Genomic DNA, 122,756 nt, shown 5'->3' on the forward strand with positions numbered 1-122,756 from the left:
TTAAAAGGAAGTTAATTAGGGGGCATTTATCTTTCATATTTGAGGGCACAGTGTCATTGATTTTAGTCCTCTAATTTACAGAGTTCATAACCAGCAGTGAAGAAAGTTACACCAAAGGTCAGAAAAGTCATGGGAACCATTCAAGGACCTAATGAGCTCAATGTAATGCCAAGAGGGTCACCTAACTGAACTCAAAATATATTTCAAGTTTTATTTAAAACAATACAAAGTATGCATAAATATACAGTGAAGTTCAGTGATAGAAGAGCTGAATTGTGCCTTCACCCTATGCAGTAAGACATACTAATGCGCTAATCTGGGACCAACATAAGGACCTATGTCTTTCTTTTTCTGGCAGCATGCATTACCAATGCCTATTCAGAGAGAATACAAATGTGATGCGCTATGTCTGCAATTTAATTTTCCTTTATAACGTGAGTATTTTCAACTATTAATTGACAATTAATTTTTTTCAGAAATGACATTTTTCAAGCCATCACACACACATATATATATATGTTTTTGTGCATAGTTGAGTCGCTTGGCCTTGTTTCCACGTCGGAGGTATGGCTTTTTGGCCGCAAGTCTTCCATGAAGGCCACTTCTGACCAGACTTCTCCGGACAGTAGGCGGGTGTGTGTATGTCTATCTACCTACCTATCTATCTATCCATCTCTCTCTCTCTCTCTCTCTCTCTCTCTCTCTCTCTCTCTCTCTCTCTCTCTCTCTCTAACTCACATAGTTGTAGTATTTCTAAAGAAGTACTTAAAGATAAAATAGTTTTGTTTGTTGATTTTGAAATGTATTTGGGGTGATAAGCGCCATTAGGGGGGTATTTAGTACAACAGTCTATTAGCGAGGGTCTTCCCTGCAGAAAGAGTTTCAGCAAAGGGTGCTAAACTTGCAGCCAGCTGAGACTAGAGTTGGGATTTGGTACCACAAAATGTTCCTGTCTGGACAACTGAGGAAGTCAGCACCGGTCACTTTTTTTTGTAAAGTAACAAAAACACGTATTCACTGCCAAACATTAACTACTTTAGATGTGTAACTACTGCAGTATAGGATACTGACCTTAAGGTTAGGGTTTTGGTGTAGGGAGATGACTATTAATTGTTTTATTAACAATAACATGATAGCCAATCAGAGTGCAGTGTCCTGAATTTCGTGCGTGTTACCTTTGTAAAGACAGCATTTGGAACACATACTTCCCGGCCTCTACTGGAAAGTCAAGGTTCACAGCAAACAATACAAATTAGGAGAGTATACAACAAACAGGTAACTAAAACTTTGAAAACAAATGCAGCAATATTGTCCAAATAATTAAGTGAAAGTTCGGTGCTGTCAGTCATCTCCAGTTTCTGTTCAAGAGGCTACATTCCAATCTAAATAAACATTTAATAGTATTGTCATATTTTATTTAGTTCGTTATTGCTTTGCTTAAAATTGGAAAACAAACAACTACCTTGCATATGAAAACGTTAACTTCACAATAAACGTTTTATATTTATGAACTGCGAGCCTTTCATCTCGACTCACATCCAATCCTCTGTGCCCAATGAGTTTTTTTTCTTGCACATGCTCAGTGACGGCTCTGACCACAGGCCAGTTCTCCATCTGCACTCCTGGCCGTGTTGGTGCATAGCATAAAGCAGTGAGAACCCGAGATACCCAGTAACTTAAGCGATGTTCTCATGGAGCTCGTTAGTGTCGCTGAGTTTGATCTATGTTTCTGTCCACAATGTACTGTAAGATTTTAATAAGATGTTTGTGTATTTTGAGATTATCTTTTTTTTCCTTGCCTTAAACATCTACGATTTCGTCCAGGCTCAGGGTAAGCTATTTGATTTGTTGTTTATCTATTTAAAATCATGCCAGGCCTTTTAGTACATGTTGAATTTTAATTTTTAAAAATGTTATGTTTTTTTATTATTTAATTTTTTATTGATTGAGTGTTTATTATATTTACCAGGGTCGCCAAACTGTTCAAGTACTGTACGAGCAGTGTTTCTCGAAGTTATGAACAAATTGCGGTGATAATTTAGATGTGAATGTTGTACCGTACTGTAACTGAATACCACTTATAATATACGAATTACACCCGGTTGGAAGAAACACGTTTTTATATATTAGATAAATTTAATCTTGCATGTAATTTTAAAAAATATGACCATTGCTTAAATGATGTTATATAAACTTCATGCAACAATATAAACACAATATTAAGTGTCTGAGTTGGCACTTCTCCACTTCTGCGGAATATGCAGTTGTCAATAAGTCACTTATTAATTACTGTTACGGTGACACTAGCAAAATACATGTTATGATTCTTGTTTGACAAGTGGGGTTTTTAGTAGTGAATTCCCACGCATGTGTGGTACTTTTTATAAAATGAAAGCAGGTTTGTGTACAGTAGGCTACATTATCCCTGAAGACATACACTCTTAATGCTGTGGTTCGTAGCATGTATATTTACGTCAGAACTTTTAAAAACGCTTCATGAACAAGAACCGATGATAAACATCGTATATTAAGCCATACAGCGCAAATGAAAACAAGGGTGACATAATTGTGTGTGTGTTTTTTTATAAGTTAGCAGAAGTATTGTTTCGCTATTTATTTAATAGAAGTGCAATAATGCAATGTTAGAAATGTATAGCATGACTTTTTTTCTCAAAAAGGTCCGCGCGTTTTGCTCAGTCACGCAATATTTTACTGTTGCATATGTAAAATTACACAATTTATGTATTTTATAAAACGCCCTGGAATATTTAGCGAATACAAGTGTTTATAGTAATGTGGTTGGTTTAACTACTTTTAGGCGTCAAGGGATTATACTGTAGAAAGAAACCCATACATTTAATAAATCCGATTAAACATGGAAGTTGCATTGGTACTATGTTTGCCGTGCCATACAATGCAACAAGAGTGCTTAAAAGTACTTTTTTTTTTTTTTTTTTTTTTTTAGCTCGCTGCGCTGTTGCTGTAGTGCGTTTGGCGGTGGGGGTGGGGTGAACGAGTATCTGGAGCGACTTTGAAGTCCAGAAATGTGCTATTTGTCCACATGCTGTCAGGATGTGGTTTTAACGCGGTGAATATCGTTCTAGAGTTACCATCTAGAGACATCTGTCACAGTATGGCGTATAAATAAAAGTCGGTCCAGTTTTTATAACTTCACCCTAGGTAGGATGTCCAACTTTGTTGTGGAGCATGCAGAGTGAAAGGGGTACATTTAGGGATAGAGGAAATATTACTCATAAGGAAGGAGATTACCACCTGACTTGTACATATTTTAAAACAAGTTGGTCTGTTTAACATCTGGCTACAGCCAGATTCAACCCTGAGAAATAATTTGCCCTTCAGAGTTTAATGGTCTAAGAATATCATAACTTCCCTGCCCTGCTGCAGTGTATTGCATGTCTTAAATGACAGCCCCTCCACCACCACCACCACCAATTTCAAAATGTATTCTAAGAAGGTAACCACATCCCATTCCACCCCATCCCCCAGTTCCTGCAATGCTTCCTAGGTTGGTCACCCTGCTTTGGAAACAACACATCTGCTACCAATTTTCTCCCCTTTTAAGCAAGACTCAGTAACATTTAAAAAAAAAAAAAAATGGCAACCCTGCCCCAGGTTTGACATAGCAATTTTGTGCCCTCAATTTGTTTTTATATACAGTATTGATGTTTGTTCTTTTTTGTATTTTTGTTTTCTGCTGTCATCCTTATGCCTTTTAACCCTTTCAGTAGTTTTGGACACGTAATATTTTCCATAACACACAATCTCTTTAGCTTCATATGAGGCTGTCATGCATTTGCGTCTACCATACGTCTCCATATAAAGGCTAGAAGTGTTTTTTATGAGTCCCCATATGAGGTCGCTATTAAAGAAAGTGTTTAAAGCCACTTATCCATGGAAAAATAAATAAAAAATGCATTTTGTATCGGAGCTACGGAACATTCATTTATGTATGTGTTTTTGTTTTTCAAAATCATACAATCTGTGTGTTTACTCGAAGACCAATTTTCCAATGTTGGAAAAAGCTAAAGATGGTAACACTCCAACAGTACCTGTATATAAAATCCCACCTGTATATAGAATGTAGTTGTTTCTCGCTAGTTCTGGTACAGTTATATTTGCTGAGCTCATAGCTATAACTTTCCACGAGGAAGAATGTGTGCTGTATGTGAGAGAGAAGGGTTGCTGTTGAAGCCCAGGGTTGACACAGTATCGGTACTATTGAATGGTTACATTACTGTGGTGTTCATCTCCACCTGCTTACTCTCCACATTATGAACAACTTTTAATTTGAGTGGCTATCAACCTATTTTCAGTCGGCATATGACAAAGTCTGATGGTAGCTACTAACCAGCTGCAGTGTAAAGCATCTGGCAGAATTATGTGAATGGTGTGCTGTTTTGAACCTGTAAATAGCTGTTTTTTCTGCACGGTTCGCAAGAACATAAAACTTAAAACAAGACCGCAAGCTGAACTCAGGATTAAGTGCAGTTGTAATGTGATGGAGTGGAACATTTTCTTTCTAATCTAATGCCAAAAGGATTATCATTTTTTTCCACAATACCTGAACATGTGGGGGAAGAGATCCAGATTTATGTTCTTTTATGTTTTGTTTTTTTTAACATAAATACTTTTTAACATGTTAAGATCAGTTTGGTTGCTGCCATCTTGCCATAGTAAATAGTAATGTGGTTATGCTTATATTCTGCATTTATACATGTACAACAGTAGAACTTATAACAAACACTTAAAAAAAAAAAATATATATATATATACTGTATATATATATATAGATATTTTTTTTTACAAATAGCGGTAAAGACATGGCAGGATATGTGCTATAACAAATCACAAATCATTGGTTGTTCTTCAGTGCAACATAGTTTGAGTTTAGGATTGGTATAAAAGGGATTGAACGAGCAGAAAGACTTAACTGTTCACTTGCCTTGCCTCTCAAGACCGCTGTAGTTATTGGGGGAGCTCACATTGGCGTTGCTTGTGCCAGTAGATGACTTCAGTCTACTGTACAACATGTTTCATGAGCAACAAATTTAAACATACAGAAAATAAAACTCAAAAAAGGGACGTTATTCTTCAAAACAGATATTTAAAAAATGTGGAACATTGACAACTTAGATTAAAGGTAGCATTGGGACTGGAAATGTGCAAGCCTTGCAATAGCATTCATGGGAAAATATGCACATTTCAACTTTCTTTTCACACTACAATAGTATTTACGAGATTCATTGCGAATAGAATAGTGAGTTTTACTTCAGGTTCAACTTCAAAATCTGTGAAACCTCAGAAATGAGAAGGCAGTGCCTCAGATCACTGCTGTGTCCCACTGTGTAACGTAAGTTATCATAAACCAGTACGTCTAAACTGGTAATTTATTATTAAGAAAATTAGTTCAGGGCTTTAGTGTAATTTTACAGTTCTTTGTTTCAATAAAGTTATAGAATAAAACATCACAGAACGCATCAGTGCAGTGTCATCTATTGCTTTATGCAGCATGGTTATTCCAATGCACACATTGTAATTCACACACGTGCAGCAATCATACAACTATTTACAAAAATAAAACAAAACGAAACTTATTCTGTATTGAGTTCTGTTGGTAACCGGAATTCAGGGATCACACAATACAGCTTATATAATTTGGCTGAGTCCAACACAGATGCGTCTGTATAAATTAAACAATGTAGTGTAATATTTTGCATTTGAGTCAGCCCTTATCTGCCATCTTCAGTGATGCCATGAACTCTTGGTGATGGAGTCCGACCAACACAGCAAAATTCTAATAAAGGTAAAAGTACAGACCAATGGAAGTTTAAGCTGCTTGCAGGCTTGGGTGCAAAGGCTTAGACCAGTCTGAACAAGAACGTGTTCATAAACAGTTTTACAAATCTAACCTTACCAATACAAATGTTTCTTTCTTTTATAGTCATTGAAACTAAATTAACAAATTAGTTAATTTCATAAACAGCCTGCACATACTGTATTGTAATTACAGCAACCACATTTATATTCAGATTTCACATGAATACTATAATTTAGAGCATTGTAACAGTACTTCTGCGTTGTACTGCTGTGTTTTTTTTCTATTCTCTTTTTCTCTCTTTTCTTTCACTTTCACTGAAGGGAGGAGGTCTGAGGTTAAGATGCTATGGAGTGTTTTGGTATGTCATCCTAAATTTCTGATTTATATCCCTAAAACTTGATGGCTGTTACGGTTGGTACTCACACTGGCTCTAATGGGTGTCAGGTTAGGACGGACGGACGGACGGACATGAACTGCACTCTGAATTCCAGGTTGGACCGCTCCTTCTTAAATCCAGCACCCCCTTCAAAATCTTCTATGATTATTCGTTCATTTCTTGACACATATGGAGCCTCTGATCCGTGGTGCTTTCTTTTTCCAACTGCTCGGCAGTACTCCTTTTATTTCACCTGTCCATCAAACGTACTCCTGTATGGACAAAAAAATTACTTCCCTTTGTATGCTCTTGTACTTACCACAGTATAGTCGTATCAAACCATGCACCTCTGGTTTTGTAGCTTGATTTTCCCAGGCAGATGGCAATGCTTCATTTTTGGAGTCTCCGCCACTTACTATCTGATCAAAACTTTGTCCAGTTCATTTCTTCCCAGATAGACCTTTTTCTGGACACCAACTAAATTCATGGAATGTCCTCAGCCACTTTATGGGAAACCCTAAAGGTGTATTTATGCGGACAAGTAATTTCGTACAGTGCTCAACTCCACAAGCTTTGAACAGGGCGGCATTCAGAACTAACTGACCTTATTTTGCAGTTCGATCAGCAACATGCTAACGCTCCCACTCTGGAACTCTATAAGCAACGTTTGTCTCTACAACTGAATTCGACCTTCTCTCTACTAAACAGACAGAGCAATTGATGATTAGATCACTATATGAGCATGGTGACAAGGCAAGCAAAATTTTAGCCCATCAACTGCATCAGTCTGCTGCATCACATTTGATCCCACAACTTCATACTCAATCAGGCCTACCTACAACTGACCAGCAGGAGATTAATGATCAATTAAAAATATTTTATTCTTCTCTTTACAAATTGGAATCGCCTGCCGATCCTGCATTAACTGATTCTTTTTTTGAGAACCTTCCTGTTCCAGTTTTGGATCCTGACACTAAGGCCCACCTGGATGAGCCTTTTACCACTGATCAGATAACTCAAGCTATTAGGTCAGTACAGAGTGGTAAATCTCCTGGCCTGGACGGGTTTCCCATAGAGTTTTATGAGAAATTTAGCCTTAGATTGTCTCCCTTACTGAGCACCATGTTTGCTGAATCTTTTACATCTCTGTCCCTACCGCCTATGTTATGCTAAGCCTATTGAAACAGAATAAGGACCCTCTCGATTGTGGATCTTACTGCCCCATATCGTTTCTTAATGCAGACTTTAAAATTCTTGCTAAGACCCTAGCACTCCGTCTTGAATCGGTTCTCCCCTCCATAGTCTCGTCTGATCAGACATGGTTTGTGCAGGGCAGGCATTCTTATTTTAATCTTTGCCGTCTGTTCAATATCATATATATCTCCCTCTTCTCCTCTGCCTGAGGTTATTCTTTCACTAGATGCAGAGAAAGCTTTTGATTGTGTTGAGTGAGACTACCTGTTTGCTACTCTACATAAATTTGGCTTTCGTCTCAATTTTATCTCATGGATCAAGCCGTTATATACCTCCCCTACAGCCTCTGGTCACACAAATAATATGCAATTACTTCCGGTGTCGCTCTACACTGATGACCTTCTTTTATATATTTCTGATCCTATCTCCTCCCTCCCCCGTGCTTTAGCCATATTACAGCAGTTTAGTAGGATATAAACTCAACCTACACAAGAGTGAATTGTTTGTTATCAATTTGGTGGCATTTAACTGTCCCCTTGATATTTCCCTTTCAAAATTGCATCCGAAAGTTTCACCTACCTGGGGGTCTCTGTTACACGCTCATACAACAAACTCTTTAAATTTAACTTTACTCCCCTACTAGAGCGTATTAAAAAATACTTTCTTCGTTGGTCAATTCTACCTCTTTCTCTGGCAGGTCGCATCAACACTGTCAAGATGAACGTACTCCCTAAGTTTCTCTACCACTTTCAATGTATCCCTGTTTTTATTACCAAAAGGCTTTTCAATACTGTTGATAAGGTGGTTTTATTTGTTTATCTGGAATAAGAAGCCTCCCAGAATCCACAGAGATTTCCTCCAAAGAATTAAACCAATGGGGGGTATGGCCTTGCCCAACTTTCAGTCTTATTATTGGTTGGCTAATATCTGAAATCCTTTGCGTTGGTCACGTTTTCACCCCCACCTGGACAGGCTGGTGTGGTTGGCTATGGAGTCAGCCTCTTGTCGCTTTACTTCCCTTCCCGCCCCTACTAAGCTCTTTCCCTCTCAACTTCTCAGTTTAGTGTTAATCTGTTGGTGTGTCACTCCCTCTGGATCTGGTCTCAATTTAGGAGGCGATTTGGTCTGCAGTCCATAGCCATATCTGCCCCTGTTGATGTAAACCATCTGATCCCACCTTTGGTGAAAGACTCTGCTTTCAGGTTATGGTATAGAAGTGGTATTAAATCTCTTAAAGATTTATACATTGACAATAGTTTTGCATCATTTGGCCAGCTCTCCCAAAAATCTAACCTACCTCAAAAACACTTTTTTTTGTTACTTGCAAATTCATAACTTTGTGCAAAATAAAGTGGCTCAGTTTCCTCTACTGCCTCCCAAATCCACTATTGATTCAATTCTAGAATTCAACCCTGACTGTAGGGTTGTTATATCATTGAAAACCCTGTGGGAACAGGATCTAGAACTCCAACTGATGACATTTGGGAATCAGTCCTTGCTCGTGTGCATTCCTCTTCAATTTGTGCTCGACATGGGCTCATTCATTTCAAAGTTTTACACCGCCTACATTTGTCAAAGGTCAAATTGGCCATTATACCCTGAACTGGATAACAACTTGTGACAGATGCAAACTAGCACCAGCTTCTCTTATTCATATGTTATGGTCCTGTCCTGGGTTGGCTCCATTCTGGACCTCTGTTTTTGAGACCCTGTCTCAATCCTTGCAAGTACCCATTGACCCCACTTCACTCATTGCAGTTTTTGGTGTGGTACTCGACAGTGCTCCCCTATCAGGGCTGCAGTCTGACACTGCGGCCTTTGCAACTCTACTGGGTAGGCGCCTAATATTGTTTGGTTGGAAACAGGCTGCCCCACCCTCCCATGTTCACTGGATTAGGGATCTCATGTACGGTCTTAAATTGGAAAAAATAAAGTTTACACTTAGGGGATACACTGCAAAATTTTATAAAGCACGGCAACCCTTTCTCTTCTATGTTGACAGTCTCAAACTGCCCGCCCTTCCGTAAAATAAATAAAATGAATATTCTAAAAAAGTAAAAACAAACATGACTCTCTCTCTCTCTCGACTGTCCTTTTCTTCTTTATCTTTTCTTGTTTAATTTGTAAAAACCAATAAACAAAGTTTTAATAAAAAAATATATAATAATTGATCGATTTAATCTAGTCTACCCACGTGCAGTAGAAAAAAGCAGTGCATGAGAAAGAGAAATCTAGAAAGATGGCGGAGAGTACCAACATTTTGCCATAGCTCAGAACAGTGTTTTTCAGCTGTTATTAGGGGGGTGCCAAGACCTAACTGGAAAATACATTTTTCTGACTTTGTGGCGATTTGTAAAAGCTCCATGGTGAATGGCAGACTCAGTGGGTCTCCAGGATGATTGACTCTCCCAGAGCTTGTGTCGGTTCAGACCTGTTGTAGCTCAACGCCTCTATCACCCAGCTCTCCTTCATTTGAAAGTATAGCGGTGGCGGGTTTTAATATTAGATACATTTTGTTCACAAATAAAATAATAATCTAGATTTAGATACAGCTTCAGTTTATAAATGGGGGGTGGGGGGGCTTAGCTTTTAGTTTCATTTATGTGATTTGCTGCGTGCAGAATGAAGAAAATGAGCTAACGAGGGAACAACATTTTATTAAACAAATCTTTAATTAATTAATTAATTAATATTAATTAATTAATTAATTAAAATTTTATTTTACTGTTTTAGAAGGGGAGGTAGGGAGCAAAAAAAATATCTCTGAAGGGAGGGCGCAGCAAAAAAAGGTTGGGAGCCACTGGCTCAGAAGGAAGGAAAAATGACTACAACTTGCAAGATTTGCTCTTCGGGCCTTTCCTTTCACGGCAGTACTATGAGTTTATCTTATCATCTGAGTTGCAAGTAAGTAGATTTCTTTTAAACAATGTGTTCTATTAGTTTAAATCTGTACCATAGCAGTACATTTACAGCTCTAGCCTAAGTCTTAACTAAAATAAAATAAAATAACACGCAATCAAATGAATTACCTGTTAGTTTAAAGTTTATGCAAAAAACAGCCCAACATATCCAACACAGTATTGGTTGTAGTGCCGTTGCTAATTTACAGTAACGCATGGCACAGTATTTTATGTATTGTATTAAAAGACTTGCTTCGGCTAACTTCAGATTACATGCAAGTAAAACATTTTCATTTATTGTCAAATTGTTAAATTAAAGTTGCCTGTAAAACATTAGGTGTAAATGCTTGTAAAAAAAAAATAGCATTAATACGAATTGTTACTTTTAGTTGTATTTCACTACAATTGCATATTATAGCAAACGGGTTTGATTAATCGGTTGATTAATTAATCGTCCAGATTAATTGATTAAAAGAAAAGCAAAGGTTAATACCCCTAGTTTAAAGTTATAGATAAAATACAAACTGACAGTTTCCATAAAAAATAAATTGAAACATTAAAATTAAAATAACACAGAAAGGGTGTTCCAACTAGAATGGAACCATACATTAGGCCTCTTTTTTTTGGTATTTGCAAAAAGCATTCCATTAATGGGTAGGCACCTTTTACCCATATTAAAATATTGCGGTCATGGCGTGCAGGAATATTCTATAGAAGGATCAAGGGGCTTAACCCTCTAGTGATGTGTAGTTACGCCCATTATCGTAAATGAGGTTTGACAGGGTGGACGAGTGGTCTGACGTCACGGCAGAAGCAGGAAGGGAAAATAAAATGACACCAGGGCAAGTACTGCAGTTCAAAGTAAGACGCGGCTGGCCGCCGTTTTTATTAAATAACAAAAATAAATAAAAGGTTTGAACAAAAAAACACACTTTGTGCTCGCAGGGCAAAATAAAAGGGTAAACACAAAATAAAATAAACTATACAGGTCAGACTGGGCAGTCGCTGTCACTGTTCCTGTAAAGTATACTTAAATGTCCAAGTCTCGTTTTCTCACGTTCTCTCCACTCTCATTCCTCCTCTGAACTCCCACCTCGAGTGTCGAGAGCTGCAGGCTTTTATAACAGGTGACCATCTCCTGATTAGCAACAAATTAAATCACCTAATTAATTCGGGAGATGGCCACCTTCTGCACGAGTTTTTTAAAATACCATGTGGATGGGGCTTCCCATCCACGTTACTAAATAATAACAAAATAAACAAACGGTTACGCCGTCAAAATACATAATAAGCCCCGCGGCACTCGGCGTCATATAAATTACAATAAAACAAATAAACAATACAAAATAACACAGGGACGGAGGGGGACCCCGCTCTAAAATAAAATAAACAAAACAATGTACAGGGCTGCTTGCTATATTGGGATATTGGGAAATGGTTATGAACCCAGTTTTTTGGGGTGAAAGGCAATTAGATTTGACCACGTGTTCACTATTTTACTACAGATAAGAACTTAGTCAACCTTTCTAACTTTTGTTATCTTCTGTGCTAGGCTTTTTAAAATCTTATTCACAATAAATTAGGGGTGTCGTACAGTCAGCACTCGGATATCCGTTACCCAGATACACGTCAGTCGCATTTTACCGCCCTCGTATTAAGAATAAAATCAATCCCCATTATATATCCATCCAAACATCCATTATTTGTATCCACTTCATGCTATAGAGGATTGTGGTGAGCCAGAGCCTAACTCAGCAGACATAGGGACACCCTGGACAGGACGCCAGTCCATCGCAGGGCAACTAAGGGACAATTTAGAGAGGCCAATCCACCTAGCCAGCATGTCTTTGGACTGTGGGAGGAAACCAGAGTACCCAGAGAAAACCCACGCAAACACGGGGAGAACATGCAAACTCCACACAGACAGACCCCTGAGGCTGGAATCGAACCCAGGACCCTGGAGCTGTGAGGCAGCAGCACTAACCACCACGCCACCGTGCCGCCTCCCATTATATATATATATATATGTATGTAACAAATTAATGCACTTAACCATCACACGCGATTTCCGGTTTTCTGATACAAAGCCCATCTCTTCAATGTTGCAATGTACTTTTTCCCTCACTTGCCAAATCAGCCTGTCTTTATTGTGCAGTTGCGCAGCACTTCCTCCAATTTCACATGACAAAAATGCAGCAAAAACAAAGCGAATGAGACAAGCTATGGTAATGTAAAAAAGTTAATCATTAAACAGTTTTAGATACTGTGATGCATTTAAAAAAAAAATCTGTGGTCTTTAGTTGCTTTTGTGCATTTTCATTTGCAAGTGAACTGTGACATTAGGGCCTTATTTATCACTATATTCTGCAATTTTGAATACTGACTTTGGATACCATTTTAATTCTGGAAACTGGTGTTGTTTTTTTTAATCTTTTGCTAAATTGCATTGCCTTTTATGTTTTACACAGTTCTGTGCATGGGTAACATTTTGATTTTATTTTACTGTTGGGTCGTTAATGGGGAATTTTACCTACTGCTACAATACATACCAGATTTAAAAGTATGTACTGCATTACAGTGCACGTGTCGTCTCTTTTGGCAAATGATATTTTCAGAATCATCGTTCTGAATTAAAATACTTCTGTTGAAAATGTAGTACTGTACCAACAAAACCAACTACAGTACATCTAAATATAAATGGAAGCCTTCTTATTTTAAAACACAGTCCTTTCAGGTATGTATTTTTGACATTATCTTTTTTGTGTTCCCTGAACAAACGAAAGGGTTGGAACGGACCAAAATAAAATAATCAGATATGCGTCAGCGGCACACTTGTTTAACCGTCACTGAAGTGAAAATTGTATAGGGTCAGATATGTGAGTACTGACAAGTAAGAATAAGGTGAGACCACTTTTTTAGGAAGTAAATAGGCTCATCTTGGCGTAATATTATGCAAAGCTGCTGAACCATGTGGTCTTCTGAATGATAGACTATGCAGAACATAAGACCCGCAGAAGTAGCTGGTAGTCAGCCTTAGCCATTAAATGTGGTGAAGCAAAGATTTATCAGAATATGAAAGGAGACTCGACTAGTGGGATCTCCATCACGGACTGCAGCTGCAGCTGGGAAAACAAGCACCACTCGTGTCTTAAAATAAGACAAATACTAAGTGGGTAGTTCACTAAACAATTCACTTTACCATATGCTTTCATGTCCATTGTCACCCAGTAATGGACTTGGAGTTGCTGATTCGATCAATGGATTGGAAATTCTGAAGTATGTATGATACCGCGTTTCCATGCACCACTCAACCCGTGTTGAAAACGCTGCTGCCCCTGGTACCGCGTTTCTATGTAAATTCAGCCAGCCTGCATTGGCTGCCGATCCGAGCTGCCCCTGATTTTTTTTTTTTTTCTGAACCTGTCCCAAAGCGGGATGGGTGGAAGTACGTCACCACACTGACCAATCAAGTGACAAGTGGGCGTTTATTTTTTTTTTGTGAAAAAAAGCTCCAAAGAATTGTTTGGATTATCAGAAGCAAAGTAATAGCGCCCATCCTTTCGGTTTTGTAAACAAATGAAAGTCTTACTGGGAAATAACCGCCAACTGTCGAAAACTTGCATTGCATGGAACCAGAGTCTTTTGCCTCAACTTGGGTAGACCTTCAATGGGGGTTCAGGAGGAATGTGGGAGACCCCGGATCACCGCGGATTGGATCCATGCTCATGGAAACTAGGTAATAGAGTCTGGCTCTTGTACCATTATGCTCTGCATTCAGTAAAGACAGAAACCAGAAGAAGGTTAGTTTGATCTGTGAAAACTCAGGATGGAAAATTTGATTTCTATTTCGGTTTTATTTTTTTTACTTTATTTCTTTTTTCTCCAAAACTGTTTTCTGTGTTAAATGTAAGTTCAGCAGCCCACTGAATGACACTAGCAGTGCATATTTTGAATCACAGCAAAGTTAATTGTCTGTGTCTGGTTTCAGTTCATGTTTGATCCGTTTTGCCTTGCTGTCAAATACTACCCTTTTAAGTTTGTTTAATTCCTGCCAGACTAAAGTTTGGACATCAAATATCTGGTTTAAAGAATTTTGCACATGACGTTGCTTAGCTGTGTTCCTTGCTGAAAACAATTTTCCATTTAAAGCGGAGTGCAAATAACTGAGAATTCCTTTGATGTGGGCTGTGTGTGGCATTCTTCTTTATTTCTTTAAAAGCAAGGACACAGTAGCAGCCCTAAAACCGTAATGCTCCCTGTGCACCAACAGTGTGACTAGTGTATCCTAGCATACAGTGTAGTGTTTACTATCAAGGAAAAAGAGACTCGTGCAGCTCACCAGATGTTCAGCTGGCTCTTGTGGGTTCATTTCTAATTTACATTTTTTATTTATTAATTACATTTGGAAAGCTGTACTTTACGGTAACATAATTACTCCAAAATAATTAATACAAATTTACAATTTTCAAGTGTTAACAGACAGAAGTCTTTGGTGGTCATAATGAAGTCACTTACTTTATCTATCTATCTGTCTATCTATCTATCTATCTATCTATCTTGTATTCGGATACAAAAATCAGATGTTCGTATTCGCTGCAAATGACAAAAATACCTTGCACTTATTTACTGTCTTGCCAGAATTTGCACGACAGTTTCAAAAAATGGCAAATGGAAAAGAGTTCTGTGTGAAATGTGAGACTAAGATATATAAAAAAAACACAGAATCAACACAGCAGCTCTTGAGCCTCAATTTAAAAGTTTTAGACAACTAAAAAGTAACAAACCAGATTGTACACGCACACGCATTGTGATCTCTATGGAAAGCCATCTAGAACAAAAATGTGTTGTGCTGCTTTTAGAGCGGGTCAGAATCTCATGGGACAGAAAAAAGGCAAGCACATCAGTGAAGTGCCTCGCTTAAATAGTACCCAACTTTCTGAAACTGTGTAATTTTTATTTAGACTGTATATAGTGTATATATTTTGTAATACAAAGCCATTTCGACGTTTGTTTTATTTGAAGTGTTTAAAGTTAAATTTCAGTTTTCATGTGCTTGTTCAGCTACAAAAAGGCACAAGTAAACCTCATGTTATTACTTTATGAAAATGTGTCTGGCCACAGTTTACTGTGAAGAAACAGCAATGACAGAGAATGAAAAAATAAATAAATAAAACGCGTTGTCAACTTTATGTACTATTTATTTTGGGAATAAACAAAACAGCGTTTAACTTGAACTGCTATTTGTCATCAATTGTTTTGTATTTAATTCACTGGAGTAAAGTAAGTCCTACACAACTTATTCTTTACTCCTGGGGTATTTTTCTATTTTAACATGTTACATATTGTAAGGTCTTGCTGTAAAATAAAGGCACACACACAGGGCCGTGGCCACGCCCCCTGCCCCTGCTGCTATGCTGGCTCTGCCTGCGTTCAGAACAATATAATGGCTTTTATTACTTTTTGAAAAACGAACGAATATTGAAATTAAATTTATTTAAATTATCCGAACATGAAAATCCTGTGTTCGTCCCAGCACTAATATATATATATATATATATATATATATATATATATATATATATATATATATATATATATATATATATATATATAATTAGGGGTATTAATGATTAACCACATCTGTGGGCTTTGATTGATTAAAAAAATTGATTGATTAATCTTGTCTACCTGCGTGTGGGATCAAAAAACAATGCACGAAAAATAAATATTGAAACATGGTGGAGGGCACTTACTGAAAGGTATGCACAATATCTCAGAATAAAGAACAAAAATGACTGCAACTTGCAACATTTGCTCATCGTTGCTTTCCTTTCACGGCAGTACTCCTAGTTTATCATATCATCTTAGTCGCAAGTAAGTTGATTTTACTTTGTGTTCAACTTATTTCAAACGGTTTCAGAAAATGTATAATGTTGAAAAACGTTTGGCTTAGTGATTTAACTACAGAGTATATAGTTTGAGTTTGCTGCTAGGAGCATTAAATCCTTAGGTGAGAAGTTACATTTCTATTGCTGTACACGTTTTTTTGTTATTATACTCAGTCAAAAAACACAATTAATCAATCGTTTTAAAACGTGCAAACAAGAGTGAATCAAATAAACAAATACATTTTGACGTTAGAAACAATCGAACACACGCCTTCCCCCTTTTTCACTTTTAAAAGCAATATACACTTTTTAACCCAGCCTCAGCACCATTGATTTTTTTAATTCTCTCCCTCCCCTTCCAATGAAACGTTCAAATTAAAAAAAGCGAGTAGTGAGCCCTCCCAACCCATAAAACACCACAAATAGCAATTTAAAAATAAGTTCATATTTTTAATTACTCACTTTTTGGCTAACTTCTAATAACATGTAAGAAAATATTTCACTGTCAAACTGCATGTAAGTAAATATACAGTATGTATCAAACATTAGCTGGCATTATGAAACATTTGCAGTAAATAGCAATATGGTATTTTAATTATCTTTCAGTACAATTTCATATCACTAGCAAACAGGTGTGATTAATCGATTGGGTAGATCGGATGATTAATCGCTCAGTAGAAAATGTCAAGATTACACCCGCTAATAACACTGCTGAAACACTTTCGAATAGAATGCTTGAGCAATGCGAGTATAAGAGTTATGACGACTACAAAATAGTTCAAATAGAGAAGGACGGGAACTGTTTCTTTAGATGTTTAGGTGTGGTTTTATACGGTTCACAAAATGACCATCGAACAATTAGACATGATATAACAGAACCAATGGAAAGCAATATAAAACAATATGAAATGTACATCGACTCAGTGACCCATATTGAAAAAATGAAATTAAGTGACGGGAGTATAGATTCTTGGGCTACAGAGGCAGAAGTTCTGGCAGCTGTAGACCTCCTAAATAGGCCCATACACGTATACATAGACTTAAAGAACAAGGACTGTTTTAAATACGAAGGCACAATAGAAACTATTAAAAATAAGAACGATCCAATTAATCTTTTGTACAATAACCATTTCTCAGTTATTGTATTTAAAGACAATGAAACCGGAAGAAAATCTGAATACTGTGGCATAATTAAGAAAGATAATCAAAATAAATCTAAAACAGTAAATATAAACCAGGTTAAAGTAAATAATAAAATGCAAAATACAGAATTAAACATGACTAAGACAGAGAATTCAAAACAGAAAGATAGGAGACCCAAAAATAGAAATGGTACCAAATACACTAAAGATAAGACAGAAGACATAGTATTTGATTTATCAAGTAAAACTTTAACCACATCCCAAAAAGCAGTACTGAGTAAAGGACTTAAGTTTATACCGACTAAAAGATACATCGATAAAGATAAACTGGCCACTGAATTAAAGGAGTGGGAGAGACGCATGAGATTAGCAGAATATTTTTTCATTGAAAATATCTCAGATTCAGAGGGTAATTATGAGCATGGGATTAAGGTTAATAGTACAAGCACTTGGACTCCTCCGGATGGAAGAGATAAATGGTTAGATATGTATATTGAAGTAGTTAAACAAGAAATAATAGTAGGGCTAAAGAAAAGATGTAAACTTAATTTAACCAATATTGAAGAACAAGCTATAACTGAGTTGTTAAATGATGATATAATGATAAGACCAGCAGATAAAGGCTCAGGAATAGTGATAATGAACACAGATGACTATATGAAATCTGTAGAATGTGAATTAAATAATACAGATACATATGAAGAAGTTAAAAGCAATAAGATCAATAAATAGATAAAAGAGGTTAAGGAAATTGCAGAGAGACTATACAATAAAGGAATTATATCAAAAGAATTAAAAAAAATACATGCAGCCACATAATGCAAGAACAGGCCTAGCAAGAGGAAATCCTAAAATGCACAAAGAAAATCACCCTATGCGAATGATAGTCAGTACAATTGATAATCCAACACACATAATAGCTGAAATAGCAGAAAAACAACTTAGGTTGCATGTTGAGAAATTACCAAGCTATGGTAAGGATACAACACAATTTTTAATAAGACTTGAATCACTAAAACACAACCTTCCAGAGAATACAGTTTTATTTTGCATGGATGTAAAATCCTTGTACCCAAGTGTCCCTTGTAAAGAAACTTTAGAAGCTTGTCAAAAAGCACTAGATAATAGACTAGATAAATCAATACCAACAGCAGAAGTGCTGAACATGATCAACATAGTTTTAGAAAACAGTTATTTTACATTTGTTAATAAGAATTACAAACAAAACGATGGTACAGCAATAGGATCTAAATTAGGAATGCATTTTGCCAGTACATACATGGGGAAATGGGAAGAACAATTACTTAGAAAATCAGACATGGAGAAGAATCTCTTTTCCAGTTTCATAAAATGGCAAATGAAATACACAGTAATATTAAGGTGGACCTTCGATGGACAAAATACATTTTTAGATACCATAGTAAAACTTGAAGGTTCAATTGATACTGACCTCATCTGTAAACCTACTGACATGCACCAGTATTTACACATGTCCTCTGCACATCCGATACACACTAAAAGGACAATCCCAAAGGGTCTAGGAATAAGAATACGAAGAATATGCTCTAAAGAAAGTGACTATGCAAAACAAAGAAATGTATTAAAAACAAATCTTAAAAAAAGAGGATACAAAGAAAGAATTATAGAGATGGAGTTAAGAAAAGTGGATAAACTAAAAAGAGATGATCTACTAGATTATAAAAATAGAGATAAAAAGGTCAAAAGAGTCCCATTAGTAATGACTTACTCTAAACTTTTGCCCAATATTTCTAAGATAGTTTGGAAAAACTTGCGGATTCTACATAATTCAGAAAAATTAAAAAAAGTATTTCTTAAGGCCCCAGTTGTAGCATTCAAAAGAGAAGCTAATTTAGGTGATATTTTAGTTCACAGTAAACATAAAAGAATAATTGACAAAATAGGTTCTACGAACATGTGCACCAGTAAATGTAAAGTGTGTAAATACATGGACAAAAGTAAAAATATAATTAAACATAAGAACACATATCCACTAAAAACTAATACCTACTGTAAAAATAGCAATGTTGTTTATGGAATAGCCTGTGAAAAATGTGATGAAATCAAATATGTTGGAGAGACTGGAAATTCATTCAAAAGTTGTGCATGCTGATGCCCTGGGGCCAAATCAAGACTGATCCTCAGAGCCAGCATTGCGTGATATAATAAAAATATAAGTTTATATAAAGTAATGTTAGTTAGAATTAATATAGATTCAAAGATAGAAGTAAAAATGATGTCACAATATATAGAACACCATTACATCATGTAAGAATAAATCATGGATTTGAATGTAAACAATAACAAGTAGTTGTCATGCCGTCAAAAACCTATAAATACCTCCAATGTTTTGATTCAAACACATATATATATATACACATATATATATATATGTGCTTAAAAAAATCAGTAAAACATCATTGAGTTTGTCCAGCAGTAGTTTAGCGGTAAAAAAAATATTGGCTCCCTTCCTGGAACTGTACCTACTTGATTTATCCAGAGCTCCTTTATAAACTACAAAAGATGTTTGCAGACATCACTTAATGTTTTTTTTAAAAAAATACTTTATCTTCTTCGTTAAATGAGTCACCAGCAGAAATATTCAGATGTATGATAGGACTGCACTACTTCGACATGTACTATAATCATTGTTATCTAAACTTGAAGCATAGGTTTGTTTAGATTACGTTTCTTGTTTTCTGATAGGAAAACATTTACTGAAGCTTTTATACAGTCAGGCCGATAACATTTCAGAAATGGGAACAGAGATATACTTTGAAGCAAGCAGTTCTTAATGCAAGATGAATGAAGAGGAAAGCATCAGCATTGTCTGATGTAGGCATGATGTTGATTACCCATGAAATACAAATCAGTAATGCTGCCGTGTCCCACAGTCATTTTGCACTTTGTACTGGAACATGGCTGCCTGGGGCTAAAGCAGTTAGCTATTCAAGACAATCTGTGATCTGAGATTTATTGGACAGTTTCACAACAAACAGGTTATTTATGAAGAAAAATCAGTTTGCATGTTTCGTGTAGAAATCATTTAACCTACAAGCGTAAAGCTTGGGAAGTTTAAGCTGTTCGTTATTAGCTCTTTATGTTTATATTTATGTTTGCTAGACCAATTTGTATGAAAAATATTTTTTTCTGGTTTGCTCCTAAAAGTTTGTCAATAGGATATTGAGACTGAGTCTACAGGGTTGTAAGGGAAACTGCTATGTAAGTTACCTACTGTTTTCAGCAAGTTCTGTGGATTTATTATTGACTGTGACAAAATAATACAGGATTGCAGCAGTATAGATTTATTGTCCCTGGGGAAATAGCACGGTTTCATTGACTGTCCTTACTACATAAATGTGTCTGGTAATATCATGGTAATGTCAGCTATTTAAAACCTGAAGTAGCTTGCAGTAATGACTATTGTGAAGTGAGATAAATGTTGATGACCTGTATTTCTTCCTTGGTAGGGCTTTGTTTTGTGTGTGTCATCTTATGTCTAGAAGTTTGGTGGAATATGGAAATAAAACTATGCTAAAAACTGTTTTGTATCAAATTTGAGCCTGAATTTTGAGTTGAATTTTTTTTTTTTTAAATATAGTTTGAAGTTCATTTGACCCGCCATTAAATGTACATGGGCACCCTAATAGGTTCAAACATAGTGTTTTGTTTGTTAAGGTTTTAATTTCTTTTTTCTTTTTTTTTTAAACAAGATTTGTCATGCTGTCATCATGCAAAGGATTACTCACCATGTAGGGAAGCATGTGATCAGGTAAGTTTTGTGATAAATAACTTTTTATTTAGTTGTATACATTTTCAGTTTGTATACCATAAATCAGATTCGGATTATTTTCTGAATGGTCTTGTTACACCTTTCGGTCCCATAGAGTTTCCAAACCATGTCCTGCTAACCCAAATAGATATGTAGCTGTCCCAGATTAGTCTGTTAAAATCCTTTTGAGCTGTCATTTCTGCTGTCTCTCTTTTTTTTGTTCGAATTACATTTTGTAGTACTGTATATTAATTTATGCTTTCTGTCTTTAAATGTCTGTTTATCAGGCCTTATACACAACTGTACATGATGTTCTCCAGACATCTCAGTAGAGTGTGTAGTAGTACTGCTGTCACTCGCATATTGATTTTTGGTTGAAACTACCAGGACTTGTTATTGATCTTCCACACATGCAAATAAATGAACCATGGTATACCGTCATGATAATCATGGTGCAGTCTATTTAAGTCGTTGTCAATACTGTAATGTACCTTAACCGTGATATACCAACCATCCAACCCCTAATCAATTCCTTCTGACTAAAAGTTAGAAGTTTAAAACGTCCCTGTTGTCTCAAACGATCACTTTGAAACATCTTGTGTCACCAGGATGTGACAACTGAAACAGGAAATGGTTTACCAAGTGGATCTAAGCAACAGGAATGCATGAACTCATAGCTAAAACTAATATTCCATACAAGTTGTTTTTCTAAGTAGTACTGTGCCCTACTAAATCCAGATTCCTAGTGTCAAGCTAGTTATTGGGAAGAATAGCTGGTACTGTGATCTGATGAATAACCTCTATACTGTTGAAAGGCCATCTACAATATCTCTCTGTTTCATAAGGCCACCTATAAGCAAACCTCATAATCAGGTTTGACTGTTACTGGAGGGGAATTATGTTTTCAAAATGGAAATTCATTTTGGTCCACTTTTTAAGTATTTTCTTTGCTACCACACCCCTCCTGCAAAGACCTTATGTTGAATCAGCCTTGATAAGTTTGAAATGCGGCTACTCCCAGATTGTATTCAGTGAAACCTTTTATGTTTTCATTTTAATAAATAAGTAAATAAATAAATCCAAACCTTTTAATAATACAATTTTCTCCTCAAAAACACGAAACAATCTGTCTTGCTATTATCATTGTAGACTTGCATGGTATATAACAAAATAATCCAGTTGGAGGACTTTTTATAGAAACCTGTACCTCCTGTTCTTGTTCAGTCAGGACTGAATAACCAAAAGGCCATTTTCTGCAGAACTCTATTGACCCTGCCCATAGTGGGTAATTTAGAGATCTAAGCTTTGTAACTATGAAAGCGAGTCATTGACAAACGTCAAGTATTCCCATCCGATGTGAAGCTGTGCAGAACAGCCTCCTGTTCTTTACTGCATCTGCCAGAAGGAAATGTATAGACAGAAACTGGAAGATAATACAGGTTTTGTTATTGTGGCAAAGCTGTCAGTGTTAGGAATAGAAGTTGCAGATAATCTGGGGGTTTATCTCAGAGTAAAATCAACCAGATGTGAGGCTGTATGTCTCGAAGAGTAACTAATTACAGGCACAGAGTCTGGTCCAGTATCGCAGCATAATGTACCTTTCAAGTTTTGTTACTTGCATAAAAGGCTATGTTGCCTGCAGATTTCTTCTTGTCTGTTTCACCTTGAATAAAAAACTCAAGTAGACAACAAATGTTCAGCAGTTGAATTTGAAAGAATGAGTTTTTTTTTTTTTTCCCCAAACAGCTTGCTACCACAAAAAGTGAATCTCGGTTAAAACACCTGCTGCAGCGACTGCCGAGTTATTGTCCAGAATCTATGGTGAGCAGAATTCATGAGTTTTTTTTTCAGTCACATCCTCCACAAAAATGTTATTGTAATAATTATCCCCTGTGGTAATGGGGAGAACTGGAAGTGTGGATGGCTATCAAAATCTAATTTAAAGCATAGCTACTTTAAGGAGGATTTGTAATCTTAGAGAGGGAGTTTAAAATGATATCTTCATTTTTGTTTTACTGTTCCCTTTCCTTTATGATGTTAGCAATCATTCTGAATGTTTCTTTACTCAAAAAATGTGGGTTTTGTTGTCTTTTATCTGAGTTCAGGAGTTGCTCTTCAGTTTCGTTGCCTTCAGTACATAAAAAAAACATACATTTCTGTACACATATGTAATCACCTTTTAAAAACTGAAAATGTCAAATACAAATTAAAACAAAGCACAATATAGGAATAATTTAAACTACAACCACTCAGATTGATTGCTAATCTCACAAAAATGAAAGAAGCACTAAAAATGAATACTTACTGTATAATTGGTATAAGTTACATGCATTCAAATTTCACTATTTGCTTTGTTCTGTTTTAGGGTGAGCTTTGGATCTGCATCAATGCCTCCTTACCCGGTAAGTCTGTACTATAGCATATTAAATTGTCTGTATGCTACAACATCATGACTGAACTGTTCAATAGTTTGCTGTATTTAGTAATGCCAGAAATATGTATACAAGGCACATTTTTACTCGGCCAGTAACCCCAGTGTATTGTTTTTGGCACCTATATAAAGCAAGTTGTACAGCATGGAGCCTGGAGGAGATGCATAGTGTTTGGATACAACTGTTGGACCAAAGTAGTGATTTATCTCTGTAATGATTTTTAAAAATTTCCCTGGGTCTTCCAAACATTTTTTGTAGAATATGTTAAATACTGAACAGTATGAAGTAGAACAGCTGAAATTTGCACTGCAGTCCCAATTCACACTAGCTAAGTCATTTTAGATAATATGCAAGATATCAAGCAGACAGATATTTAAAACAATACATACTTTAGGTAAGGTGTTAATGTGCGTATTGACTAAAATGCATTTGCTAAAGTAACAGGGTTATAACAATTGATTTATACATACCTGTACACAGACACATTTTGTATACTGCATGCTTTTCTGAGGAGATGAACGCTGCGAAGATTCTTCTTTCAATGCCCTTTTATTTTGCAAGCAAAGGTGGTATCAGTCTTTACCCTGCTGCTTCTCACAGCTCTCTATTCTGTTTAGTAATTTTTTCAAATAGTAAAACTACATTGTTGTTGCTATTAATAATACCTTATTGTCTACCTTTTTAAAGAAAAAAAGAAAATGCTAAATGTAAAAATGTAAATTCGGAAATGTTTCATGTGTTCTTTTTGTTGACACAATGTAAAAACAAAAATAAATCATGATTATGTATTTATTGCATTCTTTTCTATGCACTGTAAAAGCCATGCATATTTGCTACCAAAATATTTGACGAATCACACCCATAAAATCTATTTTGCTCCAGAAATGTTGGCGCCCTGTTGCCATATACAATATGTATTGTTAGTGGAATTTGATTTTGCGTTTTTTTTCATACGCGAAAAACACATAATAAAAGGCTTGCAAATATTTATGGCTTTACAGTATTTTTGCATAATACATTATATAGGCTACAAAACATTGTTGATAAACAGAATGATCAAGTAACGATTAAAACAAGGTGTTTTTACATAACAGGATATTCTGTAGTTATCTATATATATATTTTTAACTCTAATTTGAAATATAACAATTTCTACTCATGTGGGAGGACTTGCACGATACTTGTTTTGTTTCTGTTTTGTTCAAACCTTTTATTTATTTTTACAATAAGCCGGTGCACCAGCGCATTCATTCATACCTCAGTGCTGTCTGTGTCTGTCTCCTCCCTGGTCTGACATCACCCACCAAGCCAATCTGTTCACACGTGCTTATAGTATTTACTACTTACACGTATTGTGCACTCAGCCGTGGTTTTTAGTCCCTCAGCGGCCTTGTGCCCCTCGAGAAGCCAGCATCTCCGTTGCCTCTTCCCCGGGATCGAACAACCTTAAGTCGGCTACTTGTACTCTCTCAGGCTGCTAGCTTCATTGAAGTTAAAACATTTAATTGTGTTCTTTGTTATGAAAATGATATGTAAATAACGGTAATTGAGGTTGGTACTGTTTGTGTGTAAGAATTTGTTTCTCTGTGTGTTTTTCTGTTTTTTCCACAGGAATACGAACGCATCAGGAGTCCTGTGTTTGACCTAGATGCGTGCTTCGGGTTAAGCGGCCTGCAGTTTCTCCCACAGTGTCTCGTTGCCACATTAGTTCTGCTTGCTCCAACAGTAGGCTGTCCTCAAATTTCAGACTGTTGGGTTAGCCAGGAGTGCTATAGGTGGGCATCCCTATAGATTGCTCCCGTGGTAACTGTAGGTCCCAGACCTGCTCCCGTTGCCGCTGGTACACTGTACAACAAACAAAGTTACCTTCTTATGATTCAATAGCAGTTGCTGGGCTGGGCTCAGCTCTGATTCTGGTCTGACTGTTCGCAGTCCTTCCCACAGTGTTTCGTTGCCGCTCTAGTTTCTGCTTGCAGTGCCATTGCGAAGGCAGTCAGGGCTCTGACTGCAGGCTTCCTACAGTCTTAGGGCTGCGTTGGCTTGCCAGAAGCTATATAGGTGGGCATCCTTATATATTACTTCTTTGGTAACTGTATGTCACAGACCTACCCTGTTCCCAACACTTTATACACACCGAACAGCGAACGAGATTACCACACTGGTACAAATGTACTGTACTGTACCATACTGTGTGTACCGTGCCATGTGTCTACAGTAGTACGTGTACTGCACCATGTGTACTGTACTGTGTGCACTGTACCAAGTGTACCGCACCGTTGACACTGCTGCGTGCACCACACCGTACCGTGGGTACAGTGCCGTGTATACTGTACCATTACCGCACCATTCAGTACAGTACTCGTGCTCAGGCACAGTACAGGTACTCAAGACGAGCGGTTCACCCCAGTTCAAGTCACCCTCTTTGAGCCTTTTCACACTAGCACACCCAAGCCGAGCCCTCATGGTACGGCTAGTTTCACACTGGTCATTTTGTCGAGCCGATCTGAGCCGGAACCGTGAAACTCGCAAGATATCTGGTACTGGCTCGGTGTTGACCAAGCCTGGGGGTGGGGCTAACTCGTACTGTCCGAAACAATAAAGTCTACCAAAAGATTTCACAGGAATTGAGAAATATAGGACTAAACGACAGCGCGAAACAGTGTTGTGAAAAAAAAAAAAAAAAAAAAAACAGGATTACAAAAAAAACAAAATGTCATAACAATAAAAGCAGGTCAGACCGCAAAAAAAGTAAATATTATGATTTAATGGACGCAGTTCTTGGTCACAGACCTGCAACGACCGGCGTCGATATGTTGAATTTTGCGAATTGTCTTCTGGAATCGATGTGCAGTCCCACACGGAATGAACGTGAGTTTACATATTACAACATTCTTTACGCTTTGCCACTTTTTATTTATTTATTTATTTATTTATTTATTTATTTATTTGTTTATTTTTTTTTATTTTTTATTTTTTTTAAGTATTTCTCCTTTAAATTGTTTAACGCTGACAGGTATTTAAAACGGAGAGAGAAAAAAACTTGGTGTGTTAACTGCAAGATCTGCTGCTGTTTCATTAATTGTATTCCATATGTTTTTTCTAATGAATAAAGTGATCAGTAATTGTGCATATTATTTTGTGGTTCCTTTATAAACTTGTCCTTAACAGAAAATAAATAAATAAATAAATAATAAGATACAGAGATTTTGTTTTTAATAGGCCTACTTTAAATCTATTTTTCTGAAGTGTTTACTGACATTTTTCAAATACTATCTCTAACTTTTTAAAGTTATTATTATTATTATTAGTAATAGTTAATCTAACTTTAATAATATTAAATTAAATTATTCCGTTTCTATTTGCATTCAGCAAAATGTGAAAAACAAATACAAACAATATGTTTTTTTATTTTTTCACAACACTGTTTTGCGCTGTGGTTTAGTCCCATATTTCTCAATTCCTGTGAAATCTTTTGGTAGACTTTAGCATTTCGGACAGTACGACCCCGGGATCCATTCGCAAAACAAATCCACACCACTCCTCTGTGCGTCTGTGTCTACTAAATTTGACGTCACGTTCCACAGTGTGAACACACCCGAGCCACGCCGGGTGGGCTCGACTTGGTTCCGGCTCGGCTCGGCTTGGCTCAGGTGTGCTAGTGTGAAAAGGCTATTAGGGTACTATACCTGGGGTTTTAAAAAGTAACCTATGTTAAACAATACCAGCGGACTTGGTCAGGGTGACCTGCCCTGTTTAACTTTGTACAGTGCTATTGCCCGTCACATAAGCGGCATTGCTGCTTGCACTGTCTGACACAGCAACATTGTTGGTTATGAGTAAGGCCCTGTGAAAATCGCGGAAATTTTCTTTAAAATTCACAGCATTGTCACTGATAAAGTATCGTATTTTGCGGAATGTGCACAGAAATATAAAATAAGTTACGTGTACAGATTATTATTTTTGTTTAAAACAGCAAATATACAGATAAATGCACTGACATCAAAATTAACATCAAAGTTACTCAAGCACTTTACAATAGCTTGAAACGGTGTTGTAATAAACAGCCTGTAGGTAAAGTGTATGTGCAAGGACAGCGTTCAGTTCTAGTACGTCAGGAGAATGTTCACCATTTAGGTCTTGCAAAACAAATACAATGTGTAACCCATACTGATTTGTGCATCAGTGGACTCGGCAGTGTGACCACTGACAAGCAACCAGACTGTTTTACCAATTCCATAATCTCCTGCTTGTGATACTCTGCAACTTTAGTTAAGTATTCACGTCTCAGCTGGGCTGACGAAGGAATCGCTCCACCATTTGCTACACTCAGTCTGAAGAATTTCCGTAACTTTTGGTTGTCCAGTTTTTCAAAAGGGATATTTGCGCAAACAAACGCCCCTGTCAAGTCAAAATTTAATAAGTGGACTTTTGGAATATGGAAGTCACCGTTTTTTGTTCTTTGCAAGTAAAGCAGTCGCAGTACTGCTCTGGATTTCCACCTTTCTCTTTACAGTGAATCTAAGTGCCTGTCAACAGACACATTTCGGTAGTGATCGTACAGAAGAGCTTACCTCCATTTGCTTTACTTGATCTGCTGCAGACACATTTTTAGCCTTTTTAGAGACTTCCATTTTCTTGTTTACAGTGTGTAGTATTTTAATTTCCCGTTTAGATTGCATATAGTGACATGACATAATCAATGCACAGCTTAATGTAATTTTTTAATTTTTTTGTATGAAATACAAATAATTATGAAATTATTTGTATTTCTTAAGATTATTTTAAAAATCGCGATATTGGGCTAATTTCACGATTTCTACGCAGCCCGTGAAATCTCGATTTTTCACAGGGCCTTGGTTATGAGTCCTGTATACTGTACTTGTTACAGTAAGTACTACTATAGTAGCTGAGCGGTTGTTCAGTTTTTGTACACCACTGCTGTTACACTATGCCAGTTTTTGTCTTACCATCTATGCAAGACTGGTCTTCCAATGGAGAACAAGCACGGCAGATTTTTGAGGATGATCCCGCTCCCTCTCCCTCTCAGTTGTCTCCCCCAGTTCATCCAGACTTTCTTGAGGTCCATTCATCCTGGGGTCACCCGGCTACAGTTCCTGCTGTTTCACATTCCATGGAGATGCTGTACAGCTTGCATGATGCGAAGAAGCTTGGCTTGGCTGATTTCCTCTGCTAGATGCCACTATTGCCTTGCTGGTGCAAGCACCAAAACTAGCTCTCCTAAATAAGGATGCTACCTGCCCGAGTAAACAGTGTAGGGTTTCAGAGAGCATTCGCAAGCACGTTTGCTGCATGGCTGGGTAATTACAACAGTATATTGATAGCCAACCAGAACAGCTTGTTAAAGTCTGTCCCAGAGCCACAGACCCACACCATAACAGCTCGAGGAGCTGCGGTTGGTTAATAAGAACCTGCTCTGTATCTCTGCAGTGTTCTCACCGCACGCGGGAGTCTACAAAAGAGCTGGTGCGCCTGATTCCTAAGCAGTCTCTTCCAGTACGCAGACTAGCAGAAAACTGGCTGCCAAGGTTCCAGCAGCCTCAGAGACCAGCACAGTCTGCTCCTGCTAAAGCCAGAGGGGTTTTTCACAACCGACCCGCGGCTGTGCAAAGGGGAAACTTCAACAACTTCCGCCACCAAGTGCAAAGGCATAAGCAAAAGCAAAAGCCTCAGGCTAAGCCACAAGCAAAGCAGCAGTCCTAGCAATTTGCTGCCACAGGACGAGGGCCCCTTTTCACACCTGGAGTACTGGCATTAATGCATCACAGACACCTGGGTGCTCAATACTGTACAGATCTGCTATTCTCTACAGTTCAAACACGGTCCCCCTCCCTTTCGGGGGATGACTAACATGTTAGTCACGGACCCGCGAGACGCGGTGGTGTTGTCTCAGGAGGTGACGGCCCTGCTACAAAAGGGGGTTCAAGGGAGACACGTGCATGTCTGGATGGACAACACTACTGTGGTGGCTTATATAAACCACCAGGTTGGCCTCAGGTCCCCCAGTCTCCATCGGGTAGCCTGCAAGCTGTTGCGCTGGGCGAACGATCACCTCCTCTCACTGCGAGCAGTACATCTGTCCGGGGTGATAAACTGGGCGGTGGACATCCTCTCAAGGGGTCCCCAGTGCCTCAGAATGGAGGCTTCACCCAGAGGTGGTGAGCTTCATTTGGCAACGGTTCGGGAGAGCACATATAGACCTCTTTGCCTCCCAGGAATCGACCCATTGTCCCCTCTGGTTCTCCCTAACATGGGGCCAGGTACCCGCTGGCAATAGATGCCTTGGCACACCAGTGGCCGAGACAGCTGTTGTATGCCTTTCCATCGCTCGCCATGCTCCCGCTGTGCTGAGAAAAGATCAGGCAAGACCGGGCCAGGGTGCTATTAGTAGCCCCTTAATGGCCAAGGAGACTCTGGTTTTCAGCTCTGATACAGCTCATGAGTGGCCAGCCGTGGAGCTTGCCAAAATGCTGCAACCATCTCAGTCAGGCGCAGGGGACATTGTGGCATCCCGACCCACTGAGCCTGTGGCTCTGGGTCTGGCCCCTGAACAGCAACATTTGAGCTGTCGGATAAGGTCATTGACACCTTAAAAAAATGAATAAAACATAACAAGAAGTGCTTTGGCTTTTCTATTCCGTACCACATGATGGATCATTATTGATGCATTAACATTTTTGACAATGTGGGCAATAATCCTTACACTGTCGGTGCACTAGAGCGGACATTTTGAAAAGAGCTTTGAAACAGACTTTAAAGATATAAGTGTAAAAAGTTGTTAGGATGTTAACAATGAAAAGAAAAATGACAGGTGCATTATTTAAGCAGTTGTAGCAACAAATGTGGTGTGCTTTTTTGGAACCCCGATACTTAATCTGCAGCTACCAGTCTCCGCTCTAACCGAGGAGTTTAAGTGCGCCAAGGTCAGACTGGAAATGACATTAGTAGAGTCACGCGACAGATGCGTAAGGGAGGCAGCACCTGTGTTGAAAACTGGAAGAAAGTGGGCAGCAAAGAAAGCTGTGGAAGATGCAAAGGCTGCCCTTCGAATTGGTGATATCATGGGGCAAGTTCAGCATGGAAGAGGGGGTCTTGGTCTCAGTTCAGCTCCTCCTACATGGCACAAGGCCATGTAGGAGCTCAAAGGAGGAAGCTGGTAGTCAACGAGGTGCAAAAGCAGGAGGAGAGGATGAGGTGCATAAAGGCCATTTCCTAGGCCAAGCAGGGAGAATGGATGAGATGGGAGAGTGTGGAACTACGCAAGATTGGCTGGCAAGACCTATGGTCAATGGAACAGAGCAGGATCAGTTTCCTCATCAGGTCAACATATGATGTTCTCCCATCACCACAGAACCTAAACCTCTGGGTAGGAGAGGATCCCTCATGTCCTTTGTGTTCATCACCTGCAACATTAAGGCACATTTTGACAGGATGTAAGGTGGCTCTTAGCCAAGGACAGTTTACTTGGCGCCATGACCAGGTGCTGCGATGTTTGGCCTTAGCATTGGAAGACAAGCGTAACATGACCAATAAGTTGCCACCTGTTCCATCAAAACATTACACACAAAAGACAACATTCCTCCGCCCAGGAGAGCAACCACCAAGAAAAGGTGTTAAAACCAATCCTTCCAGGACAACTGGAAGCTGCTAGAGACTGGAAAATGCTGGCAGATGTTGGTCAACGGCTTATTTTTCCACCTGAGATTGCCACCACTAACCTTCGACCAGATATTGTCTTGTGGTCTGGATCAGCACGCCTTGCTCACCTGGTAGAGTTAACAGTGCCATGGGAGGATGCTGTAGATGAGGCATATGAGAGGAAGAAACTGCGGTATACTCAACTAGCCACTGAAGCGGAACAGCGAGGATGGAGAGTCCGGGTTTACCCAGTAGAGGTGGGTTGTCGAGGATTTGTGGCACACTCTACAACCCAGTTTCTCAGAGACGTCGGATTCAGTGGCCAAGAGTTGCGTCGCACAGTGAAGAACTTATCTGAAGCAGCAGAGAGGAGCAGCAACTGGCTGTGGTTGAGACGGAAAGATTCTGGCTGGGGATCTCAAGCACAATAGAAAGAAAGAAATGCTGATGTACAGGTAAGTAAGCTGGGCTGGGTTGAGTGGGGGACGGAGGGGGGTGATGCTGGGACGCCAGAATCACCATCGAGCCCTCTTGAGGTGTCGTGGGCTAGTCGACGAAACACCGAGGATGGAAGGTGCCCACTTGAAGACCCCAGAGATGTACCCTACTTAGCTCAATCCAGACGGTTGTCATGCTGATGCGCTGGGGAGGCCGCACTGTGGTTGATCCCCAGAGCCAGCATCACAGCCGTTGTGTGTGCTGATGCGCCAGGGAGGCAAAATAAGCTGATCCCTGGAGCCAGCATTACACTTTAGCCATTAACACCAGACAGAAGGATATCTACATCATCATATGGAAGGAAACGTAAATGGATGGAGACACATATGGATCACATTAGTTTACTGTAAAGCTACGTCTTAGTTGGTGCTTATCTTGGCGAGAGCCGAGTTCAAATCAGCATGAAGTTTTAACATCTACTCTCGTGTAATGGAAATCATTTTAAACATATCATTAATCATACTACACAAATAAATGGATCTTGTCTTTTTTTATATGCAGGTGCATCCAAAAAATCTGAGAGTTGGGTTGGACTTGGATGTTGTGAACTCACCATTGCTGTTGAATGTCGGCGAGAATGCAAATTGGTAAGCTGTAGTGCCGTACAGCGATGTATGACTTTAAACTTATCTACGCTCCAGGCCTTTTGTACCACACGTTCCTGAGTGTTTTTTTATTAAAAGTTTTTTTTTTTTAAAGTGTTAATTTTTTTTTCATTACCCATAGGCATCCTCCAAGAATGATATTTCAAAAGTATGCAGAAAGGACCGCGAGGTATGTGGTGTTATGCTTTGTATTGAGCTTTTTGAACTTTCTAAGCTGTTGTCAACCTTACACCTGATTTGAAAATCCTGGTGTGTTGAATATTATCATTATCATATGCTATTTATACATTTGTTTTCCGTAGACTGCTCTTTACAGCTGTATCAACAGAAATGAGAGTGAGTATTGTTTTTTTTTAATTTCATTGAATATGTTTTAATATTTTTTAAAAATGTCATACCTGTAATATTTTTATAAAAAAGTGTACAGTAGCATATTTATTTCTAAAGTTTGGAGAAGCATCCTCATAAACAAAGATGTTCACCCTGTTGCTACTGCAGTACTAGAAACTTTTTTTTCTAAAATTCATTGTGGTGAGGGATGAGTGTTCAGATTGGTCTACAATTCCCATCCTGTGTAAATATGGTTAGATTGAAATGTTTATTATGCCTTAAAGTTCTCCATCTGCAACAACGGTTTTATTGAGAACAGATTTTCATTTTTGTATTCACACTAGATATTTCAAAAAATAAATGTTGTGTCATTTAAATTCGAATGAACCTTTATTGAATGTACACTGATTGTCCAAAACAAATTGAGAATGCAAATTAAAAGCCATTACCCATGCTTTATCTTTTTTTCTGGAAAGAAACTACAAAGAGACACACACCACACCCTTTGTTGCCCACATGTTCTGCAATGTGGCATATTTAAAGACCGATAGCTTTGTTTACATGCCCGAGGGGCAAGGTTGTGACCTCTGCTTAACTGAAATGGCCACAGCTGTCATAGAACTCGAGAATGAATGAAGTCATTATTTTATTTTTCTAATTCGCAAAAAGGCAGCCAAACTCTACACACTCTTGTAGTTTATAGAGAGAGAAAGAGAATAACAGATGGAGCTTCAGTGAGTTACAGGAAAATAATTCCATCTAGGGTTTCTGTGAAGTCATAAATTATGAGATGGAATTGTTTTCCTGTAACTCATTGAAGAGGCCCATCTATTTTTTATAATACATGGATATGCTTGTGATGCTAATATTAAAGAAGACGAGGTTCAGCAGTACAGTTGGGTTTTTTTAAACATAGTGTTTCAGTGCTGTACAGATGTTCAATGTCGTTATCCGTTAGTGCTTCAGCTTTATTTGGATGATGCCTTTACCTTGTTTTAATTTCCCGTTCCTCTCCAGTTTCTCTGAGATACGAATATACCAGCTTTACGTCATTTTTTTAACATATTCTCATTTGGTTGAACGAACATTTCTGTACTGTGGGTGTTGTCGAGTGATTGAAAACAAGACATTTTGTGTTTTGAATTGAAAGTGACGGTCTCAAGGTGTCGAATGGGTCAAAGTTCAAGTATATTTTCCTCTAGAGGAATTATCACTTTGACGTCACTACTGGGGTATTATGGTTTTTTTTTTTCTTCGAATGGCTCAGGATGCAAATATAGCCTTCATCCGTGTGTGTGTGTGTGTGTGTGTGTGTGTGTGTGTGTGTGTATATATATATATAGGATGTCAAAGCACTGATAGCTTTATGTTTCCCATGTCCACAATAATACTGTGTACTCTCTCTTTGTTTTTCTTTCTTTTTTTTTAAAATAAATTTAGTCGTTGCCAATGTCCTCCAAAGCGTGTGCCTTCAGCCGACCACTTTTTTTCACACTGCGGACTCACCATGCAGCCACCCAAGAGCTACAGCGTCGGAGGACAACGCAGCTCTCGGGCAGCTGACAGGCAAGCCCACAGGTGCCCGGCCAGACTACAGGGGTCGCTGGTGCGCGGTGAGCTGAGGACACCCTGGCCGACCTAACCCTCCCTCCCCCCGGGCGACGCTCGGCCAATTGTCTACGGTCGGCTGTGGAATAGCCTGGACTCGAACTCGCGACGTCCAGACTATAGAGCGCATCCTGTACTCCACGTGGAGCACCTTTACTGGATGCGCCACTCGGGAGCCCCCTTCTCTCTTTGTTTTTAATCACATAGAAATATGTTGCCATATATGTGATTCCTGAACTTTTCTTACAAACTTAGCTATGTCATATTTTTCCCAATGTAATATGTACATTTGTTTTCCTTCATTCCAGTGGGGTCAGTCTGCTGCAGTTATGCGGGGCGCCACACAAACTGCAGAGAGTACTGCCAAGCTATTTTTCGGACAGACTCTTCTCCTACCCCCTCACAAATTAAGGCAGTTGAAAATTACTGTGAATCCATCAGCCCTGAGTTAATTCGCTGTGTTGACAACTACACACGGTCTTACCCCATGAGAAATCCCATTGATAGTAAGTGACAGCTGTTTTGTAACTTCAGCTTTTCCTTACTGTTAAAAAACAGATGTCCAGTTTCATTTTTTTATGTAAAATCGGTAGCCTTTTTATCTTTTTTATAGATGTACTTACCTGACCCATCCAATGTAATGCGACTAATGGGCTTTTGTGACGATTTGCAGGTTTGTATTGTTGTGACAGAGCAGAGGACACATCCTGCCAAACAGCTTGCAAAACAATTCTGAGGACCATGACGACGGAGAACGAAATCGTTGATGGCCTTATTGAGGGCTGCAAGAAGCAGCCTCTCCCACAAGACCCGCTGTGGCAGTGTTTTCTGGAGAGTTCACGATCCCCTTACCCTGTAACTACTGTGGACACACCCCCCTCGCCCAAATTGCTTTGCTGTTCTAAAGCAAATACAACTGTCTGTAGGTTAGTTAAAAAAACAGCAACAATGTTGGTGACATGAAAGGTGGTCATATTTAACATCTGTTGTGATTGTCCATTCAGAACTTTCAAGTTTGCTGTCTTGTGTTCTTTCAAGTTTGCTATCTTTCATAGCTGATGATTTGATATGCTTGATATGGGTGCCAACAGTGCCCCCTATGTGGATTTTGTTCAACTTTACATGTTTCTGATACACCCAAAGCGACGATCTATATATTCAGATTGTTTTAAACTCCCATTCCTAAATGATCAAAGTCATTGCTGCAAATAGGTACCAAATAATTCAGACCACCCTGTTTTAGGGGTTGTGCTGCTTGCACTAAAGACAGTATAGAACACAGGCATGTCCATAGAACTTTGATAAAGACCTAGGTGTAGCTGAAACACATACTTAAAAGCCAGAACAACATGTGAGTCAATAAACACTGTATTTGTTCCACTACAAACTCTCTCTTTATGCTTATACACCGGTTGTAAGACTGTCCTTATAAAAGTTTACCACAGCAAAGCGTAATAAAGCATAGTGAAAGCATGGTAAAGCACAGTGAGGTATAGTAAAGCATATTAATAAACATGGTAAACCAGGGCAAATTATGGTTAATACATGGTATTACCATTGAAAAAGAAGGGTAAAAGTGTAAAAAAAAGCGCAAAACTTGTATAAGGGTAAAAAATAACACAACATTTGTTTGACTTGAAGAATGTAACCTGCAAAAAAAAAAAAAAAACAGATCTGACCAAAAATAAAATAGGTGCTACCCTAAACGGTTGTGCTGTTTGTCCATATATTAAATTAATAAGCTTTACAGCTTTTACCCTTTCGTGAAGGAGGTTAAGCTACCTGACAGACACAGATTTGACATGCATTGTAAGGCCAGCTGTTTTTCAGTTTTACAAGCTCATTGCTAGTACTGTAAACAGACTGTTTGTACCACAGAAGGATTCCAGTTATCTTTAGAGTAATTATTGTTTTTGTGATTCTATTTGTGTTTTAAGGCTAATTACCTGTAATTATGTTTTGGCAGAGATTTGTGTAGTAAACTTTACAGTACCAGCTGGGGCAGTACACAGAGTTGGCAGGAGTTTGAAAGCCTCTGTGAATACAAACCTGTGGAAGTCTCAATGCTAACCTGTCTGGCTGATGTACAGGAACCATGCCAGTTGGGCTGTAAAGATCTCTCTTACTGCACCAACTTTAACAACAGGTAAAATGATGCATATTTATTTCTATGATAGTTTTATTACCATCAAAACAACAAAGCTTTGTGGTTATTTTGAGAGGGGTACTTAAAGAACCGTGATAGGGTTTTGTTGTCCATTGCTGTTCATCTTCATACCAGGACAGATTTTTTATGTCAAACCATCATCGTACTATACTTGGTTTTGGTAATGCGCATTACAAGTGTTGAACACCTGGAGGCGGTAGGCCAGTGCCAGTTCGGTTTGATTAACACCGTTCCATGGGTCAAAATGCGCATATTCCAGGGACAAATTAAAGAATCATCATCCTTATCTCCTGGGATTCTGTTGCAGAGCTTGTGGTAAGAAATGCTTATAGCACAACAAATAACGCAAAGGCCAGTGAAACTTGTTATTCAAAAATAAAAAATATATGCCAGCCAGGGTAAGGACACAGAACTACATCAGTGCTTCCCTCGATTGTCAAAAGTACATTCTCAAAACTTTCACTGTAAGTAATCTCAAAGAGGTTAATCTGGTTATACTGTAAACATTTATACTTTATACAGATCATTTACAAATACAGTATAAAGTTGATATACACACCTCCAGACTATCACTGATAATCTCAGCAGCAAACTGCACTCTCTTTGTAGCTTAATCAGTAAAGCCATAGCTTGCAGTCCTAAGAGCCTAGCATTGAATCCCACTGTATTCCAAAGGTACTTTTTTAACAGACATTTTGTTTTAGTTTCAAATTCATAGTACAGTTAGGCTATTAATACTGATGGTCGCATTGCTGAATGAAGAGAGGTAAACACACATTAATAGTACGCTGTTCAACAAAAACTTCGAAGGAATTAGTAATAGCGTTAGCATATTGGCAAAACTGTTGCCAGTACATTAACACCTCTTATTTGTGCTGCAAGGGAATCTTAGGCGCAACACTTAACAGATAATTACAATCCTCCGAGATAGAAAAAAATAAGGATGACAAGTAGAACGATCCTGTTACAGCAGTTGAAAACTGGGGGGCCACGATTAGGTCATTAAAACAGGAGCGTTTCTGTAATCCTTCTTTTAAGGGAATTCCAGTTTAATTCATATTCAGTTCTTCTTAGGTGTGACATCTGAATGTATAGCGTAAACCCTCCTTAATTACCATAAAATGACAACCACTGGTGTGGCACTTTGAAGTTTGTTGTTAACCCATGTTAAAATAAAAAATACAGGGTAGGTGGATTTTTTTCAGGAATAATAGCGTTAGTATCATAGCGTGCTACCTCTATTTTTGTAAACATAGACATTGCAAGCCATAAAGATTATAATCTGGCTCAGTCTGAATAAGAGAATAAACAAGCAGGTGTATCTTAAGCCAATAAACGTAAGAATCTTTCAGTGTTTATTTCTGTGTACATAATCTGTGTAGTCATAGTAGTCAATACATTTCAAAGAAATGCAAATATTTGGTGAATTCACATTTATTTTATAATGTTGTTGAAAAACACCAGTACAGTCATTGCTATTTAGAAAATGCAGCTCCTGCTGCTTGAACATATAGTTTAATTTCCTTTCCAGATTTCTCTTAAGTTATTATTGTTATCGTAACACTGCAGGGTTTCTTTTAAAATTAAGGTTTCTGCATGGCTATGCAGTAGACCTGTCACTCAGGGTCTCTGTTCAAATAAACTTTACCAGCCCTACAATAAGAAAAATATTGCTGTGAACCTGAGCCTAATAAAAAGCAAATACATTGCTAGCTAGTATGATGATCACCAGTGTAGGCACAAAATACAGATTTAAAATATAACTACTGCAGTACATGACAAGAAATACTGTGGTTCATTTTGACTAGGTCACAGCAGCATAGTTATTGTCATCCCCAAAAAATACATTATTACAATAGAAGAACAAAAAGTTGCTCCTTTAAAAGATATCAAGCTTTGCCTTTCAAAAATATCCAAATTGTTACAAAATTCATTAGTAGAATACATTAAAAAATGTTTTAATCGTGCTGCCAATTTCAAGGAAATACTGTAACTGATTAAACCTTTTGAAATGATAATGATATGGTATAACTCGCTTGTTTTTAGAAGTTGGTTGGTGTCACTGTGTCAGTCTTTGATTCAGCGATAGTTAATGATATGGTATAACTCGCTTGTTTTTTAAAGTTGGTTGGTATCACTGTGTCAGTCTTTGATTCAGCTATAAATCCCATTCCTTGATCTCTCTTGCTCTTTTGAAGACCGACAGACCTGTTCCGGAGCTGCAATGCCCAGTCAGACCAGGGAGCCATGGACGACATGAAACTCTGGGAAAAGGGAAGCATCAAGATGCCCTTCATGAACATTCCTGTCTTGGACATCAGAAAATGTCGCCCGGAAATGTGGAAGGCTGTAGCTTGCTCTCTTCAAATCAAACCCTGTCACAGCAAATCTCGGGGAAGCGTTATCTGCAAGTACGTTTGCAACGATTAAGTACATGTGTCAAAATTATTCAGCGTAAGCTTTTTTAGGATTGAGATTATTTTCCAGTATTACTTAGTATTAAATCATATAGGTAAACTGATTTAGACTGTCATACACGTTTTTAATATAAAAGCCCACTTGAATTAATACTGGCTATATTCACAACGACTTCCGGCACCCACAATAAAATGTTCTTTTCCTAGATTTGTGATGTCATCATATCGTCATTGTACTATAATTTTCTAGATTTTGGAAATGAGCATTGAAATCGTGGAACGCCTGGAGGGGATAGGCACGTGCCAGTTTTGTGCCATGGGTCAAAATGCGTCAAATTATAGGGGCAAATTTGAAAAATCGTCATCTTACTGACACAGAAGTAGACTTACTTATCTCCTGTAACCCTGTTGCAAATCTTGTGTTAAGAAATATTTCTAGCACAGCTTAAGAACAAATAACACCAGGATCATTTTTTAAAACACATAAATTATAAATGCAATATACAAGTTGATACACATACAGTAGCTCCAGACTGTGACTGATAAATCACTGAAATCTCAGCAATAAGCTGGCTCTTCGTTTAGGTCATTCAGTAAATCCTTTGCTTATGGTCCCTAAGATCATAGCATCAAATCCTGCTGTTAAAAAAAACTATTTTAATACAAAAATACTGATAGTATAGTAGTTCTAGCCTTTCTTTGAAAATTGTATTGATTTGAAGTTAAGAACCGCACAAAAATAAACTTAATTTAATTACTAGTAGCGATAGCATTTTGGCACAAGTTTAGCACAGCACATGAAGGAATCCCTTTTGTGCTATGAGGGAATCTTAATAGAAACATTTAACAAATAATTACATTTAGCCATGATTTAAAAAAAAGAACAAAAAAAAACAGATAACCAGTGTTCCAGTTACATCTGTTGTAAACCAGGATGGGCACGATTAATAAGTAAAATTGGAATGTTTCTGTAATTTCTAAAGTCTTACAAAGTCGTGTAAATACCCTTTTTAATGCAATGCATGTTTAATTATTGGTACATTCTTATGATGCTTGCTTTATGAAATATAGCCCCTCCTTAGTTACCAGAAAATGACACACAGTGACATGACAAGTTTGTTGTAAACCCTTGTCAAAACAAAAAATCATGACAATCATAGCGTGCAAAGTCTATTTTTGTTGTAAACGTAGCCACTTGGAGCCATTTATATTTTACTATTTATTTCTTACATTTTCTCAAGAGAAGCATTTCGTTTCAAGGAATATGTAAAAAGGCGGATAAATGAGTCCCGTTTTAGATACAATTATACACAGCTGTAACAATTACTATATTCACACAATTATTGTTGAGATTCAGCTTTTATTAGGGAGCTCCCCTAAATCCCTCGTTTAGAAAGATACAGGGTATTAATACTTGTGAGAGGGTAGCCGATGTGGATGCGTTCATTCACTGCTGAGTGACAGGCAGGAGATCGAGATGGAGGTTGAAGTTGATACGCCCCTCAGGCAAACAGGATTTATTTACATATCAACACACCGAACAGCTCACGTGACACTACCAGCAATGGTAGCACACAGAGTACATACAACACGGTGTACGAAAACATTTGTAGGATCTACAAACTCTGAACTAATCCTCTCAGTTCAATAATAAACTAACGTAGCTGACGAGATTGATCATGGCGGGTAAACAGTTAGGGCGGATATGTAATGGGCGGATACGCGATGGATTACTGTATAAGCCATTTTACTGCTGATTGAAAGTGCGAGAGTCCCTTTGATGTCGTAAATAGCAGCGCGTCTGTGTCATAAACAGGCCGCATTTTGATAGATGGAGCTGGCTGATCAGTGACGGAGCTTCGAGCATGGCAGGATTCGCTCTGTGTCGGCACTTGCACACACTGAAGGTTGGTTCATACTTCAGATTCTGACCTAATTTCTGGCAGTCGAGGGTCTTTGACCCTGTGCAACAGGTTGGAATTACATCATCACCACTCTTGCAACATGCATCTTTTTTGGAAAGCCGTACAGCCTTTTCTCATCCGTCTGTGACCTGAAATCTCATATGGTCGGATAATTTGCTGCATGGTCGGAGTGAAGTATAGCTGTCTGCGCCTGATGTATCGCAGTCATCTGCGACAGAAGTATGAACCAACCCTTAGTTGGACACCAGACAGAACTCCCCCCAAATTTTTTTTTACATTTCTACACAAATCGTAGGAATGGACCTGGGAGAGGCCATTTTGACGGAATTCGTCTACAGAAAGATAGAGGAAAGATAGAGGAAAGATAGAAGTTACAGGACAGGAGTAATTATTTGAAGAAGTTAAATAATAATACTAAACTGTAAAAAAACTAAAAAAAAAAAAAAAAATCACCGTTATGAATGTGCATACAGAGTGTGTGACCTAAACTAAAGTCTATTGATTGAGGGTAGCTTACATACAGGGTGAGTTGTAAACATGGAAGGAGAAGGGTTATTAACAAATAAAGTGATCATTTGTTCCTGTATTATGGCTTGTTGCCAGTAAATATCGCTTGTTAGGGGACACAAATGCCCTGTAGATAGCGGCAACCTTTCAATCATGCATACAGTATATACAACTAACATTTGAATGAAGGACAGCTGACACCCAACGGGCCAGACGGAACGCTCTCACGGGCCGCCAATTGAAGAACACTGCCAAAGAGACATAAGGTTCAAAACACACGCGTCAGTTAGAATGTATCTAGAAAACCTTGTTTTTGTTTTTCAGATGGGGTTATATTTGTAGCTGACAAAATGTACATTTTGAAAGCATTGGTCGCACAAAGAACTTTTTTGTTCGCATGTGCAACTAAATTGGGCGTAGAGTCCTGCTATATTGGTCTCAAGCATGACTGATGCTGAGGCATGGTCTGCAAGATAGGTGGAATGCCATTAATCTCAGTCGTACCCGGGTCATCATTGCAAGCATGACTCCCTAAAGCACCCTGGTATCTTCAGCACTGTTGCAGACCTATATGTGGCTGTGGAGCACTGTTACCTAGAGGCATTCAACTTCACTTAAAATATGTTGATCCAATCTCCTAGTTAATACTACTAGTAGTTATATGTCCACGATGGAAAATCACACTTCATTATTATGTGATATTTCAAGGATGGAAATAAGACTCCCATTGCATAGCAGTTTGAGATGTCACACCTGAGCTTAACAATACACTGCGGCTAATCAAGCTTGTATTAAAACCTGGAATAGGTGAACTGCTGTGCAATAGGATTTTTATTTCCATCCCTGTAGTTGCTTGCTGTGATCTTTGTACTGAAGGCTAACCCCATTCTGTTTTACATTTTAAAGTATAAGTCATTTGAACATTTTCTTGAACTCACTAGATGCACGTCTTGTCTAATTCTTCAGTCGTGGCCGTAAATCACATTCTTATTTTTCTACTGGCTATTCAATTATTTTTACTTGTTTCTTTCCATTCAGGTTTTATGCACCTTCAGTGGTTGTGCTAAAAGCACATTGACATTGAAAGATTGAAACTTTTGACCTAGCTCTCATTAGTCAGAATTCTGCCTCACCCAATTCTTTTTAACCCTACAGCAGGATATTTTAGATGCTTAACTTTGCATTTGTGTCATTTGCTTGATTTCACCTAATCTAGTCACTTGTTTCTGAACATGAAAACAAATAAATAATACCTTTATGTATGATTAGAGGATGTATGCTATAACAATTTATATTAGACTTAGAATGGTTTTAAATACTACAAAAACACATCTATTTATCTTAATAATATAAGCAGTCAGATCACAATTAAGAACAAAACAACATATTTATTACGAAGTGTATGTGTATATATATATATATATATAGAGAGAGAGAGAGAGAGAGAGAGAGAGAGAGAGAGAGAGAGAGAGAATGTATTACCAGCTGAAATATCACCTTTTGTTGGTTCACAATAGGATTTAATGTTCAAATCAACAAAAACTACCTCTCTCCACTCTACTTAATAGCTCAATTACCATATGAAAATCAGTCAGATATAAAAGATATAACACAAGGTAAGAGAAAGGACACCTTTTTCTAGTTTTGTGATTTGGCAAGTATCACAGTTGACACATAATGGCTTTTCTGATCCACGCGAGTCTGTGTCTAGGACCAATTAAATAACTATTCCAAGACCATTCTGAGAAAGAACTTAATGACCATTTCAGCATATGACCCACCCTTTTCTCCTACAGACAACAGCAAAATCAAACGGTCCGCTTTAAAAAAGTATTTTTTTTCATCTAGAATTTTATTTATTTATTTATTTATTTTTTTGGTGTTTTGACAATTGGGCACAAAAATCCTTTGGCCCCTTGTGCTTACACAGATCCCTTTTAAATCTTGGGTGTATAAAAGAGCATGTCACTCACCAAAGCTAACTTTTTATTAGAAAAATGCACCTGGGATACAAGCTTCCACATGCAGCTTTTCACAATGGTATTCTAAGGTCAAAACTAAAGTACATTTTTTTATTAGTATTGCTATAAAAAAGGCAATTAAATGAGGTCTTCCATAAAACATACTTGCATGGGGGCTCCCCAGTGGCGCATCCAGTAAAGGCACTCCGCGTGGAGTGCAGGATGCGCCCTATAGCCTGGAGATTGCCGGTTCGGGTCCAGGATATTCCACTGCCGGCCGTGGATGGGAGTTCCCAGGGGGCAGTGCACAATTGGCCGAGCGCCGCTCGAGATGGGGAGGGCTTAGGTCGGCCACCGCGCACCAGCGACCCCTGTAGACTGGCTGGGCGCCTGCGTGGTCCCCTGACGCTGTAGCTCTGAAGGTAGCTGCATGGGGGGCCTGCAGAGTGAAAAGAACTGGACGGCTGACGGCACACGTTTCGGAGGACACATGAGCTCGTCTTCTCCCTCCCGAGTCAGCGTGGGGGGTTGCACCGGTGAGCCAGGGTAAAAAAATTAGGCAATTCAAATTGGGGAGAAAATGGATTAAAAAAAACAATTGGCGATTCCAAATTTACAGGCCCAGAGGATATGATTGTTGTGGATTCATGAAATTGAAGTATTGTTGTGCTGTATTTTCTCAAAGGTAGGGGTCACACAATGTAATGCAGTACCACTCGTTGTGTTTTTACAGATCAGACTGCGTGGACATACTCAAACATTGCGGAGACCAGAGTAAATTTCCAGAGGGAACAAGTCCTGAAACCATTTGTGACTTCCTGTCCCCTACAGATGATGCTGAGTACTGTATTCCTCTGGAAAGATACCTCAGTAAGTAAGAGTAGAGACTGCTGTCATTAAACACACTGGTGACTCAGATGACACAGCTTGCTGTGTTAGCAAACGTGAGCATCTGTGGCAGCAGAAACCTCAAGAGGATGTCTTGTGCTTATTGAGAAGTGTAGAAGGCTGTCCGACTTTAATGTGAAGAGAAAATGATGTGCAGTTATACCAAGATGCAAGTTTTAGTGGTTAGACAGCACTGTTTAATAAATAACACAACAGAAAAAAAAAACTTTTCTAGAAATTAGAATTCTTAATGTCAAACCAATTCATGAACATTGTAATAGATCTTTGCAAGGGACGTCTTCTGCATGGCAAACAATCTTAAAAAACTAGGGGGAAAAAATTGTATTTCCTGCTCTTTAAAAAAAAAACAAAAAAAACTGATATGCACAGATGACCCCCTTTTTTCAAAAAATCCTTCTTTGGTGACAGAATTGCTCAGATAGAGCATGCGGGTCCTTTTTCTATACAATAAGGCTGTCTTGTTTGTTCATCATTGAGATACAATAATGATTTTTACAGGCCCAAGTTCACTGGGAGACATTTTGGAGGAGGTGATTCACCCTTGTAATCCTAACCCCTGTCCAAGTAATCAGCTGTGTGAAGTGAACAGGAAAGGGTGCCAAACTGGTCAGGACTGTCTCACGTTCATCTGTGTGCAAGGTAACATGTTGGGACAATATTGTTTTTCTTTTCTTTTTTTAATTGAAGTAGTATTTAATTGAAGTGGTTCGTTAGGGTGCACAGTTTGATCTGAGCCAGAACTTAACCAGCTACCCAACATGGTGTTAGGAGCTAGTTTACTGAAGAGGGGACTTCATTTTGATAATGCATTATAAGTCACAGTCCCCATGCTATTTATTAGCAGCAACTCTGCTTATAATGTCACTGAGAGTCAATGACAAAGCATTCTAAACGTTTAAACCACAACAGGTTCTTAGAAACATATTAAGTATGTTAATATCAGGTTTTTAAAAAAAAAAATTATTTAGATTTAATGACTATATAACGTGTATAAGTGTTCGGTGACTACCTCCAATAAAGTTGAATGTCTACCTTCTCTTGCAGTCTTTGTATGACAGACCCAACAATGTTTGCAGGCCTGACACAGCAAAGAATGCACAAGAAATGCACTCTCAGCTTTATTAGAGGTAGCCTCGAAACACTAAACCAAGGTCCTGATTGCAGAACACTCTTTTAATTTTACAATAAGTAAAATGTTACTGCATTTTTTAATAAAACATTTCAGTAATTTATATTCCAAAAATCCTACAATACAAACAATATAAAAAGCTGTATCATGTGTGAGATAGCGGGTTGTGAGAGACAGCAGGGAGGGGGTTAAAGCCTCCCTGAAGAGAGAAATGCACCTTTTTGTATTGTTTTGCTTTTTCAGTTAATCAGTTTTGTTAATTGTTTTATTGTTTAGTTTAATTGTTTAATTGTTTTATTATTAATTATCACCCGCACCTGGGCATTATTGGAAAATTGGACCCAGGTGCGGGGTTTAAAAGGAGAGCAGTCAGTCTGCTCGAGGCTGCTGAGTAGAAGGAGGCAGATGAGGTGCTCTGCTTCCGAGCAGTCAGAGAGTGTAAGTGCTGTGAAACCTGTGTGTTTAAGATTGTGGTTTGTGGCAGGTAAACGGCTTAGCCGTCCTGCAAGTTAGTCAGGGAAATACCTGGTCAGTAAGCCCTCCAAACGGAGTTAGGTGTTTGTTTGTATTTTGTTTTGTTTTTGTGTTTATTAAAATAATAGCGCGACAGCGCTTGGAAACGCCATTTCTGTGTGCTGGGTCGTATTCTTAAAGGGGCAACGAACCCGAGTGGGTGCGAATCTTTTACACATGATATTGTATAACCAGTGTATCATTGCAACCCTAACATGGGCTACCATGGTCTACATTAGAAACATTTTTGCATTGTTCCGTCTCATAATTTATATTGTATACTAATCTCGGTTCGGACTAAAGCATTTGTGATAGTTCTCATATTACATCTGACCACAGAAAAAGTTTCCCCTCCCCCAGACCCAAACTCCTGCATTTTAACTAGTGTGGCTATGGGAGTGTGGTGTTCAACATGAATAAATAAAGTAAAGCTAAAGAGTAAAGCAAACAACCATTTTAGGGCTTTATTGCCATTTATGGGTTTATTTCTAATGGTGAGAAAAATAGTAACCAAAATTGCTTGAAGTACTGTACTTATCGTAATCATTGCATGTGAATAATGTACAAGCAGTATAAGAATATATTGTAAATTGGACAAAATGGAAGGACTGGCATTACATCGCAAACGCCAGGTATGTAGGATTTCGAATTAAGGGAAATGGAACCATGCAAATCCTCTCAAATGCACATTTAGATTGAGCAATTGTTTATGTCTCACATTCTTTCTTTCTTACTTTCTTTCTTTAATTGTGTAGGTTGTAAAATGGGAGAAGCCTCAGAATTCCTTGTCCACCAAGAAGCCCTTATTCAGGTTCCTTTATCTAAAGGGGAGGTTGGCTGCTATAAAGTCTGCACTTGTGGTCAGAGTGGTCGTCTAGAAAACTGCGTTGAAATGCCTTGTATTGACATGCAGAAATCGTGCATTGTTGGAGGCCAAAGAAAAGGTATTCCTTAATATTCCTTGTGACTGCTTAATATTATTAATCATGTACTTCTGAATCAATGAGACAGCTTGGAGTGATGAAAGCACAATGCTGACAGGCATGTACCCAAACTTTAGGACATTCTGCCATCAGTAACAGGGAGACTTTATTTTGAATGCACTGAAAATCAACTACATTCTGTAGGACCCAGTGCAAATCCACCATCTTTATTGAATTCATTATTTTTTGGCACATGGCACAAAAACATATAGTAAAACCATTATAAATGTATTTTAACCCTAAGATGTATGTTACTGAATTTATATCTACAGTTCACAGGACATTACACAAGTAAGATTCCAATGTTGATACAGATGATGATTATTAAATTTAGTTGAACTAAGAATAAGACGATAAAACATTATTTTACTATAGCCAGTGGTCTGCGTACTGGGTTTTTTATGCGTTGAAAAAATTTGAATTACACATTATATTTAAATGTAATGCGCACAGCTTGAGTATGTATGTTATCAAGCTTCTTGTACTTTGTTGGTTCCCTTTAAGTACGAAATGTAACCATTAAAGAATGGGTATTTACCTCCTAAAGACCCGAATCCTGAAAACTGTATACCAAAGCTGCTGTTTGAGCCTGTGACACAGTCATGGCCCCGCCCCCAAGGGCACAAAAGGGCTGCACTTTCAGATCTCAGTGCCGTTTTTCCTTTCAAGACTGACCTGATCGGAGAGTCTTGTTCAGATAAGTACATTGTTGCTTCTATCTGTATATACAGTGCTCCCTCTCTATAACGGGGGGCTCGGGGGACAGACAATATGAGCGTTATAACCGAAGAGCGTTATATACGGGGGAGGGGGTGGGTGGCACTGCGGGACACATCTGACTAAAATACAAAATAAAATAACTCCCTCTCTATAATGCACATATAGTGAAGCAAAAATGCAGGAGTTCAGTTTGAAGGCACAGACAAGCAAACCAAATGCGAGAAGGAGAGCGGGTCGGACGAGGGGAAGAGGGAATGGGCTTGCCCCAGGTTTGGCTGCCGGAGTGGGGCTGAAGCGAAGCTGAAGACTGCAGCTCCTCTCGCAGCAAAAAAGTAAATACATTAGGAAAGATAACCACGTAATAGGCCTAATATTTATTTTGTTATAAAACAAATGCTGAATAAGATGTCTGTGTTATAAAGTGCCAGCGCAGCATTTCTTCAGTTCAGATACTGTATCAAAAAGTACTGACCTGGTGTTAAATACACCAAACTGGTATGGAACAGACCCGAAACTGTACAGCTACTGACCCGGTTCCAGCCCGCTACCGACCAGTATCAAGATCACTGGTCTGGTACCAAACCGGTCCCGCTCGGGTCTTGACCCGCCCGGTCGATATCTATAAGCAGATTGAGGCAACAACTTTACAACTGTACACTGTACACTGCATTGCTTGCGCCTTGCATCATGCCCGGGTTTTATCTCTGTGAGACATGCAAGGCCAGTCTGTTTGTTTATTGAGGACAAGCACGGCAGGTTCTCTTTCTGCCTGGGGCCAGAGCATGCTAAGGAGGCAGTGGCTATTCACAGCTTCTGCAAGTATTGTGCCCCTTTCTCCAAGCGCACGCTTGAGAAAAGGTTATCCCGCAGCTCTAAGGAGCATTTTGCGTCCCTTACTCCTGCTCAGCGCTCTTCCCCATCACCCTCTCTTTTGCGCCAAGGGAGAGTGGACGACGCACCCGGGAAAGTAGCCCAGGCAAGAAACCATCTGCACGGTCTTCCTCATCCTCCTTAAGCTCTGCCTCTCCTTCCCCTCCCCTGCGGAATAGGAAGAAGAGTCACCATTCCAGGAAAAGATGGAAAAGATCTGGACAGCTGTTTCTCACCAAGGAACTGTTCTTGCTGAATTACTGCAGGAACATTCTGTGCCACCTGCCCCGCCTGGGGCTGCAAGCGCAGATTGGCCACAGGAGGACATACTGTCCATCTGAAGAGGTGGGCGAACAGGAACTGGACTCAGACGGCACATCCCCTGTAGTTAAGCAATCGTGCAAGTGCCCTGGCCTACAGCAGGGGAAACAAGGCAGTACATTTTTGACGAGGAGCCTACCGCCTCTCCCATATCCCAGCCAGTTCACCCAGATTTTCTCTATGAAATCCAGTCTTCCTGGGACCATTCGGCAACAGCTCCTGCTGCTTCCCGGTCGATGGACACCTTATATATAATGCATGATGCGGAAAAGCTGGGCCTTGGTTCAGGCGCCTAATTTGAGGCTCCTATCCAAAGACATTGCAAGCCCTAACTAGCTGTGCTTGGTTTATGAGGTGATCTTCAAAAGAGGCTATTCAGCCGGAGCGTTCACCGGACGGCTATGGAACTATGATAGCATCCAGGTAGCCTACCAGTTGCATTTGCTGCGGTCCCTCTCTGAGAACCACAGGCCCTCACCACAACAGCTGGATGAGCTGCGCCTGGTTAACAAAAACCTGCTCCATGCGCTGGAGACAGACTGAAGGTAGAAACCTTGCTGCGCTGGTAGATGCATGCAGCCAGCTTTGGCTTTCCCAAGCATGTCTGGCTGACCGGGACAAAGCACTGCTGTTGGACACCCTGATCACTCCAGGGCATACATGTGGTCCCACAGTGCATCTGCCCTGGTGACAAACTGGGCAGTGGACCTCCTCTCAAGGGGAGCCCAGCAGCTCAGAGTGGAGGCTTCACCCTGAGGTGGTAAGCCTCATTTGGGAGAGGTTCATAATAGGAGGCGGAGACCCACTGGGAATAGATGCCTTGGCACACCTGTGGCTGAGGCATCTGTTATACGCCTTCCCATCGCTCGCCCTGCACCTGCTGCATCTGGAGAAAATCAGGGAGGACCGGGCCAAGGTGCCCCTTGTAGCCCCATTTTGGCCCAGGAGTTTTTCAACCCTGATACAGCTCCTGAGCGGCCAGCCGTGGAGACTGCCAGCGTGCCGCGACCGACTCAATCAGGCCTTATGGCATCTCGACTCATCGAGCCGATAGCTCTGGGTCTGCCCCCGAATTGCTGACACCCTACAAAATGCCAGAGCAGCGTTGGTACGTCCCAGTACGGGTACAAGTGGGGCTTCTTTCAGACGTGTTGTCTGCCTCGTGGGTTCGATGCCATGGCAGTAATACTGCAGTTTTTGCAGGACCTATTTGATGAGGGAAATCCCCCTCCACATTCACCTCCGCAAAGCGGGTGAGTGAGATGCAGGCATTCTCTATAGCGAAAGCCTGCTTAAGGCCAGGACAAAGGTCACGCTCCGTACCAATCCTGCCTTTTTTCCGAACACTATCTCAGTGTTCCATGTCAACAGTCTGTGGAATTGGGGGCTTTCCAATCCACCTCCTTTCCAGTCTGACAGAAAGTAACAGCTCCATATGCTGTGCTCAGTTTGGGTCCTGGCATACTATGTTCACAGCATGAAAAGTTGGAGGCAGTCCAAGCAATTTTTTGTCTGCTATGGGGCGAAGTGCCATGGTCAAGCACTGTCTAAACAGCGATTGTCAAAGTGGATAGCAGACATGGTCAGGACTGCCTATGAGCTGGCCAACTTGTCCCCTCCAGAAAAGCTCACTGCCTATTCCACGATGGACATGGCAACTTCGTGGGCTTTATTCCAGGGTGCGTCTGTCAAGGACATATGCAATGCAGCGGTGTGGGCTACTCCCAATACCTTCACTAGGATCTACAAACTGAATGTCGTGGATCCTTAAAATCCTGGTTTTGGAACTAGAGTGTTAAGGGCGGCTTCCCAGTCAACCCTTAAAACACAGGCATAGAGTTGAAACTCTCCCTCAGTTTTTTCACCCTAGCTACTTGTTACTGGGTTTCCGAATAATAACGCATGAGTCAGCCTTGTATTATTCTGGTTGTTCCGCCATCTTGCCCTTGCGACGGCTTTGGTACACTCACCCATTTGGTAATGGTTACATTTCATACTTGAAAGGGAACATTAGGTTATTATCATAACCCTGGTTCCCTGAAATAGAAATGTAGTCATTGTAGGCACACTTGCCTGGAATTAATAACTATTTTTTGATATATCTGAACTAATCTCTTGGATTCATTTTTGAGCACACATTATGCAGTGGCAGCATGTGAACTATTGACTAGATCAACTTCCAAACACCCAGCACAAAGGAGGGGGGAGTGAGCCTTTGACCTGTGGACTTTAACTGAACCCGACACAAAGGGGCTCTACAGGATCATAAATAGATTGGAGCATCCGATCAAGATTTATGGAGGAAACGAAAGCTGGAGACAGCCGAAGGAAGTCATAATTAGATAATGTATTCATCCCATGCAGGGTGAGGCAACCCATTGTCCAAAACAATGGAAGACAGTTGTAGGGGCAATGTATTGGTCTTTATGTGAAAGTCCTATAAGAACTAGCAGCTTGCAGCCAGAACTTTGAATTGGTTTCCGATTTGGTTGCCAAATTGGTTTCTGAGTCTAACATGGTTCCATGTTAGACTCTTGACTAACATGGAACCATGACTCTTGACTGCAAGAAGATTCTGTCCCCTGCAATAAACAAACGTCAAAGAAAGCTCCGGGTTCAGGACTCCTGCTGATAGGAAAAAGGATACAAACTTCTGTTTCCAGTCGTAACCACAGCATAACGAGACTGTATCTTTGAGGCGAAGCATTCAAGGAAAGAAGAAAACACACAGGCAGTGGTTTTGAAGATATGTTGTAACAAAGTGAAAATGTAACTACAACGGAAGATTTATTCTGCAGACTTTTGGGTCTTCAGGGAACCGTTGAGTTTAATTTCATTACCTTTCCTTTGTGGAACTAGAGTAATTAATTGTAATTACAACAATTGTGTTAGAATGAAATGTGGAACCTATACTGGATGTTAGGAAAGCAATATGATTCCACTTGTACTGTAGTTAAATGCATTATTGAGAAACAACATATATAAAAGCATATACATTCAAGGGATAAATGTTTAATTGTGCTGCATTGGTGTGAATGTAAACTGTTACCTCACAATGATTTTCTAAGTTTTTCCTTTCTGTACCATTAGTATTATTATCTAATACACTGCTACGATATTTTAACCTACCTTGTTGTGGTTGAGGGTGTTTTGTGTGTTCATTGTAATTCCTCAATCTTATACACGTCATTAAATAAAATGATTATGATGAGGTCTTAATTAACGTGAATGAATATTCAGATTATTTAACAGATAACTAATAGACTGTGTTTAGTCGGTGATCTAATATGGTAATGGTCATGTAGTATTCATTCAAGTTGATTAACGCACATTCATTTGAACTGTTGTAATTCTAATTAATTAATTGTTTAAATTAATTATTAAACAAACTAATGTAATTAGCCCCACACCATTAACCTTCAAGGTTGTGTGTCCATGATTGCAGCAGGCTTGAAGGAAAAATAACACTGAGATCTGTGAGTGCAGTCATTTTGTGCTTTTGGTGGCAGGGCATAGAGCAGCTTTGGTATACAATTTTCATGATTCGGGTCTTGAGGAGATAAATACTCTTTCGGTAATGGTTACATTTTTATTTCAGGGAACCAGGGTTATGATAATAATAATGTTACTGGCATCTCAACTATCACTTGTGAATATACTGCATGCCTTAGCTAGGCAATGAATCATAGAAGTGCCGAGACAGCTATTGGTAATTGTAAGCTGCTTGGGAATTGCCAGAAACACGTGCCAAGAAGTCTGGATTTAAAAAAAAAAAATGTGGATAGAAAACAATCTGAAAATAATCCCACCTAGTAAGCACTGCCTAGTCTGGAAATGATGCACTGTATTTGTAGTAATTTCTTTTACAGCAGTCACAACTGTAGTTGATTGATATGAAATTGTGTTTTGTCTTGACATGGCCATCCTATTAATCAAGGATTTGATGCTTCAGGTCATGGGATGTCCTTTCAAGTCGACTGTAATGTCTGCTCGTGTTTCGCGGGCAAACTAATCTGCTCAAGCCGACAGTGCCTGAATGAACACAGCTCTGATGAAGACAGGCGGATGTTTACAGGTATAGAATTCCGTGTTTGTTTTTAGTTTGGCTTTTAGTGTTCTGTTAATTTTAAAGGTGTACTGTTTTCTAATATTCTTTACATGTTTAAGAAGATTGCTTCAAAATATGATCCCATTTTAGCTCTAAAAGGTAAAATGGATCTTTCACTGCTAGTAGCAAGTAAATGCCTGTTTTGCTCATATAGAGTTATAGGGGTAGATTCTCAAAGCTATTTACTCCAAATTGTCATTAGCACAATTTTTTTTCTGAACAAAAACACCAAAAACGAAATGCCAAAACGAAAAAAGAAACAACATCCGAGTTAAAAAAATCTTAATAGTTTTTTTTTTTCTGGTTTGGTAACTATGGTATAGCGTCCCGGGCAAGGCTGGTCTGCACCCTTTCAAATAGTAGACCCAGACACGGAACTGCAAGTTAACTGCTTTTCAATAACTTTTAATCAAACACAACAGAGGAACAAAATAAATGTTTCAACAAAATAACTACAAACAGAAACTCCTCAAAATAAACAAACCCAAAACACTCAAGCTTCGGCTATCTGGTGCTCTATTTTGCTTTCTTTCACTTTTTCTTTCTTTTTCTCTTTTTTACCACTCTCCACTCTCCACTCTCCACTCTCTCAGACTCTCTCTCCCAAACAAACATTAATTGTTCTCTTTTATACCATGTGGCCAGGTGGTGATATACAATATCACCACCTGACCACATTCCACACTCTACCAATCACACACAATCAAACAATTAAACAACAATCAAACAATCAACAACCATGTACCTGTGCAAATGGTTGCCATCTTGGTTCCAGGCTGCTCCTTCACCAAGATGGCCACCAGCCACAAAACACCCATGTGCAGAGCCTATGCTCTGTCACAGTAACTTTATTGGATGCATTTCTCCTCTTAATTAATTGGTCTATTTATTTGATTAATTGGACAAATTGAACATTGACCCTGCTGCCCTCGAGGACTGGAATTTGACACCCCTGCCATAGTAGTTGCAAGCAGGATTCAGGGGTGTAGGAAGTGTGTGTGTGCCAATTGCTAAAACTGTTGAATGGCTAAACTATGCAGGAATATAGTAGGGTCACAAAGGGAATATCTTAGTGTAAAAAGAATTTAAAAAAATGTGGACACCAGCTTTAAAACAGAATTTTGATGTGTGTATGTCAGAAACATGTTGATTTGCCATTATTAAAATATTTTAAAGGAAGTCAACTACAAGGTATAACTTGCTATAATTGTATCAAATGTATTTTTAACAAGATGCATTGCTTTCTGAAGAAAACAGAATGTCAGAAAAGATGGTAACCAATACTTTATTTAATTCATAAGTGTATAATTCAAAAGAAAAAATCCTTCTAAAATAAGGTTTTGGAGGCAGGTATTCAAATTGTTAATACACAACTTCAATCACTCAACTAAATACATTTTGACCAGTACAGAAAGATGAATTGTTTCCTTCCTGTACTGCCGGTAAGCTAAACCACATGATTTTAATTAGCTTTTTTTTTTTATTTTAGGTCTGCCGTGTAACTGTGCTGACCAGTTTGTGCCAGTGTGTGCACAGAATGGCCGCACTTACCCAAGTGCCTGCATTGCTCGCTGCGTTGGACTCCAAGACAATCAGTTTGAATTTGGATCCTGTCTGTCAAAGGATCCCTGCTCCCCTAATAATTGTCCAAAAGGTCAAAGGTAACAAGTATGCTGATCTATTCATTAATGATCCTTTCCCAGTTGTATCAGGGTGAGCTTTCTTGTACTTCCATGGTTTAATAGGCGATGGATGTTCCAACTGTAACATTCAGTTGATCTAAACAGGGAAGGATCTGAATACTGCCATTTCAATCATTATGGCCACTTACATATTTTTACAGACTTATACTAAAGAGACTAAATGATGGCCGTATTTAGATCAGTTGAGCAGACGATGATGTTTTATTATATTATTTGTAAATTCTGCCTCAAAAACAAATACATTGAATAAAGCAAAGCCATTATTTTCAGTTTTAAAATGCTGCATGATTTGGTTTTAGTCAATTTGAATACACCAGAGAGGAAATGTTTCTGCCTTTCCTGTTCCTTTTGGATAGAAATATCTAAACAGGCCAAAAGGAATAGCTGCTTACTATTAAAACTAAATTTAACTTCCCCATTCCCATGTACAAATAAATGCATCAATGACACCTTTTCTATTGGTTTTCAGATGTTTACCAAAACAGAAAGTTTGCCTTACAAGTATTGATGATTATACATGCAACCAGTATGAATGTGTACCCAAGCCTACAAACTGTGAAAAGGTTGCAGAGGATCCTGTCTGTGACACTGACAATGTTGAGCACCCCAATCTCTGTGAGCTTTACCAAAGAGGGAAATGGCTTGCATACAATGGACAGTGCCAGGTAGGGATAGCTGCATTGTATTGTATAAGTATAATAAATATTACAAATGGATCATGTAAAAATAGTACTGTATGATTATTAATCTTTTTTAAAATAATTTCTTCAGCTCTTATGACAAAATTGATTATGAGCTTTATTCCCTATCAAGTACAAAATGTAACCATTACCTAATGGGTATTTAGCCTGAATACAATATAGCAAAGCTTCACATCAGAGCCGAGAGAGACTACGAACAGCAAAGTATCAAGTTACTTATATCTACTTATTTGTAATTACTCTAATTAATGTGATTTATTGTTATGTGCTCATAGTAATTACTGTATTGTGCACTCAGCCATGGTTTAAGTTAGTCCCCCAGTGGTCTTGTGTCCCGCAAGAAGCCGCCCCTTCCCCTGGATCGAACAACCTTAAGTCAGCTACTTGTGTTCTCTCTCAGGCTTCTAGCTTTGTTTGAAGTTTAAAAAATAAATTTGGTTTTTTGTTACAAAAATTATATAAAATTAACGGTAAGCGAGTTGTTACTGTTTTGTGTGAGAACATTTGTTTCTCTCTGTGTGTTTTTCTGTTTTTTCACAGAAATACAAACGCAGCTGCTGGGCTCAGCTGTCCTGCGTTTGAACGAGATGCGCTAAACTGCTTGTAGTTTCTCCCATGGTGTCTCATTCCCACATTAGTTGTGCTTGCAGAATTATTGTGAAGACTGTTAGGGCTATAACAGTAGGCTTTCCTCAGTTTTCTGATATAGGTGGGTGTCCCTATAGATCGTTGCCGTGGTAACTGTAAGTCCAGACCTGCTCCCGTTCCCGCCGGTACACTGTACATCAAACGAGGTTACCATCCTCTTCCTGTTTGAGACCGGAGCATGCCAAAGGGGCACTTGCAGACTACAGTTTCTGTCAGTTCTGCATGTTCTTCTCTAAGCGTACGCTAGCCTCTACCTCCCCTCCTCCTGCTTCTAGGGGAAGAGGAAGAGAAAGAGTCACCGGTCCCATAAATTAGTGGACTCTGAACAACTGGATAAGCTCGGGGCAGCTGTTTCCCAGCAGGGCACAGACTCCAGGTCCATGCTGTCCACTCTGTCGGACGACAGGGTGCAAAGAATAGCTGCTTGTCTGAAACTTTTTCATCTCAACAAAAAGCTCACAGTAGTGACATTCCAGAGGCTTCTGGGCTTGATGGCAGCAACTTCCCAGACGTGGCCGCCTGGTGACAGTGTCTCGTCACTGTCTGAAGGAGCTTTCCTGGTGGACACAGCCTGCTCACCTGCGCTTAGGCATAGCACTGGGCAGAGTCACCAGAAGGGAGGTCATCACCACACTGGGGTGGGTGTGGAATGGCAGGGGAGCGCAAGGGGTATGGAACCCACTGTGGCATGGTCTCCATATCAAACACAAAGTGGGGGTCAGCCATGAAATGAACCCCACAAAATTGAGTCTCACAGTCACCTCAGGCAAAGTGGTTCTCTATAACAGGAGCCGGGACCCGCTGGCAATAGATGCCTTGGCACACCAGTGGCCGAGGCAGCTGCTGTATGCCTTTCCACCGCTCGCCATAGAAATGTAACCATTAACCTTCAAGGTCACTGCGTCCATGATTGCAGCTGTCTTGAAGGAAAAATGATGATGATGTCTGTGTCTGCAGTCCAGTTATGCCCTTGGGGGCGGGCACGACTGCATTACAGGCTCTGACATGTAGCTTTGATATATTTTATTCAGGTTATCAGGGTCTTTAGGATAAATACCCATTAGGTAATTGCTACCTTTCTATTTCAGGGAACCAGGGTTGTTAATAACCTAACGTTCTCTTTTGTTTTGTCTACACTTTCAGGTTAGATAAAGTTTTACTCTTGCCCACTTTTCTTCGGAGTACCGTGTTTTAGATTTATAGATTATCAACCCCTATAAAAAACTGATTTAATTTATTCTTCAAATGCAATATTTAACTACAAATTCATAATTAATTTTAAACTGATAAACAAAAATTGTATTAGTATGTATAACTAATAAAGAGTAAGAAAGTCTGAAATTACAAAGCAGTTACCAGCTGACACAGCTCTTCATGAAAGCACTTTTATTTAGAGAGCTATTGCAATAACTAGGTTGTACATGGCTGTCTGGGATTCCTATGATGTGTGTTTCAGAAAGAAAAACTGTATAGGCTTGAACAGGCTTATAAATGACATCTTCAAGCACTATTATAATGTTAATATTTTAAAGGAAACACAAATGTACCTTATTTTTTTAACATAGACTAATGAACTACAAACCTTCTTAAATATATAAAGATATCAGTATAAAACCGTGGGACACCTTTAAACGAGCACCTACATTATAATAGAAAAACTGTTTTGCTTGCTCATGCCTGTTTAACAAAGAGGAAAAGTATTTCCAGGACTGCATCTCTGAAAATCAGACTCTCAATACAAACACAAAGTGGGGGTCAGCCATGAAATGAACCCCCACACAATTCAGTCTCACAGTCACCTCAGGCAAAGTGGAGTCATTGAAGCAGAACTGTTCATAAAGAGACCATCCCTGAAGCATGTAGGAGCAAGCAGCTGTTACACCAGAAACCAGATTTGAACCCATTTGAATGACTAAAACCGTCTTGTCAAAGAAGTTTAAGCAAATGTGATTTTTAAACAATTTCAGTTCTTATATTGCTAAATATACACTATGGCCCAGATATTTGGGTTTGCACACCGCACAGAGGGTTATGCACGTCGCAAATGGCACGCAATCCGTTTTGCACTGTGCACAAATATAATGTATGCATAGCACAATTTGACAGGAGTGGACGACAATTTACGAGATCCTGCCATGTTCTAAACTATGCGCCAAGCACAAAACCAGTTTTGCGAGGCACAAAATAACACTTTTAAAAAGCAAGCCTTAACTCCGCAAACATCAATTCAGCACTCACTCACCCAATCACTGAAGTGAAATGCAGGTGCTTTCTGAGGTACTACAACAATGGAAAACACCCAGCGATCATACAAGACTCCGTCCACATCTATATAATGATTATATTCAAAATAATGATTGTGAGAGCAGCATCACTAGTTTAAAATACATGTTTAAAAAATAAACAGGGAAGCTGCAATCATGATCGTTCTTTCAGACTGAAAGAATAACTCCCAAAACAAAATCAAGAGTACAGCACGGTATCATAGTGCATACCGTCGGTCTGTAACATAGACCGAGCCGGCAGATACTAAACAACTACCTGTATAATGCAGGAATGCTTTACTTTAATAGACACATACAGCAGTATATCAACCCTAGATCGATCAAGCAACAGTTTGCACCTCCTTACCTTGCATTCACATAGATTTCAATATCAAAGACACTGCTTATACAGTGGTAAGCTAGGCTACTGATTACTGAATTGGTACATTTTGTCGGCGTTTTGAATGTAAAATGTACGAAAGGTGCTCCTTTCTTATTCCACTGCCCGTTCAGCCCGCTTCATTTAAGTTGAATTAATTGTCCCCCAGGTTTGTCAAGCAAGTTTTATGTGTATGTATGTATTTTCTTATAACAGACGCCCTTATCCAGCGTGACTTACAGTTCTTACAAAAATCAGTCCAGACACGGATCAATAGTGGTTTGATAAGCGGGATCACGGCTAATACTGAGAAAGGAAAAAAAAAAAAAGGATGGTACTGTAACAGAAAACAAGAAAATTTTAATGAATTACAATAGGTAACATGTACATGTATTTGTGTACTGATATTCACCTGTCAATTATGGAGACAGAAGTAGAGAAATCATAAACTCACTTCCCAGCAAACAGCACAGCAGATGCATCTGTTTGAATTCTGTAGAATCTGTATATCTGTATATTTAGCTTATTAGCCATGCTAATGCCTGTGATAATGATAAACATTAGATGCAAATGTATGCATGTGCGCAAATTTCATATGCTTAAGCACAATGTTATTTGAATTGCTCCGAAGGCCAAATTTGAATGAAAATGGCTAAGTTTTGCAAGAAGCGTGACAGGCTTGCAATGCGCAGAATGTTTCCATTACATGTGTTTGCTAAGTGCCCTATCCTCAGCAACATTGGCAAAAGGCCGCAGTGCCCAAGGGCTCAATCTGTAAAATATCCCTGTAGTTGCATTCTCCAAAGGCTCCCTTTCCTTTTCATGCCACTCACCCGGTAATTCCACACTCAGGTAAAAGGACCTAGCTAACTTTTTTTTTTTAATATTGTTATTTATTTCTCATTGATATCAGAAGCATACTTTGACACCCACGATCTGCATTCCATGCTATTGACTATGCCATACAGGTGTGGTAGGAGCAGGGTGCGTGGTGAGTGGGGGGCAGTTGGAAGGGGCTTTCAGCAGGAGTATGAGTAAGGGATACACATGTACAGACTGCATCCACAGGCAGCGTTCTTGGCCGGCTCCATGCTGAGATTCCCGTCTTCGGGGCTTCCGAATAGAGTAGTGTTTTCAGCACTGTGGGTTTGTTTTACAGTCCACACTTCTGTAAATATGTTTATGTATAGTGTAAGGAGCATGGGTCGGAGCTACTTAAAACACTGGCTAGCAGGCGCATTTCTGTAAAATGAAGAGTGGAGTTTGATGCTACAGAGGTATTTTGTCTGTCTCCTTCATGTTGACACTTATCCAGTTAGCAAGTCGCCACAATATATTTTTTATTTAAGTTTTATATGTTGAATAGCCTACACTATACTGTGGTCCATTGTTTCATTTCTCCATTTAGTAGCTTATTTATATATTTGTGGGGGTGGGCATGCAACTTCAGGGGTGCCAATGCTACCGATGTGTGTTGAGCTTTGATTCTACATTCCATGTGCAGGTTACATTTGAGTGTAGACTTGTCTGAGGAATATTGGTATGTACTGTACACCTATGATAGCTGCTTGGCAGGGTATTGTTAACTGTCCATTGTCGTGTAGTATTCCAATTCTGCGCATTCACGTGTAGCTCTTGTGCAAAAAACTGCTATTTTCCAACTTCATGCAACTGTTTTGTGCCGTGTTAGAAAATACCAATTTTTGTGCAAAAGCACTCGTTTTTGTGAGGCACAAATTTTGCGAGGGGATTATGCATTGCTTTGAATATCTGGGCCTATGGCTTAACGTGTTACTGAACAGGATGTAGGGTTTAAAACACAACTTATTACTTTCCCTAGCTTCCTGCTTTGTTGTATGTATTCCAGCATTATCTTTTTTTCAACATAATTACAAATATTTATATTTTTATTAACATATCCCTGGTCATAAATCACTTCATAAATTGCTTCAGCACAGACCGGAGCGAGCAGGTATGATCCTGGCAAAGTTGACGGACAGATGAACAAATCAAATGCTGAACTTTTTATGAGAAGAGTCAGGAACTAATGAAATGTTTCTGATTTGAGCAGGTTGAATTCAACCAGGTGATGTTTGAAATTCAGAAGACATTTTGACGGGAAGAGGCGATGAATAACCAAAGTAAAATAAAAATAACTACTCAAAACTATATTAATGAAAATACCAAAAAAATAAAAATCACGATTATGTTGTAAAAGATATTGCAAGACTAGGTACAACAAAGCCGGAAGCTAGAAGTGTTTTAAACCCTACAGTCTGTTCAGTAACATTTATGCATTAATCTTTCTATTGCCCATCTAAACATCTTTGAGTGAGATTCAGATATTAAGAAAATGTTAACTAAAAGTCAATACGTTTTCTTGGGTTGGAGTCAGCGTTGTATTGCATATGCTTTTTCAGTACAACAAAAGATGTAGCTTCATGAGGCGAAAACCTTCATTCCCATAGGCCCAAAAATTGAGATTTTTGGCAAACACATACATTATGTTGTTGCAGCAGCTAAGCAAAATTACATAAGTCTCAACCCCTTAATAGACATGCTTGGGGTTACTTTCTGGTCTACAGCTTGCATTTACTGCTGTTTAATCCATTCTGTTTTTCTCTTCTTGCATTTCTCTCTGCCTCTTTCTATCTCTATCTCTGTCCTCTGCAGTAGATGCCTAAATATCTTTGTCTTTCTTTCAGTTCTTGTAATTGTCTTTCTAATCTTCCAAATCTCTGAATGGAGCTTCCTCATTCTGCACTCTCATAACAGTGGACAGAGACTTGAACGTTGTAGGTATCCCTCTACTGGCCCTCTGGATTTCATACAAATAAAATGATCCTCAAACATGTTTGTCTTGATTGTTACTGCAGGCAGTTTTTTTAACTCTGACAGATAACTATCCCGAAATGTGATTAGCTCATGAATGTAATTGAGGCCTGATTCATTTGCTGTACTGTGAATTTTAGAGAATGATTTTTAATTCTTCTAAGCTCCACTGCAATTTGGAGCTTTGTTCTGTTGTTTCTTGGGACACCCACAAAAAAGAGTCTATTCTGGTGGGATTGTTTTTAATAGTGATTTATTTCCAGCAGCATAATTACCTTATTAGCTACTTCTTTAAGTTTGTGTTTTTTGTCAGTGCATACTTACTGTTCATAAACTGTACAGTTTTCACAAATTATTGTAGAATGTTTGTTAGAGGTGTTCAAAAATTGATTACATTTTCCCTTTAAAAAATAAACATTGAAATGCCCTAACAATAATTTACAAATCCAGGATTCTTCCACTGGGTGCCACTAGGTAATAAAAGCAAAAAAGTATGCTAACCAGTTATACAGTAGCATTGTACAAATTATACTTCTATTTTGCATAGCCACAATACTGTATTGTTAAATTTTGCATTGCATGTTGTACAAGTTAAAGGGAATGAAAAGTACTTTTTGATATTTAATAACAGAACCCTGACTGTTTTGTTGATTTGCTCTTATTTTAAGGACATGTGTAAGCCAGAGAAGCCTGTCTGCGGCCACAACGGGGAGACCTACAGTTCTATATGTGCTGCCTACTCGGACCGAGTTGCTGTGGACTACCTTGGTCATTGTCATGCTGTGGGAGTGGTGTCTGACTCAGCCACTCATACTGCATGTGCCGCCATTACATGCCCACCCCTCTCAGCAAGTGGATGCATACCAGTAATACCACCTGGTAATTCTTATTTTTATTACACAAATCGGAGAAACCCAGGTGACAATGTATGGCCACAGGATGGTCATCTGCGCAAAGATAATGTGAACTATATCAGAAATCTCAACTAAAATGATATGAAGTGCAAGAAAACTATTACAATTAAACCCTGTACCCCACCAAATTTACATTACCTTGTAATACATTATAGGGAGGCTGTTTTAAACAGTATGTACAGTACATACAGTACAGCCATGTTAGAAGTAAATGGAAATCCATAACACAAATGTTTGTCCTGCCAAAATGAAGCAAGGGCACCATGACTGGTACTGTATTATACCTTAAAAATTGTTTTTTTAAATAAACTCAGTATGGCATCCCCTGAATGAGAGTGGCAACATTCTTCTAGGGTTTGTTCGCCAATTCAAGAAGCACATCTTTCAGAGCTGGAACAATGCTGGGTTGGGGCGAATGTTTCTGAAAGCTGACATTCACACTGGCTACCCGAGTCACAATCCTGCGTAGTGTGAAACCATGTACCTGGGTCGTTCCTGGGTTAACCTGGGTTTCAGCGACCCACCTCAGGATGTGAGTAGACACATTTTGACCCAGGTCGAGCGAGCCAACATGCATGACAGCTGTTTGTAAGCCGACGAAATAACAAACAGCCACTTCTGCATGAAGGTTTCACTTCCGCAAGAAACATTTCTGTTTATTCTGTTTAGCCATATTTTTGTTGATTTGAGACACACCATGAGCCAGATTGCAGCAGGGATGAAGAAACATTTCCTCTAACTCAACATTTGGGCTGACAGTTCAATCCAGAGAAGCTTGGATGGAAGCGTCAGTAACAAGCAGCTTCCGGGGCATTGATACACGCGTTGTGTATTTGCTTCTGTCACCCAGGTCGACCTTGCTTTATCAAAATCGCATAGCCAACCCGCATGACACCGGGTCCCAACCCGAGTAAGTTCCGACCCGGGTAGGGCATGCCAATGTGAAAGGGGCTTATCTAGTACCAAACATCTTTAATCTGATTTATATCCGGTAATTGACGTGGCCACAGGAACACAAATTCCTCAGCACTCTTTCCACTGGATGACTGAACATGCTCCGTGTGCTGGTGCACAATCATCCGATTAGAAACACAGGAAGAGACACCCTGTAGTCAACACCTGGGGGATGTATCAGGATGTTGACCACCTTAGGGGTGTCTGTCTATTTTTTACATGTCTCTGTGTGTATTTTTATAAATGATTATTTGTTCTTTTTGGTATATTGATGTATACCAATTGCATTTGATACTTTTGGCAAACATGAAAATGGTTGTTTTAACACAATATCTGTTCCAATAATTTTTCCTAGCATTAAGAAAAAATTGTTCTTGGATGAGTGTTGTTGGGTATCTGTATATTTTAGAGAATCCAATCTAATGGCCCCCCTTGTGTCTGTTAGGAGCCTGCTGTCCTTTGTGTGCTGGAATGCTGAGAGTTCTGTGGAACAAAGATCAGCTCAATGTTTTTGCCAAGGTAACCACACTCTTTATGTAAACTGAAATAATACATCCATGAATTATCACATCTTAATACAGTGCTACCCAGTTATAATGTGGTTGTCAGGGTCCATAGTTTAAAGACTGTGTTATTTATGTTTCGCCTTATAACAAAAATTGGCATTTTTGTTCCCGAAATGATGATATTCCCTGGGCCACACCAAAAACAAGAAGCAGTCTTGAACTCTCACAGCAGCTTGTCTCACTCAGATCTGCCAGCGCTGATGTGGGCACCCCCCTATATGCTTTCCTGTCCCCGCCTCCCCGGACATCACCCACAAATTCCAGCTGGGGCAAGCTTACCACTTTCCTGCTGACAAACACACACACACACACACACACTCACACACAAACAAACAACAGGGTCCGTAGACCAGTCCTGCAACAGTATAAATCCTGGGTCATTACAATATATACAGTATAATAGAAACTGTTAGTCCACCAGTTTAAAGTATACACCACTCTTATTTAAATTGTATATTTTTTATAATAAATGTTGTAAACTGTAAATAAACAACACAGAATCCAAGGACGTTTATACACACTTGTATTATTTCGTACTTGTTTTGTAACATTAACAGACAGTTTGTTCTTACTTTTAGGAAAACAAATACAGTGCAAGCACAGGAGCTTTATAAGTACTATATGTCCCAGTTTCAACTTAAATGCGTTTAAATACGGTAATGTAAAAACAACAATAAAACAAAATCACAGTGTTGTAGATTTTCTTTTTTTTTTTTTGTTTCTATTACAATTTATCCAAGCATAATTCACGATAACACCTCAGGATCACTTAAAGCAGGGGTCTCCAACCCTGGTCCTGGAGAGCTACTGGGGCTTCAGGTTTTCATTTCAACCAATCTCTGTTACTTAATTGAACCAATTATTGACTTAATTAGTCAAGATTAACAGGTGTTCCAGATCTTTAGCCATTAATGATGTAAAGACACTTATAAAACCTGCTGGATAGAGGCTCTCCAGGACCAGGGTTGGAGACCCCAGACTTAAAGTATCTGGAACGTTCACCCAACGTTTGCGAGTAAATTGCATTATGGGGGAAATGGGAGGCATGACCTTACTGTGCTATAACCAATTCCGCACTATAACAGGTTGCATTATAACGGGGTAGCACTGTATATATATAATACATTGTCCAATTTACCTGCGTTCCATAGCATATTGCTCAAACACATAAGCCATAAAAAGTAATTTATTTTGGACAATTTTATACTGTGTTTAATCTGCTTTTTGTGATTTCTAAATGTAGTAAGGCAATTTAATTGTGCTGAAAGAAATGTTTTGCTATTGATAACTCATGTGTGGTACTTGTTAAGAATGGATGAAAAAAGAATGCAGTGCAATATTACTAGTTAACTCGGTATTAGCATCAATATGCCACAAGAGGGCAGTAGACACAAGCTAATGCTTTGTTGATTTTTTATTTTTTTGGTCACCTGACGATGATGACAGCTGAAACATTATAGCTGATTAAAATAACAATATTAAATAACTAATGAAGTTATGTATCGTTTAAACACTATTGAACACTGTGTTCTTTTCTCAGATAAACAATAAACAGCCAGTGACGGTACACAACATCCTTCGGACGTTACGTCTACATATCTCGGTGCCTCAGTGTGATATATTTGGATACCTAAGTATAGAATCTGAAATTGTGATACTCATTGTGCCAGTTGACCAGCAACCTACATCACTGCAGGTAAGTTTAAAAGCAGATTTAAAGGACGATTGGGAGCAGAAAATAAAATCAATAGTAGATATGCAATTCCCCAGGAATAAAATGCATACTAAGGGCAAAAGGGAATGTAGTTATTATTATTTGTTATTATTTGTTTATTTAGCAGATGCCTTTATCCAAAGCAACTTACAGAGACTAGGGTGTGTGAACTATGCATCAGCTGCAGAGTCACTTACAACTACGTCTCACCAGAAAGACGGATCACAAGGAGGTTAAGTGACTTGCTCAGGGTCGCACAGTGAGTCAGTGAGTGAGCCGGGATTTGAACCGGCGACCTCCTGGTCACAAGCCCTTTTCTTTAACTACTGGACCACATGGCCTCCAGTCAGATTCTTGACTGAAGGCAATTTTTTAATGCATTTGATCATTTGACCATCCTGTACTCCAGTGGGATAAACCACAGCTGGATTTTTTGGACCTTTTTAACAGAACTGGTAAATCACCCTGGATTAAGTGCGGTTTTGAAAGAAACACATGATCGAGTATAAGCAATAACTCAGATAGTCATTTTTAAACTAGCAGCACAGACAGAATAACTCAAAATACAATAAGGTGGACAATAATCAATCTTAATTACTGTAAATAAAGCATAAGAATAAATTCAATAAATAACTAAAATATGCATAAATTACATTATAATGATTGACTGCATAATATGCTCCGCTGGAGTAAGACTTTCAGTCATGTTTTGTAACTTGGATTAGAAACTATAAAGATATTTGAAAAAAAAAAGATTTTATAAACACTACCGTTTCATACCCTATTGTAATTGTCATATGGACAGGACATAGTGCATACAGCTGAACTTCTACACCAAAGTAATTAAGCCAGCAAACCAGGAGAAACAAAATTGGTGCAGTGTGACAAGCAGGCTGTAGTGGTGACTTCAGACCCGGAAGAAACACACAGTCCTGCGAAGTGAAATGTGAATTGCGCTGTTGCGGGGTTTAATAATGAACAAAATAAAAGGTTTTAAACAAAAACTAGCACATGGCACTTGAGGCCAAAATAAATAGACAAACAAAACAGATTAACACTAAACGAACAGTGGACTAACAGACAAACAAACACGGTGAGTCAAAACAAATAACAATTATTCTTTTTTTTTGTTATTCTCTCCTCTCTGCACCCGTTCTCCACTCACCGAACACACAACCCCGAGTGAGTAAAACGTGCATCTATATATACTGTTGTGTCGGGATTCAATTATTCACTTGAATCCTAGCACGTGAACCAATTTGTGCAACCCCGTGCTCACATACTATTAAATACTTTAAATGCACGTGAAGTGCAATAGGGCTGTAAGGCAACATCATCCACCATAACTGCCCCCCTGACCCCCCTCTGATCATCTCCTCCTTTCCCTCACCCTCTCCCTACCCTCCCCCTCTCCCTCCACTCTGCTACCCTTGCATACTGTCCTCCGTCGTAATCTCCGTACTATAGACACCAGTTTCCTGATCTCCAACTCCTCTTCGCTGCTTCCCTCTATCTCTGACTTCTCTTCCCTTCACCCGGACTTAGCCTCTGCCACAACCTCTTCCCCCCTGGACCCCGTCCCTGCTTCCCTCATACCCTCTTTACTCCCTCTTATCCTCCCCTATCTAGTCTCCCTCTTTAACTCCTCCCTGTCCACCGGTATCTGCCCAGACACTTTTAAATCAGCTACCATCATTCGTCTGTTAAAAAAACACTCTCGACCCTGCCTGCCCTGCCAACTACCGCCCAGTCTCTCTCCTTCCATATTTTTCAAAACTCCTTGTGCGTCTAGTTCACATACGCCTATCACAATACATATCCGCTAACTCCCTCTACCCCCGATTCCAATCTGGTTTCCGTCCTTCTCATTCCATCCTCCTCTCCACCCTTTCCAACCTCTGCATTTCTGGAACACCCCTTAGCTGGCTGCACTCATACCTATCCTCCCACACCTCTGCTGTTGCTTTCAACAGCCTCACCTCTCCCTCCTCCCCTCTGACTGTTAGTGTTCCCCAGGGCTCTGTCCTCGGACCCTTGTTATTCTCCCTGTACACCTCACCTCTTGAAGCTCTAATCTCTTCATTTAACTTCCCCCCACCATTTCTTTGCTGACGACACCCTAGATTTTCTTTTCTTTTCCACCATTGACCTTTCCACCTGTATAACTGCTTGCCTGACTGCTATCCAATCTTGGATGTCACGCCATTACCTCCTCATCAATCCATCTAAAACTGAAATCCTTTTCTTCCCCTCCCCTTCTTCTCCCCCTCCCACCCCCACCATTTCATTTCCTCCCCTGCCCCTCATTCCGGTTAACTCTGCTCGCAACCTCGGCGTCATCTTTGACGCTACCCTTTCCCTTGCTGATCATACCTCGGCCACTACACGCACCTGCTGATTCCACCTATTTACATCCGCTAAATACGCCCCTCCATCTCTTTCTCTGCCGCTAAACTCCTGGTTCATGCTCTCATCTTCACCCGCCTCGATTATTGCAACTCCCTCCTCCTTGGCCTTCCCTCCTACGCCGTCACACCACTACAGCAAATTCAAAACGCCTCTGCCCGTATCATATTCAACCTCCCCTGCTCCTCTCCCCTTTTCTCCTTCAGCTACACTGGCTCCCTGTTTACTATCGCTGCTTATTTAAATTCCTTACTCTAGTCGATAAATCCCTCCATGGTCTCGCCCCACCCTACCTGGCTGCACTTATCACTTACTATGCTCCCCCCCCGTCCCTTACGCTCTCAAACTCTGTTGTCCCTTTTGGTCCCACCCTCGCCCTGTGCCCAGTCCCGTTTCCGTTCCTTCTCCCTCCTGGCTCACCTTCATTGGAATAAACTCTCACGCCATATAAAACAGTCACCTACATTACGCAGTTTTCATTCCTCACTTAAAACACATCTTTTCACCCTAGCCCATCCCGCTGCGTGCCCTAGCCCCTAACCCCCGGTCAGGACCCTACTTGCTTGCCCAACCCTGCCCTAGCCTCTGTTCTCACAGTAGCACCTCTCTTTACTTCCTCACCCTTGCCCAATAAACGTACCTTCTTCCTTCCGCCATTTCTCTTGATTGTACCGTTTAGTTTAATAATTGTAAAGCGCCTTGGTCAAAGGCGCTTGTGGCAATGCGCCCCGTCCCTGTGTGCATTTGTATGTTGCGTGCGTGTGTTAATGTTGGTGTATAGATTGGTACACGGGATATAAACGGGTCTGTGTTTCACGTGTGTTTAAAAAGTGTAGATTTGTATTTAGGCACGAGGAGAGCACAAATCACTTCACGTGCTGGTTAAATGTAATATGTGAGCACGGGGTTGCACAGAATTAATTCACGTGCTGGGATTCAAGTGAATAATTAATTAGTAATTGAATCCCAGCACAATAGTATATATAGACGCACATTTCTTGCACTCAGGGTTGGTGTTCGGTGAGTGGAGAACGGGAGAGAGAGAAGGAGAAAGTAAAAGAAAGCAAAAGCGTAATTATAAATATAATAAGTGTATTCTCACCGTGTTTGTTCGTCTCCGTTTCACCTGTGTGTTAGTGTCTAGTCGTTTTGTCTGTCTGTTTATTTTGGCGTCAAGTGCCGTGTCCCGTGTTTTGTATTCCGTTGTTCAAACCTTTTATTTGTTAATAAACGCTGAGTGCAGCCATTGCACTCAGCTCATCACAACCACTGTCTTTGTTTGAATTCCTGATTCTGGTCTGACGCCACCCACTCCGGCCGTCTTTGTGACAGCGCTATATAAATATAAATAAATAAATAAATAAATCCCCATGCCTAAATACAATTTATACATTTTAAACACTCGTGCTCATTACCCGCATTATATCCCATGTACCAACTACAATACATCAACATTTACACACTACATACAACATAAAACACAAAATACACACAGGGGCGGGGCACATTGCCACAGTGCATAATAAAGCATTTATACTAGGCAACTTAATTATTCATTCTTGTTTAAACAAAGATAGAAATAATTATTGATTAGTGCATAGACAACTTACCACTTAGTAAAGAGCAAATACATTTCGGCATTGTTCAGTTTGCAGTTCATTAAGGAGAATCAGTTCTTGACTCATACACAGTGATTCAGTGAGTCATTTTTTAGTCTTGGTAGGCAGACCAATATTGAATACAAAAGTAAAATACACAAACATAATATTGAATATGGTAAAGACAAAAGAAAGTGGACCTTGACACACTCTGATCCTTTCTGGTTTCATCACTTTGTGTGAGTCGGTTGTCTCTGAAAGGCTTGCACCAGACTAGGGCTCAGAACTTTCACTTCTGTTAATAAAGGAGAAATAACGCTGAGTTTCCTGTTAAACTAATCTGATGTGAAATGTTATTCGATAGGTACGCTGTTTCTCACATACTTTACGTTATGAGGTGGAATTTTAAAAGTGTTGTGTATAAAGATATAATTCCCATCAAAATGTATGTAACATTATTATAAATAAGCTCAAACATTAGAGGTGCTGGTCCCACATTCCAGAATACTGGTGTAGCACGGGCTCCCCAGGCCCATATAACCCAGCACCTATGCACACACACAAAAACTACTTTTCACATGCGGGGCTGCCACAGGCCACTACCAAACATATGTATTGTATTACACAGTGTTTTCTTTCTGATTATCTACAAACATGAGGGTCTAGAAAAAGCAGGGACCATGTAGGAGTACATGACTCCATGTACTCCTAACCCAATAATGGTACTATATCTGCTGGTTAAAACACCAGCGGAATAGCCACCACCAGTGCCAAAAGCTCTATGGAGATGTGCTACTTTTTTTCTTCGTCCTGCCATTTCTTTTGACAATCCAATATGCTTAGTTTTACAACTGAGACAGCATGACAAGTTCTGGAACCTCTGCCCAAATGTGTTTTCTCAGTTTTATTGATGCACACTTTCTCTTCATTTGCCGTGACCTCTTCTCTGAGACTATCAAGTTCTTGAGTGGATCATTTTGTTTTTCTTCTCTTAGAATGACTTGATTTCCACATGCCATTCTGCCGCAAAATAGACTTTCCTGTCAGCTCTGTTGACAATATAGGAATTGGACAAGGTAATTTAAAAACAAAATGTAATTGGTTGTTGGAAACTTGCCAGTAATTTTCCATTAGCTAAAACATGGCAATAAAACAGGGCTGTCACTATATTTATCCTAATGGTGGTTAAAAAAATTATAAAATCATGTTTTAAAATGACAATTCATGCTTGCTAAACATGTGTTTCAGAACTGCACATTTGAGACCTATAGTCAATGGATGTGCATGGCAGAGAAAATGTAGAAAACTATTTTGTTAGCTACAATTACTTTAAATAACACTTACTCATTGTCATTTCTTATTCTATATTATTCAACTGTGTCATCATACTGATGGCTTTCATTTGAATACAGCCATGATGAGGTGGATTTATTTACTGATCTTGTAACAGAAATCATTCTGCACAGAACCTAAACTGATGACATATCTCATAACAATAAAGCCCTACACACAACGGATTAAAAAGTCTTTTCATTTGCACTTATTTGTAGTGATGGGTACCAATATTGATATGTTGATATGATATCGATAATAATTTCCATATTATGATATCGTAGGATTAAAAAAACTAATCAGGTATGCTCGCAGAGACATGATTTCTATTGCTAATACTGCTACAAATACAAACACAGTATAATACAGTTTATTTTATATTAAGATACAACAAACGCTATACATACCAATCATTGTTAGTCCTGTAGGCAAACATCACACACTAAAGTATTTATCTGAGCATTTTATTCCATTGATTTGTGTTTAGGTACCAAATGCTATTTGCATCCGATTGATCTGAAACTTCGCATACGTCATCAGCAACCAAACCCGCTTCGAGTTTGCGAAGCAGAAGCTGCTGCGATAAATTTTACCATCAAAATGGCTGCTGCCAAAACGCGCCCCAAATATTAAACTACTTCTGTTTGCAAACCGTTTAACCAACTAACTCTTAACTTGGTAGGCATCATCCTGTGGACAGTGGAATTCAAATAGGCATAATGGTGTTCTTTTGTAAAACAAGATGGCTGCCAGACCTATGTTTCGTTCTTAAATTTAAAACCACTTCATTTGAACGCGGTTTAGTTGATTAACTACAAAGTTGACCAGCATCATCCCTGTGTCCAATACAATTGACTTTTCAAAAATGGTGTTTGTGCATGAACCAATATGGCCACCTAACGCATTTCTTTAAAAAGCTTTCAAAATTTTCGGTCAAATGTAAAACTAGCTTATAATGCCTTACAAAGTGCAGATAGGTTAACGTTTACTGTGGAACACATATAAGAAACCATATGTGCTCTATCCAAAAATGACCTTGATTGTGACCTTTGACCTCTCCTTAAGGTTATATATAAAATTAGATTAGAACTCCTTAGTGTGTAGATAGGGTCGTGGTTACTATGGTGTTTAAAGTTATAAAGCATTGTGAGATAATGAACTAATGCAGTATTTTCAATTGAAACTGCTCCATAAAACTAATCTGTTGCTGACACTTGTGCTGCAATGCTACAGCTTGCCAAAATCTCCTGGTAGTGAGCTTGGAAACCGTAAATCTGTCTGGCAGTTATTATTATTATTATTATTATTATTATTATTATTATTATTGGTAGATATCCATACGTCACTAGAATAGAATCAAAAAATAAATAAATAAAATAAAAATAAAAAACAGCCAAATTATCGCAATAAAAATAACTAACGAGATTTATGTGAATGTTAACCTTTTGGGAAACTGAAGTGTTCGTGAGATTTTGAATGAGTCTGAATCGGACACCATTGACTCAAATTCAGTTAGTGAAAAAAAGCAAAAGTATTCAAATCAATTCAGAATTCACCATGCTGATTGCTCTGTCCCTTTTCCCTAAACTCTGCCAAAATGACAGCATTTCCCTATCCCATTCTGAAAATGCATATATATGTTACTGTCAGCTTTTAAAAAAAAAAAAAAAAAGATTTGGGTGGCTCTTAAAAGAGCCTTTTGTAGTTAAATGGGTGTTTTGTTGCCACTGCACCTGGTCTGCTGTATGTCTGTACTCCTCCTTTGGTCGGTTGTATGTCCTGCCCCGCCTGCACAGCTGTGTGATCTGTAATGAAGAGGATTTATAAAAAGCATCGTGACAATTCCCCCAGTACTTTTCTCTCCACATAAATTCGTCCAGGTACGATGGTATTATCTCTTCTGCTGTGCCCAGCATTGTTTAAATTGTTTCTTAACACAGGCCCAGTAGTTCTCCACGTTGTCCATGCTAGCCATAAACCACAAAGTATTATAAGTGACCTGGTATTCCATAATGGAAACGTCTTTCTCGTTACTGTGAAGAGTTAGAGCTCATCTGGTATAGATACCTCCTGTCACTTCCCCGCATAACAAAAGATGATAAAAAAAAAAACAGCACTGTCACCTGATACTGTTGCAGGTCTTGTGAAGAAGGGTCTGCATGATTAAAGGCAGACTCATTTGTGCTGTCATGATGAAAATGGGCAGTAATATTGTAATGTAATGAACAAACCAAGAATTACAAGAAGTATAACGAATCAAATAAAGAAAAACTGCACTTTCAATGTTCAATTCAACATCTATACATTGATTTATTCTTTATTTTTATTAATGCATTTTTGGTTTTATTTTTTAAAAACATTGCTGTATATGGAATTATTATGTTTTTTTGTTTTTTTTTAGTTAACCCATTTTATAAGCGCAATAAGGGACTTCAGGGTGTGTGATATACTCAAATATTACTACACCCAGGCAGTTGAAGCCATTTGCAACGCGCCCAGGGGGTGGTGATATTAGAGTATATCACACATCCTTTCATGCCTCATTGCTTACATATGTATATACAGTGCCTATAGAAAGTGTACACCCCCTTGAACTTTTTTCACATTTTGTTGTGTCAGTGCCTCAGAGTTTCATGCATTTAAATGAGGATTTTTTTCCACTTATCTACACACCATACTCCACACTGTTAAGGGGAAAAAAGTTTTTATTGAGAAAAAAATTATATATTAAAAATACAAAACTGAAAGATCATAATTGGATAAGTCTCCACCCCCCTGAGTTAATACTTAGTGGAAGCACCTTTGGCAGCAATTACAGCTGTGAGTCTGTTGGGATAGGTCTCTACCAACTTTGCACACCTAGATTTGGCAATATTGGACTATTCTTCTTTACAAAACTGTTAAAGCTCTGTCAAGTTCCTGGGGGAGCATTGATGGACAGCAATCTTCAAGTCATGCCACAAATTTTCGATTGGATTTAGGTCGGGGCTCTGACTGGGCCACTCAAGGACATTTACTTTTTTGTTCCTTAGCCACTCCAGTGTAGCTTTGGCTGTGTGCTTTGGGTCGTTGTCATGCTGAAAGATGAACTTCCGTCCCAGTTTCAGCTTTCTTGCAGAGGGCAGCAGGTTTTCCTCAAGGACTTCTGTGTACTTTACTCCATTCATTTTCCCTTCTATCCTGACAAGTGCCCCAGTCCCTGCCGATGAGAAACATCCCCATAACATGATGCTGCTACCACCATGCTTCACTGTAGGGATGGTGTTCTTTGGGTGATGTGCTGTGTTGGGTTTGCGCCAAACATAACGCTTTGCATTTAGGCCAAAAAGTTCAATTTTAGTTTCGTCAGACCACAAAACTTTTGCCACATGGCTCTTCTGAGTTTTTTTTTTTTTTTGCATACTTCAAACAGGATTCAAGGTGGGCTTTCTTGAGTAATGGCTTCCTTCTTGCCACCCTATCATACAGGCCAGATTTGTGGAGTGCTTGCGATATTGTTGTCACATGCACACTTTGACCAGTCTTGGCCATAAAAGCCTGTAGCTCTTGCAAAGTTGCCATTGGCCTCTTGGTAGCCGCTCTGATCAGTCTCCTTGCTCTGTCATCCAGTTTGGAGGGACAGCCTGATCTAGGCAGGGTCTTGATGGTGCCATACACCTTCCACTTCTTAATAATTGTCCAAGGGATATTCAAGGCCTTTGATATTTTTTTATACCCATCCCCTGATCTGTGCCTTTCAAAAACTTTGTCCCGGAGTTCTTTTGAAAGCACCTTGGTGCTCATGGTTTTTGCTTTGAAATGCAGTACCAAGCAGAGGGAACATGAAATCATGTGAATCACTACAATTTAACACAGGTGGAGGCCACTTAACTTGGTGTGTGATTTTGAAGGCGATTGGTTACACCTGAGCTAATTTAGGATTGCTATTACAAGGGGGGTGGACGCTTATCCAACCAAGCTGTTTCAGTTTTTATTTTTAATTAATTTTCTACAAATGTCTAGAATATTTTTTTCACTTGGAAGTTGTGGGGTAGGATGTGTAGATAAATAAAAATATTTTAATGTATTTTAATTCCAAGCTATAAGGCAACAAAAGGTGAACATTTTGAAAGGGGGTGTAGACTTTCTATAGGCACTGTATGTTTGATATTGCAATTGTGTTATTATATTTTTTATCGAAATACATGCACAATATTGATATACAATTTTCATATCATTGCCCACCACTACTTATTTGTATTATTACAGATTGAAGCGTGCAATAAAGAAGCTGAGAAGATTGACTCATTGATAAACTACGGAAGCCCAACCCTGGTATCCCACGTGCCCCTGTCTGCGCTCACTACATCCCAAGTGCAGGTCTCCGGGAAGACTTCTTCTGGGTGTACCAACAAAATGTCTTTACATTTTGCACTTTTGCTAAGCCTTTTATTGGTAATCTGTTAAATGCTTCTTGATGAATATAAGAACACAATGGGAAATCATTTGCAGTTTGCTTCTTAAGTGCAGATATCCAACCTCCTGACTTGACAAAATGAATACAATGAAAAGGAAGGGATTTTTCCTCGTTGGAGAAAAAATTGCTGTGATAATCAAGTGTGAATTTTAAATTGTGTTCATCTTTAACTATTTGGGACCCAGCCCAAAATCGTGTGTTGACGCACAAGGTAATCCATTCAACATCATTTAAACACTTTGTCAGAAAAGTGTCAGAAACTGGTCTTTCTGGCGATCTGTAGGTTAAGTGCACTGTAGGATGTCTGTAAGATCTTATACAGACATACGGCCTCTTCATTTTAAACTTGCTAGGTCCCAAAGGATTGATATTATCCAAATTATGACTTACAGTAGTCTGTAATCATAACTGCTAGCAAATATATAAATAAGCTGAAAATGTGTACATGGTAAACATGAAAAAGGGATTCATTTTGTTCTTGTGTAAAATCAAATAAATAAATAAATAAATGCTAATGAAGAGTAGCCATGTTTGTGATAATGACAATCATTGATATCCACTTAAGGGTAATTTGACAATATGGCTTGCTTAAAATATTTACAGAGATATAAAGTAAAATGCAATATTTTTAATAACCTTTTGAAAATCAAAAATGATGTTTTCCTTGAACAGGACTATTTTATTTTTAAGGAATATAAAGGAACAAGTTTTAAATGTGCATTCGATATGTTATTATACTTGCATGTTGATGAATAATGAAGTGTTTTATTACAGAATGTATTATATGACTTTTTACATAATGTGTGTGTGTGTGTTTTTTTTTTGTTTTTGTCTGTGTGCCTAGACCTACCTTTCACATGAAGTAATTTCTTGTTTCAGTATTATTGTGCTAGGCAACTTTTTAGTATTAAACAGTTTTTGTTTGTTTGTTTTTTGTTTAAATAAATGTGATATTATTGCCAAAATGTAGAACTTATATAAATGTAGGCACTTAACAGTAAACCTTAATGTATTGAATAAATACGTATTATAGCTAAATTGCCAGTACTTGTTAAAATGCCAACAATGCATATTTTATTAAGTATAAAATTCAACTTTGTCAAATGACCGTATTCTGTCGTGTTCGTTATTTCATTTTCCCTGCTCAGACAGATTATACTTTTAGTTTGTGATGAATCTCAAGATGCAGAAAGGACAAACTACAGACTCTCAAAGTGGGGATCAAAAGAGGTTCTAGGGGGTCTATGAAATTGATAGAAATGTCACAAAGCAGTAAATACCAGCAAAATTGCTTCTCAACTCAAATGGCACAACAGACCTGAACTTAAATAGCGGGTTTCTGAAAAATATAGAGTTACATGTCCCCATGTGTTTAAAAAATGTACCTCTAATTTTTCTTTTCATAGTTAACATCCTGACAACTTTGTCTGTTTTAAAGCCGTTTTCAACTGACAGTGTAAGGATTATTGCTCATGGCAAACACAGCAATAACGATCCATGATGTGGTATGGGACAGAAAAGCCAGAGCACTTAATTATGTTTTTTTTTTTTTTTTTTTTTTTTTTTTTTTTTGTAATCACTTCCTGCAGTGATTTAGAGGAAAGATCCATTAAAACCCCAATGCACTACAGTGGCCATTTTGAAAAGAGCTTGGAAACAGACTTTAAAGTAAGTGTAAAAATTTGTCAGGATGTTAAGAATGAAAACAGAAATTACAGGTACATTATTTAAACAGTTGTAACAACACGTGGGGACGTATAACACTATTTTTTTCGGAAACCCGCTACTTACTCTTTAAGATAGAGATCATTAGCTTTCATTAAAGGTATGTTACGTATGTGTGTGGCTCCTGGGCTTTTTAGTATTTTTCATCTTTCCCCTATTCAGGAAGCCACATCAAAATGCAAATGGTTTCATTCACACCAATAAGCACTAACAGAAGTGAACTTGAACAGGCCAGGATGCCATTCCTTAACTTATTTCAAGCTGGAATGCAGTTGTGTGTGGGACTGTCCTAACACAACATGTATCAGGTCCAGAAGAGGCCTTTGCATAATAATAAATTTAACACATTGCATATGGGTTTTCATCTCATGTGTGACATTGTAATTTCCTGTTGAACCAACTTGATTGTTGAAGGTGGAAGCCCTTCCCTACCAATAGACTGGGAAAGTGGTGAGTGGATACAGGTGAGTGCAGTGCAGGTGCAAATCAAAGGACAATTACTAACAGGTGCAAGAGTGTTTATTGATAAATTACTACAATGTCCAGAGCCTTAAGGCAAAACACCTGTAAATAATAATGCTGGAAGTGATTACAGCAGATCGTGTATCACTTCGGTTTTGTAAAATCCCACGGGTTTGACCTGCAACCAAACAGTCCAGTTTTGTCACCCACACAAACACAAAGACAAGACACAGTTTCTACGGTGCGTGATTTAAGTGCTTGTGGTGAAAAGACAGTTCTCAGTGGAAAGTGAAGTGCTGGTGTCCGGGTTTAATGCTGGCCTGCGGCTGCAGCTCCGGATCGTGTTAGTAATCTTTTAACAAACTAAACAAACAAACAACGTTTACAAGATAGACTAACAGAACACTCGCAGTTATTACACCTAACCATTCACAAAAGGAACAGATCACATCCACTATGACCCCTATTTATATCCTCGCTCATGACCCCTAGGTTAACAAGCGCATCCGCTCCTCCAATCCTCAGATGCCACACCGTTTACCGTTTAGCTACAGGTCGAGAGGGAGATCTAACACCAAGAATCATTCGATCTCTGTCAGAGACACAAACAATACTTTTTTTTTTTTTTTTTTAAATGTATATTCTTAAGAATCTAAAGCAAATAACCTTGGCATGAGCTTTACTGCCCAGATGCTTTGAGCTGTTACAAGAGATTGCATCATCAACAAAGAGATTAATAGTACCAGTTACAGTATGTTCTATAGCCTGGGACTATAGGCATTATGTATTCTGTGCATGTTTTCAGTCACATGCAGTTTTGTTAAAACAAAGCACACAGGCTTCACCAAAATTAGCTGGTTTTATTACACAGAAAATACACTGCCCTACAAGTCCTGGCCTAATAAAGGTCAGGCAATGTAGTATGAATTATTTTAAATATTGGGGTAAATGAAAGTATGGGAGCATGTAATGTACAGTAGACAGTGTGGTTTAAGTCACTTTCAAGTTCACATTGGTAAGATCTCCATAGGGTGTACTTGGGGCAATCAGCAGCAAGAACAAAGGTCTGTAAGATGGGAATTTTGCCTACAAGTGATGGACAAAAATGAAATATTTACTGTGGAAGTTTCACCGTTAATGGACCTACCATAGAGTATGTTTGCAAAAATTAACTTTCTGCAAACATTTATATTGCAGTATTTTCATGTGTATTGAATCTTATTTCGGCCCACGTGTGAAAATCTGATCATTTTAAGGTAATTTTTCCCCCCTATTTTGCATCAATTCTTTAATTGTGCATATTATTACATTTATCCCTAACTTTAAAAACTTGAGGTGAAACGTTTGTCCAAACCTCAAGTTTGCCATTTGGCTAAGAGGCTATTTCTTGGCCAGTAGACCAGACAATAGAACCCTTCCCCATGTTGTTTGAAAAATGAGTTAACCCCAATGGTGGCTGCTAGGGCAGTTGGATTCAAATAGTCATTAAACTTAGTCAGAAAACGTAGACACGTTGGTTGTATTTATAGCTTACTGGTTACTGGTTCCAAATTGTTTTCTTATTTAAAATATTGTTATAGAACTACCCATAGGCACTATGTGAAACCCTCCATTTGATAGGATTAATGATCCTCTCCGATTACCATGGTTACCACAGTGGAACAGTTACAGCCTTACCTTGTCAATGTTATTGCTGCTTTGTTCTGCTAACCTACAGTCTATTAGCTTTTCTTATTCAATTATCACAGGGCAGCATTAACAGAGTAAAAAGCTTATGATAAATTACGCTCTAATAACTACAATAAAGGAGCCAGAGAAGCTCTACTCCATAGACAGCAGAATGTGTTAAAGCTGCAGGGGTCTGTTCAATTTATCAGCAGCAGATTGAAATACAGCCTAGGTTATGAAAATCAAACCTCTAACAGTACAGTACTTGTAAGTCTCTTTAGTGTATTGTATCCTTTAAAAACATATAAAAAGTCAGGAAGAGTCTTATTTTAGTGATTTAAACAACAGTGGTATTTAGATGCCGCTTGGATGAATTGAATAGACCCCAAGGTGTGATCCTGTGTAACCACTTTCATCTTGGGGTTACAAATGGTTGCCATATTACTGCTGCAGGATGGATTAAAATTGTGTGCCCTTCTATATATTTTGGGAAAGGTTGGCTTGCAATAATGGTCATTTTTGCAGCTGCATTGCAGCTCCAACTCCGTTCTTTGCCTATATCTGTCTATATGCATGTCTGCTCTTGTGGCACACTTTCACAGTGTAACCCATTTACAAACATTAGGAAATGGCAACACGTAGGCCCCAAGGTTAATGGGATGTGCAGCATCATCTTTATGACTATGCCACCTGTCAGTGGATTGATGGAGGACAGTTGCTAATGCAGCATATCCTAACGCCATTTTTTAGCGCCATTGTGGACCAAATCCAACACCAATTACAAGCCATCCTTTGTACAGTATTTTAACAGTGTTCCCATGCTTATACTAGTATCCTTCTTTACAATGGTTACTACACTGATGTACCTGTGCTTTTTACCTTTAGCAGCAAACTTTTATGAGGCTGTAGATGGATAGGTTTCTAACATCGCAGCTTCTACAGGTTATGAGGATGTACATTCACAGTTGTTTAGATCAGTCCTATCCCTCTGTTAATCGATTAGGGCTCATTTCCAATTGGCAGGGAAAAGTGTAGTAGGGATTGGCAGGTCAAACAGATCAGTAAGGGGATGGAAAATAATGGGACCAGACATTCATCTGGCCTCAACCCAGTAGCTCCTGCTCATTTGTTTATGTTCAGGGAATGCAGTTCATTAGCAACTAGATAAATTAAAACAAGGTAAAATTAAAAACACAGGATACTGAACTGATTGCTTTTTGAACAAAATATTTATGAATAGCATCAGCAATGGACATTCCTCAGTCTTAAGTTATTTTGGGATGGGGTGGGGTTTGATCAAACAACTATTTGTGTCTATTTTGAAATTACGAGCCATGATCAAATTACAATCAATGCAGTTCAAATCTTATTGATTGATGTATTATCGAACGTGTACACCCAAAGTTTTACACTGACACTACCTCTGCAGGCAGGGTTCGCTATTTCCCTAGTGTGAAGGCAAACAACAGTGAGTGCATTCTCACTCCTGTATTAATAAAGTGTGATAATTGGATTGATTTTTAACCTGAACAGTGTGACTCTCAATCAATTTACTGTACAAGCACAAATCAGTGCATACAGTATTTTATTGCAGTTCCCTGTTAAGTTCAATTCCATCTACACCGCCTGGCCACTATTTTAGAACCTGTCTGTCTGACTGGATTTAGCATTTCCCTGTGGCAATATAGTTGAGTCTATTTTCACTGCAGTGGAGGTACCTGAGATGAAGTGATGTCTCTAATAATTTGCCTTTGCCTTTAACCTAAGTGACAATACTTTTTTTTCATGTGTATAAATTACTGCATTCTCCACACCGAACAGGCTGTCTTCAGGGATACAGAGGTCTGGGAGATCACTGGTCAATGACAAATAACAATGGACCCCAGGGTTATTTGTCCCCCTTCTTCGAGTCCCTGGGGACACCCCAGCTGTTTGGCTTGTCTTGTTATTTTTAGCAGCTTCCAGTCTGTTCTGTGAAGATGATGCCTACCTACTGCAGCTACTACTGAAGTTTAAAATGCAATTATTATCAAGTCCCTTTGTTCATCAGCTTTTATTAAAAATTAATAACAATAACAAAATCAGGAATATCTTCTATTGGCTATTCGTGCATATTGCCTGTATCAGTACAGTGCATTAAACAGACAGCCATTTATTGCACTAAAACTAACTGTATTGACAAAAAATGTATCTAACGACTATAAAGTTGTGGATTTATGTAGGTATAAAGTATTTTCACGTGCTTGAGTGGCCCAAATGTGTTAAAATCAACAAAAACTATAAAAACTAGCTTTTGTAAAAAACAAAGAGCCTTGGTTATTCTGTAGTTTTGGATGTTTGGATTAAAAGCAATATTTTTCTAAAAGCATCTCTGAATATTATAAGCATTTTAAGTAACACTCCGAGTGGTTTCTTGTTGGTTTTCTAACATGTATATTGATGGAGACAACATCAACCTACTGTCTTCACAACAACATTACCGACTTTTACCAAAGTTAAATTTTCCACTTATCCTTACTGTAAATAAATTCAAGACTCACGTCATTTCTGATAATGTTGCATTGTGTTTCAATTGAACATCATGAAATAAAGTGCCTGAAAACATAATATTATGCAATAGAAAGGCAGCTATTCTTACAAAAAAAATTAATTCACAGGTAGGGATCATGGGTAATATTGTTATCAGTAATTCCTGTACCAGGAAACTGGAATTTCCCCTCCAGTGGTGTTTGTCTTCATCTGATATCTTCAACTTGTCTCCACCCACAATTTACTAATTCAAGCAGAACATGTACTGTTGACTGATAGTGATCAATGTCCTGTTTGATATTAGAGAACAAAGTCTCAAATGCCTTAAATATAGAAGAATATGTTGTATAATACAGTGCTTACTTAAAAATGCCACAATATCACAAAACAGCAAAAATTGAAAGATTATCCTTTTTTTCTTGTAGTAAAAAAAAAAAAAATCCTCAACACACAACTCCTTTTTAATGACATGTTCACTATATACTGTGCGCATGGCCATAACTAGACATGAGGACACCAAGGCCGTGTCTTCAGTTGTTTTTTTGCCTCATCAATGCTGTTGCTCATCAAAATTCTGGTAAAGTCCAAAAGACTCCATAATTCTGTTGGTCTGCCGTGTAACATAGATTTGGAGGTTGAATAGTAAATATGAAGCAGTCATATAAATACTGTCAGCTATAACTTGAAACCTAAGTTTGACCTCGGTAGAATGTCAGCTCTGGTTAAGACACAAACTGACTATGCGTAGTTTCCTGTACCAAGGAAACATTCTCTCTACTTTCTTTAGACAGACACGTAAGTTTCTTCATTATTATTTTTGTAATGATCTCTTTAATAGAACTTGTTTAAACTATAAAGAAATGCAAAATTGATATCTAATCAAAATATTCCACATGAACAAAAACATAAAATTAGAAGGGATCAGTTGTGTAAAGATGTCTTATCAAGAAGAAGGACATAAGAACATAAGAAAGTTTACAAACGAGAGGAGGCCATTCGGCCCATCTTGCTTGTTTGGTTGTTAGTAGCTTATTGATCCCAGAATCTCATCAAGCAGCTTCTTGAAGGATCCCAGGGTGTCAGCTTCAACAACATTACTGGGGAGTTGGTTCCAGACCCTCACAATTCTGTGTATAAAAGTGCCTCCTATTTTCTGTTCTGAATCCCCCTTTATCTGATCTCTATTTGTGGCCCCTGGTCCTTGTTTCTTTTTTCAGGTCAAAAAAGTCCCCTGGGTCGACATTGTCAATACCTTTTAGAATTTTGAATGCTTGAATCAGATCACCGCATAGTCTTCTTTGTTTAAGAATGAATAGATTCAGTTCTTTTAGCCTGTCTGCATAGAACATGCCTTTTAAACTCAGGATAATTCTGGTCGCTCTTCTTTGCACTCTTTCTAGAGCAGCAATATCCTTTTTGTAACGAAGTGAGGTCTTACTAATGCGAGGTTTTAAAATGACTTCCCTGGATTTAAATTCAACACTTTTCACAATATATCCGAGCACCTTGTTAGCCTTTTTTATAGCTTCCTCACATTGTCTAGATGAAGACATTTCTGAGTCAACATAAACTCCTAGGTCTTTTTCATAGATTCCGTCTTCAATTTCAGTATCTCCCATATGATATTTATAATGCATATTTTTATCACCTGAGTGCAGTACCTTACACTTTTCTCTATTAAATGTCATTAGCCATGTGTCTGCCCAGTTCTGAATGCTGTCTAGATCATTTTGAATGACCTTTGCTGCTGCAACAGTGTTTGCCACTCCTCCTATTTTTGTGTCGTCTGCAAATTTAACAAGTTTTCTTACTATACCAGAATCTAAATCATTAAGGTAGATTAGGAATAGCAGAGGACCTAATACTGATCCCTGTGGTACACCACTGGTTACCTCGCTCCATTTTGAGGTTTCTCCTCTAATCAGTACTTTCTGTTTTCTACATGTTAACCGCTCCCTAATCCATGTGAATGCATTTCCTTGAATCCCTACTGCATTCAGTTTGAGAATTAATCTTTTATGTGGGACTTTGTCAAAAGCTTTCTGGAAATTGAAATAAACCATGTTGTATGCTTTGCAATTATCCATTGTCGATGTTGCATCCTCAAGAAAATCAAGCAGGTTAGTTAGACACGATCTCCCTTTCCTAAAACCATGCTGACTGTCTCCCAGGATACTGTTACCATATAGGTAATTTTCCATTTTGGTGTACTTTGTTTTTGGTCCCTTTTAAACGCTCTGTAAAGTGCCTTTTTTGCCAAATATTTTTTTTAATTGATCTATTATACCATTTTGGCAATTTTGTTTTAGATTTAGATTTGTCTACTTTTGGGATGTAATTGTTTTGCGCCTCTAGTACTACATTTTTAAAAAAACAGCCATCCTTTTTCTGTGGATGTTTTCTCTATTTTACTCCAATCTACTTCTGTTAGTCTCTGTTTCATACCTTCATAGTTTGCTTTTCTAAAATTGTACACCTTAGCTTTAGTCATTACTTTTTGGGTTTTAAATATCACTTCATATGAAACCTCTGTTTTAGTTATTCTGTCTTCATTATTTGAAAAGACTAAATCAAGGCATGCCTCCTCTAGTCGGTCCCTTGACAAATTGCGTTAGGAAGCAGTTATTTGTGATTTCCATCATTTCAATTTCGTCCGTCGTGCTCCCCACCAGGCTTTCCCATTTTATATGGGGGAAGTTGAAATCCCCCATTAGTATGGCTTCTCCTTTGCTACACGCATTTCTAATGTCATTGTATAACAGATTATTATGCTTGCCGTCTGAATTTGGCGGTCTATAGCATGCTCCTATTATTATGCCCTTTGAATTTTTGTCCATTATTCTGACCCATATTGATTCAGCGTTGTTTTCTTCGTCCAGATTTAACATGTCTGTTTGTTTAACAAACATTATAGCAACTAGAGATGTTTTTGTAAGTATCATGTATATGTCTGTTTGTTTAGGATTTACGCCGACTAGTACTACGTCCGGGGAATTAGTAGATTGAGCCCAGGGAATAAGTTGATCAGATATATTAACTAAAAATAAATCATTTAAAATGTAAGTGTCATTTATATGTCTGTTTTGATTAGCGACCGACCTGCTTGGATTGTGTTTAGTTGTTTGCAGTAGACAGGCAGAAAATAGCGGTTTTGGTAGTACAATTGAATCCTTGTTGCTGATGTAACTACATTAGCTGGTTTGAAGGAATTAATTTTCTAAAGTATTCAGAGCTGTGGTTGATTTGAAGTGTATTTAGATAGCATGGAAACTGGACCAGCTCTAGACCTGTAGGACAGTATAAATTGACAATCAGTGTCTTAGAACGCAAGCCGTTCTAAGGGCCACACGTCCAAGGGCAGTCTGAGCTGTGGCAGTCTAAGGGCCACATGTCCAAGGGCAGTCTGAACTATGGTAGTCTAAGGGCCACACATCCAAGGACAGTCTGAGCTGTGGGAGTCTAAGGGCCACACGTCCAAGGGCAGTCTGAGCTGTGGCAGTCCAAGCGAGGACAGGTAGAACAAGGACCAAATCTCTCCCAGTGGCTTCTAGAGGCCTCATTCCAACTCTTGACATTAGCTATATTTAAGTAACATTATTAAGGTGGTGTTTTAATTAGGTGCTTTACTGTTGTGAGTGTGGTTAAATTGAATAGAGGTTGATTTGCAATTTGATTGGTTTACACACAGCTTTTTGTAGTTGAGTGATCCCATTGAAGCACATTGAAACTATTGTATTGCTGAAGTATTGTTAACCAGTTCCCTTGCACAGTGAGGGTTCGAGAAGAGGCTGTTGGAGAAAATCCGAACCTAGCAGCGCTCTGGAATACGCTAACTACTAGAGAAGTCTGTACCCTCCCCCCACTGCTCCTGCTCCCACTAGTACTGTACTTATCTGTCTCACCTGTCCTGCTATGACTGTCTTTCACATCCCTGTTATTCTGTCCTCTCGCTCCCATCCTCTGTCCTCTCTCCCCCGCTGCTCCCCTAACCCCTCTAACCTCATTCTTCTGCCTCTCCCCCCCTCCCACTCTCTCCCCTCCCGCACTCTCTCTGGTGCCCTCTGGAACTGTCACTCTTCCGCTAACAAAGCTGATTTCATTTCTGCCTTTGCCTCCCACCTCTCTATCGATTTCCTCGCTCTCACTGAAACCTGGTTCTCTCCTGATAACACTGTAACTCCTGCTGCCCTGTCCTCTCTCTACGTCCTGTCCCATACTCTGCGTCTCACTGGACGGGGAGGTGGGACTGGTCTTCTCCTCTCTCCCTCCTAACTCTTTACTGTCCCCTCTGACCTCTCCTCACTCTCTGTTAACACCTTTGAATTTCACGCCGTTCAACTAACCTCTCCCTGTTAACTCCTGCTAATTGTACTGTACCGCCCCCCTGAACCGCTCACTCACTTTCTCGATGAACTCGACTATCTCCTCTCCTTCCTCCCCTCTCTGTCTACCTCAACTGTCCTGTTGGGTGATTTCAATATCCATCTCTCCAACCCCACCCACTCTGCCAGATTCCTTCCTTTCCTTCACTCCTTCAACTTCTCTCTCTCTCCATCCCCTCCTACCCACAAAGCTGGCCGTCAACTGGACCTCACCTTCTCCAGGGCCTGCTTGCCCTCCACCCTCTCTGTCACTATTTCATTTATTTTTATCTGTCTCGCCACTCTCTCCCTACTCCACCTACCTCCACTGTCACCTCCAACCGTGACCTCCGCTCTCTCTCCCACTCTGTCCTTGCCTCCACCGCTCTCTCTCACCTCCCTCCTATCGACTTTCTCCCAAATCTCTGTAGACTGTGCTACCTCCACCCTCTTCTCCTCCCTGACCTCCTCCCTCGACTCCCTCTGTCCCCTCACCTCCCGACCTGCCCGCCCCTCCCCTCCCCAACCGTGGCTCCTCTGTGCTCCGCTCAGCAAGAACCAAGAAATGGAAGAGAATCAAACTCCCTGCTGCCCTAGACCTCTACCGCTCCCTCCTCTCCTCCTTCTCCTCTACTCTCTTCTCTGCTAAACGCGTCTATTTCCAATCTATTATCCAATCCTCCACTAGCAACCCCCAGAAACTATTCTCTACCTCCTCCTCCCTCCTCTTTCTTCTCCTCTAAAATTTCTGATATCTCCAAACTCTTTAACATCTCTCCCTCCCCCCCACCCCCTCCTGTTCCTTCCCTCTGCCTTCAAACAAGCCTCTATCACCCCCTTCCTCAAAAAACCTACCCTCGACCCCACCTCCCTCCAGAACTACCGTCCTGTCTCCCTGCTACCCTTCCTTTCTAAAACCCTCGAGCGGGCAGTACACCGCCAGCTCTCTGGTCGACCCTCTCCAATCTGGTTTCCGCTCTGCTCACTCCACTGAAACTGCTCTCCTGTCTGTCACTAACTCGCTAAACCTGTGCTGCTTATCTCTCCTCTATCCTAATTCTCCTCGATCTCTCTGCTGCCTTTGACACTGTCGATCACTCTATTCTCCTATCCTCTCTTGCTGACCTGGGAATCTCAGGCACTGCTCTGGCCTGGTTCTCCTCCTACCTCTCTGACTGCACCTACTAGGTAACCTGGCACGGCTCAGCCTCCACATCTCACCCTCTCTCAACAGGAGTCCCCCAAGGCTCAGTCTTGGGTCCTCATCTGTTCTCTCTCTACACCCGCTCCCTTGGCCCCCTCATTGCATCCTATGGTTTCTCATACCATTTCTATGCTGATGATGCTCAGATCTTCCTCTCCTTCCTCACTTCTGACCCCACCATCCCCTCCTGTATCTCCTCCTTGATGCACTTGCATCACCTCAAACTCAACCTCTCTAAATCTGATCTCCTTTTCTTTCCCGCCTCATCTTCCCCCTCCACTGATCTCTCTATCTCCATTCCTCTGGAATCTACCACACTCTCTCCCTCCTCCTCCTCAGCCAAGAACCTCGGAGTAACCCTGGAACCCTGCCTCTCCTACTCCCAGAACATCTCCACTCTAGCATGTTCCTGCCGATTCTTCCTGAGCAACATACGAAGAATCCGACCCTTCCTTACCAACTACTCCATGCAACGCCTCGTCCAGGCCCTGGTACTCTCCTGCCTAGACTACTGCAACTCCCTCCTGGCCAGCCTCCCTGCGTCCGCCACCCGTCCGCTCCAGCTCATCCAGAACCCCGCTGCTCGCCTGGTGTTCTCTCTGCCTAGCTTCTCCCATGCTACTCCACTGCTTCGCTCACTCCACTGGCTCCTGATCACCGCTCGCATCCAGTTCAAGACTCTTGTACTAGAACAGCAGATGCCTTGACCAGACTGCACCCAGCTACCTCCAGACCCTCATCTCTCCCTACACCCCCACCCGACCTCTCTGCTCCACCTGCACTAGTAGTCTGGCTGTACCTCCTCTACGCTCACCTGCCTCCAAAGCCCGCTCCTTCTCCACCCTCACCCCGCAGTGGTGGAACAACTTTCCTACGGATGTCAGGACTGCCCAGTCCCTGACCACCTTCCGGCGCCTCCTCAAGACACACCTCTTCAGACAACACCTGTAAAACTCAACTCTTCCCTTCTGGACAATATAGCCCTCTGCCTTAATGCACTTCAACTTGCACTTATCTACTCCCTAGTTTGCTGTATTTAATCCTGCACTTAACCCAATGATGTAACTATCAACACTGTTACCTGCTCTTGAACTGCCCTGATATAAATTGCACTGTGTTTTGTATTTGCTCTTATTATATTAGGATTAAAGTCATTGTATTTTGTATCTTGATCGTTATAGCAACTTCATAATTTTTTTTTTTTAAGTGTCATTTATATGTATGTTTGTTTAACCAACGCTTTAGCGACTCGAGATGATTTTGTTACATATTTAACATGTAAGCAGTACTGTAAGGATAGGTATGCGAGCGATTATCAAAAAGTTAAAGCATGATTTTCAGTCATTACAAATTGAGCTCCATGCTGCGCTTACTAACTTAGGCCACGATGCACAGCAATCACTGATGCACTTGTATTATTATTATTTATTGTGCGCTTTGTCCTTTCGTTTATTTTTACAGACAGTACTAATTTTTATTTTCCAACCTAGGTACACAGGCTACATGACAATCCTGTTCCTATTCAAACAAAAAAAACTAAACGTGTTTACTAATTTAGCTATTATGTTTGATGTCCTTTTCGTCTTAACGTTTCGTCTTTGTAAACTGTGATAGTTAACGCTAGGCCTACTGACAAAATAAAATATACTTTGCAACTACAACAATATTGTATGTCACTAGAATATATTACTAAAACATTTTAATTTCGATTAAAGATTGACAACATTTTGACCTGTAAAACCTGTTATACAGTAAATACGTCTTTGCGATTGCACATCAACTGCATCTGATTAACAACGACATTTTTACAGGCAGAAAAAAAGTTGACACGCGTTAGGGCTAGTATAAAGAGAGACGTACGTTACAGTATAACTAAATAAATAAATAAAAAGAAAGTGGTGTGTGAAAACATTATACGATCTGGCAAATAAAATGACCAGCTAGAAAAATGCTGATTCATGTAGTTAACCTCCCCTTTTATTAAAGTGCTGCCGCGCCTTCCTTTTGCCTTACTGCGCTTGCGCGACCACTTTTTTTTACCTGGTCTACTATTCCCTACGACACCGGTACCAGTCATTAACTTTACTTTAAAGGAAAAACGTCACAGTGGAATAACAGAAACAGAACTAAATAAAGTCGAACTTGAACAAAACGAAAAACAAAAACACAATAAAAGCTTCCAAGTGGTCTGTGCACATCATACAAAACTGGCTTCAACAAAAAAGTGTTACCTTTCATTTACTTTCTCAGGAAGAATTGAACAGTCTCCTTAGGGAATGTTATGCTTCCGTAAGAAATAAAGATGGAGAGAAGTACAGCATTTCCAGCTTTATATCAGTCTGCGAGCCGGTATCAATCGCTTTTTGAATGATCCGCCGTACAACAAAAAAGTCAATTTAGCGAAAGGTGCTGATATTTAAATTAATACTGGTAACAATATTCGTAGCAGCAATTAAAAAACTGAGACGAAGTGGAAATGACAAAGCAGCACACTATCCCCCAATAACACCAGACCCGGAGAAGCTAAAAAAAAATCCAAAAAAAATCGTGTTATCAGACTATTTATTATGTAATTTACAAAGTTATATATGGTCATTAATTAATTTGTATAATATGTGAATGTAACTGATATACAGAAATATACTTAACATTTTAATAAATACAGGCTATATTTACATTTAAACATGTTAATATATACAAATAAACGTTGTACATTACACTGAAACTATTTTTTGTGCGTAGTGATATTTACTGTTATTGAATAGATTTTTTTTTTTTTTTTTTGTATTTGCTGGGTTAATTAAAAAAAAGATAATATAGTCATTTTAAATTCGATTTATAGGCGACGTGCCTTATAACACCCTAAGTGCGGTTATCTCATCTTATATAACAATGGCTATGCCTCAGACTGTGCTGTACCAACCTATCAACAAAGAAAAATAAAAAGGGTTATGCAGAGAAAAAGTCAATCATAACTTATTTTCCATATCACAACTGTTCACTTGCAGTTTCTGGAATGTTAAACAAAGAAAAGTTTCAAAACTTTACAGTAAATCCAGTTGCATTCATCTTTGGTGGTTTATATGTATTTGCGCAGCATTTTACAGTAAAATTGTGGTGAGAGTACAAAATGGAAATCACAGTATTTCACAAAAACTGGGCCTCAAGAATCTACTACCATTACCCATGTGAATGCTGGATTGTGTTTTCCCATTAAGGGCTGGTGTTGGAGTGTGTTGATTAGTCCGGAGCGGGGTGTGGCTACTGTCAACCAATCAGACCGTTTTCCTTTTGCAAGCAAAGACAAGAAGTTGTGTGAGACTCAGACAGATAGTCTGGAGTAAGTCTCAGTCACAATGGATGCAGTTAGTTGCTGTTTAACGGCAATAGTCCTGCTTTTCGGGATAGGGTTACCGGGAACTGAAGGTACGTAAAACCGGGAGGCCGTGCAAATGTGATTCGCATTTACAAGTGTGAAAAGCTGTTTCTCTTTGTTAAGAACCATTTTCCCAGTGAGTCTTTTCAAAGATGGCGCAGTCAGAGCGAGTCACGCTGTCAGGAATGTGTATTGTTGTGGGAATATCCCTGTAAATAAGAGAAACCCATACCTAACGGGACCTGAGTAAAGCTAATGGATATGCCAGGATTCACAGTGGTATGTTCATCTGCAGCCGTCGTGTTTGAGTTGTTGATTAATAATTTCCGTTGTGTAAATAATGAGCTGGCAAACAGTGCTGCTGTGATTTTTGTTGTTGGGGGTGCTGTATGTCGTCGGCCTGTGTGATTCACTGAGGACACCACACAGTGATAAGTTTTGTCAATGTTTAGCAGAGATCTAGTCATTTTGCTTGAATGTATTTATTTTATTAACCACTTCATTGGGTGTTTTTGTTTGTTGAAGAATTGTCACTTACATAAGTCCATATGTTCCTATGGAACATACATTTGAATCAGATGTGCAGCAGAGCGATGTGATTTACATGACGAATCTTGGATATCTATACGATATCCAAGATTCAGAGGCCATTGTGTGCTGACAAGCATTGTCTAGCAATATGTAACACCACAGTTTATACTGTGTGTCCGATTCTGGAATTGTTCACTTGTTTCATGCCTTTATTGCGAAACAGATGTTTTTGCCTTCAAAATTAACCTAACCCTGAAAACAGACTGAACATTAAACATGTATGATAATTGCAAGAGGTAGCTTATATTAGATTACTTATCAGCAATATATTGCTAATGTTATGTAAACCAGGTAACACTGATACCTCTATCAACACACCTCCATTATCTAGGTTGTTTATTGTAAGGCGATATGGAACGATGTACAAATATGACTTTCTACTGGGATTTTCACATTATAAGCTTATTAATAATGTTTTTATCTAATCTGTATTGATTGCTTGTTTGTCGGTGTCAAGGTGCAATGAATGAATGATGCTGATTCTGTAGTTGCATAGTAGAAGTCAGTACTGTTTACAGGCCAGCTTTTCACACCTGACATTTTTTCAAAAGCCTGTAAAATGCTATTTTTGTTTAAGACAACATTTCTACCTATAGATTTATGTGTGAGCACTGGTTTTACTACAGCTTTTTCAGTATTTTCCCATCAGACGTTACCAGTTCCTATAAGTGTGTTCTGTTGACATAAGCACAGTAAATGCATGTTTGCTACAGTATTAAACAGTTCAGTGAATTTTGAAGTTTAATCTGACCTTGGATATGGATTAACTAGTGGTTGAAAATGTTTTGCAATCTGTAACTTGGTACAGTCAGTGTCCATCCTCAGCACATTTTAAATAGGTCATTTTGCAATCAATGCACATTGCAAAAATGTGTCGTCTTGTAGCAATGTGTTTAAAACCATGTTTACCTGCAGAATCTATCGAGAATTTTGACATAAACGGTAACAATCAACCTATAAATTAGAATATGTATGTACACAAAGCATAGGATTGTGAACAGGGTAGGGATTGGTGTTTACAGAACAGTCTATTTTACAATCTGTTTCCTTGGGTGGTCTGTCTAAGTTACCACTGCCTGTAAACCCGAGTGAAGTTCTGTGACGCACATGCCAAGAACTACTTTACTTTTAAATTAGTTATTTTCCTTTGCTCCTAAATAGAAAACTGGAAGCACTAAGGGAAGATTAACTGGATGCTTGCTAATGTGTCTAGATAAGAAGACACAAAATAAAAATAGGCAGGATCTGTCCTCCTGTTTCATGTGCTTACACAAACGTGTACAAAAACATGTACTGCAGTATCATTTGAATGCCAATTGAAAATTATCACCTTTAGTCTTCATGGACCTAGATTTTTATATATATATATATATATACACACACATTTTATATACACTTTTACACATTTATATACACACACATTTTAAAAGCCATAAAATATTGATTTGCTGTAACCTGCCCTACCCAAATTCTCGCCCCTACTATTGGTATTTTTTTGGCACTATAGGTTATGTATTTGTATATATGTTAGCCCTTTGCAGTCCTATGTCGGACCAGGTCCGACATTACAATTTTCCCTTTTCGGTCCGATATCGGACATTGTCCGACATCATCAAAAAGACTTCAAGCACAGGTCTCTAGTCGTTTTTTATTTTTTTTTCAGAAAAAGCCGAGAAAACATTTCAATGGCCGAGTGAGACCGATAGGAGCCGAGAGAAGCCGAAAAAAAGGGGCGGATCTGAGCAGTACACGTAGCCCCAGCACCACAGACCTAACGCGGACATAAACAAACAATATAGCTGCTTCCGCACCCAGCGCTCAAAGAATATCACAGACATTTGCCAAGCTTTTTGAGATGTAATAGTAATAAAATAATGACTTGGATACTATAAAATACTATTAAATTGCCTTTGTCCCAGTAAAGTTTGACCGCCAGCTCTGTGAAGAATATTTAACATAATAAAATTCACAAAAACCTTTAAACTGTTTTATATGTAATGGTTTAGCAATTTTATTTATTTTTTAAAAAGCTACTTAAATTGGGTGGTGGGCAGTAGGTTTGTAAAGCTACAGACTTAATTATTTTTAATACAACTTTGAAATTACTCCATATCATTGCACTCTTAGTAAACTGCTACCTTCTCTGAATTCTGACTTGACTCTCCGCTGAGTACCCTCAGTCTCCCACTGAAACGCCCTTGGAAATGCATACTGAGTAAATTTCTCAAAATGGAGCACATGTTTTTCTAGCGATAACCTGCATCATAAACTGTACTATTCTGTTACAGCACTTTAAAACCTTTTGAAGAGATCCAGCTGGGGAAGATTTCATTACAGTCATATAAATTCATTAGATCTCAAATGCGTTTGCAATTGAAATTGATTACCAAGAGCTTTGATGTTGTACATCTCCTTGGGATGTAGGGTTAGATTGAATTAAACTTCAAATCTTTTCATTACAGTCTCTCATGATACCAATTGGTCCGTTAATGTACCCACATTACTGCTGCAATTGAATTTGAACCTACAGAGCTGGTTTTTCTGCACTTGGGTTGAAACACTTCAGAAAAGTATCTTCCCTGTTGGGGAAGCATATGCCTAAGTCACACCAACACAACATTTACTGCACAGAAACACTTTAAATTTTAAATTAAATGCTTTAGGGAAAGTGATAATATACAGAACTGAAGTTTAGCTTTTTACTGGCATTACAGTAACCAGGATAAAATGTTTAACACTTTGATTAAAAAAAGGCATGTTGATGATTCATAGCTACACAGGTTCATTGGTCTGTGTCGCCCGATTGTAATTTAAATAGTGCCCCTTTTAATGTACAGGGCTTGAATTTCAGCACGGGATTGCGGGAATTTGGTGGCATAATAGCCTATAACGTGTACATTTTAATGAATGTATTGAAATTATGTACTGATAATTGAGGGTGGAACAGAAGACAGAATAGGGAGGGCGCTGCACTGGAAAAAAAAAAGTATGTTATTAAAGTGACCTTGCTTGTTGACTGCTGACGTCTTTTGACTCCACCGGGTGCGACGTACGGAAGGTTTGAAGTTGTTCCTGCTTTCGTCATTGTGCTTTTGCCACATTCTGCGGATTGGATGTACATCCTGTGGTATTTCCCCGTTATATATTTTTTTGTAGTGAAAGTACACACTAGGGCTGTCAGTTAAGCCTCAAAATAGCAATCGATTAATTGGGCACACAAAATATCATCATTCGAGTAATTGTACCATACATTTTCGGTGCATTCCTCTTCCTGTGACGTTATTTTAATATCATTGCATTTAAGTAAAAGCTTAACAATTTAATGTGAGGTGTAATTACGCCTTGGTAGCGTCAAGAGAGAAAAAATAACCACAACATTCGCAGCAAGCCTAAAGCAAGTTTAATATACTACAGGAGTGTTACTAAAATATTTATTACAAATAGATTACAGTACTTTGGAATGTAAGCTATGTAAACTAGACACTTGTTTCCAGAAAAACGTGTGTTTTTTTTTTTTTTTTTTCAATTCGGTGACAGCTGCAGCATCATGCATTTCATCTTGTTAATACTGTACCACCTAACCTTCACTATCTGTGAAACACACAATGCAGAAATCCTTGCCAATAATAATAATAATAATAAATTGATTTACGTACCATAAATTGCATACCCGCTCGCTGATCCTTACTCCAAAATTACGTTTAACATCACTGATCATTTATTTATTTATTTAACGTCATTTTAATATTGTTAAATATTCATTATATAACAGTTCGTTTTGAAACTCCAAAGCAGCGCAAACTATATACAGTCAGTTTTTTTTTCAATGTGCAACATTTATTTACATGCTGCTTGCCATGAATACAATCCTGTCGTCCTGCTCTGGATACAAGGTGGCATGTTGTGTTTTTTTTTGTGTTTTGTTTTGCTTTGTTTACACAGAGGGGCGTACTTACAAATATTTTCAAATCTGATTTGCTGGTAGGATGGGACCAGCAAATCAGATGCTAGTTAACACGAGCAGGTGAAGAACAACATGCTCACTGCTTGTCTGGCAGAAATACTGTAAATAGCAAGGCAAGGCCGTTCGGTGCATTTTAGTTGATAAACTTAAATAATTGTGTTAACTATGTGCATTACAAAAATGTAATTATTGAATCGATTATCCAGTATTTATATCCATGTATATAATGAGGAATGGAATCGATCGAAAAGTAGGTTTTTGATTTAATCGTAGCAGCCCTAGTACACACCGATGATTTTACCCTTATTTGGAGAGAAAAGCATCTGTTCTGCTTCCAGCCATGTTTAGTGAGTATGTGACTATCGTTTTCTACGATTATCGAATAATTAAAAAATGTTCACAACACAATTATCACAAATATTCATAATCACAATATATCGTACTATCGAAAAATCGTTTCATCCTTAGTCTCAACACACAACAGTGAAAGGACCACTTTGTGTACATTTAAATACAGTATATGGGTTTTACCCCCTTGGACATCATTCAATGTCTGTTACAGCATAAGACTAGGAAGTTTTAAATTTAAAAAATAGCTTTAAAGTGATTCAACCTTGTGTAGATATTTTCAAACGTTGTTCTAAGTAGTTTGTCTATTACTGCTGTACAGCTCTCTGTTTTGCTGACCTAATTTCATAAACACTTGAGTCAGTCTGTTTTAGGCTGGATGTATATAGTTTTGATGTAGAAAACAGCTGATTTACAGTAGCGTATGTAGGTACAGCATGTGTATTTTCATATATCAAGGGTATTATGATTCGCAATATAATCCTAATCCATATAAAGACTAGTGGTTATTAATTCAATTCATCTGACCTATATGTTGTCAAATGTATTACTTCATTATAATAACCTTGGGTAGATATTGCATCAGTAGTATAGAGTAACTGAACAGAAATGGAATAGATATTTGTTAAACTGACTTGCTTATTTTATCTTACATTTGTGATGGTTACTGTATACTTCAAATGCAAGTCAAATAGCTACTGTGAATAGATTGTTGCAGTTGTTGATCTATTGCGCTATTTTGTTTTAAGACTAAAGCTTTTATTTGTAATATGTCCTAACCTCTCTTTCCATTTTCCTTGCAGCCTTGCTCTGTTTTTGTCATCATTGTACAAAAGACAACTTCACCTGTGAAACAGATGGACTGTGCTTTGTATCTGTCACCCAGACGCCCACAAAGGTTACACAGAGAAGCATATGTATGGCAGGGAATGAACTTTTTCCCCCAGATAGACCCTTTATTTGTATACCCTCTTCAAAAGGTTTAGCTAATACCTGGCCACGCTGCTGTAACACTGACTTCTGCAATAAAGACCCACCTCTTGTGCCAACTCCAGGTAAAGCCTCGTCCTTCACAATGTTGTCTGTCACCACTCCAATCGTGGGGTGCCTAAACAAAAGCCTTTTTTTATTATTTGTTGGATCTTCTTTAACAACCGCAACCCAGACATATTCGATTACATTGTTTACCTTCTGGAGTCTGAGGATGATTTCATTGTGCAGCAACTTGCCTAGCTACATGACGAGCTGATAATATCTCTTCAGCCAAAGAAGTAGGCACAGTAATTGTAGCTTGGGTTTTGTACTAAAGCAGGGTCAGCTGCTGAGTTTATTTCTTAAATTGACCATTTTAAGAATGGTGACAGCAGAACCCATGCAAATACTTGGGGGGGGGGGGGGGGGGGGTATAATGAGACAATGTTATTGTGTTTACTGGAGTGTATTTTCATTTTGAACACTGTCATAAAAACAGTTATTTGCCGCATTGATGTATATTTCATAAATATATATTGGTTCTTTTATGCCGAACGCCCACAGAGAAATAAGAACACAGTATATTTTATGTACAGTAATTCTTAAAAATTAACGTTAAGCTCGCTTCGACACGAAACACTTCTGTGAAAGGACATTAACACTTCATGCCAACGGTTCAGTGCCGCTTACTGCTTCAGTGCAGAGCTACCCACAAATCTATCATATTGAGTAATGGATGATAATATGATTTATCGATCATTTTTCAACACAATAAAATAATCAATGCAGAAATATTCAGTAATATCATGATGATCGATTATTGTTCTAACACTAAACCTTCCTTTCTGCTGCAGTGCTGATAGACTACACAATTTCTCAGAAATGTGCTTCTATAAGGTGTAGGAAACATTTTTGAGGAAAGGTTGGCAAACTGCTTTCTAAAGGATTGTTGTATGCTGAAACTGAATATTTTATTTGCCACGCTGTATTTTCAAGTTTTATGCTCGAAATCACCAAAAAAACAAAATGTCCACCATGTATCTCATAACTTTTGAACGGGGGGTGATAAAGCCATGATCCTTCTGTCTAATACCATGTTTTTGATGCCTACAAACACACTAAACACATCAGAAGGTTATATTCATATATTTTGTTGGAAATTATTATAAAGGACAATTCAATTCAAAATACAAAAACATATATATTGATTTATCTTTTCAGACAGCCACTGTCTGCAAACTTGCAAGCTCCAGTGCATGTAAGTTTCCCTTTCCTGCAGGTACAATTGTGCGATGTGCATCGACATGAGACAGTATCCTTGCACTACTCAGGAATTGCAGCAAGTGACAAAAGCTTTGGTAACAGCTGTCCATCTTCCATTTTCCAGCCCATGGTTGCAGGTGATGGTAGGAAAGGCAGTATTGGTGGCCTACTCCCATACCATGCTTTGGTAGTGTGCTCGTTATACATGAAATGGTAAGGCATCCATTGTTGGGGGTAGTGCTTCTGGCGATTTACATTTCAAAACAGTTTAACACAGGCCTCGTCACAAGTGCTTGCTTCTGGTACGCTGTACAACTTGCACACAAAGCTCTCTGCATTAATCATTATCTTATTTGTTAGTTTTCCTTTCCCAAGGTCTTTTAGGAGGCGAGTATGTATTGAAAACTTTCCATGCAGACTTCTTGCTGTGTCCAGAAAAGTAGGATACAGAATCACATCCTGTTATTGCATGGAAAGGGAGGAGGGCTTCAGAGACCGGCTTGGTGAAGGAAAGCTTCTGCCTGATTTCATGCACTGGAATATACTTTCGCTGTTTGGCTCTGCCTGCCTTCATCCACATGTTTTTGCATTTCATTTTGTGGAAATGTGCTACCAGTAGCACCAACACATCGGTGTCACATGCTGATTCCACAACACTCTTTGCACTGGTGTGCATATAATGCAGGACAAGCCTTGTATCTGCCTCCTCATGATTGGCCTGTAGCTGTTGGATGTCCAAATCAGGGTTGGATGTTCGTCTTCTCTCTGGAATCCACCAGCAACTACTAATGTTTTTTCTGCAGGAGCATTTGTGATCAGGTGATTCGAGAAGAAGCATGCTAGGTCTGCCTTGTTAGCAGTTGCAGCTAGAAAGTCAGTCCAGTTACTGGGGACTGGCACAGAGCCATCTTCCACTAGTCTTCTGCTCGGACGAGAATGTTTTGAACGTTTCTTCCTGGTACCAGCCTTAAAGTTTCTCTATACCGATCAAAAGTAACATCAATCCTGTCAAATGGTCTTCCCACAAGAAAGACCTGTTCAACAAATGCATCTGCCAGTTCGCCAAAGTTTGTGACTCTTGTAGGTTTTCCAAGTGACACTACTAGGGCTTGGCCATGTATCACCAGGCAGGATGTTCCATCAAGGGTAACCCCTGGGGGACAGGTCACATCCTTGGTCATCACATCAGCTAGAATGGCTTTATTGCCACTCCTTGGACTGCCATTTGTGTATGCAAGGGTAACTGGCACAGTCATCAGCTCATGTTGTAATATCTTCTGTAGATTCACCTTTCTACCAGCCAACTCATCTTTGACCTGCATCCGGTAGCTGGTTCATCTCTGCCAAGTACACACAGCCCCAGCTGGTGTTATTAGTGTGATCATAGCGATGAAAGAATGGAAGCATTTGCCGAAAAGCAAAGAGGTGAGACCATTACACTAGGCCCTGATGAACAGAAGTGCCACCAGTATTGTAAGTTCATGTCTTCCTCTTTGAGTATAAACCCAGCCATGTTATTATGACATTGGGTTGATGCCAGTATTGTCACTAACACATCATAATCTTCAGGATTATCCAATCGTACTGCATTCACTAAATCTTCTTTAAGCCCATGGTCCTGCTCCTCTAGACATGACAGGAGTTGTGGAAGCAGTATTTGCCACAGAGCTTGCAGTGTGAGTTTTTTTTGAGTATGTGCAGGTACTCCCTTTGCAAACGATTTTCCAGCCATTGCTTTTTCTATTGAAATTTGTTCCCAAAATTCCACTCTCTATCCAGACGTCTTCCAATCCAGAGTCTTGAGTGTGTTGTCCCAAGATCTTCAGAAAGTTCACTAATGTATGGAGGCCTCCTAAATGGGGGAATCGGAACATCCTTGCACTGTGGAATGGTCCATTTCAGCTCCATCAGTGCAGGAAAGAGAGCTTGATCAACTGTAATCACTGCATGCTGTTGCTGAATAGAGAGGCTACTACATGTAGAACTCTTTGAACAATTGTATTCAACGTTCCTATGTCATGTGCAGAGGCTTGAATAATTGGCATGTATCCAACAATTTTCTTCTGGATCCATCTGACTTTTTGGTTTAAAGATGTCCAGCGGGGTTTTGGCTGATCATATTGGCGTATAAACATGAAAGCCATATCTGTAGCTTGTAATGCAGACATGGGGTAATCTTTGGGTTTCTTAAACCATTCTGCTTTCACTTCTGAGCTGTGGCTCAGTGGTGCCTTCAGCGATATTGACAGGGATGATAGCTACCAAATATATCAGTATAACCCTATTCTGATGTGTTTATTGTGTTTGTAGGCATCAGAAACATGGTATTAGACACAACAATCATGGCATTATCACTCTAGTCTGAAGTTTCGAATGGTGGCCATTTTTGTTTTTTGGTGATTTCGGGCCTAAAACATCAAAATACAATGTGGCAAACAAAATATTCGCTTTCAGCATACAAAAATACGTGGTTTGCCAACTTTTCTTCAAAAATGCCTCCTACATTCACATTTCCTGATTATTGTATGTCTACATTCATTTATCCAGACTGACGGTGAAAGCAAGAAAATGTACCGTACTTGTCATAAGTGAAAGACATTTTGCCATCTATATAGTTTTGTGAATTGTTACAGTAATTTAGTACATGCTGCTTGATACACATTTTTAGTATGATGCAATTATTCTAATCACCAACACACTTTAGTTTCAAAGTTATCTGGAGTGAATGACCAGTAAAGGGCTAACGTCTTGCTAAAACTTTTAATATTGCTGTTGCTACTGAACGCCTCTCTGGCTGTATAGTGTAAAACCAGTTCGCTTTGAAGGCAATTGCGATTCACTAGTACACTTACTATTATAATAGTATAGCCGTATAATTAGTTGAGTCTAAAGGTTTCTCCAGTGGAAAGTGATAACCAAGTTTTACAACTCTTTTTTTGTGTGTGTGTGTTCTGTTTGTTTTTCCTTTCCAGAAATTCCAGAAGAGGCAAGTGCTCCAAGCCTGGGACCTGTGGCCTTAGCAGCAGTAATAGCAGGGCCGGTGTGCCTTGTTTGCATTCTTCTGATGTTGACTATTTATATTTGTGTCAGTCGCTCTGTCATTCATCACCGTGTCCCAAATGAAGAAGATCCTTCATTAGATCGACCTTTTATAACGCAGGGTACCACCTTAAAAGATTTGATTTATGACTTGACAACTTCCGGTTCTGGATCAGGTAAAATGCTATTTTTAATTGTAATTGCCTTTTTTATATGTTTCTTTTTACACCGTTTAACTGGTGAACTGACTTTGTTCAAAGCTTGCAGTTTTCAAATTCATTATTTAATTAATCAGTGAAATATTATTAAATGGTTAGATTTGTGATGTTAAAAGATGATATGAAAGATACTTTATACAAATTGTTGTAATTTGGGTTTCAAATATGTTTGAGGCAGCTCTGTGTTTTTTTTATTTGTATACTTATTTATTTTATAAATATATTGCTGTTTAAAAAAAAAAAAAAAAAATTCACCTGACCCCTCTAGCCATACACATATGTGCAATAATGAATAAGGCGAATTTAAAGAGAAATGTGTTGGGTGGCTGTGATGTGAGATAATATAGTACTGTGCAGAAAGTGGATCACAAGTGTGTTTGCTAGATCATTAGACCCCACTGTGGTGCAAATCTGACTGCAGGCACTAGATACACGATTTGTCTGTTTCTAGTGGCTTTGTAATTCCAGTGTTGTAAAGGAAGACCATTCATCATGTTCTGTCATCATTGTTTGTGTGCAAGGAGAGGATCATTTGCTGTTGACCTGTAACTGATCACTGAGCCTTCGGGAGAGTCAGTTTCAGCTCACCTGCCATTGGGTTTTGTTATGTACTACATTCCTCTTCATAATGAACCTGCCAGCATGGGACTGTGCTGAAAAATGTAGTGTAAACTCCTAAGCAGCAACCTTAAATACAAATGGGGCGTTTTCCAGTCATTGGTTATCAGATAATAGTCATCAGGATTATATTAACTCGAATATCAACTTTCTCCCTAGTTGGTAGTTCTTGTGACATTTTGGTTTCTTGATGAGAAAGGCTTAACGCTTTGAGATCCCTGTTTTATTCTTGGTACTCTGAAATCTATGATTCTCTGTCAGGTTATATTGTGAGTAGAATACAAGAAATATTGGTCATTTTGTGACCATTAGAGACATTACTGACTTCATATTTTCAGGGTTATATACAGTGCCTTGCATAAGTATTCACCCCCCCTTGGACTTTTCCACAGTGTTACAACCTGGAATTTAAATGGATTTAATTGGGATTTTTACCATTTGATTTACACAATATACTTAACACTTTGAAGGTGCAACATATTTTTTATTGTGAGACAAAAGTTCATTAAACAGAAAAAAAGACATTTGTTGGTTGCATAAGTATTCACCCCCCTGAGTCAATACTTGGTAGAAGCACCTTTGGCAGCAATTACAGCTGTGAGTCTTTTTGGGTAAGTCTCTACCAGCTTTGCACATCTGGATCCTGCAATTTTTGCCCATTCTTCTTGGCAAAATTGCTCAAGCTCTGTCAAGTTGGATGGGGACGGTTGGTGAACAGCAATTTTCAAGTCTTGCCACAGATTCTCAAACGGATTGAGGTCTGGGCTTTGACTGGGCCATTCTGACATTCAGTTTCTTGTTTTTAAACCACTCCAGAGTAGCTTTGGCTGTGTGTTTAGGGTCATTGTCCTGCTGGAAGGTGAACCTCCGCCCCAGTCCCAGGTCTCTTGCAGAATTTCCCTCCATCCATCTTGCCCTCAATCCTGACCAGTTTCCCAGTCCCAGTCAATGAAAAGCATCCCCATAACATGATGCTGCCACCACCATGCTTCACCGTGGGGATGGTGTTCTCAGGGTGATGAGCAGTGTTGGCTTTGCGCCACACATAGCGTTTTGCGCTAAAGCCAAAAAGTTAAATTTTGGTCTCATCAGACCAGAGAACTTTTTTCCACATGTTTGCTGTGTCTCCCACATGCCTTTTGGCAAAATCCAAATGGGATTTGATATGTTTTTTTTTTTTCCAGCAATGGCTTTCTTCTCGCCACTCTTCCATAAAGCCCAGCTTTGTGGAGCGTCCGGGTTATAGTTGTCCCATGGACGGTTTCTCCCATCTCAGCTGTGGATCTCTCCAGCTCCTTCAGCGTTACTATTGGCCTCTTGGTTGCTTCTCTGACTAATGCCCTCCTTACCTGGTCACTGAGTTTTGGTGGACGGCCTTCTCTAGGCAGAGTCGCGGTTGTGTCATATTCTTTCCATTTTTTAATAATGGATTTAACGGTGCTCTGGGGGATGTTCAAAGTTTGGGATATTTTTTTATAACCCAACCCTGATTGGTGCTTCTCCAGAACTTTATCCCGGACTTGTTTTGATAGCTCCTTGGTCTTCATGATGCTCTTTGTTTTGATATGCTCTCTAACAAACTCTGGGGCCTTCCAGAAACAGGTGTATGTAATCTGAGATCATATGACACTTTAATTGCACACAGGTGGACTTCATTTAACTAATTATGTGACTTCTGAAGGCAATTGGTTGCACCAGAGCTTATTTAGGGGTGTCATAGCAAAGGGGGTGAATACTTATGCAATCAAGACTTTTCAGTTTTTTATTTGTAAATAATTTTGAAAAATATGTAGATTTTTTTCCCCACTTTGACATTATGGACTATTTTGTGTAGATCAGTGACAAAAAATCCTAATTTAAATCCATTTTAATTTCAGGTTGTAACACTACAAAATGTGGAAAAGTCCAAGGGGAGGATTCTACATGTTTTGATACCATTAAGTTTGACCTCTGACCTAATATGATTGCCAAGTTGAGGTCATGGATTATTTTTTAAATGTTTGTTTCCACAAGATCGTTGTCTTTGTAGTACAGTGTTTCATGAAAGGAAGTCAAAATAGGTATTTTTATTTTATTTTAGGTCTACCTTTGCTGGTACAAAGAACAATTGCCAGAACCATCGTTTTGCAAGAGAGCATTGGAAAGGGCCGCTTTGGGGAAGTCTGGCGGGGCCGGTGGAGAGGAGAAGAAGTTGCTGTCAAAATTTTCTCTTCTCGTGAAGAGCGCTCATGGTTCCGTGAAGCAGAAATCTACCAAACTGTCATGTTGCGTCATGAAAATATCCTTGGGTTCATCGCAGCAGACAACAAAGGTTAGATGTGTTTCTATGTAAACATCCAAACTATGCAACTTGCAGTCCTGATATCTTGCGACCAAATTAAAGTTTGAATAAAAGCACACCCGTAATAAATGAGGTTGGAGGAATATCTATTTATCAATTGATTTTATGTATTGCTGTATGGCAGGGCTATAGGTTGCCACAGGTAGGCCTTAAAACATTTTTGTTTTGATGTATTTATGTCCAAAAGCCAGTGAATGCACAAATACATCTAGATAATTCTTATGCATAAAACTTTTTTATTTATTTATTTATTTATTTTTTAGCAAAACTAACTTTGCTTAACTGAATCTGGGGCTATAAGGAGGTGCCTGTCCCTCTGTCTTTACATACTTGTTGCACATTTGTACTTCTACAGACTAAGACTAAGATCTGCTTAACCACTGGCCTCTGATGGCTCTAATTTTGTATTGATATCTGTTACATATTTTTATTTTATTATAATTTGCAGCACAAAGTAACCTTACAGAAAGATAACTCCTATGAATAACATAAACAGAATTAGTCTTGTACTCTTCTATTGTACCATAGGAACGGCAATGCCACTCAAGACAGCTGCATTGTTTTATGGTGTCTTTCCTAAACCAGTAGGAAAAACCGGGTCTGCAGTGTTAAACAGGTTAATACAAAATGTATTTGTAAATATAATCTTGACATATCTCTTATTCCTGTAGTATTAATGTAGTAAATATGTATCCTTTTTAAATTAATAGGCCCGTTTTTGTTTAGCAACCATTAGAAGCAGCTGCATACTTGGAGTGTAAGCAGTTTAGGTTTTGTTATAGCGTATATGGTAACTAGTAATGCAACCTTATTAATTGGTCAGAAAACTTAGGGAATGGGGTAACTAAAATATGCTGTAAACCCTGGTCTGTGACGTCTTTTAGCAATGTGTTTTTTCTCTTCCAGATAATGGAACTTGGACTCAGTTGTGGCTCGTGTCAGATTACCATGAGCATGGATCACTTTTTGATTATTTAAATAGATATACAGTTACTGTAGAGGGCATGATTAAACTGTCCCTGTCCACTGCCAGTGGACTCGCCCATCTTCACATGGAGATTGTAGGAACACAAGGTGAGTGTCTGCAACCGCTTTCTAAAGGTAAAGTGTAATTATGTTCAGAAAAGATAGCAGATGTAATAAGTTAAGGAGACTGTGCACAGAGAGGCTTTCAGCATTTATTACTGTAATATTTTCCATTAAGAATGATGCATATTCTAGTATGGTCATGCTCATGTCACTCTGCAAATAAAACTGCACAGTTAATGCTTTGCAGAAATCTGCAGTGTTGCTGGTCATGTGTATAAATAATCTGCAGGAGAGCTTGAACATGATGGTGGGGTGACATTGCACAGCACATGAGTGGAGTGCTAGAAATAATGAAACAATTTGTTTGCTAGGCTGTGTAACCGTGTCCAAGAAACGGCAATAGACTCGCATTGTATAGCAGTTTGTGACGTTTTTCATGTATTACAAGTATCACATACTGTACCAAAAGTGTGTGTTGTGTCTAAAGTCATACTAGACTGGAGCAACTCATATCTTGTTTTGTGTACCACATTCAAGAGTTTGTAGATAATATACATAATGATGTCAAGAATACATTCTGATGTATTATGATTTCACATTTCTGAATTCTGGTTTTCTTTTACAGGTAAACCTGCAATTGCTCACAGAGATCTAAAGTCAAAAAACATTTTAGTAAAAAAGAATGGGACATGCTGCATAGCGGATTTAGGTCTGGCAGTAAGACATGATTCAGCTACAGACACGATTGACATTGCTCCAAATCACAGAGTGGGAACAAAAAGGTAAAAATACATGTCTTTAATTTACATGTATGCAGCTCTTTTTCCTGCTTGTCCGCTTGAATCATGTACATTTTAAATGCAAAACTTCAGCCATTTGAAAGCTGGTGTAAGTTGCTGGAATTATGTTTGTGTCACAGTTATTGGGTTATTGATCATTTCCTCTTGTGTGTGTGGGTTGCTCCCCAGTAATAATATATACAGTAGTCTCCATGCATAGGAACACCTCCTAAGAGAATACTTCCCCTAAGGGAACACCGTTGTGGTGAAACAGATTTTTCCCATTGTAAATGCTCCGGCTAAAGGAACAGGAACTTTGCTTAAAAGAACACCTTCTTGGCACCGATAGTGATTCGTTCACAATGGATACAGTACTGTTTTGTAAAAAAGTGACTTGTCATTACAAGAGTGTCTTGAGGGACACTGATTGGCTTATTAAATCTTTCCAGAACCGCTGTCCTATCATTGAATCGTTTTATATTCTGATTTCCACGAGTGCACCTCATCTCAACAAAATGGCATGTAAACAAACGGCAAAATGCGCCACTGTTTCTCTTGCTAAACAAAGTTTCAAATTGTTTGCGCTCTTGAATCGGACACAAGTTGCCAAGCATAACCATTCTGTTAAATAATGTGCATGTCTTATATATTGCTGCTGCATTTTGTAATGTGTGTAGGGGTGCTGTGTTAATTTAGTTTGGCAGTTAGTTTGTTAACGTTAGGTTAACCCTAAGTCACGCCCATTATTTTTGTCTCTGCCATTGTGATAGCCCGAAACACACCCGCCAGCTAATTTCATAGTACTGTACATAGCAATTTTAAGCTTTTTGACCGTGTTGTTTTTCTTTAGTTTTATTAATGTTAGTTTGTTACTTTTTATTATAGTTTATTAACATACACTTGCCTATTGTTTTGCCTTTACTTATTCAGTTCATTTCATATGTTGATGCACATGTGTCATGATATATTTGTGTGTGTGTGTGTGTGTATGTATGTATTTATTTATTTATTTATTTATTTATTTATTTATTGATTGATTGATTGATTTTTTTTTTGTAATATTGTGTCTCGTGGCTAACTCAGTCTTAGAGAACACTTCGGCTATAAGAACACTTTGCTTGCTTCCCGAGGGGTGTTCTCTTAGCCAGAGACTACTGTACTATGAATTACCACAGACGTGATCACACTGGTTCTTTTGTTAAGAATTTGTTCCTTCAGAATGGTGGGGTTTCCATGGTAAAATAAAAATAATTCTCGCCTTTTTTCTCACGCTATTTTTGTAGTACCTTTCAGTTAATTGGGGTTTCCAAATTCTCCTTCGACATGCCTTGGTTCTCCTTCGAAATGACTACGGGAGGGTATATTTAAATATTTGTGTCTGAGTTCCAAATTGGCCTTGCAAGATGACTGATTTCATGCAGCTTTCTTAAATTGTGTTTCCACAAAGATTTTAGGTTGTGTTGAAGAACCTTCAGGGCTTGAATTTCAGCGCAGGATTGAGGGAATCCCGCATTTTCCAAGTTGCTCCCGCATATCTGCAACTTTCAGTGTGGGAAAATCCCGTAGAGAAATTTGAAGACACCAAGCTACTGTATTTTTCAACCAATTTAGAATGCTTGAAACGCAACAACAATCTCTAAAGAAATGGGTGTCAGTGACGAAAGCACTATGAGCCACATTCGGAGTAGTTCTGGTTAAAATAAATAAAGAAAGAAAAGTAGTGCTGGATATTTTAAGTACCACAAGACTATTCTCTCGTACGTGATTCTAGGCTGCTATCTTTGAGCATTATAGAAACTCAACAGTAAACAATAAACAGTTTGGGGAAAAAAATACAATATTAAGTCTATCTAGGTGTTTTGCAAGCGATGACTTTAGCTTTAACTCTTGAAACTCAGCCCCATTCATTTTGGGACGCCAGCGCACCGAAGGTTACGCACATATTACTCAGGCACCGTAAAAGCCACCTACCTGGTTGTTTAAAAGTACAGACTTGGGGCAGAATGTCAACTTTGTGTATAAAATAAACATTTACAATATTAAATGCTTAGTATTGCAAATAGGCCCAAACGAGTGGATGATTAGCTCAAGTTCAAGAGCTCTTGCCTTATGTGTGCCCACACTAAAAGTGTTTTGTGCGGTTTCTTTTGTAGGTTCAATGTTTGGGTATTATTATTATTATTATTATTATTATTATTATTATTATTAAAGCTCAAACGGGGAAAGGAAGGTGCCACAAGAACAGTTGAAAGTGTACATGGTTCTTTTTTTACCTTTTAACAATTAAAAGGGAGTGACTTTCTGATGTAAACAAGTTGCATTTGAGATCCAAAGGAACAAGAACATTAAAAGAAAAGACATGCTATACAACATTTTTCAGCCCTTGTGCACAGGCAAGAAAAAATAGATTTAACTTGAAACTAAATGTATATTTTACCTCAACTTTATTTGACTGGATACGTGCATCAAGTTTCACAGACCCTATTTTACCATCCTGACTTGTCTAAAAAAACATTCACCTCATTTTGCTTGGCAGGTGCTGTTTTGTTCACTCTCAAGTATTGGCATCTCTGGGTTTGTGAAACCAGCAGTTAAAGTTCACTTATTTGGTATACATTCTAATTTCAGGTGTAATCTGAATCTTAACTTCATTCAATGTTGTGTTCCTAAGCAAAATATCCAACACAGCAGCAGATCCCAGATTCCTGCCACTTTTTTCAGCTTTTTGTTTTACTTCTCCTCACTTTCATCTCTGTATTTGGTCAAAGAAGCTTGCCAGGGCTACTTCTAACAAATCTCAGTAGTTAATATAGTTGCTTGGTATGGCCATTAGTTAACACTAGAAGCCCCTTGGCAGTCATTTTTGGTGGTTTTTGGTTTTAAAATGTAATTTTCTCCAGTTGTGTAACACGTATGGGGCTGCGTGTTCATGTACCTTTCTGTATGTATTACATATTCCCACAAAGCATGAAACGCGGGAGAGCAGAAATAAAGGAGATATATTACATTATACCTAAAAGCCCCGGGAGCAGTCACATTGACGGCCACAAAGAAAACAATTGTATTTTGATTATACAGAACGGTATAATCTACTTTATTATTTCAATTTACCAGTCCGCAATGTGCTTAGCTGTAATCAGATTAGTCTCTACTCTCTGCCTGAGTGAATGACTGACAGTCTGTTGTTTTCAGTCAGCCTTTTGGCTGGCGCCTGCTTGCCAGCTGCACTGCTTTGGTCAGTCGATTGGCATCGGGACTAGTGAAAATAAATACCAGAGACCATGGAGTTTTACTACGCAACAAAATATGGAGTTGATGTTTGGATCAGATGGCATGGAAGTATTCTGTGAAAGCTGGCTCCCGACGGTGGTCTGTTCAGGTGTTTTACAATGTATTAGTCCTACTATAGCCATCATCTCCTGGGTACTTTACAAAGAATGCACAGAGAAGAATTTATCAAGGAGAGAATATATTTTACACTTAGCACAGCAACTTCGCAAGAAGCATTTGGAACAGAGGGAGACTGCCAAGCGTGTACCCACAACTGAAGCTGGCAACCCTGATGAGAGACGCCAATGCCAGGTTGGCAAGTGCAATAAAAATAAAACTTCGAACAGCTGTGCTCTGTGCAGAAAGGCAGCGTGGAGAAGCGCATTATCTGTATTGATTGTGAGCAGCCTTAGACTCAAGGTAAAGGAATACCCTTTTGTTGAAAAAATCTAAGTTGTTCAGTTGCTTTTGCTCATCTGATAATAAACCGATTGCTGTTGAAAAGTAAAAAATGTATTGCTTTCGTTTCAATTTTATAAATATGTACAGTATGTTGTAAACCGATGTCGGTTCAGATGTTTATTTACATTTTCTTGTTTTGATTTGTAAAATAAATGTGTGTGTGTGTGTGTGTGTGTGTGTAATATATATATATATATGTGTGTGTGTGTGTAATATATATATATATATGTGTGTGTGTGTGTAATATATATATATATATATATATATATATATATATATATATATATATATATATATATATATATATATATATATATATAATATATATATATATATAATATATATATATATATAAAATAAATAAATGTGCTTCGGTTGTTCAGATGTTTGTGGCGTACTCCATAAAAAAAATAAAAATAAAAATTACATCCGATTGTTTCTCCTTTCATTATACTATTTACAGTGTTTTGAATACAGCCGTCAGAAAGACTGCTGCAGGGCTTCTAGGTATGAGTATATCTCCGGTCTTTCTAGTGTTAAATTATAAAGTTACGTCACAAACAGGATCTTCACTACTGAAGTCTCATGAACGTAAGGTATGGCTTTGAGACATGTTCCCATGCAAAAAAAACCCTACATTTTTGTTAATTTTGTGCAGCTTTTTACCCATACCATGGTTTGCCCGCACACTTCCTGTAGCGTGAGGTGAGTGCATGCTTCGTCACATTCTCACAACAATGAAGAGAGAATTTGAGAGTTTCTAAACTGCATGGAAACCCTGCCAATGTTTACCAGTGTTTTGTAGTAGTAAGAGCTCTCGGTTTATAGTGCTACCAGGATGCTACATCAGCCTGTTTTAGAATGACCCTTAAACTGGAGAATTGCAAAACAAAGAGCCAACTCATTCTCCACATTGTAACAGTTGCTTCTAAAAATACTCTTCAAGTGTTTGATTGTCTGCATTTTCTAAAGCCTCATAGTTGCTTTAGTGGGGTGTAAAAATGTAAGCACTCAAATAACCTTCCTAACTTTTTTTCAACAGATATATGGCCCCCGAAGTCCTTGACGATTCCATAAATATGAAACATTTTGAGTCTTTTAAGAGGGCTGACATCTATGCCATGGGATTGGTGTTCTGGGAGATAGCACGGAGGTGCTCGATTGGTGGTAAGTAATATATTGAGTCAGCTCTGGAATCTGTAAAGTTTTTTGTTGCACACTTGTTGCAGCTGCTCTTCCAACTAACAGATAATCCTGACCTTTTGAAATCTTGATGACTTTTGTTAAACCTGACTGGCATGTCTGTGCTTCATTCTGAAACTATTCATGTTTTAGAAATAAAAACTGAAATATATTTTGTACAATAGGTCTAACAGTTGTGGATCTAGATCCTGCCACTGAGCTCATTTAAAGTTTGAGAAACAAGGTCATGAAAATCAAGTGCAATTGACTCTAGTGCCTTTCTGTCAATAAAATATGTAAAATGCCTGAGAGGGCCCTTTTTCGTGATTTAAAGGACAGTGGTATTTGGATCCAATGTTTCAATCAATTAAACACATTTTGTCAAACCATAACCTGTAGTATCTGTAGTCTATTACCAGTCTTTAAAATCTATTTTCTTTCTTATTACCAAAGCTATCGGTGTGTGTGTGTTTTTACTTTTCATTAGGGACATGATTTACAGAGCTGCAGATTTATAATTTAGCCAGCTGCTACTTTATAACTGATGCTTGAAGTACTTCAGTGTCTTTTTTCTGTCTGCAACAAAACGGAAACAAAAGAACTGGGGCTGGCAGTCTCCAAGATGCAGCGTATTTAAAAAATTTGAACTGATGAACTAAAATATTCCAAAAGCTGTCCTCAAAACCACCACCCCATCAAAGTGGAGACTATACACCATCCAATGTGTTTGTATAAAAAATAAGTCACTGAACCCCCAAATGCATACATATGTTGAATATGTTTTCATTTTCAATCTAGGAATTCATGAAGACTACCAGCTTCCATATTATGACCTGGTTCCTTCAGATCCTTCTGTTGAGGAAATGAGGAAAGTGGTTTGTGAGCAGAAGCTCAGGCCAAACATTCCAAACCGGTGGCAGAGTTGTGAGGTACGTCTTTCATTTTCCTTTCTTAGGAGGGATGCTTTAATCCAAATCGGTGTCGCCACTTCAAGTTATAACAACCCAATGAAATGTAATTAAAACTTCAGATTTTCTTTTTTTTTTAATCTAAGGGCCCTAATTATTACATCTCTACACACAACGCAAGTATGTGCATAAAACTGACAGCACCATCAGCTCACTTGTGAACAAACCAGATTTATGGGTGTGCCACTGCAGGTCGCACAGGCCCAGCATGCGCCCACCGAGGAGTAGACATCGGAGTTACTGAGAGAGCCCTTTAACTTGCAGTTCCTGTGTCTGGGTCTACTATTGGGGTATAGATCAGCCTTGTCCGGGAAGCTACTCCACAAATTATATAGATATATATAAAATCAAAAAGAAAAAGGTAATGTAGATACACAAAAATGTGAATAATTGATTACAAAAAAAAATTATATAATAGATTTATTTTTTTGTATCAATTCACATTTTTGTGTACCTACATTACCTTGTTGATTTTGCACCTTATGGTACACAGCAGTTTTCCTTTTTAAAATTTAAGATAGATACTTTTTTATAAAAATACATTTATTGCGTGGAAAAAAGTCAAACAAACTTTGAACATTTACATTACATTATTTTGTGAGAAAATACATAAAACAAACAGTCATTTAAATATTTATACAGAGTTCTTCTGAATCATCCTGTACCTCAGAGTGCTCCATTCACACACCACAACATTTCAAAACTGAGCAAGTCATGCATCATCTTATAAAACTTGAATTCAAAAGTTATGCGAGTAACCACCAATATCCTACACAATTTTACCAGGTCCTGATGAACATTTTTGATTTGGCTTTTTCTACTTTTTAGGATGGCGAATTTTGCCTGCCCTAAAATGAAATTTGCCAGTTGAATCAAATGCTTTCGGTTTCTTGTAAATTTTACACCAAAAATAAAAACAGTTTTTGTAAAAGTTAAGTTCAAATTTGAAAAAATGGTGTTTAAAAAGTTGAACAAAGGGTCCAGTCTTTTACAGTCCATGTAGCAGTGGAAGACAGTCTCTCTCTCCTTGCAGAAGGGGCAATGATCAGTCACCTCGGGATTTATAATGCTTACGAATGCATTAACAGCCAAGATTGTATGCAGGAGTCGCCATTGCAAATCCCCTGATCTTTTATTAAGAGGGGGTTTATATAAAATCCTCCAGGCTGGCTTATCCTCCTCTCCTGCTCCCAGCCGTTCCCTCCAATGGGTATCTGGAAGTACTTCAAGTAGTTTCTGCTGTTTTAACTTTTACACAAATTTCATAGACTTTTTTTCCCCTCTAATAAATTAAACTGAAGTTTACACAAATCCTTCACTTTTAAAATCTTGCCATTCTCTTCACCAAAATGACTTATTGCAGGGGAGATTAGCAAAGAAGGAAATGGAGTTTGCTGAGGCATTCGACATTCATCAAAAACACTCCCCAGTGCCTCTCGCCACTCCAGAGACAGAGCTTCACGCAGCTGTGCCAGATACAGACCTGCCACACGCACAGACCGCATGGCCAGAGCACCGGCTACACATTCAGGGCTTTTCCAGACACACTGCTCTGTGTCTATCAGATCACAAATCTTTACTATTTTAGCCCTTATGAGAGAATTGTTAAAAGATTCTGAACTATTAAAAGAAGTATTAAGGTGTGGATTAAACACCAAAGGCTGCTCCAGAACCCAAAAAGGATCCAGTGGGTCAACATATTCAGCCTTTAGTAACGTCCAAACCCTCAGCACACTCCTATAAAAGAGGGGAAGACATGAAAACTGCATTTTGTCAAAATCTAAAAACAACAAATTAAAATCAAAACCAGACCCTCCAACCTGAGGAAGAAAAGAAAATGCCAGTTCCCTCCATGGCAGCTTTACTGGAGAGAAAAACAATTTCCTCAGAGCCTGAATCCTAAAGGCAGCCAGCCTACACTCAATATTCATAAGACCTTGTCCACCCTCTTCTAGTGGTAGATACAACACACACTGCTTTAACCAATAACACCCATTCCAAAAAAACTCTAAGAGCAGAGACTGAATCTGTTTAATCAAGAATTGCGGGGGTTCCACACAGAGCAATTTATGCCAGAGACTGGAGGCAACCAAATTATTTAAAACCAAAACTCTTCCTCTGAAAGACATTTGTGGAAGAAGCCACCGCCACCTCTGTAAGCGACCTTTTGCTTTTTCTAGAACCCCATCCCAGTTTAACTGTTCTACTTTCTCATTGCCTAAAAAGACCCCCAGGTATTTAAACCCATTCTGGCTCCATTCTAGTCCGTCTGGTAAAACCAGGGATCTACACCCTTGTCCCTCCCCAATGAGCACAGCACTACTTTTACTCCAGTTAACACGCGCTGATGAGACTTTTTCAAATACTTTTTGCTTCTCAATTAAGGCCTTTACATCTTCTTGATTGCAAACGAAGACAACTATATCATCCGCATAGGCTGAGAGCTTTATTGACTGGGCATTACAACCTGGAATAGACAAACCTGTTAAAACATTTCTTAGTTTACATAGTAGTGGTTCAATAGATAAAGCATATGACATTCCAGACAAAGGGCAACCCTGCCTGATTCCTCTCTGTACAGCAAAAGGTGCACACAATCCCCCATTTATTTTCAATAAACTGAACATGTTACAATAGAGCGCTTTTATTTTACTAATAAAATCAGAACCAAGACCAAATGCGTCGAGGACTTCCCATAAATAACGGTGGTCTACTCGATCAAAGGCCTTTTCCTGATCTAAAGAAACAAGACCAGTACTAAAGCCAAACAATTTAGAGGCCGCTAAAATATCTCTAACTAAAAAAATGTTTTCAAAATGTTATTTGGGATGCAGTAAGTTTGATCCGGGTGTACAACATTATCAATCACTGTGCTCAGTCTATTGGACAAAGCCCTGGAAAGGACCTTATATTCAGAGCACAACAACGACACAGGTCTCCAATTTTTAACGTTTTTGAGATCACCTTTCTTAGGGAGGAGCGTAATGACAGCTCTTCTGCAGCTCAGAGGTAACTCCCCTTTCTCAAAGCTCTCCTCAAACACTGTGAAAAGGTCATGTTGAAACAGGTCCCAGAAACTTTTAAAAAACTCTATTGGTAACCCATCGAATCCGGGAGCTTTACCTTGTTTTAACCCCTGTAGGGCCTCAGTAAGCTCTTTCATCGATTAGAGCTTTTCCCAGCTCCTTTTTTGCCTCTTCAGGCAAACATGTCAAGTTGGATAGGATGGTTCAGTGGTTAAAGAAAAGTGCACCCTAGTCTTTAAGTCGCCTTGGATAAAGGCGCCTGCTTAATAATAATAAATAATAATAATAAGTAAATAACAGAAGATGTTTTTGAAGTTCTTTTTTTTTTTTGGCGTACAGCTTTCCATCTGGCTTGCTGACTGCTGTATAATCCAGTTTATATCCCGGCTGTCATCTTTGTTTACATCATTGAGTTGAATTTCAGAAAGTCCGAAAACAGTGACAATGAAGTTTTAATTACCATTTTAATGTTTGGAGTATCTTTTTTTGCAGTATGTTTTGTCATTCATTTTCTGTCAAGTCACAGAATTGCTATTCAGCAGTGTTTTCTCTTGTTGTGACGAGTGCAGGGGGAGAAGGGCGTTCCTTTTGAAAAGGGGCAGGACTGACAGTGATGTGAACCAATCGCATGACAGAGGGAGGCTATTGCCCGGTGGTGTAAGGATGTTGGGGCAATAGTTCAATCTATTTTTGCTCCTATGATGAGGTTTTAACCAATCACAGGCCAGAATTTCCCACCTCTAATTCATAGATAGGTAGATTGTTAGATAAATAAAATGTATGAAACCATTGACTTGACTTATTCCACAAATACACCATATTTTCTAAAACTAGATAATTACCTTCAAAATAGCACCCCATATGTATTAGGATGATTTTCAAATTGACTGCTAGTTGCCTAATTTGTGTCACAGTTTTTCAATCACATCATGTGCTGTATCTAGGCACTCATTTTTATTCTCTGTAGATAGACATCCATTTTCACTCTCAGCTGTGTATATACAGATGACCTGGTCTGTCAAGCACATTTCTTAGGGACTGCTGCCATCTGCCAGTTAAAAAGAGAACTGCATACACTATTACAGTAGTCTTTTTATTTTTTCATTGAAGCACGTTAAAAAGATGTGTTAAACTTTGCAGATGCACATATAAGCACATGCACACTATTCTCATGGGAGTGACAAATTCTGAATCATTTGCGCTCCACGTGGAAATCGCAGGATAAGCAGCTGGGTGCGTAATATTCCTGTTCTTTTGGTAGATGTAAAATGCATGTGGTCACTACATACTGTGTTGTGGAGTGACTCAACTAATACAATATAGCTATTCCTAATAGATTAAATGCTCCCTTACTAATATTGGTGACAAATTATCGAAATGCTGCCTGCCTGGTTCTGTTGGTATATGCCCTCTTCCCTTCAACAATACTGATACAGGAAATAAAGCATAATTAAAGAAACCTCAGATAACCAAAGCTGCTTTAGCTCTTTCAGCACTAATAAACCCTGCAAAAAGACAGCACCTGCTGTAGCTGATTAAATAGTGTGTGTCGTCTTTGTAAAAGTGTTTCCTGTAGAGGTCAGTAGTGTTGAAAGTTAAGTCAAAGTGAATAGAAGAAACCGAGATTTGTAGGGAATTATGGACCCATGTATCATATCTTGTATTACACATGCATGACACATTACGTGGGAAAGGAATAATTATAGACTTTAAATAGCAATGCAAGGAAATAAGCATTTAAAAGGTGTAGCTGATGAAATAAGTACAGTGCCTATAGAAAGTCTACACCCCCTTGAACTTTTTTCACATTTTGTTGTGTCAGTGCCTCAGAGTTTCATGCATTTAAATGAGGATTTTTTCCACTTATTTACACACCATACTCCACACTGTTAAGGGGGAAAAGTTTTTATTGAGAAAAAAATGATATATTAAAAGTACAAAACTGAAAGATCATAATTGGATAAGTCTCCACCCCCATACTTGGTGGAAGCACATTTGGCAGCAATTACAACTTTGAGTCTGTTGGGATAGGTCTCTACCAACTTTGCACACCTAGATTTGGCAATATTTGACCATTCTTCTTTATAAAACTGTTCAAGCTCTGTCAAGTTCCTTCAAGTCATGCCACAAATTTTCAATTGAATTTAGGTCGGGGCTCTGACTGGGCCACTCAAGGACATTTACCTTTTTGTTCCTTAGCCACTCCAGTGTAGCTTTGACTGTGTGCTTTGGGTCGTTGTCATGCTGAAAGGTGAACTTCCATCCCAGTTTCAGCTTTCTTGCAGAGGGCAGCAGGTTTTCCTCAAGGACTTCTCTGTACTTTGCTCCATTCATTTTCCCTTCTATCCTGACAAGTGCCCCAGTCCCTGCCGATGAGAAACATCCCCATAACATGATGCTGCCACCACCATGCTTCACAGTAGGGATGGTGTTCTTTGGGTGATGCGCTGTGTGGGGTGTGCGCCAAACATAACACTTTGCATTTAGGCCAAAAAGTTCCATTTTAGTTTCATCAGACCACAAAACTTTTTGCCACATGGCTACAGAATCTCCTGAGTGTTTTTTGCATACTTCAAACGGGATTCAAGGTGGGCTTTCTTGAGTAATGGCTTCCTTCTTGCCACCCTACCATACAGGCCAGATTTGTGGAGTGCTTGGGATATTGTTGTCACATGTACACTTTGACCAGTCTTGGCCATAAAAGCCTGTAGCTCTTGCAAAGTTGCCATTGGCCTCTTGGTAGCCTCTCTCATCAGTCTCCTCCTTACTCTTGTCATCCAGTTTGGAGGAACGGCCTGATCTAGGCAGGGTCTTGGTGGTGCCATACACCTTCCACTTCTTAATAATCGTCTTGACCATGCTCCAAGGGATAGTCGAGGCCTATTTTTTTATACCCATCCCCTGATCTGTGCCTTTCAACAACTTTGTCCCGGAGTTCTTTTGAAAGCGCCTTGGTGCTCATGGTTCAGTCTTTGCTTTGAAATGCACTACCCAGCAGAGGGAACCTACAGGAACCGCTGAATTTATCCTGAAATCATGTGAATCACTACAATTTAACACAGGTGGAGGCCACTTAACTTGGGTGTGATTTTTGAAGGTGATTGGCTACACCTGAGCTAATTTAGGATTGCTATTACAAGGGGGGTGGACACTTCTCCAACCAAGCTGTTTCAGTTTTTATTTTTAATTAATTTTCTACAAATGTCTAGAATATTTTTTTCACTTGGAAGTTGTGGGGTGGGATGTGTAGATGAATGAAAAAAAAAAACTATTTTAATGCATTTTAATTCCAGGCTATAAGGCAACAAAAGGTGATCATTTTGAAAGGGGGTGTAGACTTTCTATAGGCACTGTATATACCTCTGGCAGTGAAGTAATTGTTTCTTGTTCTTGTTTGCAGGCCCTGCGTGTAATGGCGAAAATTATGCGTGAATGTTGGTATGCCAATGGAGCAGCTAGGCTGACGGCTTTGCGCATCAAGAAGACGTTGTCTCAGCTCAGTCAGCAGGAAGGCATTAAAATGTAAACCCAGGCCTGCAACTTTTAAAAGCATTATTTCTTTTTCTTTTTCTTTTTTTTTCTTTTAAGAAGAAAAATGTTACTTTTTGAAGGTGTTTTTTGTATACAACTCCACAGTTGCAGTATTTGGAAGGGATATTTTGTTCTACCTCACCGAGGGAACAGAAAGATGGATCTCGCTGCCTTTAAAATTAAATAGGAACACTGCAAAAACCAGAGCTCTCACTGCAGACACGCGCAATGGAGCTGTGGGATACTTTCTGTGCACTACGAACACCTCATTTAGAGACTGATGTAGATTAGCTTTATTTTTTATTAACATTCAACTTGATAAAAAAAAATAGTAAAATGCGCGAGAGAAATTTTGTAATTGCTGATCTTAACGTATAGGTAACAGTGCTTAATATGACATTATTATACTTGGTCCTGGTCCGGTCAAATCATACAGTGTTAAACAGGAAAGGATTTATTCATACTACTCTTAGAATCGGGTACCTTTTTATATTGGCATTTTAATTTGTTTGGCTTTGAGAGATGACAGTTTTTTATAATTTTTTGGGGGGCCTGTATTGCACCATTTTTAAAAAAAAATAAAAAATTTAAAAAAATGAATCAACTGCAGATCAGCATAACTTTTGACAAGACCTCAACCAGTCTTTGCAAACATTCTTTGACATATGCAATATATATATATATATATATATATATATATATATATATATATATATATATATATATATATATATATATATATATATATATATATATATATATAAATAAATAAATAATTACTGCTCTGTTACTAAAAAAACAAAACAAAAAAAGCCAGGTGTTACCAGGAAGTGCCACTGCTTTTAGTAATACGATTCACACGTATCAGTGACGTCCCAGTATACAAATATATAAAACTATATTTCAAGACATCCACAGGAAATATTCTAGTTATGCACAATCTAGGACCCTGTAAAGTGTAGGTTAGGAATAGTCACCTCCCCCTTCAACTTCATTTAGTTAATCCATTTTTTTTTTTTTTTAATTGGCCTTTTCTATAACTGGTTCATTTTATTGTAAAGATTTTTAGCTTTTCTTTTTTTTGTTTATCATGCCTACTTTTATTTTTTTTGGTTTAATTTTTATGGCATTTGTATCAGATTGAGATTCTTGAGCTTTATCCGTTATAAGCAAAATATCAGACAGAAGAATATCACTTTTTCTAAAAGAAGAAAGTATGTAAGATAAGGTCTAGCTAATATAATAAGTCCACTTACAACGTGGCCATTTTATTACTTTTTTGTATACGTTTACTATTGTCTTGTTTTTGTTTCAGTTTTGTGTGTCTGCACATAAACTGTTTCTGTAAGAAGAGTGCATTCTTTAAAGAAAAGGTAATTTATTTAAATAAAGGCAAGTGTGTGACTTTTATTTAACTATAGATTTACAAAAAGATATAATTCTGGAAACTTTTACTGCAAGAAAATATTTAATTTCCGGCTGTTAATTAGCTACTTCAAGTCCCTTTCATCAAGCCTTTAGACCAAGGCTTCAGGTTACAGTTTTAAGACTCCTACTCAAGGTACTCAAATTATGTAGCACCAGGTTTAACACTAATTTCTTTACCATATTGTTCAAGGTGAAATGAAATTATTTTGATTTACATTGTATTACGAATAACCGTGTGCTGCTAACCTAGTATTGTCTTTGGTTCCGTTTTGTTTACAAGCAGAATTGAAAAAAAAAAATCTGGACGCTTTAGTGATGTATATATTCTAAATACTTGTTAGCTTGAGTGCCATGTATTGTAAGATGACTTCAACACCCTTGAAATGTGCTGTGCCATTCAAATAATACAGGTATGTGAGATTGGTTAATGTTCTTCTACAATTATTGTTATGATAATTGTTAAGTAATTGTTCTTCTACAATAGAACAGAAAATAGGGAGGGGGCAGTTAGAGCAAACACAAAAAACCAAAAGTGAAAACATTTTGTGTTTTGGGAAAATATCCAAACCTTTCATGCAACTTTTCCTAAACACAATCACGGTTCCCCTTAACTACAGCAACCATAAGACAAAGTCCCACTTTCGTTGTTTAGAAGAAACCACTGTTACTGTATATGATGCATATCTTAATGATTTTCCTGAGCCAGTAACCCCCCACATCTCTGTTCTACCTTTACATATTACCATATTATATCACCAGCAGACTTAAAAAAAAAAAAAAGAATAAAAAAGTGAGGATGAGGTTGGTCTCGCCAGCAAATAATTCAGCACTTAACCATGTTGTTGGTTTACCTTCTGTTGTGTTTTGTTTTATTCTCAGAATTTTGACCTAGCTTTTCAGTTGGATGGACTTCATGTATACTCTAGGAGATACAAACTCTCCTTAAATATACAAAAAACCTGTCTTAAAGCCCACCTGTTTTTTAATAAGTCAAGTCTTGAATGGCATGCATTCATTCTTGTAGTCTCGAACAAATATTATTTATAGTCTGGGTGGTTTTCCCTAAAGGCTGCTTTAGTAAAGAGGTCAATTGGTTGTACAGGGAGGGGGTGGGAGTGTTTTCTATGACATAAACCCAAGTAAAACACCTGTGACGATGCACTGCATGAAAATAAATTCCATGTCTGCATCAATTGCTTTAAAAAATGTTCCTCCTCTCAAAGACCAAGGTGTATTTACCTCATTGTACATAACTGTTTAATTTGTTAATTGCTCTTAATTGTTCGCAATTATGTTTCTATAAATTCCAAAAAATACACAATTTTGTAAATGCTACTAACATTGTATTGTGCCCAAATTGTAGCAAGTAATTATGTTTCTCTTTTTATCATATTCTAGAATTGACTTTTTTCCCCCAAGCTTGTTTATAGATTAAGAATGTGCGCCACCTGTTTTTTTTTTCATTGTTTTGTTGCCGATCTGTGCAGAATAATTTGTGTGTGTATATAAACGTATGTATATGTGTGTGTCTAATATATATATATATATATATATATATATATATATATATATATATATAATATAATATTATTAATTCATTTTTTTCCTTAAGGTGGTCAATACAAGGTTGGGGAAAAAAAAAAAAAAAAAACACCTTTCAAACCTAATACTGTGTCACATTTTTCTCCCTCATTTAAAAAGTATGTATTGGCTTTTGTAGTATGTACAAAAGAAGGAATGATAATTATAGGACAGTAGCTATGAGTGATGCTTATGTTAAGTGCTAACATAGTGCAGTAGAAAGGTAAAGTGAATAAAAAGTTGTTTACTTGTGATTTTTTTGTGTGCCTTCAAATTGATTACCAACTGAAATTGTGTACATGTCCGTTTTGTTTTCCATGTATGTCTTACATTGATTGTAAGAACTTTTATTTTTTCAAGACGCTTACTACAGGAGTTTTATGCTGCAGATGAACATTGAACTAAATATGGTTACTGGTAATGTCTAAGATTCCTTTTTAACATATTGCGTTGAATAGGAGCAAACATCAAAAGTTATTAGTTGTCTGGAAACTGAACATGTTATTTTTCAAAAAAATAAACCGAAAAATAAACCAATTGGTATTTAAAATGGGCTAATGTGCAGTATCTTTCTACATAAAATAAGATCATTACATTACTACAGTAATTGCTGTATATGGAACCAGGACTGTGAACCTCACCTTTGGTGAGTAGTGTGTATTTATCTATTTTCTGCAGTATTGTAGATTTGTTCCATTCCCTTCCATATTTATAGTTTTGAATTCAGTCTGAACTATTCTGCTGAAACCAAGGCTCTGAAATGGACAATTAGCAAATCATCTAAAGAAAGTGCACTGAACAGACTGCGAGTCTGGTTAGATTAATGCTACCTAAGCAAAGACTGAAAGGATGAGTGAAGGACAAAACACTCGACCAATGTGCTTTTGTTTTTAAATACTTTTCATAACTGCTTTTGAGTCATCCACCCAACCCTGGCCTACATAGCACTATTCTTATGTGGCTTTCACTCGCTCTTCATACATTTGTCTGTTTTCTGTTTGAGAGCCTTCAATTCATCATTACTTGCAGCTTGTTACATTTCTTGCTATCCTGCTGATATATTAAATGTTATTGCAGCTTGACTTTACAGACTCCCTTTAGTGTCACCATCTCTACTTGCTTTAACCTCATTTTTGAAAGAAACATAATTGTTTTATGAGAAAGCTATGATACTAAAATTCATAGGTGATCCCGATGTTTGCACAATACTATATATGAAAAGATAAAATTCAGTCCCGCCTAGGCATTTGCTGATCATCTCAAGTCTCAATAGGGAAGCTGAGTTTAAAATGTTAAGTTTTCTTTTTTCCATAAGTGATGGTTGTTGTAGTTCCCTCTAATGGAATAGGAAACTCATTTTACGTATAGCCAGGTGGTTAAAGAAATGTTCCTCTTCGTTTTGTGTCCTGTCTGTCCTGTTTGCCATATATATTTGCCAATAGGATGTTTCAAAGTAATTCTCAAGCAGTTAATGAGGAAGTAGATTAAATTGTAATATATATATATATATATATATATATATATATATATATATATATATATATATATATATATATATATATATAT

General features: G+C 38.6%; 2 protein-coding genes across 3 annotated transcripts; both read left to right on the forward strand.

Annotated features, from left to right (window-relative positions):
- Window positions 1-1,609: 1,609 nt before the first annotated feature.
- On the forward strand, window positions 1,610-76,362 carry LOC117400670 (reversion-inducing cysteine-rich protein with Kazal motifs-like). 2 transcript variants are annotated; one of them, XM_034000937.3, is made up of 21 exons: window positions 1,610-1,831; window positions 21,071-21,129; window positions 22,876-22,950; window positions 23,495-23,531; window positions 32,217-32,302; window positions 32,442-32,489; window positions 32,623-32,656; window positions 34,567-34,764; window positions 34,932-35,184; window positions 36,225-36,404; window positions 38,624-38,836; window positions 43,969-44,105; window positions 44,643-44,783; window positions 46,542-46,730; window positions 52,618-52,755; window positions 54,278-54,449; window positions 54,961-55,156; window positions 61,984-62,194; window positions 63,629-63,702; window positions 65,290-65,445; window positions 75,048-76,362. In XM_034000937.3, the coding sequence occupies exons 1-21, from the start codon at window positions 1,762-1,764 to the stop codon at window positions 75,243-75,245; spliced, it is 2,865 nt and encodes a 954-aa protein (XP_033856828.2). In that variant the 5' UTR covers window positions 1,610-1,761; the 3' UTR covers window positions 75,246-76,362. The 2 variants fall into 2 exon arrangements, with proteins under 2 accessions (XP_033856828.2, XP_033856829.2); XM_034000938.3 differs by having other exon boundaries at window positions 52,633-52,755.
- Window positions 76,363-90,482: 14,120 nt separating this feature from the next.
- Window positions 90,483-118,878, forward strand: LOC117400416 (TGF-beta receptor type-1-like). The gene is made up of 9 exons (XM_034000347.3): window positions 90,483-90,630; window positions 96,287-96,538; window positions 100,691-100,933; window positions 103,674-103,904; window positions 104,841-105,008; window positions 105,589-105,745; window positions 110,517-110,641; window positions 111,455-111,585; window positions 118,051-118,878. Exons 1-9 carry the CDS (start codon window positions 90,561-90,563, stop codon window positions 118,174-118,176), a joined length of 1,503 nt encoding a protein of 500 aa, XP_033856238.1. The 5' UTR covers window positions 90,483-90,560; the 3' UTR covers window positions 118,177-118,878.
- Window positions 118,879-122,756: the final 3,878 nt, after the last annotated feature.

The sequence above is a fragment of the Acipenser ruthenus genome, chromosome 4 (assembly GCF_902713425.1).
Source record: "Acipenser ruthenus chromosome 4, fAciRut3.2 maternal haplotype, whole genome shotgun sequence".
NCBI lineage: Eukaryota > Metazoa > Chordata > Actinopteri > Acipenseriformes > Acipenseridae > Acipenser > Acipenser ruthenus.

Excerpts from the sequence above, each read along its gene's own strand:
- LOC117400416 (XM_034000347.3), top strand. The coding sequence starts at position 90,561 with ATGGATGCAGTTAGTTGCTGTTTAACGGCAATAGTCCTGCTTTTCGGG. Across the intron at positions 100,934-103,673 it reads AACTTCCGGTTCTGGATCAG|GTCTACCTTTGCTGGTACAA; the intron begins GTAAAATGCTAT and ends ATTTTATTTTAG. Across the intron at positions 105,009-105,588 it reads GGAGATTGTAGGAACACAAG|GTAAACCTGCAATTGCTCAC; the intron begins GTGAGTGTCTGC and ends TTTCTTTTACAG.
- LOC117400670 (XM_034000937.3), top strand. The coding sequence starts at position 1,762 with ATGTTTGTGTATTTTGAGATTATCTTTTTTTTCCTTGCCTTAAACATC. Across the intron at positions 21,130-22,875 it reads GTAGGGAAGCATGTGATCAG|CTTGCTACCACAAAAAGTGA; the intron begins GTAAGTTTTGTG and ends TTCCCCAAACAG. Across the intron at positions 32,490-32,622 it reads TATGCAGAAAGGACCGCGAG|ACTGCTCTTTACAGCTGTAT; the intron begins GTATGTGGTGTT and ends TGTTTTCCGTAG.